Source organism: Natrix helvetica (assembly GCF_964273705.1).
Source record: "Natrix helvetica genome assembly, chromosome: 8".
NCBI classification, from domain to species: Eukaryota; Metazoa; Chordata; class Lepidosauria; order Squamata; family Natricidae; genus Natrix; species Natrix helvetica.
The window spans coordinates 23,044,470-23,188,648 of record NC_138559.1 but is presented as its reverse complement, the minus strand read 5'-3'; the positions used below and the strand labels follow the sequence as shown (position 1 = coordinate 23,188,648).

The window sequence follows — 144,179 nt, the reverse complement described above, 5'->3', positions numbered from 1 at the left end:
AACCCAGCTCCTTTTAGCCTACCGAGCTAGGTAGACCGGTGGTTTGTTTAAGCATGGTTGGTTGAGTAACCTGCAATTGACTTGGATTATATCACTGATTAAACCATAAACTAAGGATGGCAAATCATGACTCTCGGGCTTATGGGATACGACAAAGCCAAATTGAATCGAACATTCTGCTCGTAGCATGTTGGCTGAACCAAGAAAAATGGATCGGTTTTTGGAAAATGGTAACCCAGTTTGTGGAATGGAGCAGAATAAAACATTTTTTTTGGGGGGGGGGGGAGAGAAATAAGCATGGTTTGCATTTCCGAATTCCAGGCTTAGTATAACTTTAATCAGATGGACTGCCATATCCATGTCATTAAGACATAAATAAAAGAAAACTTCTGGTGTGCATGTATGTACGAGCAGATGAGAGTCTACTAAGCGTGCATCTATGGCGTCTAACTTTTGGCAACTTTTAGACTTGTGGACTTTAACTCCCAGAATTCTCCAGCCAAGAAAGAGAAATCATTTCATTAATTCCCTCCATAAAAACCGGATGAGTGAAAGTCAGCCCAGGCACAGGGAGAAGAAAGAGTGATAATAAAGACCATACATTTTATGGTCTGATAAGAAGTAAATCTGGTTCCTGGAATTTCCATCTGCTTTCAAATAGAGTTTGGTTAGCCATTAACCCTCTACTGGGTGAGGATTATTCTTCCCTCCCATGAAAACAACATTGTACAAGTTATATTAATAGAGTAGAGTAGAGTAGAACAGAACAGAACAGAACAGAATATTGGAACGAAGAGTAGAGTAGAACAGAACAGAACAGAATAGAATATTGGAATGAAGAGTAGAGTAGAACAGAACAGAACAGAATATTGGAATGAAGAGTAGAGTAGAGTAGAGTAGAGTAGAACAGAACAGAACAGAACAGAACAGAACAGAATATTGGAATGAAGAGTAGAGTAGAACAGAATAGAACAGAATAGAATATTGGAATGAAGAGTAGAGTAGAACAGAACAGAACAGAATATTGGAATGAAGAGTAGAGTAGAGTAGAGTAGAGTAGAGTAGAGTAGAGTAGAGTAGAGTAGAGTAGAATCGAATACAATTCTTTATTGGCCAAGTGTGATTGGGCACATAAGGAATTTGTTTCTGGAAAAAACATGTGATACTATATGTAAAAGAAAGAGGGTGAAGACAGCTGCTCAATACTTCTCAGGATCTATTGTAGATGCAGATAGCAGAGTCCTCAGTCTGGCAAGATTTTGTCTATAAATGTGAAACAATTAAAAAACTCAGCTTGGAATACTCCCTGACTGTCATTCTTGGTTTGGGACCTGACAATACACCAGCGTTTTACTACAATGAAAAGCCATTTTGACAGCTATTTCTTAAAACTGAATGAGAAAAGCATAAAGACAATGAAGATATTTTTGGCAAAATGCTATTTTTTAATTAATTGCATTCGTCAGCTCCCATTGCCATTATGCTGATTTTTTCGCTCCCATTTCTCTTCCAACTATCTATGTCATTCATCCTTTTACAGATTGTACCCTAGCTCTGATTAATAAAAATGCCGAAATCCTGAGCTTTTATGAAGGCACTCAAGGTAGTCTCTCGGTTCTTTCTCTTACTTCATATTTATTTATATTCCAAATATAATCCTTTGAGGAATGTTGGATTGAATGGTAATAGCTGGATTCTGGGAATTAAAAGGCACATGTCTTTATAACCAGCACCTCTCCCCCCAAATCCATGATCCTCGAAATCAAGGAATATTCCAGGGATCTAACAATTTGGGCCGAAGTGGCGGAATTTGTGACTCCTTCTTGTGTCTTTCTCAGGTGGGGAATTAACATTTTTTTCTTCCTCTCTTGCTAATATTCAGCCCAAGCTGTTATCTTTTACATGCTGGGATCGGAGGAAGACAAGGTGTAAAAATAACAGAGCGTGCCTACGGATGTGTGTGTGTATATACATCTCCCAAAAGTGAGAGGATGCCATCTGCTGTGTGGGCGAGAGAGCACGAGACAAAGAGTCACCCTCCTTGGATAGTGTGGTATTTTTTGATTCTAAGGGAGTAAAAGGTGAAACTGGGAAAAAATGAGAAGGAGGTTAGGCTCTGGCTGTGTTATTCATGCAACCTGTTGTAACCCACCGGTGGCAGAGCTGGCAACAGGGTTGGAGAGTGAGGAGGTTGGGGAGGAACATGGGCCAGTCCTGGGGGCCGAGGAAAGCTTAGACGAGGGCTGTGCATCAGAGGCAGAGAAGGAGCAGTGAGGCAGAGGAATATCTGGAGCCTGTTCCCAGTGTGCCCATGCGCAGAGCTGCCAGAAGACAAGAACAACTAAGAAAGCAGGGTCGACTTAGGAGTAAAGCCACACCTTGGTGGTGTTTGGCCCCTCCCATAGGAAACAAAAGAGGAGCGAATGGGGAGGGGGCTTTTACAGGGAACAATTTGTTCCTTCTGTCGTTTCAAGAGTGGAAAGTTCTGTTTGTGACTATAAGAGACTCTGTGCCAAGTGTTACCTGGCCCTGTGTTTGGAAACAAGGTATCTGGCAGCTCTCCATGTGAGATAAGGTGCGTGTGGATAAACATTCCTCTGAAAGACTGTTTTTTAAAGCCTTGCTGACTGTGAATGAAAGGAATTCATACTCATGTGAATAAAAGAGGTTTTGCTGGACCAAGACTCTGCTTCTTGCTTTCTAAGGAAGCTTGGCTCAGAACATAACCTCCCTCACTAAAGCACAACACAACCAGATCTTGCAGAGCATGGCAGCAGATGAGGGTGTGCTGGCTGGGGGATTCTGGGAGTTGAAGTCCACAGGACTTAAAGATGCCAAGGTTGAGAAACACTGATCTAACTCTTCCAACGGTGCAGTCTACACTAATGTAATTGGGTCTATCCATCTTCTAGGAACAGGTAGACACCTTCAAAGTCCAGTCAATAATTGGTTGATTTTAACAGATGGGGAATAGTTATAGCTCAAGAATAGAGTCTCTACTTCGCAATCAATGAGGTTCAGGGTCAGTTCCCCACATTCTCCATCAAGGCTGCCCATAACCTTGGACAGCTGTTACTGATAATGGGCTACTTGGCCCGATGAGCTCTATGCATGAGTTCCCACATCTCATTGCGTTTTATTGAATAAAACGAAAATGGTTGAATTCCTACAGCACCCAAATTCCTAAAGCATGGCACAAAGACTAGGGCTGGATTCACATAACTTGATAAGCCGAAATCTAAGACATTATTTTTAGAAGAGCTGAGAGCCCACCCGTTAGTAGGGAAGAAGAGAAAATGATCAGGTGAATATTTTTGCCTTTCCAAAGGCACTCAAACATGCAAAACTGCTAATTAATCAAGAACATCATTTCAGTTTGCCCAGACGTGGTTAGCTGTTTAATTGAACCACTTGCCAGCCATAATATAACCTCAATTGTATCTTCATTGTGTGTAGTTTAGTAATATAGTAGAAAAAAATGCAGAGTTGAAATGGTGTTCTTCTCCAAAGAAGTTCCCATCTTAAATGTCAACCATGGGGTACTCATATAGAGAGGGAGGGAGGGAGGGAGGGAGGGGGGAGAGATGAGGTAGCTAGAGAGATGACAGATGAGATAGATAGATAGATAGATAGATAGATAGATAGATAGATAGATAGATAGATGATAGATGATAGATGATAGATAGATGGATAGATAGATAGTGTGTGTGTGTGTGTGTGTGTGTGTGTACCACCTAGAATGGGAGCTTTCTTGGAGAAGGCAACCATTTCAAGTGTGTGTGTATACACACACACACACACACACACACACATAGTTGAAATGATTGTCCTCTCCAAAGAAGCTTCCATTCTAGGTGAGAGAGAAAGAGAGAAAGAGAGAGAGAGAGATAGTGAGAGAGAGAGAGAGAGATAGTGAGAGAGAGAGAGAGAAAGAGTTGAGATGATTGTCTTGTCCAAAGAAGCTTCCATTCTAGATGAGAGAGAAAGAGAGAAAGAGAGAGAGATAGATAGTGTGTGTGTGTGTGTGTGTGTGTGAGAGAGAGAGAGAGAGAGAGAGAGAGAGAGAGAGAGAGAGTTGAGATGATTGTCTTGTCCAAGGAAGCTTCCATTCTAGATGAGAGAGAGACAGAGAAAGAGATAGATAGATAGATAGATAGATAGATAGATAGATAGATAGATAGATAGATAGATAGACAGACAGACAGACAGACAGACAGATAGATAGACAGACAGACAGACAGACAGACAGAGAGAGAGAGAGAGAGAGAGAGAGAGTTGAGATGATTGTCTTGTCCAAGGAAGCTTCCATCTTCAATGTCAACCATGAGGGTAGACATCCAACGTAAGGATGTGAGGCGGGAGGAGAGGGGCGTGCAAGGGTGACCACAAATGAGGGAAGGTGAAGCAACTGATGGGATTCTACAACCGCCTCATCCTTTCAGGCACACCGGTACGAGAACCAGCTCAATTCCACTTTCCTTCCTTACCCCACCCCCACCCCCAATGTCGCTTGTCAACATCTCTTAAGCGATCCAGTGCCACTTCTAATTACCCAGAAGCTCTCGCTGTCCTCGTCGTCAGCAGCTCGTGGGGAATAAATTCCAACTGGTGTCAACCCTTCGCGCCTCAATTAGTTACTTTTTAAAGCAAGTGCTATAGAGTATTTTTATAGGAATGGTGTTTCCATGGCACCCGGTCGACAAAACTGTTTTCACAAACTGGCTGATTCCTAGTAATCTATGCTAGCAGAAGATTGACCTCAGCCAACTTTCTCCCTGTTTTTGTCACACATGTAGAAAGTAGGGTGTGCAAAGATGCAGATTTGCATGCCTTCACTTATTTATACAATTAATACAGCTATATGTATTGAGTGGGATGCAGGTTAACCCGTTCTTGGAATATTTTCTTCTGTGACTAAAGCTGGGTGCAATATCTAGCACAATAGATTTACCTCTGCAAGCTTACAGCTATATCTTTATCCCTTGTTGCAAATTCAAGTTTCCAAAGAATATGCATTAGGTAAAAAGGAACAGCCTGTCTGCTGTGACTCCACAATTCCAGCTCTGGTTGTAATGTAGAATCGGGTGTGACTTTCAAGTTCGGATGTGTGAAAGTCAACTCTCAGAATATTCCACACTTTTGAATCATGGGTGAATTGCAGAACATCTGCCCGAGTGCTTCAGCGTGGCACCAGAAGACAAGAAGCACAGACTGTAGAACATAGAATAATAGAATTTGGAAGGGACCTTGGAGGTCTTCTAGCCCAACCCTCCGCCCGAGCAGGAGACCCTATATCATTTCAGACAAGTCTCTTTTTGAAAGCCTCCAGTGATAGCGCACCAAACACCTTTTGAAGACAAATTTCTCCTTAGTTCTAGGCTGCTTCTCTCCCTGATTAGTTTCCATCCATTATTTCTTGCCTTGCCTTTTGGTGCTTTGGAAAATAGTTTAACACCCCCCCCCCGTCCTTATAGGAGCCCCTCAAATATTGGGACAATGCTATCATGTCACCCCTAGTCCTTTTTTTCATTATATACTCAATTCTTGTAACCATTCGTTGTATGTTTTAGACTCCACCCCCCTAATCTAATTTACAGAATAATAGAGTTGGAAGGGACCTTGAAGGCCATCTAGTCCAACCCTCCACCCAAGCAGGAGACCCCACACCATTTCACACAGATGGCAGTCCAGTCTCTTCTTGAAAGCTTCCAGTGATGAAGCTCCTACAATTTCTGAAGGCAACGTCTGTTCCATGGGCTGATTGCTCTCACTGTCAGGAAATTTCTCCTTATTTCTAACTTGAATCTCTCCTTGGTCAGTTTCCATCCCTTATTCCTTATCTGGCCTTCAGATGCTTTGGAAAATAGCTTGACTCCCTCCTCTCTGTGGCAGCCTCTCAAATATTAGAAGACTGCTATGCTGTTTCCCCTGGTCCTTCTCTTCACTAGACTGGACATGCCCAGTTCCTGCAACTGTTCATCGCACGCTTTAGCCTCCAGTCTTCTCTACACTTTTTCTAGAGACTCAACGTTTTTTTTGTATTGTGGTCACAGAAAGAGGAAGAAATGATATTTGGTATCACTAGATCTGATCAAAGAATCCTCTAAAGATCAAGCAGGGCCAATGGAGCCTTCTTAATGCCCAAAGAGATAGCATGTCAGGCCTGTCGCCATCTTTTCTTTTGGATCTTTGGCCTGCCCTGCTTTCTATTATTCTACTATGCATTTTCCATTGTGGGAAAATGGGAGCGGGGATTGTAAGGAGTGAGATGCTATGTAGCCATAACAAAATTCTTTCTAGAAAGCCTTTGACAAAGGTCATCCTTTGTCTTTGTACCTCCGCACCTGACCGGAACTGGATGGGTGGAACTGCCAGCATGGCAGTGGGAGATTGGACCATGTGATGGAGTTGTGGGTGTGGGGACAAAATCTTGAACTTTCAACTGGGTGGAGAAAACCGGGAAGCTTTCAGATTCAGATTTTCCCAGATGTGCCAACATGGCTCTCTTAATAAATTGGAACTTTGAGCAATACTTTGCCTTGGACTCTGATTTACTTTTGGGTGTTATTTTGAACCCTGACATAGCAAGTAACTTTTAAAAATGGACTCATCTGAAGTTTCATGCTCAAGGAATCGAAAAAAATATGGGAACATTTGCAATGATTTGCAATCATTAGATGTCACAGCTCTAATTCAGGCTGAAGTTCCTATTTTTAAAACAGTCCCTTCAAAGTACAACATCTAATAACTAAGCAGATCCTTTGAAGGTTGAAATGTAGGGGACTGGAGACTAAAACATATGAAGAATGGTTGCAGGAACTGGGTACGTCTAGTTTAATGATAAGAAGGACTAGGGGAGACATGATAGCAGTGTTCCAATATCTCAGGGGTTGCCACAAAGAAGAGGGAGTCAAACTATTCTCCAAGGCACCTGAGGGTAGAACAAGAAGCAATGGGTAGAAACTAATCAAGGAGAGAAGCAACCTAGAACCGAGGAGCAACTTCCTGACAGTTAGAACAATTAATTAGTGGAACAGCTTTCCTCCAGAAGTTGTGAATGCCCCAACACTGGAAGTCTTTAAGAAGATGTTGGACAACCGTTTGTCTGAAACGGTATAGGGTTTCCTGCCTAGGCAGGGGGTTGGACTAGAAGACCTCCAAGGTGCCTTCCAACTCTGCTATTGTATTGTATTATATTGTATTGTATTGTAAAACCTCCGGTAAAGCTATTTTTCTTCTGCTGCTCAGTCCTTGCCTAGTGGATTCCTTGAGACACCAGCTGGAATTATTTGCTCGGTTTCTGCTCCTACTGTTTCTGAGGCCCGTGTGCCTTATCTTTGCACATTGTGGCTGGATTTGCAAGGAGGCTAACAGAACTAGTGAAGAAACGCCATCAATCTAGGATCGCTTGGGTGCTACCCACCGCCACTTATCTGCGCTTTTTCTGGATCAGAGTCCTAGATTGGCATCGGCAGCAGGCTCTGTTTTTTGTTATTCTTCTCACCCTCAAGTAGAGCAAGGACAAATATGCTGAAGCGCCGAGAAAGTAAATCTTGGATTAATCCCCTCTCCTCCTTCTAACCTTGCAGTATATATCAAACTCGTTTCCCTCCGTTCTTCGGGCGATGACACGGGCATGAGTGTGCAATTCCAGCTGTCTGTCGGAGTATCCATGAAGCTCTTCTAAGGATGAAGAGGAATAAAAAAGGCTCTCTTACTCATCACTGTGGTTGGGGGGGGGGGAGTGGAGGGGGGGGGGAAGCAGACTCAGCTGTGGATGACAAAATGTGCTTAGTCAAAAAAATAAAAAAATAAAACAAGCAGCACACTCCTTTGTGACACTTCACAAGTTCTTCCAGCTGCCGGCAGAATCATCCTCTCTCACCCATCACCCCCTCCTTCCCACTCTCTGGCTTTGTTCATGTGACTGCTGTACCAGGGATGGGGTGGGGAGGTGGGGGGTTGGGGGGAAGCAGGCTGAGTCAGCCTTGCTCAGGTTCTGGAGCAAGGTGAAGGCAGCTGAGTAGGGAGGAAGTTGAGGGGTGATGAAGCACAGATATCACTCATCAGGCTGGCACGGTGGGAGGGGTGAGAGGCGGTTCTGAAGCCAAGCCTGTCAATCAGGCTCGGAAGGAGGGGGCCGGCTCTCGGTATGTACTCCTACTGTCCTGTTTTTCTTTCTTTTTTCTTTTTTAAATCCCCCTTAGAAGTGCTAATTGGGGGTGATGAATCTAGTGAGGGAAGGCTATCGCACAGGCAAATTTGCTGAGTAAGAGTCTGTAGGCTGCTTGAACTGACTCATCAGATCAAAGTCAAGAATAGACTTCAGCTGTGGCAAAAACCAAGTGGGTACCAAGAAAAGTTTGCAAAAAACAAAGTTTGCCATTTTGTGCATCGGTGCCAACAGGCAAAACAAGCTGGGCCAAAAGTCGAATTGTGTGGCTGTGCCCTCCATAGAATAGAATAGAGTAGAAATAGAAATAGAAATAGAAATAGAAATAGAATAGAATAGAAGTAGAGTAGAGTTTTTTTACTACCAGTTCTGTGGGCATGGCTTCCTGGCCATGGCAGGGGAAGGATACTGCAAAATCCCCATTCCCTCCCCATTCCACTAACCTGCTTTTTGCTCCGTTCTCCTGTTCAGGGCAACAAAAGAAGATCAGCTGGGAGGCAGTGGTGGGCGAGGCCAGCCTATTTGCCGGTTATCTAAACTACTCATAATTTCCACTACTGGTTGTCCAGAACCTGTCAAAACTGGCTTAATACCACCTGTGTGTCCAACCTTCTCGCTTGCCTGGGCCACACTGAGTGAAGAGGAATTGTTTTGGGCCACATGTAAAATATATAATGTAGTTGTTGCATATAAATAATGCTAAAAATAGCGTTAGAAATTTATGATCTTGTAGGGCAGTGTTTCTCAACCTTGGCAACTTAAAGATGTCCGGACTTCAACTCCCAGAATTCCCCAGTGGGGAATTCTGGGAGTTGAAGTCCAGACATCTTCAAGTTGCCAAGTTTGAGAAACACTGATGTAGGGCCACAATACTCCCTGTCCAGAGCTGCATGTGGCACAGCAGCTTTAGGTAATCCCACCTGGATTAGAAGATCTTTCACATCCCTGCCATCTATGATTTCATAGATGCCTCTTTGGCATCCACCACAAGGATCCAGGCCAAAATTTGTAGCAAATTAGGCTATGATGCCAACTCCCAGAAGAGTTGAGATCTTCTCTGGTTCACCCAGCCACAATGAACATTTTGAAAGGTTGGAATGGTGTCCTTTCCACCCTGAAAAGAAGAATGGCTCTGTCTGCCATACACAGCCCTCTGTGCAGTGGCGTTTTTGTAATTGTGAAATTAAAGATGATTGTCATGCACATATTATTTATATTCAGTCCCATTAATCGGCTGAGACGCTACACGAGCAGCCCATTGTTCAGCCCAAAGCACAGGAAGCTGTTTTCTGTCCAATTAGTCTACCCAAACCATAGGATAGATGAAAGATGAACAGATGGAATTCCAGCACAATAAACTAAGAGCAACAGCTCTGCTAAGAAAGGACACGGTTCTCCCTGGGAGGTACGTGGGAGAAGGGATTTTTCCCACTGCCTTCTTTCTCAATCGCTCTCTGTATCTCCAGCTATCTTTCCCACAATTTTGATCCCAGCAATGCAGCGTCTGAGAGACCCTTACACAGCCCTGCAGGGAAGGGAGATATATGATTCCTCCCCTTCCCAATTTGGGAAATAATTGCAGACAATGGGTTGTTTGTAAATGCCAAGTTTGGGGGAAAAGATGCGTGGAACCAGAAGGCAAATTGGAGACGCTGGAGAGAACCAAGCATGGAGGTTGGCCCCAGTGGTGGGATTCAATTTTATTTGCTACCAGTTCTGTGGGCATGGCTTGGTGGGTGTGGCATTGCTTGGTGGGCATGGCAGGGGAAGGATACTGCAAAATCTCTATTCCCTCCCCGCTCCTGGGAGAAGGATACTGCAAAATCCCCATTCCCTCCCCGCTCCTGGGAGAAGGATACTGCAAAATCCCCATTCCCTCCCCACCCCACTAACCTGTTTTCCAGCTCCATTCTTCTGTGCAGAGCAACAAAAGAAGACCCAGCCGATCAGCTGGGACTCAGGAGACAGAGAATAGATGGGGGCGGAGCCAGCCAGAAGTGGTATTTGCCGGTTCTCTGAACTACTCAAAATTTCCACTATTGGTTTGCCAGAACCGGTCAGAACCGGCTGAACACCACTTCTGAAGAAAAGTGCAAGAAGAGATGCCTCCTTACCTCCATAATTCAGCTTTAGAGGAGTTTGGTGGTGTATAGTCAAGCAGTCTGCCGATTCTATGGCAGAACAAAGATCAGAGGAGGTCCCTCACCATCCCTACCACCAGGGAGTTTTAATCAGATGGTCTAAATGTTGGCTTGTTCTGATGGAGCATTGTCTGTCCTTGATATAGGAAAATATTTGTAGCTCAGGCTTGATCAGAGATTAGCACCATGATTAGCACTAGACCAAAAATCAAGGAGTAAACAATATCCTAATCATGGAACTACCAACTCAGAGAACTAATCAAACAGTAAACAAGAAACTAATCAAGGAACTACCAAGAACTTTCCCAACAACACTGACAGGGCAAGACACCAGTATATAAAAAGAGAGCGAACCCCACTTCCTTCTAGCACTGATGATGTTCTCTACTTTGGTAATGAAACATCATCATCATCAACAGCAGCAGCAAAAGCAACAACAACCAAGCTCAGAAAGCATCAAGGAGCCCACATTATTGTCTGTTCTGGATGCTTTCTTGGAACCCTTGCTCAGTTGAAGAAATCTCAGTTACTTGATCATAAGGACCTTTTGACTGAATTCTTAGTCAACCAGATGCCTTTGCTCTAGGCAAAAAGTGAAACAGTCGTGCCCCAGCATATAACTTTTATATACTGCTGTTGCTCTCTACACCCATCTAGTGGCTAACATCTGATCTTTATATATTGTTGTTGCTCTCTAGCCCCATCTAGTGGATAGAGAGACAAATAATAAGTATATTGTTTGAAGCTGGCCCCACCCCATTACCCCTCAGCCTGCACTCTCAAACCAAGTACATGCTGGGAAGCCAGATTCCATTTCCTTTAGCATTTGGAGAAGCAGAAGTACAAAGAAGAATCCATCTTAATCTGTGGAACACGGTCATCCAAGCACAAACCCATATCACACACACAGAGAGACCATTGTTGGTGAAATGTAAATTGCTTGTATTTATTCATTGTTAAGTTCAGCAGTAACTCAATAGTGTCTATCTTGTCTTTGGTTCTCATTGTATGTATTCCTATTTCTCCCAGTTTACCATATCCTGTTCTTTCAATAAAGTACGCAGATCTATGCACATGGTCCGTTCTATTGGAGGATAGGTGGGTTTAGTTACATGCCGAGCTGCACACAGACTTAACGTGTAGTGGGGACAGAACAGCAACAGATATCCCATGGAAGGGAATGTATATGATGTTGAGGAAAGCTGAGTTTGAGGAAAAACCTCCGTAATTGGTCCTTTTGTGAAATTCAAAAGCTCAGAACACACCATTAAGTTGACCAAACTATCTGAGCACCATCGCTAGAAGGACGAAGCTTATGTTCTTCTCACAACAGGAGGAAGTATGTGGATGTTCCGTAGAGCACATCCTTCCCTACGTAGAAAGCTTTTATTCATCACTGTCTACCTTTAATGCATTTCACCCCAGGATTCTGAGTAACAATACCGTCTATTCAAGGATTGAGTCATTAACTCGGGTGATGATTAAACAGATGAGTCCTTTGCAAAACATTGTTTTGTGTTAGCATTTCAGCTTTCCCTCCAGAGGTCGTGAGGTCTTAATGGTACAACTCAGAAAATCTTTTTTTAAAAAAAGGTTTTTATTAGGTAAACATTAAAAACGTTGGACATAGTGCAACATCTCTGGCATAGTCATTTCCATAGAATTCCTAGATCTTACAACGATAATAGTTTATATCCATTACATAGGTATCAGTCAAATTACCTCCCCATTAATCCCTTTTGCTATATAGTTACTATCAGTACATATTCATATCCAGTTCCTACCTATCATACAATATTAATACCATATTTCCAATTCTGAACTTATCTGTGTTTTTCTGTCCCGACCTTTTCCCCTCGTTTCTGATCATCGGTACCATTTGTCCCAGATTTTGTGATTGTCTGGTTAACCCTTGTCCTTGAGCTCTAGGCTCAATCTATTCATTTCTGCGCATGTTATTTATTATTTCTTGTTCCGAGGGGGTCTCTTTGCCTTCCGATTTTTGCGCGAAGTTCAATCTTGCTGCCATGAAAATATGCAACATTAAATATAATCCAACTTGGCTATGTTTTTCTTTTGTGATCCCTAATAAAAATAGTTCTAGCCTCAACTTTATCCTTTGATCTAACGTCTCTTCCAAACACTTCCTTATCCGGCGCCAAAAGGCCTTACCTTTCGGGCACTCCCACCACATCTGATAAAAGGTTCCTAGAGCAACATTGCATTTCGAATATGGTGGTGATAAGTTTTTATTAATTTTAGTTAATCTTGTGGGTGGGATGTGCCACCTGTAAGTTTTCCTCATGCGAGGTGGCTAGCAACCCAGAAATTCTTGCAGCAATCTTTTTGAGGATTTTCGGCCAACAACACTTCCTGTGTTAAATGGCCTGAGGACTCTGCAGAATTGTGAAATTGATCTGACTCAAAAATCCCACTTATTTGCCCAAGAAAACTTCCAGCTGCTTGCCTTGGCCTACACAGCTAGAGACATTGAAGACTGTTGTTATGGTTAGTCATGTTATTGTAGGTATGTGATTGAATAAAAACTCTGTTTATTAGACTTGATGCTTCCATTCTGATAAGTGGATCACCTTCGACAAGAAAACAATGGGTGGAAACTAAACAAGGAGAGAACTTGCATGCATGAGCAGCACTCAAAGCCCGCCCTTGGTGTCAGCGCTGGTGAGGTGAACTGTGCTTTTAGCTCAGCTGAGGCGTGACAATCTGGTCTGCCCCACGAATCAGCTGAGCTAAAAAACAAGGGAATATTGGACAGGAAATGATGAGGGCGGGTCCAACCAGAGGTGGTATTTACTAAATGAACTTCCGGTTGGCCCGTTGGACCTGTTTTTCACCCTCTCTAAGCTCCAGAGGTTTTCCTAAAGCCCGGGGAGGGTGAAAACGGCCTCCCCCGGCCCTCTGGAAGGCCAAAAATCAGCTGGCCAGCTTTCTCATATGTGCCAGAGCTGAGGGCTGCCAAGGGTTGCCATGCTGGCAAATATGGCTCCACGTGCCACCTGCTCGAGCATGGGATTGGTCTAGAAGACCGCCAAGGTCCCTTTTAATTTTGTTATTCTATTTTTTTTAGGACTCAGGGAGGTTGGTTTAAGTCTTGTCCCCTTGTTGATTTATCCAATTTCACCACTTGAATCTCCTCGTGTTTCCTTAAACATCCCTTGTAGGATTCCCATTCATTTCAATCTCCTTTCTGCTAGAAATATTCTGCTGGATGATGCCCAGTATTTTCGTGCCAAAATGTTGTCACATATTTCTTCTCTCTCTCTCTCTCTCTCTTTCTGTTTCTCTGTCTCTCTGGTGGAGGGGTGGGGGATACAGTAATTGCAAACTGCTTTCTTCCGCTTTAGGACAGCTTCCGTTTCCTAGTCTTGAAGTGTGAGAGACAAATTAACTTGGGTTATAAAAACATCTTAAAAACAACACATTTTGTTTTGTAATATTCATAATCCGCCGTGCCAAAAAAACCATTTTTGTTGTCGCTGCGGAATACATTTATAGCTTACTAAAGATAGCGGATTCTGTCGCAGCTTATATGTAGCGTGCAACGGGGCAGTGTTTTTTTTTTTTTAAAAAAACCCAAGACTCCCAAGCTGCTGTCTAAACCTGCTTGACTTTAAGTCAACACAAGAAGGCAAATCCACAACTCGCCTGCAGAAATGGGCATCTTGGGTGAAGCCCCAAATAGGAAAGTCATAGAAGAAATGTGCATGGGGATCTCAGGGCAAACTCTGGCAGGGTGAAGAGCCAGGGGCCAAGTCAACAGTGGTGGGATTCATCTGCTTTAACAACCAGTTTGGTGAGCGTGCACTTTGTGCGCACATCTGTCTAACGTGCTTGCAGGCAGTGTTCGAAACACAGCAATTTGAAGCTCAGCTGCTTACCTTCTAAGGAAGCCCCAGTAAGTAGAACAGTATAGGCGGTGTCCTAGAATCATGTGATGCCTTTTTGTGACCTTCTGACAAAGTGAGATTCACTTAACAGCCCATCTTAGTAACTTAAATACTGCAGCGATTTGTTTAACAACTGTGGCAAGAAAGGTCTTAAAAAGTGTCAGAAGTCGCTTAAAATTGTCTCGCTTGGCAACAGAAATGTTGGTCTCTATTACAGTCATAAGCCAAGGACCATCTGTATTAATGAATTTAAAGGAGCGCAGTTGCCATGTAATTTTGTTAAAATCCATTTTCACCAGAGGGGGTATTCAACTGGTTAGGACTGGTTCGCCGCAACCGGTAGCGCCGAACTGTGCCCCCACCCCACCCCAACTCCAAAATGTCCTATGTAGCCTTGTTTTCGATGCTGCGTGCATGTGTGTATGCCACGGAAGGGCGCACACATGAGCGGAAGGTGTGCACATGCTCAGAGTTACGAACCGATGGTAAACCTAAGTGAACCCCACTGCTGATTTCTACCCTCTATTTTTTTCTTGTTGTTCCATCTGCTTTTGGTTGTATTCTCCTCTTCCCACCCCCACTCCCTATTACAATGCCAGGGTTCCAAATAGCATCCAAACGTAAATCAGAGTGCAAGGCAAAGTATTGCTCCAAGTTCCAATTTATTAAGAGAGCCGTGTTGGCACATCTGGGAAAACCTGAATCTGAAAGCTTCCCAGTTTTCACCACCCAATTGAAAGTTCAAGATCCTGCCCCCACTCCCACCAGTCCATCACATGGTCCAGTTTTCCACTGCCATGCTGGCAGTTCCACCCATCCAGTTCCGGTCAGGTGCAGGGGTTCAAAGACAAAGGATGACCTTGGCTTTCTAGAAAGAATTTTGCTATGGCTACATATCATCTAACTCTGCACAATCCCCCCTCCCATTTCCCCACAATAGAGAATGCACAGCAGAATAATAGAAAGTATGGCAGGCCAAAGACTCAAAAGAAAAGATGACTGCAGGTCTGACATACAATCTTCCCTAAGATCACAAGTAGCTTTGATCCGGAAGCGAATTGCACAGATCTGGACGATGTTTCCTTTTCATGTTACTCAGACTCCCTGCAAAAGAAGACCTTCCTTCCCCGCACGGTGTTTTTTTTGGGTGGGGTGGGGTGGGAAGGAACTGAGAGAAATTAAAAGCGTCTTCTGCTTTGCCTTCTGGGGAAAAAGGTTTGAGGGATAAAAAAGAGCCGAGAAAATAGCTTTGAGTTAACTGTGAATTAGTTAATTGGGGAAAAGGCAGCTCACCTGGGTGAACTGGAGGCAAATGGGGTTTTTTGTGTGCGGCCAATTAAAGGAGAGGCTGGTGCAGAGCTGTTTCTATTTTTGCCACAAAACACAATCCATCCAGCTAAAGGCTCTCCATCCTCCCTGAGAATTTACCCCGTTCTTAGAAATGCCTGTTATGCAGGTCACGGAAAAGCAGGGATAAAAGAAACCCACATTTGAAAAAAAATGAATGCCTGCAGTGCCTTGCGAGGCAAAAACTTGCTTGGATCCCATTAATACTATGATTATTAATTTGGGCCATTAGTCCCTTAATAATAATAGCAAACATCAAAATGTCGGTCTTTAGGAGATGCCGATCTCGTGCCTGGTGTTCTCCTTGTGCCATTTCAAAGGCAGAGGGCAGAAAAACCTCAGGGCTTGAGGAAAATTTCATCTAAGGTGGGGGGAAGAAGGGCAGTAGAAGGCTTCTTTCTTAGGACTTTGTAGAGCTTCCCTTTTTTTTAAACGTTCTGTAGATCAAGGTGAGAGTGGAGTAACAGGTGTTGGAAGAAATATCCACTCGGTTCAGTTCCAAGCAGGGAGAAAGACACTGGAAACATGGACATCGATTGGAAAGGTTTATTGATGGACAGGACAGGGTTTGAGGTCATGGGCAGCTGACCACATGGAGTGGAAAGTGATGGTTATTTATACCTCTCTGGGCTTTGAACTTGAGCTTCCTGTTCCTGTGCAAGGGCATGTATTCTATTGGATGCTGTCAGACTCCCATCCTAGGAGTTTGTCTGAGATAAGTTTGGTTGAAGCTTGGGCTGATGCAATGAAGGGGCTTGATGGGCAGTTCCTATTGTGGCTAAAGGGTAACCCTACCTTGGTTCAGACATTGCTGCAGGCAGTAATGGATTAACAAATCTGCATTTCTAAAGCTGCCCCAGCTCAGTATCTGCTTGGAGGGGAGGGAGGGAGCTGAGGCTCTGAGTTTCTGTCTTCCTTAAGATGTCTATTTCTCTTTTTAGGGAAAATATAATATTCTGCCTTTTTAAATATTTCCCAAAATATTTCATTCTTCTAGGAGAGGGGAAGATGCTAACTTTGTACACAGCAGGGCAATAGTTTCTCCAATGTCTTGGTGACCTCCAGACACTGCTGCCTTGTTTCTAGAACCCAGTTCTTGCATTCATTCTGTCTTTTCAGCTCCCAGTTCAGCAGACTCCACCTTCTCCTTCACAGATTGTCCTCAAGGAAGTTGGGTTAGACAGAAGAAGACCTCCAAGGTCCCTTCCAATTCTATCATCTGTTCTCTGGAATGTTGTCAGATAAGGAGACCACTTGGAAGTTTTCCTGGTTCCTCAAGCTTTGGGGAGAGGACAGGAGTGGGATTCAAAAACGTTAGCAACCGGTACTCTGCCTGATTGCTGGGTGGGTGTGGCATAGACATGGCCTACTCAGCCTCCTGCACCATGGTGGGGGGAGCCCATTTTCACCCTCTGCAGCTTCCGTAGGCTTTTCTCGAGCTTCCGGGAGGGTGAAAACAGCCTCCCCCAGGCTCTGGAGGTCATACAGAGGCTGGAAATGGGCCCATTTCCAGACTTCCGGAACTTTCCTGGGGCCTGTCTTTCACCCTCCCAGAGCCTCCAAGTGGGCCCTGCATTTACCTGGCATCGAAACGGGTCACATGGAGACTTCTGGGAGGGGTGGGCGGGGCCAGCCAGTCCTTGCAACTACCGGTTCGGCGAACCAGATGGTAAAATTAGCATCCAGTTTGCCCGGACCGGTCCGGACTAGCTAAATCCCACCCCTGGGAGCGGAGTCTAACACTTCCTCCTTCCCATCACTCCAAAGAATAGATCTGGGATTTCACAGGTAAACTCCAATAAAGATGAGATCATGAAAATGAGATTAAATATAACATCAAAAATGCTAATAGGATTTGGAGGCTTGGTAATCAAGGGCGAGGATTATGAAGATCATCAGCGTAAATCCCTTACCACATTTCTGGGATAACTTTATGTGTGTATGTCGGGAGAGGGAGGGGGGCGTAGGTGGAGGGAAGGGCTTTGTGTTGGGGGTGAGTTGGGTGGCTTCATGGATCTGAACATTATCTGCCTTTGGAGGAAAGGCGTTTCAATATCGGATGTGGTGACTTCCAGCTTGGTGTGTGGGAGGATTGTTCTGATAATGCGTTTGTCAGTTAAAGTAGAATTTCCCTTGAGTCAAATTTCACTCTGGGTGGTTATATGGACATGTCTGGGTAGTTTTCATAGAAACGGTAGAAAAAGTAATTTGCCACTGTCTCCGTTGAAGAATTGTTTTAACCTCTCAGTGAAGTCTATAATAGCCTTGGATCTCCTGGCACTCTTCCATTCAACCAGGTTTGACCTGCTTAGCTTTCTTAATGCATCCTGGGTTTGATAAACACCACGGTCTGCTGTTGGCATTTCTCAGTTACGTTTTCGTAATCTGTAAAAGAAACACACACTAAACAACAACAAGAAGAAGAGCAGGCAGAGGTCTAAAGATTCTGATCCTTTGGTCTATTCTGTACAAATGTCACCTTGTCCAGGTAGGTAGACCAGACAGGAAACATGATAAAATGAGCTGTTTCTATTTTATGGTAAGGCTACATTGGACAGAATCTTGAAACTACAGGTCTCCCATGGTTTCCTTCACAGCCTGAGAAGCTATGGAGGGCACCTTCGGTGTCTCTTTATCAACCAGTGGCACTGCTGTGGGCTATGCCATTTCTCATTTGATTATTCCCGACTAACTGGAGATACCTGTGTTTTGCTATGAAACTATGTGATTGGGCTTGATACAGTGACACTTAAAGCTTGAAAATTAATGTAGAATGTGTAACTCCTTAGCACTCAACTGGCAGTTGGAACAGGGTTCTTTTCAGGTGGGGAGGGGGAGTAGAATGTCTAAACTCTCAGCCCGCAGGCCGGATGAGCCATGCACTGGCCACACCCATATAAGGCAGAAACTTAGGAGGCCAGCTTTTAGGAATGCAGATTTGGTAATTCATTCAGAAAGACTGGGCCAGACAGAAACTCCAGATAAGCAACAAACAAAGGTTGACAAAATTAACTCAGACAAGCAGCTAGGACAGGGATGGCAAAACCTTTTGGCACCGAGCGCCAAAAAGGGAGCACGTGCATGCTCATCAAGGCACAACCCAGAAGAGGAGCTGCACAGGCGGCATACGTGCACTGGAAAATGTTTCTGGCATGTACGCCAGCCAGCTAGTCTTCTGGTTATTGGTGCGCCTACGCGCACAACAATTAGCTGATGCACATCCTGACGCCAGAAAACGGTTCAGTTTCCAGCACTGCCGCAGGTGTATGAGATCCAGAAACCCGGAAGAGGAACGGGTGAAGCTGTGCCTGCTAGGCAAAATGGCTCTGCATGCCACTTCAGCATAGGTTCGTCCTCACGGCCCTAGGATTTGCATTTCCACTTTTGCCTATAGAGTCAGCGATGACCCCTACACGACCCCCATAGGAATCCAGGAGGTGCAAAACCCACCCACTCTAAACTCCATTTTGTCAGCTGTCCCAGAACCACAAACTCTGGTGGTTCTGTTCATCAATAAATGGACCTTCTTTCTAATCGGCTTCCAACCTCCAAGTTCTTTCTCCCAGCTTGGAATTGGACCTGGACCTTTCTTCCAACAACAGCTTGCCTCCAGAAGCTACGGATGCTCCATCACCAGAGGTTTTTAAAGAAGAGATGGGACAACCACTTGTCTGAAATGGTACGGAGTTTCCTGCTCAAGCAGGAGAATTGGACTAGTCACAACTGATGGTGCCTGGATCACTAGTGGTCCGTGAGGAAATTTTGGTGGTCCACAGAAAAATCTTTGCATTTTTAAAATATTGTACTAAATCAAGGATCCTCAAACTATGGCCCCAGGGCCGGATACGGCCTGCTGAAGCAATTATTCCTGCTCCCTGAGAGGATGGGGTCCTTCAGGCACTTAGCTTGGCTGCTTGTTTAGTAGCTTCAGCCTTTCCCCGCCTCCCTCCCTGGGAGTCCAGGGGCTTCCGTGAGCGGTGCGTGAAACTTCGGCCAGGCTCGTCGAAAGACAGAGTTTGCAGGGGGGCTGATCTAGCATCCGGGCTGGCTACAAAACAAACATTCATTTTTGGCTGTATTTGAGATTCCTAGCTGCAATGGACAGCAAACCTAGGGTTCTCTCCACTAAGAGGCAGCCAAGCTAAGTGCCTGAAGGACCCCATCACATCACTACCATATTTTTCGGAGTATAAGACACACCATCCAAAAACAGCCAGTTTTTCGTGAAAGTGGGCCCATTCCCCCTCTCAAAGACATGCATAGTCTTTAGGAGGTTTTCAGAGTGCACCTGGGGGCTGGGGGGGGGGGGGCAAAGTTGAGCAAAATTGGCACATTTTCCCCTTATTTCTGCCTTCCCCAGCACCCAGGAACACTCTGAAAGCCTCCTAAAGGCTATGCACGGCCATTTTGGTGAAGGAGGTGAGGCAAAGAAAAATGCTGTATTCAGTGTACAAGACGCACCCACATTTTCAGCCTCTTTTTTGAGGGAAAAAGGTGCATCTTATACTGTGAAAAATATGGTAATTCATATTAGTGGTCCACGGGATTTTAAATTATGGATTTAGTGGTCCCCGAGGCCTGAAAGGTTGGACTAGAAGACCTCCAAGGTCCCTTCCAAGTTCGTTATTCTGTGAAACATGCTTATTAAAAACCATCTTTGCCCAAGGATGCTCCAATCAGGATCCTTGAAAGTTTGGGACCTGTTTTCCTTTGCTCGCCCTACTCAAATACAAGCCCCCTCCCCACAGCTCTGATCATAAACCCACACCGAGTTTTCCCTCCAGAGAAGCTCCTTCCAGGTAAGACCACAAATGCAACAGCCACAACAGCTCTCCGATTACCAGTTTGCAGTAATTGCGTTGTGATCTCCTCAAAGGGGGATGGGGCGGTGTGAACTCCATTTGTTCAGTGCAATAAGATGGGCGGGGGAGTGTGGAAGGGGGAAAGAAGAGGCATCTCTTTCTCGGCTCTCTCGTGTTTTCTCTTTGCAAAGAGCAGAATAATTCAGTTTTCCCTGTCGTCAGCCTCCCCTCCTCCCCTCCTATTTTTCTGCCTCCTTTCCCTCCATTTGGCTGGTGATTACATTATACTGCTGGGCTATTTTATTAGCTTTAGCAGAGAAAGATGTGTGTGTGTGTGCCTGTGTGCCTGTGTATAAGTCTTCTGTGAAAAAGGGATGGAGAAAGAGGAACAAGAAAGTAAGAGCTTGTGCCAGCCCAGAAATACTGCTTCTTTTTTCCTCCCCTTCTGACAGCTGTGCTCTCTAAATCTATTCCCCTGTTCCTAGTTCCTAGCTCAATAATCTTAAACACTGATCCCTGCAAGGGAGAGGAGCTTTTCTGACATCTGTGGGTCACATTATTTCCTTTGGGGAGAGGGACGTAGGATGCTCTTGTTGTCTCTTTGAAATATGCAGTCTTGATTCTAAATGGAGGTGCTATTCTTGGCTCATTGATCTCTTCGGGATTTAGGGGATCCTTTTGAAGCTTAAAAAACCAAACTTTGCTTGTTGGACAATAACAGTAATTTGATTTATCCATCATCTGGTTGTTTTGGCCTTGCAAGTCTTGAATGTTGTGGCCTGCCAGCAGTCAGCAGAGCTGGTGGCAAACTCAGACAGTGAGGAGGTTGGGGAAGAACCTGGGCCAGTCCTGGAGTCTGGGGAAGGCTCGGATGAGGGCTCAGTTGCCTCCTGAAAAAGCATCTTTGGGACAACCATGACCTAGAGGACGGAGGATCTCTCCTTGGCAGGACATCTTCTATGGAGTCAGTGACCCATCTAGCAGCTGCCTTTGCAAAAACATGCTATGATTCAGTAACAATAACAAACTGGGTTAAGAGGGCACACAGAACAGCCTCTTGAGTTACTTTAATGCTTCAGGGTTGTATGCAATCCAGAAACTAAATTGTCAAAGATTTAGGAGTCAGCAATCCGTGGCTCTGGAGCTGCATGTGGGTCTTTTGTCCCTCTGCTGCAGCTCTCTGTCACCAGTCGGTAAAAGGAAAAAGGAGGCCATGCTAGGAGGAGACTCTATGGTGGTGGAACCGCACTTCCGGTCGACTCCAGACTTGGAACAGGGGGCTTCTGGTTAGGACCTTTGTGGCTCTTTGAGTATTTAAGGTTGCTGACCTCCGATCTAGGCTATGGGTTGGGGATTTATGAAGGGGAACGGATGGGGCGAATCACAAAACCAATGTCATCTTTGGCTTCGGGATAAGCCCAGTATTTCTAATTTTTGGAAAGTCGGAAAAGTTGCTTTGCTACTGTTAGTTAGTTATGCTGGTTAAAAAGATGCTAGCAAAATGCAATTGCCCTATCACGAGACAGCAACTGCTTTGAATAGGCTTTGCCAGATGCAAGCTTTCACTATGATGGATATGAAATGGGCATTCGTGTCCCGTAGAATCTTAAGGACTATCTGAATTGCATGCTTATATACAGGAAGGAGAAGGTGAGATCCAGTCCTGGAGAACGGCAATTCTCAATGATTTTTTTGCAAGCCAGGTTTCTAAAAATAGATCCCAAGAGAAAGCAATCGTAGTTTTGCCAAAGGAAGATGGCTGCTAAGCTCACAGTCTCTGGGTTTTCTTTCTGTGAGCTGATTTCAGCCTGAAAAGTACCAGCCTTTCGAGGACACCGTCCCAGCCATCCCTTCTCTCCCTCCCCCAGTGCCCAGCCTCAGCAGATGCCAGCTCACCCTGTCAAGCTCTCTCTTAATCATCATTGCATTGCCCAGTTTGATAGTAACTGCCTTCCACTTAAGCAGGGATCCTCGTGATTACGGATTATTAATGCTTAATTCAAAGCTGGAGAAAACATTTTCATTATTAAGTGGGATGGTTGATTCAATAGGCCCCTTGCTATGAGAGGAGAGGAGATTTTTGCTGAGAGATAGGGACGGAGAGAGAGGGAGAGATAGAGATAGAGAGATAGACTGATAGAGAGATAGGTAGGTAGGTAGGTAGGTAGGTAGGTAAGTGGATGGATCAATGGATGGATGGACAGACAAACAGGATTAGATAGATGGATGGATAGAAAGGTAGGTAGGTAGAAATAGATAGATAGATAGATAGATAGATAGATAGATAGATAGATAGATAGCTAAAGAGAGAAATCTCTTTCTATCATCTATCTATCTATCTATCTATCTATCTATCTATCTATCTATCTATCTATCTATCTATCTATCTATCTATCTATCTATATCTATCCTAATTGACCTTTGTGGTCACACACCTTCCATTGATGGTTAGAAGGAAACAGCCAGGTGATAAATGTTGATAGTTGGATTCTATCAGTTGATGTAGTTCTTCATTGGTTATGTGGCATCAAGTTGGTGCTGATTCTTGGCAATCAGATTTTCTCCATGATGACTTGTCCCCAACTTCATCCTCCCATCCTTCCAATGGTGCATCCAGCACCACTGAACCTGAATACATCTATCTTCCTGCTGCTGCTGCTGCTGATCATCTTCTTCTTCTTCTTCTTCTTCTTCTTTCTTCTTCTTCTTCTTCTTCTTCTTCTTCTTCTTCTTCTTCTTCTTCTTCTTCTTCTTCTTCTTCTTCTTCTTCTTCTTCTTCTTCTTCTTCTTCTTCTTCACAAAACCCCAAAATGTCATGCAAGCATCCTTGAGCATGCGCCCCTGTTCATTTCTGGCTTCCAGGCTAGTGCAGGAGGCTTTCCAAGCCCAAAATGAGGCATGGGGGAGGGCATACACACATGCAGAAACCCCCAAAATGCAATGTGAGTGGCCCCTGTGCATGCATGCATGTATCCCTGCATCAGTGTGTGTGTCCCTCACATGTGCCTCCCCTCCCCTCACATGCACGGCAGAGACCCGAAGGCTAGCTGGTCTGGGAGAGGCACATGCACATGTGCAGACAGCTGAGCTGGGGTGACAGCTGTTGTGCCCGCAGAGAGGGCTCTGCATGCCATCTGAGGCACGTGTGCCATAGGTTCGCCATGATGGGTATAGCGTCTCCTGCTTGAGCAGGGGATTGGACTAGAAGACCTCCAAGGTCCCTCCCAGCTCTGTTATTCTGTTCTGTTGGGCTGAAATGGAAAGACGGGAGCGCTAGAACCCACAGTGCCCTAGTTTCTAATTTGGCATCTTAACCAAGAGAGCCAAGTTTCCTTCTGAAATCCGAAGATCCAGCTAGAGACCATCTCCTGGTTTGAGTTGAAGACCAGCATTGTTTTATCAAAGAAGACCTTCTCCTCTATGTTTTCCTTTTCTCTCCTTTTTGGTAGCATCCTAATTGCCAACTCCCCTCTTCCCCCGTCCTTCCCTATGCTCTCCTGAAAGTTGATTGTGCATTGTAAGAAGCAGCAATGTGCACAGCATTTATTTCTCAGCTGCCTGAATTTAATTTCTTGAGTCCTTTTTTCCCCCTTTTTCCCTTTTTTTGTCACCACAGCCAGAGAACCTGTCCAACTGCAGAACGACAAACAGATGGCAATGGATTAGTTCCCAGAGGGTCATCTCTGCTTTGTAGATATTATCCAGCCTTGATATGCAGCCTTGCTATTTCTCAGTGGAAAAGGGAGGTAAAGCATCAAGCAACTAGAGAATTGGGGTCTAAGCTTCATCGGGGGGAGGGGCTTAAAGGTCCATTTTGAAGTTCATTGGAGCTTGCCCTCTGAAGCAGCATTAAAATAGTCCTTTGTATCTTTGAGCATGATAGCTCAGTGGTTAAAGAGACTGAGTTTGTCAGCTGGAAAGCTTGACAGAGCTTCGAGATCTGAGCACGGCGCAACGGGGTGAGCCCCCATCACTTGCTCCAGCTCCTGCCCACCTAGCAGCTTGAAAGCAGGCAAATCAGGAGTGAAGTTCTGACAGGTTCTGGAGAACTGATAGTGGAAATTTTGAGTAGTTCAGAGAACCTGCAAATACCACCTCTGGGTGGCCACAGAGAGGGGTGGGAATGGAGATTTTGCAGTATCCTTCCCCTGGAGTAGAGAGGGAATGGGGATTTTACAGTATCCTTCCTGCAGGAGTGGAGAGGGAATGGGAGTTTTGCACTATCCTTCCCCCAGGAGTAGAGAGGGAATGGGGATTTTGCACTAGCCTTCCCCCAGGAGTGGGGAGGGAATGGAGATTTTGCAGTATCCTTCCTCTGCCACGCCCACCAAGCCACAGCCACAAAACCCATAGTAAAAAAAATTGAATTTTACTGAGGCAAATGCGAGTAGATAAATAGGTACCACTTCGGTGGGAAGGTAACTGTGTTCCATATGCCTTGGCAGATAACCATGCTGGCAACACGACCACAGAAGAATCTTCAGACAATGCTGGCTCTCTCAGTGAAGAAACGGAGATGGGCACTAAACAGTAACAGAGTTGGAAGGGACCTTGGAGGTCATCTAGTTCAACCCCCTTCTCATGTCCTAGGGATGCGAACCACTGACCTTTCTGATTGACAAGCTCAATGTCTTAGCCACTGAGCTACCTAGTCAGGCTATACTGTACTCTAGAGTAGGACATGAGTGGCCAGGCGAAACCTTTAGCTTTAACAGTCCATTTATGGAACTAATTTTGAGGGATAAGGCAAGATCAAACCATTGCGGAGGGACTTAGAAAAGAGATTTATATGGTTTGAGAAAGAGAGAGGTATGAGGAAGAAACTCAAAATAATCCCAGCTTTACTTAGTTTATTTATTTAATGAGCTGTGGTGGCGCAGTGGTTAGAGTGCAGTACTGCAGGCTACTTCTGCTGGCTGCCAGCTGCCATCAGTTTGGCAGATCGAATCTCACCAGGCTCAAGGTTGACTCAGCCTTCCATCCTTCTGAGGTGGGTAAAATGAGGACCCAAATTGTTGGGGGAAATAGTTGGACTATGTAAACCCCTTAGAGAGGGCTGTAAAGGACTGTGAAGCGGTATATAAGCCTAAGTGCTATTGCTAGTGCAAGGTGGGACAGAGAGAAAGCCAAAGAGGCTTTCCAGAATCTCTGACTTTACTGTAAGATTTTACTACACCTGAAATTCCTCCCTGTTGGTAGCCCTCTGCTCACGACTGTTCAAAATTATAACATCACTGGAAAAAGTGACTTACAACCGGTCCTTGCACTCACAACAGAGCAAAATAGCCACGGTGAGCATCCTTGGTGCTCTCTGAGGTTGGTTGTCTTCTTGCAGACATTTCATGACCCAACTAGGTAACATTATCAGTTCTCAGCAAGTGTGGGATTTGCTCCCAGGTAGTCTCTGTTGAACGACAATCATTCAGTGACCCAAGTTATGATGGCACTGCATGAGGGAGTCTAATGATAGGTCCTCATTGTCGCAGCTACCACCAGCTTCCGACATGCAAAGTTTCCTCCTTGGTGGGTTCCTTGACTGATTATAGTCTTCCCCCTGATTTATCTGGAGCCGATCCCTGCCTCTGAGAACGTGGAGGCGTTGTAATTTTATTTTATTTTTGGGTTGTTTCTTTCCTGGCATTTTTAATCGTCTCTTTTGAGCGGTGTGACAAATTGCCATTGTCATCTTTCAGACGGTACCGCAATCCTGCTGTTTGAAGACGCTCCTGTGGAAGGAATTCACCCAAGAGAAGGGGAAGCCGCACCTGCTTTCCATCTGATTATTTTCCTGGACCGCCTCTAATGATCATATCGGTTACAAACGGCTGGGGTGAATGGAGTGTTTTCATTTGCTCGCGCAAGGGAATCTCTCCGTTGCCAGCGTATTTCAGCAGATGCATTTCTGCTCTTGTACTAGGAAAAAAAAAGATGGAAGTCCTGAAGTGGAAGAGTGGAAGAGCTTGCCTCTGGTGGTTTATCACTGGAGGCAGTGGTGAAATCTCAATTTTTTTGCTACCGGTTTTGTGATACCAATAAGTGGGGACAGTAGGACAGGGATGTTGTTGTGCTTATGCATGCCCCTTACAGACCTCTTAGGAATGGGTTGAGGTCAACAGTAGACCACCCAAGGTTAAAGTTTTTGGGGTTTGAGGATGTAACAACAGAGTCAGGTAGAGGATTCCAGGCATTGACCACTCTGTTGCTGAAGTCTTATTTTCTGCAATCGAGTTTGGAGCAGTTTACCTTACGTTTGTATCTATTGTTTGCCCAGGTATTATTGCGGTTGAAGCTGAAGTAGTCATTGAGAGGTAGGACAGATAATTTTGTGTACTACGCTCAGGTCAGACTGAAGGTGGCGTAGTTCTAAGTTGTCTAAGCCCAAAATTTAAAGCCTGGTGGCGTAAGGATTCTGTTGCAAGCAGAGGAGTGGAGGACTCTTCTCGTGGAATATCTCTGGATTATCTCAATTGTATTAATGTCTGATATGTGGGTTCCAGACAGATGAGCTGTATTCGAGAATTGGTCTGGCAAAGGTTTTGTTTGCCCTAGTTTGCAATGCAATATTACCAGAGAATAAGTTTTGCAAGATTAGGTTAACAACTCTGAATAACTTTTTAGTAATATTCTTACAGTGGGCTCTGGCACTTAGATCATTAGAAATGAGTACTACAAGGTCCTTGACTTGGATATTCTTGGCAATCCTGGAAAGTTAGCAGCTGAGAATAAAGTGGGTCCTTGGGTGGGTTTTAGCAAATTAATGGGAAATAAATAAATGCATAGATTCCCCCGTTTATGGAGAAGTATTATCAGCCACATCCCTCCTTGCTTTCAAGTGTAGGTGTAGCTACAGTTCTCCTACACTTTCCCCGGGCACAACTCCAAATGCTGATTGTTGCCACCTCGGGAACAAGTGCCACGTCTCCACCAACTTTCACACTGAAGCCTCTCACAAACAACTTCCAGCTGTCTACAGAAGTAGGTGTAGAAATTGCATTCACATCTCTTTCTGCTCAGGGGTGGGCTTCCAAAATTTTAGAGAGGGGTTGGTTGCCCAGTTGCTGGGTGGGTGTGGCCTAGTCGCCTCCGTGCACCACGATGATGGGGGCATTTTTGCCATTCCCAGGCTCCGGAGGCTTTCCTCAAGCCTCTGGGAGGGAGAAAATGGGCCTATTTCCATCCTTCCCAAATTTCCGGCAGACCCGTTTTTCACCCTCTCCAAAATGGGCCACTGGGGACTCCTGGTTCTCCAAACAGCACAGAATCTTAGCTAGAGGTTCTCCAGAACCTCCGGGAATTCCCAGTAGCCCACCCCTGCTTCGGATGGAGCTGCATGTGAGTCTCCCTATATCGGAAAGATGCATCTTGACAAAGTTAGGAGAGGCCTCTAGGATGGGTCTAAAGATCTACGGGAGTACCGGTGCCTGCTGGGAGCACCGAGTACCGTTCTGGTACGGTGTTCCAGAGGGCCTGCCCACCGGCCGTCCTTACCAATATTTGAGCCAATCGGGGCTTCCGCGCATACGCATGGAGCATACGGCACTTGCATGACACTCCGCCGAGCAGCTGGAGCATTGCGGAACTGTCACAGAGCATCGTGGGCGGTAAGTACACTTGCGAGCGCTGCATGGATGCATGTGGTGGACGCCCGGCCCTGTTGCACCGTACCGGTTGCAACGAGATCTGGAACCCACCACTGAACTAGTGGGAACAGTGGGTCAGGCATCCCTCTTGATTTCTCTAAGAAGACTCCGGTCTAAGTCCTCCAAGGGGGAGATTTTTGTAGCTTAGTTTTCACAAGCAACAGCTCAAGTGTGAAGCTTCTCCCTAGTATGAAGTGCATCTTGCTTTCTCCTAGACCCAAGCCATTGTGAAAACAAGCACATCCTTATTCAAAGTCAATTGGATGGCTTGGAGGAGGATTTCAGACTAGTGAGATCGTACCTCATTGCAGAGGGAGGGCTATGTCTTGACTATGAAGCAGTAAATCAATACCTTAGATCTCCCCCTCACAGCTTGAAGTGGTACAGTCCACAGGCAGGCTTCCTACTCTTCTGCTCAGTGTAAGAATTCATCTCAAATCGTCACTCTCTAAAACGACTGATTGCACGGGAAGTTTGATATGGAATTTATAAAAATCTTACAAGTTCCATGTTTGGGGTGTTTCAATGACACAATGACACATTGACCTGGGAATGTCTAGCATTATTAAAAGAAGGACTAGCAATGTTCCAATATCTTAGGGGCTGCCACAAAGAAGAGGCAGTCAAGCTATTCTCCAAAGCACCTGAAGGCAGGACAAGAAGCAATGGGTCAAAACTAATCAAGGAGAGAAGCAACTTAGAACTAAGGAGAAATTTCCTGACAATTAGAACGATTAATCAGTTTAACAACTTGCCTCCAGAAGTTGTGAATGCACCAACACTGGAAGTCTTTAAGAAGATGTTGGATAACCATTTGTCTGAAGTGGTGTAGGGTTTCCTGCCTAAGCAGGGGGTTGGACTAGAAGACCTCCCAAGTCCCTTCCAACTCTGTTTCTATTCTATTCTATTATTATATTATACAACCCAATAATCCAAAGTGGAATCTAAAGGTTGAATTCTACAGCAATCAAGCAAAAATTTGCATCTGAATGTTTTACTTTGCATCCTTTATTCCTCTTTTTACATTCTTCTGCAAAGGGTTGTGTGTTTCTGTTAGGTGTACAAAGGAAAAGGCTAGTGACAAAGCAAGGCTATATATTTTACTGATACCAGTTCGGTGCTGAGGGAATACAATACTGGCGTCCTCATGCAGTGGCCTAACATGACTCTTTGGCAGTGGGAAGACCACAAGATAAGCTTTGATGCTAAGAGGTTGACCACTGATCTTATCAACCAATATCTCTGGGTAGTTAGTGGGAGGAGAGAGACTGAATAATGGGATTTATTTGTTTATTTTTATCCCACCTATATTATTTTAAAAATAATTCAAGGTGGTGAACATACCTAATATGCCTTTCTCCTCTTATTTTCCCCAGAATAATCCAGGGCTAATTGAGAGAGAGAGAAAGAGGCATTGGCCTAAAGTCACCCAGCCAGCATTCATGGCTAAAGTAGGACTAGAATTTACAGTCTCCTAGTGATTGGATTAAAATCACTCTGATGGCTTTCATGCCTAAAGTGGGACTAGAACTCACCATCTCCTGGTGATTGGCCCCAAATCACCCAGCTGGCTTTCATGCCTAAGGCGGGACTAGAACTCACCATCTTCTGCTTTCAAGCTGGATGTCTTAACAACTAGAACAAACTGGCTCTGTAGCGGTTAGATCCTCCAGGTTGTCTCCCTAGTCCACTCTAGTTGCAAAACTGTGGAAGACTTTCCATCTGACATAACTACCCGGAGAGAAGAAGGCAAACTCTGGAGGATGTGCTGGAGATGGAGCTATCCTATGGCTTTGACATCGGCATCCAGAAAACAGCCCAGGCGTTGGGCAGATGAAATATTTAATTAGAGAGTATACATGTCCTGCTAATTATTTTTCAAAAGCTTTTTCTGCATCAACATTGTAACAGAGTTTCCACAGAGTACGGTAAGTTTTCTGTAAAGGAATTCCCACAGAAACTTCTGTAGAGGAAAGCTTAGAGGCTTTAAAATTTTTTGTGCTCACCTATTTTATTTTTTTCCAACCTTCCTCCTCCTCCTTCTCCCCTTCCCCCCTCCTCTCCTCCTCCTCTTCCTCCTCCTCCTCCTCATTGCAACCTCTGTCCCCTGTGATACAAATTCACTGGAGTACAGAATAATAAGTCTCTCTGTGAATTTCATTCCTAAGAGTTCCTACTTTAAATCTTTACATGGCCCAAGCTTTGAAATCCTTGCAAGCAAGATGTGGAACACTAAATTATCTGGTTTCCATATACATATTCACATTTTAATTTGCAAAGAAACTGGGTCTTAAAAAATTGGTGCTAAGTTATTGTTTAATTTCCCAGTTGCCAGATGGCAAACATCGACTGAAAAAGATTTAGATGAATGGATGCATTCAGCTCTATTTTTAAATTGTTCGGAGAGTTTCCTGATCCTTTTCCCCCCACTAAAGTCTCTCTGCTTCTGAACAGACTTTGTTCGTGGCCCAAACACTAAAATCTCTCTCGCCCTACATCAGATGGACCTCAAAGAACATATATAGGACATGCGTGTGTTGTACATCATATGCATTTTTATTCAAACAAGCCAGAAATCGGAGTTACGCATCACTCAGAGTTGTTTGCTTGCTTTTGGTCTGTGTATTGTGTATTGTAGGGAGGCAACTCTAGTGTTCTGACCCAGGCTTCCCCCCAAAAGCAGGAGGCAGAGTCCTGGTCCCGACAAAACCCCTTTTTATTAAACAAATGTGAATTCATCTCATTCCCATTCATCAAAGGCCTGGTAAACAGTCTTTCAAAGGTGAAGTTATGACCACAGACCTTATCAAGCTTGGAAAGCTGCCATGTAAACATTTTCCAAATAAGGTGCTGTGCAAGGAAAGACTTGGCAGAGAGTCTCTGAGATTCACGGGCAGATCTTCACACTCCTGAAACAAATCTAACAAATAAACGAATGAATTGTTTCCTGCAAAAGCCCACTTCCCTTTCACTCCTCTTTTATTTCCTGTGGGAGGGGCCAATCACTTTCCACCTGTGACTTTGCCCCCAAGTTGACCCTGATTTCTGAGTTGTTCTTTTCTTCTGGCAGCTCTGCGCATGCGCACACTGGGAACAGGCTCCAGCTGTTCCTCTGCCTCACTGCTGTCTGGCTCCGTAGGCACTTGCTCACTGCCAGAGGGCCTCAGCCCCATCTCTGCCTCTGACACATAGCCCTCTTTTGAGCCTTCCTCAGTTCCAGGACTGACCCATGCTCCTCCCCAACCTCCTCACTGTTCAACTCTGACACAGTAGCTAGAAGGCAGTATTGCAGGCTAACTCTGCCGACTGCCAGGAAATTGATTCTCACTGGCTCAAGGTTGACTCAGCCTTCCATCCTTCCGAGGTGGGTAAAATGAGGACCCAGATTGTTGGGGGCAGGATGCCGACTGTGTAAACTGCTCAGAGGGGGCTGTGAAGCATTGTAATGCGGTATATAAGTCTAAGTGATGTTACTCTGGTCCCTTCCTCCTTTTTTGCCTCTTTCTGAGCTACCGTCGGGACGAGCAACGTGCACACAACTGCTAAAACCCAGGAACGGCGGTTAACTTGTGAAAGCGCAGGCGTGAATTTGTCTCCCTGAAGTCTGGGTCAATGCAATCGATTGGGGAGGAGTGATGAATCAACGTTAATTTGTTTGATGGGCCCACTGCCACCACAAGTCCAGAACAATTAGAAGAGCTACTGATGTTGCAAATGAAGCCCTTCCCCAAGACTCTATCTGTATCCTGAGCTCATTAATGAAGTCAAGAGCCAATGGTGGCATTATTCATTTGAGGAAATGGCCTTTTTTCCTCTTTCCTGTTGGGTGTCAGCCGGCGAAGTCAGGGTGGAAAGTCATGTGTGAGGATAACTGGATTTATGTTCCTTGGTTTCTTTACAATTTATTTGCTCCTCACATTTCTGGGAGGGTTTTATTTTTTATTTTTTTGCGACAATTTTATTGTATTGATTTATTGGTTAGATTTACCCGTGACTCTGGGTGGCTTACAAAGTTGAAAATGCAAAAAAACAACAACAACAACCCAACAACCCCATACTCCAATCCCTATGCAAACAATCTTACTAACTCATTGTGTCCTGGTGATTCGGCCAAAGGCACCCAGCCGGCTTTCATGCCTAATTGGGGGAGGAGGGGGGCGACTAGAACTCCCTGTCTCCTTGGTTTTTAGGCTGCCACTTTAACCACTGTACCTGACTGGCTCCTACATTATATGAGATGAAATTGAAGGATTCAGCTAGACTTGTTTAGACTTCTTTCTTATGGACAGGACACAATGTAGAGGAAGCAAAAAGCTAACACCTGATCAACACTTTCATCTTTCTCTCTCTTTCTCTCTCTCCACCCATTCATATCTGCCTGCCTGCCTACCTACCTATCTAATCTATCTATCTATAATTTCCCTTTTTAAGCCTTGTCTGTTTGTCTATCTATTACCTACCTACCCACCTACTCTACTCACCTATATCCATCCATCCATCCATCCATCCATCCATCCATCATCTATCTATCATCTATCTATCTATCTATCTATCTATCTATCTATCTATCTATCTATCTATCATCTATCTATCATCTATCTATCTATCTATCTATCTATCTATCTATCTATCTATCTATCTATCTATCTATCTATCTATCATCTATCCTATCTATAATTTCCCTTTTTAAACCTTGTCCGTCTGTCTCTGTCTATCTGTCTGTCTATTACCTACTTACCCACCCCTACCCACCTATATCTATCTATCTATCTATCTATCTATCTATCTATCTATCTATCTATCTATCTATCTATCTATCTATCTATCTAATCATCTATCTATCATCTATCTATCTATCTATCTATCTATCTATCTATCTATCATCTATCTATCTATCTATCTATCTATCTATCTATCTATTCCTTCTATCTATCTGTCTGTCTTTCTATCATTTGCCTTTATACTGAATTATTTTTCCTTTTTAAGACTTATTTCTCTGTCTGTCAGTCTCTCTGTCTGTCTATTATCCACCCACCCTCCATCCATCCATCCATCCATCCATCCATCCATCCATCCATCTATCATCTATCTATCTATCTATCTATCTATCTATCTATCTATCTATCTATCTATCTATCTATCCTATCTATAATTTCCCTTTTTAAACCTTGTCCGTCTGTCTCTGTCTATCTGTCTGTCTATTACCTACTTACCCACCCCTACCCACCTATATCTATCTATCTATCTATCTATCTATCTATCTATCTATCTATCTATCATCTATCTATCTATCATCTATCTATCTATCTATCTATCTATCTATCTATCTATCTATTCCTTCTATCTATCTGTCTGTCTTTCTATCATTTGCCTTTATACTGAATTATTTTTCCTTTTTAAGACTTATTTCTCTGTCAGTCTCTCTGTCTGTCTATTATCCACCCACCCTCCATCCATCCATCCATCCATCCATCCATCCATCCATCCATCCATCCATCCATCCATCTATCTATCTATCTATCTATCTATCTATCTATTTTTGTTTCTTTCTATTATTTGCCTGCCTGTCCCTCTATCTCGACATTGCACTTTTCTTCTTAGAGCTCAAGATGAGATACATCAGAATCACCCCTCACTTTATTCATACAGTAATGAAACCTTTGAGACAGGCTGAGTTGAGAAATAGTGACCTGGTCAAAGGTCATTCATTGAATTCCGTAGTTGAATGGGGACTTAATAGCCATCTCTCTAGAGCCAGTCCTAAAACTTTACTATTATACCTCACTGACCTTTTATATCAGGGTTTATGATATCAACCATTGTTTTGAAGGTCAAGCTGTTCGAAACAGCTCCAGTAATTTTTTTAAGCAATTATTGTGAGCAAAGGATATCTGTCTATCCATCATCTCAGGGAAAGCAGAGGTGGTATTCAGCAGGTTCTGACCAGTTCTGGAGAACCAGTAGCAGAAATTTTGTGCAGTTTGGAGAACCTGGTAGTAAATACTACCTCTGGCTGTCCCCGCCCTCATCTATTCACTGCCTCCCTGGTTTCAGCCACTCATTTATGTTAAATATTCATTTGCCATTGCTGAAAATGGCTAGTATGCGAGAATCCATTGGCACAGTGTACTTCTGTCAACGTGATGGCTGTCACAACTTTGTCAGTGAAGGAAGTCTGCAATCTGGTACTTCTCCCTCTTTTTTTTAAATTTTATTTTTCCTGAAGAATTTTACATAAATAAAAGGTAAACATGAAATTACGAAGAATGAAATTGAGAAAAAAAGGAGAGAAAAGGTAAAAGAACAAATAGAAAAGACAGGGCAAGTACAAGGAAAGGAAAATGCATGGGAAAGGGGTGGCCACAGGGAGCCCTAGCAGAGGGATGAAAGAGCCACAGGCAGCTCCAGAGCTGTGGGTTGCCGACCCCTGCACTAGACTGTCCTCTGTTGAAAGAGCTGTTAGAAATGGGTCTTCCATTTGTCTAACAGAATAGTTGACCAACTGAATTATTATTATGTGGTTAATCTTTGGTGAGATTCGCAGCCTTTGGGGCTTGTTGGTAGCTCAACAGCTCGAGTCCTAACCAAGGACCTAGGAACTGTTAAGGTGTCATCATCATCATTATTATTTACCTCTGAGTACTTACTACTGAAAATCCCAAAGATGCGTTGGGACAACCCTGGGTGACTGAGAATCTCCATGGACACCTACCATTGGAGAAGATTCTTTCTCTCTTCTTAGTGGTACAGTCAGGACTGTGGAGAGGAACGAGAGGTTTATAGCATGAATTCAGACCTATAGATTCTGCACATTTCCAGTGGCAATCGAAGTCCAACCTACGAAGAAGCTTTCACGCTGGAAAGGTGAAGGAAAAAAAAACTAGCTAGAGGGAAAACCAAATGTGGAGAAAGTGCCTGCACATTCCTTGGATAGCAAAAGGTGACAAACAAGGAAGTAGTGGAGCATAGAAAATCAGACACATCACTGGAAGGCAGAATCAAAACATTTTGCCTTACTTATTTTGGCCGTGTCATGCAAGCAGACTTGCTAGAAAAGGCAGTTATGCTCAGAATGGTCAAAAGAAAATGAGGCCATCAAAAAAAAAAAAAAAAAGGAAGCTAAGATACCATCAAAACCAATTGGAGCATAAAACAACTGAAAGAAGCAGAAAAACAGAACAACGGAGTTGGAAGGGACTTTGGAGGTCTTCTAATCCAACTCCCTGCTCACACAAGGGACCCTATACTATTTTAAACAAATGATTGTCCAATCTCTTCTTAAAAACCTCCACAACTTCTGAAGGCAAGCTGTTCCACTGGTTAATTGTTCCCATTGTTGGGAAGTTTCCCCTTAATTCCAGGTTGCTTCTCTTCTTGATTAGTTTCCATCCATTGTTTCTTCTTAAAAACCTCCAGTGACGGATCACCCACAACTTCTGAAGTCAAGCTATTCCACAATGTGCATTTTTGGTCAGAAACTAGTTGTAAAATATAACACAACTTTAATTAGATCTCCTCCCACAGCCTGGTCATTAAATGAATCACCCTAGTCACTAAGCAAATGCCGAGGTCATTAAGCAAACCTATTGTCCACAACGGGCATTTTTGGTTAAAATCCAGATGTAAAATGCAACACAACATTAACTAGATCTCTTCCCACAGTCTGGTCATTAAATGAATCACCATAGTCACTAAACAAACACCCAGGTCATTAAGCAAAACTTTAAAGTTAAAGTGGTATAGTCCACAGATAGGCTTACTACTCACATCAAGCAGAAGAACTCAAATCAAATCACCTGTCTCTATAATCACTGGTAGCTTTGCATGGGGACTTTGCTGTGGGATTTTTAAAATCATACCACTTCCCTGTTTGGTGTGTTACAATGATACAACCCATTATTACAAACTGAGGTCTAAAAGTTGGATTCCACATCCGGTCTCAGTCAGGTGGCCAATTTACCAATTTAGATTGAAAGTTTTATTCTCATGGTTTGCCTCATTTATTCCTCTTTTTATGTAAGTAAAAACATTCAAACGAGAGAGAAATGCAAAAGTAGAAAAATAAACAAATGAATAAATACCGTATTTTTCAGAGTATAAGATGCACCTTTCTTCCCCCCCCCCCTAAAAGAAGCTGAAAATTTAGCTTCATCTTATAGACCGAAGACGAGCATTTTTGGCCTCCTGAGCCCGTTGTGTGTTGCGTTTTCGGCATCCTGGTCCCCAGAACCCATGGGTGCGTTTTTGGCAAAAATGGACATGTTTTTGATGAAAACGGGCTGTACGGAGCACTGCAGAGTGCTTCTGGTGGCCGGGGGGGGGGGACGCAATGTGCGGGGGCCAAAAATGATTTTTTTCTTGTTTTCCTCCTGCAAATTTAGATGTGAAAATATATTCCGAAAAATACGGCAGTGAGCTCCCACAATTGCCAAGAAACCAGAAGTCTCTACTTCTTTGCACTTATTTTAAAAGTGCCCTGGTTTCCTGCTTCTCTGATTGTGCAAGTTTTATTTCGGGTAAGGAAGAACACACCAAGATAAAAAAAAAAAAGACTTAGGTACGTTCAGAGGATCATGGTAGAAATGATGTTGTTTTAGAACAATTAGAGGATCAGATGTGAAGATTTCCAAGAGCTATCCATGGTCCTGTTTCTCTAGCTATGGAGCTCCCGATTACAGATAGACCTTTTACAAAGATTAGTCTTTTACTACTACTAAGTCTTTTACAAAGATTAGTGGGTCCAATTGCAATACAACTGTACTGATTAATGTGCAGGGGTGGGCGAAGAAGAATTATATACACTTGAAGTAATGGTATCAACTGAATTTGATTAATAATGTTCAATTAATGTTCAAATCCAATTAAGTCAAATTAGTTCATGTCCTAGTGCCAGATTCCTCCTAAGTGCAGTCATTATCAGCTGATGATGATGATGGTGATAACGAAAACCATGCATGGTTCTTTTCTAGAGAAATTGACTTTTTATCTCATTACGAAGCCTTCAGAAAACAAATTTCTTCCCCACAGCCTCAATACTCAAGTCAAGTCTATATGAACCAATGTTACATTAAGAAAAAGGATTAGTGGGGAGTTGTTGGAAATGTGGTCTACTCAGCATCAAGTCAAGGATCTACTTCAAGCCCCTTCCTCCCCTTAAAATGTTGTCAGGTGTACAGAATCAGCACCACTTGTTAAGTTACAGCTAAAGATGATTGATTGCTCATGCTTGTACACAAGAATCTAATGTTGCACACTAAATTGGCCCTACATAAGAGTAAACTCATGGGGAGGAAAGCTATATCAAATCTAGACAGCAGACTAAAAAGCAGAGACATCACCCTGCCAAAAAAAGTGTGTCTAGTCAAGGCTATGGTTTTTCCAGTTGCAATGGATGGCTGTGAAGGTTGGACCATAAGAAAGGCTGAGCACCAAAGAATGGAGGCCTTTGAACTCTGGTGCTGGAGAAGATTCCTGCGAGTCCCTTGCACTGCAAGGTGATCAAACCCTCAGTCCTAGAGAAGATCAACCCTGACTGCTCTTTAGAAGGCCAGATCCTGAAGAGGAAACTCAAATCCTTTGGCCACCTAATGAGAAGGAAGAACTCATGGGAGAAGAGCCTCATGCTGGGAAAGATTGAGAGCAAAAGAAGAAGGGGACGACAGAGAATGAGGTGGCTGGATGGAGTCACCGAAGCAGTCAGCTTGAGCTTAAATGGACTCCAGAGGATGGTAAAGGACAAGAAGCATTGTCTATGGGGTCACGATGGGTCAGACATGACTTCACAACTAACAACAACAAGAATAAACAGAATTTGAGAGAGGGTGGACTTAAACCACTTGTGAGCATTTAATGATTCTAAGCTAGACTCTGTCTCCAGACTTTTCCTGTCCTTCTCTGACCCTTCTGGAGGGCATTCTACCCTCCTGATTCCATTCGACTGAAGACAGCTTCAAGGAGATTGGGACAGAAAGAGGTGCAATTGTGTGTACAGGTGTGATTTCAACTGAAGGTTCAGTTGGAAAGATAAGATGGGAGGCTTGCATTACTCTAGCTGATTTTATACAGGAGGTTAATAGGAGATGACAGACAATTGCTGCTCTCTAATCCAGGAGTTGTTGTGCAAGTGAGTCTATTAGTGGTTTGATGACTAACGCAATATGTTGGAAGATGTACTAACAGGCGGAAGAGTTGCTAATGTGATTCAACTGACCCATTCTACTGGAGCTACCATTTTTTATTTATTTTGTTTGGTTTGTCAAACATGTACAAGATAGCAGGTGTAAGTATGAACATGGACATGAACAAAGGAAATGAATACAAATAAATGACGATAGGCATGCTGGTGTGCTTATGCATGCCCCCTTTATGGACCTCTTAGGAATGGGATGAGTTCCACAGTAGACAGTTTGAGGTTGAAGCTGTGGGAATTTGAGGATGTAACAATGGAATAAGATAGAACATTCCAGACGTTGACCATTCTTTTGGGGGAGGTCATATTTTCTGCAATCTAGTTTAGAGTGATTTACCTTGAGTTTGTATCTATTGTTTGCCTGAGTATTATTGAGGTTGAAGCTGAAGTAGTAGCTGACTGGTAGGACATTGCAGCAGAGAATTTGGAGCACACATTCCATGTCACCCCTTCCCTCCCCCCTGGTTCGTTGGCAAGCTGAGAAGTGATAATGGTTGCAACAGCAAAAACATGGCTCAAACTTGACCATAATATCCAGAAATATGATGTAATATCAAGAAAATCTTCATCGCATTGCTAATGATCAGAAAAGTCAAGATGAAGTAACTTCCTTTGCCCCTCACGGATGTCTTCAAAATATTCTGGAAGTCTAGAACTCCCGTGAACTCAATCACTGTTTAAAGGCTTAACAATCCAATATCTGGGACTGAATTCTTAATTGTAGTCTGTTCTCTTCTATTTCTCTGTCTGGTCCAATTTTTCCTTCTTGTTTGGAAGAAGTTCTCGACCTGCTAGCTGAGACATCTAATGTTAGGAACTGACTTTGCAGTTCAGATATTTTGGCTGAACCTACAGCTTTGCAGGAAAGCATGTTTTTCTTTTCTTTCAGTGAGCTAAGGCTGCTCATCCTTGGTCTGTGTTACCATGACAAATTCAGGCTGGGTTTCCCAAACACATATTACTCGTAGCCATAATGTATTTTGCTTTTAGTTTTGCATGGTCTATGAAGTTTTGTGGCTTGCAATCCATTATAGTATTTTATTTTTATTTAGTTTACCACTCATTATTGTTTATAAATCATATTTCATGGCTGATACAAACCCAACCAGTTCCTGTATCTTTGATAAAAGGCTGAAAAGGCTCAGCTTAGCAAAATGTGTGACCCCCAGTAAGTGATGCTGTTTTAAGAATACTAGACCATTTTTTAAAAAGTGTGCAAATATTTGCCTGCATGAAATCCCACAAAAATCCTTCTCAAAATTTGATGATAACAACATATCTATCATCTATCTATCTATCTATCATCTATCATCTATCTATCTATCTATCTATCTATCTATCTATCTATCTATCTATCTATCATCTATCTATCTATCTATCTATCTATCATCTATCCATCCATCTATCATCTATCTATCTATCTATCTATCTATCTATCTATCTATCTATCTACCTACCTACCTACCTACCTACCTACCTACCTACCTACCTATCTATCTATCTATCTATCATCTATCTATCTATCTATCTATTCATCTATTTTAGGATTGCATCCATTCATCTATGGATTGCATTGCATCTATCCATATCTGTCTGTCTGTCTGTCTGTCTGTCTGTCTGTCTGTCTGTCTGTCTGTCTGTCTGTCATCTATATCAATCAATCAATCAATCAATCCACCTGTCTGTCTGTCTGTCTGTTTATCATCTATCTATCATCTATCTATCTATCTATCTATCTATCTATCTATCTATCTATCTATCTATCTATCATCTATCTATCTATCTATCTATCTATCTATCTATCTATCTATCTACCTATCTATCATTTATCCATCTAATATCTTGCCTTTATTATTTTTATAAATAACTCAAGGTAGCAAACAAGTTTTATACTCATTCCTTCTTCTACTTTCCCCACAACAACTCATGTGAGGTGAGCTGGGTTGAGAGAGAGTATCCCTAAGCTACCCAGTTGGCTTTAATGCCTAAGGCAGGACTAGAACTCCTGGTCTCCTGACTTCTTCTTTTTTTAAAGTTTTTTTTTAAAAAAATGTCAAATCAATGTGTGAACAGTGTGGCACCTGGGCACCATGCATTCCAATACAAATAAAACTGATTGGGTTAAACATTACTATTACATTCAATCAACTTCTGTATTTCTAATAACAATATACATCCACATCAGATTACAAGCTATCATTATTCAAGCATTCCACCTATTTCTCATTGTTACTTTCGTTTTATCAAATAAAATATATATGTAAAGTATACATTAATATTCCCTTCATTTCTATTACTTACTCTAGCTATTCATCACGTTACCCTATATTAAAAAGCTTTTTTCTTTCTTTCCTGTCTTGCTTCTAATCATGTCCCCTGCCTAAAAAAGAGAGAGAGAAAAAAGAAAGAAAGTAGAGAGGGAGAACAGTCTCCTGATACTGGTTATTCCATAGCATTGCCTGACTTTAGCTGATGGAGGGAGGGAAAGGGACAGAGGGAAGGGGCATCGTTTTCAGGTCAGGTCAGAGATGGTTAACTTGTTCCCCAGATGGTGCAGCCCCAATCCGTGCAGCAAAGGATGCTGGGAATTTTACTTTTACAATCTTTAGAAAATTCAAAGTTCCCTGGGATATAATATGGTGTCTTTGATCTGAAAGGGTTACCTCCCTGACTTTCTTCTAGCAAACTTTTGATGATACAGAAAACACAACCTTCAATGTGGTCAACTTTAGTTGTAAAGGAGGAGGAGGAGGAGGAGAAGGAGGAGGAGGAGGAGGAGGAGGAGGAGGAGGAGGAGGACGAGGAGGACGAGGAGGAGGAAGAAGAAGAAGAAGAAGAAGAGGAGGAGGAGGAGGAGGAGGAGGAGGAGGAGGAGGAGGTGGTGGTGGTGGTGGTGGAGGAGGAGGAGCAGGAGAAGGAGAAGAAGGAAGAGGAGGAGGAGAAGGAAAAGGGAAAGGAGAAGAAGGAGGAGGAAAAGGAGAAGAAGAAAGAGGAAAAGGAGGAGGAGAAGGAGAAGGAGGAGAAGTAGTAGTAGTAGTAATGGGGGATGGCTTACCCAGGGCGGCAGACCTCAGGAGGGACAGCAGCCCCAGCCCTTCACTCTTTACCCAGTCTAAGCAGCTGCTGTGAAACCAACTAGCAGAGCAGGCCAAGGTAGACTTCATCTAGATATCAAAGCATAGTATTAAGGTTGGGCTTCCTAAAACCAAGGCCGATGGGAAGGGGCTTTGCATGTTGTGGGAACCCAAACCAGCTGGCCTTTCCCAAGCATCCTCTTCCATGGAGCCCAAGAGCTGCTATTTTGGTCCCAAGTCTAAAGAACTCGCTGGGTCTTCTTGGGGAGCCTGGCATGGCCAGCGCTCCTTCTGCTCCTCTCCTGAGAAGGTGGGCACTGCATAAGAACCAGGGCCGAGCCAACAGTGCCCCCCCTCGCCCTTTCCTCACCCCCTCCCTCTCTTGTCCTTCCCCACCAGGCGACCCTTCTGCGCATCGCCGCAGCCCCCCTCCCGCGAAAATCCCACCGACGTGCCTTCAAGCGGCTCTCCGACTGCCGGAGTCTGCCTGCCTGCCTCTGTTTCCCCTTTGTAGAAAACGGGACAGGCGAGCCGGCTGCTTTCTGCGGGCCGTGCCTGGCCCGGGATAGGAGGCTGCTAATAGTGGATCGCGTCGGGGGAGAGGGAGGGAGGGAGAGGAAAGAGAGAGGGGGGCGTCCCGAAAGCTCCGCTGTAGGAGTAGAAGCTGGGGCGGTGGGGCCAAGCGCCCCCCCTCCCATCCCAAGGAAGATCAAAAGAGTGGGAAGCCGGCAAATCAAAGGAAAAGGACTCCCCCCCTGCTTTGGAAAATTGAAGGGGGGGGGGAGGAAAAAAGAGTAGGGGGTGGGTAGGGGTGGGTGATTCCCTCCCTGTCCCTCCCCTCCCCCTTCCTCCTCCGCACCAGCTGCAGCGGGAGGCTCTGCGGAGAGCTCCCGTGATGAATGCGCTGCAACGGGTCAGCTCCCACCTCCAAGCCCCTTCCTCCTCCTCCTCCTCCCCCCTCCAACCTCCCTCCCCCCTAGTCCCGGAGCATCCTCCCGTTGGAGAAGTGGCCATGCAGTGTAAGCGGGGGGGGGGGGGGGGGCAGAGTGGGGAGGAGGGGGGGCACAGAGAAACGCTGCCGGCCTGGGCTCCAGCATTGCGCATGATTCTGCGGCTCTGTTGCCTTTGCACGCTCCAACCCACCTTGGCACGGGAGGGGGGGGGAGAGAGGGGGCCGCCCCGCTCTCCCCCCCTCCCCTCGGGCCCAAGCTGTCAGAGCGCTCCGCCAATCGGGACCCGCCCTCCCGCGCCGGCTGCCCAATCGCCGGCCGGCGGGGGCGTCGCCCGAGTGAGGAGGGGGGGGGGACAGGGAAAAAAAAGCAGCGAAGCTGGCATGGCCCAGGCTAGGCTGCGCGCCGGGAGAAGAAGCCTGCGGGGCTGAGCGCTCGGGCGGGCGAGAGGCGGCGAGGGGGGCGCAGGTGGCTGGGCGAGGCGAGGCGAGCGAGCCAGCCGGACGGCGAGGATGGCCGGAGCGGCGGCGGGGAGGAGGCAGGCGAGGGTCGCGCCGGGCGGGCGGGCATGAGCGCGGCGGCTGCCCTCAGCCCGGGCGCGGAGAAGGGCGCTTGGCCGAGGAGGATGACGCCCCTGCTCGCTGGTCGGTAGTACTATGATTTGGTATGTGGCCGCTTTGATAGCAAGTCTGATCGGCAGCAGCCCCCGGGGACTCGCCGCCGCCGCCGCCGCCGCTCAAGGTGAGTCGAAGTGCACGGCGGGGGCTCCGGGCTGGCGCAAGAGACACGGCTGCCTTGGATCTCCGCCGCGCTTTCTGCCCGGGGTCTTGGGTTGTGGGGAAGAGAGGATGGGGGGGGGGTCCGATGGCCCCCGGGATGGAGAGTGGGGGGTTCAGTCGCCTTTTCAAGCGAGAGGTTTCCCTGCTGGGGAGGGAGGGAAGAAGGAAGGAAGGAAAGAAAGAGGGAAGGTGGGAAGGGAAGGAATAGAACAGGAAGGAAGGAGGGAAGAAGGAAGGAATAGAGCAGAAGGAAGGAATAGAACAGGAAGGAAGGAGGGAAGGAAGGAAGGAATAGAGTATAAGAAAGGGAGGGAGGGAGGAAAGGAGGAAGGAAGGAATAGAGCAAAGGAAGGAAGGAAAGAAGGAAGGAAGGAGGAATAGAACAGGAAGGAAGGAAGGAAGGAAGGAAGGAAGGAAGGAAGGAAGGAATAGAGTATAAGAAAGGAAGGTAGGGAGGTAGGAAGGAATAATATAAGGAAGGATAGAGTAGAAGGAAGGAAGGAAGGAATGTGTAAGAAAAAAGGGAGGGAGGGAGGCAGGAAGAAAGGAAGGAAGGGACACCCCCTTGCAGAAAGTTGCCGAACGGGCGAAGGCTGCCAGCTTTCCCTCCTGCTTCCAAGCTTCGGTGGAGGGGGGGGGGGTTGATTTTCGGAAAAGATCGCAGATCTGGGGTCAGTTTGCCAAATTAATGGAGAGGGGGGAGAGAGAGAGAGAGAAGAACGAGGAGATGGAATTCCCCCCCTTTTTTCTTTCCCTCCCCTTTTTAATTGCAGACTTTTCTGAATGGTTAAAACGCAGCAGGCAGCCGGGTGTTTCCCTTGTTTTCTCGCCTTCTTTCGCTTTGGGTTGTTCCCCCTCGCGTTTTAATTCCCCGGCCCACTCGCTTTCAGAGACAGATGAAGCAGAAGCGGCGGCGGCGGCGGAGATACCCAGGCGAAATGACGTGGGATGGTGACGAGCGCGTTTTATCTGAAGCAAAAGTGGACGGGGGGGGGGGGGTATCGGGCAAGATTTCCTCTTTCTACGTGTGCTTCGTGCGGAATATTCGTTTCCCCGAAAAACCCCGGGTGCCCGGGTTTCGGGATCCAGACGTGCTTCAGACGTGCTTCGCATGTGACACGCGTGTCGCTCTTGGGGGAAAACCTTTCCCGGAAAGAGTTCAGAGATCCGGGAAAGTCTCATCATAGGCTTCCCTTGGGGAGGTTTTTTTTTCCCCCTCTTGGGGAGGGAAAAAGAAAGACGGCCAGTTGGTGGAGGATCAGTTGTGTCTTCCACTAAACCGATCCGTGGTGATTTGGGAGATCAAGATTTTAGGAGCCCTGTGCAGCTTGCTAATAACCCAAGAACAGTGAGGTGGATCAGAGGCTTGATGGGAATTGGGAGACTCCAAGCATCCTTAATGGAATCCTGGCTGGATGTTTTGAGAGGATGCTCTGATATGTGATATATTCCTTCCTGGGACTGCTTAGAAAACAGGCTGAATCCGTTAAAGCTTGGGGCATAAAGATGTGCAGTGTTTGCTCTGCTTGGAGGGGAGGGGGGACATCACGGTTAAACACCCCCTCCCCCCACCCGCAGGAGTTCCCAACAGCATCTTGGCTCTTGATTTCTTCTTCTTCTTCTTCTTCTTCTTTATATGTTGGAAGAAACTGTTTTTATCATCCTTGACTTTTGTTGCAAGTCTTTGTCCATTCTGAGCCTTTGCTTCCCTGACTGCATCTTTACAGATTCGGGCTATCTGCTGATATTCTGCCTTAGTTGCTTGCGTGGGATATAGAGGGAAAGTGGGCAGCAGCAGCTAACGCATCTCTTGACCTCTGGTGAAAAATGCAGAGCCTGTGTGTGTGGGGGGAATGAATGACCTCTTTGGCCTGAGGTGTTTATAGGCGTCAAGAAGCTTGCAGGGAGATGGTTGTGCCTTGCTGCTACCGATGATGCTCTCTTGATGCTCTCTCGAAGACTGGGAGATGGTCCTTTTAAGAAATCAACTCCGGAGAGGGAGTGGCCAAGCTGGGATGGAGAGGTTCCTGAGTGGTCCAGGGGCAATGATGGGAGGAGGGAAAATACACCACCCTGCCTTCCACTCTGGAAGATCTGCTGGATGGAGGTGGAGATCTCCAGTCTCTTTAATGTTTGCAATTATTGCTTCTCTTATTTGGGCAGTTTGGGTTACATTTTGTCATCTAGCCTGATCCTTGAGATATGATTTTGCTCTCTGTAGGGGGGGGGGGGGGTCTAGCTGTAGGTGTTCACCTGTGCGATGGAGATTTGGCTCGGTTTGCACTAAGGTCCTCTCAGCAGCCTTCTTCTCCCCAAGGAGGGAGTGTGAGATCCTTCACATAATTTTATGATAGCGCCGTTCGGCATGTGCTTCGGTCCCCAGCTTCTAGTTTCCCCGCTTTGCAAATAGGCACCCCGAACAGATTCTCCCCCCCCCAAATAGTGCTCATATTCCATTAATTTAATTGCATTTCTCCACTGTCGCTGAGGTTCTTGTTGCTAAGCATCTCTTACATTTTTGTGTGGCGGGCTAACGGATCTTTTTGACATGGGCTGCAACACAAGGTCCAGTCAACATGTGTGTAGCTGAATGACATGGCAACGTGGCGGAGGTCAGGTGAACTGAAAATATGTCAGACTGCAGGGGGTGGTGAGGGAATCCAGTTGGGGAGGCTTTCTGGTGGAGGTGGAGAACTCAGTTGCGCAACAGGGAATGAGCTGGCGTTCTCCCAAGTGCGCTGTTGATTCGTGCAGGGAATCCTTACTGTGGGATCTAAAAATATCTAAATATCTTTGGCTACTGAAAGGCCCCAGATTGTACTGTATCGTCATTTCTTTTCTTTTCTTTTTGGTGCGATTTTATCTCGCTTTGTGGATAGAACTTGACTGAAATCCTGGAGGAGGTAACTTTTGACCGGTGAATTCTACCGGGCCTTAATACTGATGAAGTGAACCCAGCAGCTGGAATGAGGGAATGTAGTCCAGCTCCATCAGTTGGGCTGCCGGTGGCCCACCTGCATTGGGAAAAGTTGAACTTATTTAATGATGATATAATCCCCGAGTTTCTGATCATTGAGGAACATCAAGATTCAGGTGGACCTTGAAAGATCTTTCAGAGCTGGCCACCTGCAGTGATGGGGAGGGGAGGGGAGGGTCACTGCAGCTCTAATGGAAAGAGTTGGCTTGGTCCCAGCCACTAATGAAGAGATGTTGGGAAAGAGGAATAGAATTCAGCATTTTTAGAGGACCTAGAGGACATTTTTCTTCTCTGCGCTGAACAAAGCTGAACAATGTAACCCCTCAGGTTAACGATTCTCTGGGTTGTGTAGGAAAACTACGCCAAGCCAGATCTGGCTGGATTTGATGACACACGAAAGGCTCATTGCAATGCCATCAGTCTGGACACGAAGGTCTATTTTGACCCTCTTGAGTTTTCTTCTCTGCTCCTTTTCAGCATTGCACCACAAAGCGAGGTCAACCTCAACAAGCTCTTCTCTCTGGTTTGAAGAACCCATACCTTGCATCTCCCCCTCTCCTGCCCCTCAGATGAAGGGACTGCTGTCCCAGAAACATAGGGGTGGGAGGGCTGGTGACAACGTTTTGCAGGGTGGCAAATTCTTCTCGGGAAGCTCGTGCTGCATAACCCACTGGCGGTCTGGCTGATCCCATCATCAAACCTCCCCCCCCCCCCGAATTGTACTGGCCAATGCTACTGAGTAGAATGTTCTGTCTGCAAGCTATGAATCATGTCATGCAGTTGGTTGGCTCAACAGCCTTCAGATGCCTCGAACTACATTTCCCATCAGCACCCAGGAGTAGGGCTGCTAGAGACAGTTGGAGCCAGCTCAGTTGACCAAGCCTGGCTTGACAGGGAGCCTATAGGTGGAGGCAACATCTGTATTCCAGATGCTGAAATTGTCATTATTATTATTTTTTGGGGGGAGTTGCCATTATTTGGGGTGGTCCATGATGAACTTCAGGCATCTGGGTTTGGTTGGGTCTGTTCTGTCCGAGGCTTCCCTAAAAAGCACAAGGCAGAGTCCTGGTCCCGACAAAACCCCTTTTATTAAACAAATGTGAATTCCTCTCCTTCACATTCAGCAAAGGCCTGGCAAACAGTCTTTCAAAGGAATATTTATGACTACAGACCTCTCTCTCTCTCATCTCTCTCTCTCTCTCTCTCTCTCTCTCTCTCTCTCTCTCTCTCTCTCTCTCTCTCTCCCTACCTACCTACCTACCTACCTACCTACCTACCTACCTACCTACCTATCGTATATTGGAAGTGGTGACCCATTGAGAGCTGCATGTCACGAAATTTCCTTTTAATATATGCCGATTAGAGTACATTCAAAGTGACAATAGAGTTCTAAGTCTAATTGTGGTAAACCGCCTTTACACTTATGTGTGAATTGGGCAGCTATATAAATTTGTGCAATATAAATAAATTAATGGAAGCCACCCACCCCCAGAAATCAAGAATTCTACTTTCTGAACAAGATATAATAACCAAAACTTTTAAGTCTGATTGTGCTTTTTTCTTCCTTTCTCTTTAGAACCCACTGAGTCAGGGAGGGGCTAATCCTAAACTCTTCATTGTTGTTGTTGTTAGTTGTGAAGCCGTGTCCAACCAATTGTGACCCCATGGACAATGTTCCTCCAGGCCTTCCTGTCCTCTGCCATCCTCTGGAGTCCATTGAGCTATCCAGCCACCTCCTTCTCTATCGTCCCCTTCTTCTTTTGCCCTCCATCGTTTTCAGCATGAGGCTCTTCTCCAGGGAGTCCTTCCTTCTCATTAGGTGGCCAAAGTCTTTGATTTTCCTCTTCAGGATCTGGCCTTCTAAAGAGCAGTCAGGGTTGATCTCCTCTAGGACTGACCAGTTGGATGGCCTTGCAGTCCAAGGGACTCGCAGGAGTCTTCTCCAGTACCAGAGTTCAAAGGCCTCCATTCTTTGGAGTTCAGCCTTCCTTATGGTCCAACTTTCACAGCCATCCATTGCAACTGGGAAAACCAGGGCCTTCTTAACCTGCCTCTATTCCCAAAACAAATGCTTTCCTCCTTTTCTTTCTGTTTACCTATCAGTTTCTGAATACAGGTAGTCCTCGACTTATGACCGTAACTGAGCCCAGAATGTATGTGGCTAAGTGAGGAATTTGTTAAGTGAGTTTGGCCCCGTTTTTCGATGTTTCTTGCCACCGTTTTGAGTTGAATCGCCGCGGTTGTTAAATTAGTCGCCCCACTGTTAAGGGAATCTGGCTTTCCCCTGGACTTGACTTGTCCGAAGGTCGCAAAAGGGGATCTCGTGACCTCTGGGATGCAGCAATGGTCATAAGTATGTAACAGTTTGCCAAGCCTCTGAATTTTGATCGCGTGATCCTGGGGAATGCTGCAAAGGTTGTAACTGTGGAAAACAGCACTAGGTCCCTTTTCTCAGGGCTGTCGTAAATTTGAACGGTCACTAAATGGAACTGGAACCTTAAGTCGAGGACTTATTGTACTTGCCTCAAGGCCCTGTCTCTGTGGGCCTATCTGACGTCTTCTGAACATCTGCCTGGACCTGATGCTGCTTTGTACTGCTTTTTCTCATTTCCAAAAATCCAGCATGTTCTCGCCCGATCTGTTCCTTGATCCCAAACCTGATGATGTCACAGTGCCGTGTAGCTAATCTGGCTGGGATCTGGGATGACGTCACAGGGAAATCCCTCTCGCTTTGACTCACTCCGAAGGAAGGAATCCAAGGAGAGGCGATGCACATCTTTTCTTCTTCGATTTCTTTGAGACGTGAAAGCCATGCTTCCTGTGGAGGTGGCTGACTTTTAAGGCAGGAGGAGAAGACCTCTGCTGGGATTTAGCTACAGAAGGGGTGCAGAAGGTGGGAAGGTGGACATGCCTGGATCTGAAGTTTGGGTATATAGTTGTGTGTGTATCCCATCTCACAATAATTGTGTATGTGTAGCAGGAGGAGAAGACTTCTGCTGGGTTTTAGCTACAGAAGGGGTGCAGAAGGTTGGAAGGCAAGCTTGTCTGAATCTGAGGTTTAGGTATAACTATCAACACAATAGTTGTATGTGTGTGTGTGTGTGTGTGTGGCAGCAGGAGAAGACTTCTGCTGGGTTTTAGCTACAGAAGAGGTGCAGAAGGTTGGAAGGCAAGCTTGTCTGAATCTGAGGTTTAGGTATAACTATCAACACAATAGTTGTGTGTGTGTGTGTGTGTGTGTGTGTGTGTGGCAGCAGGAGAAGACTTCTGCTGGGATTTAGCTACAGAAGGGGTGCAGAAGGTGGGAAGGCGGGCATACCTGAATCTGAGGTTTAGGTATAAGTATCAACACAAGGTGTGTGTCCATGTGTCCCATTTCTGCCTTTTTGCTTGCATTGTGGCCAAGAAGCTTAGCTCTAGACCAGCATTTCTCAATCTTGGCAGCTGGAAGATGGTGGACTGGACTGCATCCAGTTTTGGTCACCACACTATAAAAAAGATGTTGAAACTCTAGAAAAAGTCCAGAGAAGAGCAACCAAGATGATTAGGGGACTGGAGACTAAACCATTCAATGAACTGTTGCAAGAACTGGGCCTGGCTAGTGTAGTGAAGAGAAGGACCAGGGGAGACGTCATACTAGTCTTCCAATATTTGAAGGACTGCCACAGAGAGGAAGGGGTCAAGCTATTCTTCAAAGTACCTGAGGGCAGGATAAAAAGCAACGGACTGAAACTAATCAAGGAGAGAAGCAACCTCGAACTAAGAATTTTTCTGACAGTGAGAATGATCAATCCATCGAACAGAAGTTGCCTTCAGAAGTTGTGGGAGCTTCATCCCTGGACACTTTCAAGAGGAGACTGAACTGCCATCTGTCAGAAATGGTGTTGGTCTAGATCAGGCTCATGGTTGACTCAGCCTTCCATCCTTCCGAGGTGGGCAAAATGAGGACCCAGATTGTTGGGGGGAGGGAGGGGGGGGCAAGAGGCTGACTCTGTAAGCCGCTTAGAGAGGGCTGTAAAGCACTGTAAAGCAATATATAAGTCTAAGTGCTATTGTTAGCCCTTCCTTCCTCTCTCTCTCTCTCCCTCTCCTTCCTTCCTTCCTTCCTTCCTTCCTTCCTTCCTTCCTTCCTTCCTTCCTTCCTTCCCTCCCTCCCTCCCTCCCTCCCTCCCTCCCTTTCTTCCTTCTGTTTTGAAGCAGTGGCTAGAATGCATATTGCAGGCTAATTCTGCCAACTGCCAGCAGTTAGATCCTCACTGGCTCAAGGTTGATTCAGCCTTCCATCCTTCCAAGGTGGGTAAAAGGAGGACCCAGATTGTTGGGGCAAGAGGCTGAGTCTTCAAACTGCTTAGAGAGGGATAGAAAGCACCGTGAAGCAGTACGTAAGTCAAAGTGCTATTGCTATTTAGGCAGTGGAAACATTTGTGAAATTTACCCTCCCTAGTCTGTCAGCTTGCAAAATGGTATTTGCCTGTTCATCTTGGGCATGTGTGGAAGAGAGGGATTGATGTTTCGTTGACATAGGTAACTAGTTCATTTATTTGGAATAAGCAGCCTGGCTTTGCATATGCCTTGTCCTGGAACGTCACAGGAAAAAAAAAAGACTTCATGGAGAGGGTTTTAATTCTGCTGGAGTAGGATTGGTAATGAGCATCTGTTGCGGCTCACATCAGCACCGTCCGTGGACTTTGTTGAGCAGACCTGTTCGAGGTTGTGTGCTTTGCGTCAAGAGAGGTGCATTGCACCACAGAGCAGCCTGGCTCCAGAGGTTTCTTCTGTCTTCCAGCAGCCAGTTGAGGAGCTCTGGAAGTCAGAGGGGGTTTCTTGCCTGCATGGTGCAGGATCGCCTCTGTCCTATGGAACCAGCAGCCTCAAATATGTTGAGGATGTCGTCTTGAATTTTCTTTCAAAATGTAGGCTTCTGGTTTGTTAGGGCTCCCCCGTGGAGAGAGGAGAAAGGAGAAGGCAAAGGGTCGTAAGGTGACAACAGCAACAATAATAATATGCTTGCAATTTCTTCCCAGGAAAAGAGAGATGGAGGGAGGAAGAGAGGGAGGGAGAGAGGGAGGGAGAGAGAGGGGGAGAGATGATGTTGATGATAGATAGATAGATAGATAGACAGACAGATAGAGAGATAGATAGATAGATAGATAGATAGATAGATAGATAGATAGATGATAGATAGATAGATAGATGATAGATGGGTGGGTGGGTGGATTATGCATGGATGATGGATGATAGGTAGATAGATAGATGATGATAGATAGATAGATAGAGAGATAGAGAGATAGAGAGATAGATGATAGATACATAGATGGATGGATGGATGGATGGATGGATGGATGGATGGATGGGTGGGTGGATGAGTGGATGGATGACGCATGGATTATAGATGATAGAGAGAGATTAGATGGATGGATGGATGGATGAATGGATGAGTGGATGAATGGATGAATGGATGGATGATAGATTAGATAGATTAGATAGATTAGATGGATAGATGGATAGATGGATAGATGGATAGATTAGATAGATTAGATAGATAGATGGATAGATGGATAGATGGATAGATGGATAGATGGATAGATGGATAGATGGATAGATGGATAGATGGATAGATGGATAGATGGATAGATGGATAGATGGATAGATGGATAGATGGATAGGTGGGTGGATGGATGGATGGATGGATGGATGGACAGACAATAGATGAATGATAGATTATATAGATGGATGGATGGATACTTGGGTAGGTGGGTAGGTAAGTAACGGAAGGATAGATAGACAGACAGACAGGGCTTAAAAAGGGCTTTATATTGATTCAATATAAAGACAAATGAGACAGTGGTTACCACACTGTTGTAATAAATATGCCGTGAGTTTATTATTATTTTATTTATTTTATTAAATGAATTTATGTAGCTGCTCAACTCACAGTCCGGGCAGCTTTCAATCATTACAGCCCTCCAGATCGCTTGTCCCCAAATTGTGGATGGCCTTAATGCAGAGACTGGCAGCATTTTTCTGACTGGGGGCGGGGACTCTGCTAGGGAAAGGCCTCTGACTGATACAGAAGGAACAGCAACGAAGCCAGTGAAATTTCTCTCCGCTTCCCTCCCTATTGATATGTTGTTTGTGCACACACATGTTTTACGTGCAGCTCATAAGTGAAGCTCCAGCATGGGCAAACGTGAGAAGCAAAGGCCTAGAGAAGGAGCAATGCGTTCTGCTCAGAGCATCGGTGCGCATTGAGAATAGGCAGGAAAGATGCTAATCTGATGTGCTGAGAGAGGTGGAATCTCGCACACTAGTATGCACCTGAAAGTGTGGTGCCACTGTCGACACCCTCACAATGCCAGATGCCACAAGCGGCCCCGTTATTCACTCCAGCAGGTGTTTGTAGGTGAGGCCGACTGTGGGCTGGGAGAAGCAAAGTGTTTGTGTCTCTTGACAATTTCTATAGTGGCTTTGGGATGGGGTGTCAAACTCGAGGCCCGGGGACAGATCTGGCCCACAGGGTGCTTAGATCTGGACCACGGAACCGCCATGGAAACAGTGAAAGACCGGTCTGCAGTGCCTCTGCCAACAAAAATGGAGCTTACGAGGGCTGTTTTGGCTGGCAGAGGGTTGCAGGAGGCCATCGCAAGCAAAACCAGAGCTTGGCCATTTTCACTGGCAGAGCACTTGGGTCACCTGTTGTGGGCCGCCAGCAGAGCTGGCAGCAGATTCAGACAGTAAAGAGATTGGGGAGGAAGATGGGCCATTCCTGGAGTCTGGGGAAGGCTCTGACGAGGGCTCTGCATCGGAAGCAGAGATGGGGCCAGGGCCGTATGCCAGTTATCAGCTGCCTTCAGAGTCAGACATCAGTGAGGCAGACGAACAGCTGGAGCCTGTTCCCAGTGTGCGCATGCACAGAGTTGTCAGATGAAGGGAGCAGCTAAGGAACAAGGTTTGACTTGGGAGTAAGGCGACAGGTGGAGGATGAATGGCCCCTCCCAGAGGAAATAAAAGAGGAGTGGAGTTTGCAGGAGACAATTCGTTCGCTTAATTGGTTCGTGACTCTCGGAGGCTCCTTGCCAAGATATCAGCCTGTCAGCTCTCCCAGCCAGATAAGGTCTGTGGCTGTAAATCCTCCCTTGAAAGACTTTGCTGGATGTGAATGAACAGAATTCACGGTCAATTAATAAAAGGTTTTTTTTTATTGGGACAAGGAGTTTGCTTCAGGCTCTCGGGAAGCCTCGGTCAGAACTCCACCATAGGCACCCCCGACATGAGTGATGTTGAGCTGGCCATGCGTACCTTGGCCATGCCCACCCCAGCCCCCTGGGGTCAAACGCAACCCTGATGCGGCCCTCAATGAAATCGAGTTTGACACCCCTGGGTTAGACAAGCTCAGTGTGCCGCAGGTGGGAGGTTGATGGTGGCCCACATCATTGGAAAGGGCAATTTGTCAACCCTTTTTTTCCAGATTTGGTTAGACCCAAAGTTAAAATGTGCCTCTAAATTGTAGAAGTGCACTCCAGGGTCTGCAGAGGCCAAGAGAAGATGGTCTTCTCTTAGCCCAGGGGTGGGTTTCAAATATTTTAGCAAGGGGTTTCCTGCCCAGTTGCTGGGTGGGCGTGGCCATGGTGGGTGTGGCCTAGTCAGCCTCCTGCACCACAGTGGGGGTGGTGGTTTGCTCTCCCCGGGCTCTGGAGGCTTTCCTTGAGCCTCCAGGAGGTAGAAAACGGCCTCCCCCAGGCTCTGGAGCCCTCCGGAGGCTGGAAATGCATCCATTTCCAGCCTTCCCAAACTTCCGGTAGGCTCGTTTTTCAACCTCCCCGAGCCGCTGTGCGCTCCGTACCTGCAAAACGGGCCGCCTGGGACTCCTGGGAGGGAAGGGTCAGGGTGGACGTGGCCAGCCAGGAGTGGGAGTTGGAGGTTCTCTGAACTGCACAGAATCTTAGCTTGAAATTCTCCCGAACCCCCGTGAACTCCCAACAGCCCACCCTCTGGGACTTTTAGCCCACCCTGGTATAACTCAGCTTGCGTCTGGCACAAAGAATCAGGACCATCCATTCCATTCCATTCCCCCCCCCCCCAAATTTAATACTTAATACTTGCTTGCTCGGACTTTTATCGCTGAAGATGCTGCCTTCCGCAAAGGCTCCCTTCCTCGTGAATGCAGAACGGAGCCTTCGGGTGACAGCCGATCAATATGTGTCAGGACTCCTGATTTGCTGATTCGAGGACTCACATGCAGCCTTTCGCCCAAATGGATGCAAAAGCAGATTCAAGGGAGCCGCTTTTGCGATCCTCAGCAATTCCTGCTGCTCGAGGCAGGGGGAGGCCCGTTTATTTTCAGCCTTCCTCGAAATCAGGCTGAGCGTCTGCGAAGGAGGCACATTGTCCATGCTCCTGCACCGGAAGGCATTAGCGCTGTGAGAGATTAACCTCATTTCATTCTAGCTGTGCAATTCTTATTCTTCTCCCCCCCCTGAAACACTTCATCAACCTGATTTTATTTATGTGGCCCAGGAAAAGTCTTCCCTGGCATGACATCCCCCCCAGATTGAGTTCCTTAAACAGCCCATATATTTGTGGGATGCCCAATTTGCCCAATTGGGCAAACGGTTGCCCAATTTGAGAATTGTGTCTCTAAGCGTCTTCTGTTTGTTAACAACGTAAAGCAGAGTTGGAAGGGACCTTGGAGGTCTTCTAGTCCAACCCCCTGCCTAAGCAGGAGATCCTATACCAATGATGGCGAACCAAGGGCTGAAAAGGGAGTGCACACACTCATAGGGGACACAACTTGGAAGAGGAGCTGCCTAGGGGGCATGCGCACACGGGGAAATGAACCTCTGGTCTCCAGCAAACATGCGCGCATGATGATCAGTCGGCTGGCGCGCATGTGCACCCCAGAAAACAGAAGACCTGCTCTTCGGTTTCTGGTACAGTTGCGTGTGTGAAGGTCAGCTGATTATCACTCGTGCATGTGCACCAGAAACCAGGAAGAGGAATGGGCAACCCTGCGCGTGTCAGGCGACATGGCTTTTGTGTGCTCGTCTTCCGAGACGTGTGCCATACGTTCATCTATCACGGTCCAATACCATTTCAAGCAAGTGACTGTTAAGCATGTTCTTTTAACGGCCCCATTGCGATGGTGGAGTCTGGGCAACTGGATGGAGCTGAGTTTTTACTGGCCGGATACCTTTCCTGTTGCCAATGTGGAGTGTTGTTCAGCAGATACATTCTCAGTGTGCCCAGAGAGAAACATCCGCCTCCACCTAGGATCAAACCCACGGCCTCCCGATTGCAAGGCGAGAGCTCTACCTCTAGGCCACTGCAATAGACCTAGGACAGGGGTGTCAAACTCAAGGCCTGGGGGCCACAACCAGCCTGTGGGGTGCTTAGATCTGGCTCCTGGGGCCTCCCTGGAAATAGCTAAGGACTGTCCCACAGTGCCTCTGCCAGTAAAAATGGAACGCGGGAGGGCTGCGTGTGGCTGCAGGAGGCCATCCCAGCCGAAAACAGAGTTCCGGAGCCCGTTTTCGCTGCCGAAGCACTTGGCCAACGACAGGCATCCCTGACATGAGTGATGTCGAGCTAGCCACGGCCACCCTGCCACACCCACCTCAGCCCCCCAAGGCCAAACACAACACTGATGCGACCCTCAATGAAATCGAGCTTGACACCCCTGTCCTAGGACATCGTGCAAAATTCTCACCTAACTGAAGAAGCCACAATGTCTCCAAAAACATTCCAGGATGGGCTCATATAATATTCTAGTAGAGTCAATTTTTGTCTAGTAGCGAAAGCACCAGGCTAGAAACCAGGAGGCTGAATTACTCATGTATTTTTTCCCCCCAACTCGGATCAGCGATGTTGGATTGCTTGAGGAACGCATGGCTGAGAAATCCCACAGATGTCCCATGGATCTCTTGCTCCCACTTGGTTAGACTAAGGTTGCAGGCATGCAATTACAGGAGATCTGAAGGGCTGGGTTGATATAACAATAATTCTTAGTTATTGTGAGCACTATAGTAATTAAGTAAGTAAGTAAGGAAGGAAGGAAGGAAAATAGCACTAGCACTTAGATTTATATATTGCCCCATAGTACTTTTTACAGCATTCTCTGAATGGGGGGGATGTGGTGGCTCAGTGGCTAAGACACTGAGCTTGTCGATCAGAAAGGTCGGCAGTTTGATGGTTCGAATCCGTAGCACTACGTAATGGAATGAGCTTCCGTTACTTGTCCCAGCCAACCTAGCAGTTCGAAGGCATGTAAAAATACAAGTAGAAAAATAGGAACCACCTTTGTTGGGAAGATAACAGCGTTCTGTGCATCTTTGGCATTGAGTCATGCCAGCCACGTGACCACAGAGACATCGCTGGCTCTCCGGCTTTGAAATGGAGATGAGCACTGCCCCCTAGAGTTAGGAATGACTAGCACATATGTGTGAGGGGAACCTTTACCTTTAATTTACTGAATGGTTTACAAATATCAACATCTTGCCCCCAACCATCTGGGTCCTAAATTACTGATCTTGGAAGGATGGAAGGCTGAGTCAACCTTGAGCTGGTCAGGATCGAACTCCCGATCGTGGGCAGACTTCGCCTGCAATGCTGCTTTCTAGCCACTGCGCCACCAGAGCTCTTGGATGATGGGCCTTGTGTGTTTCCAACAACATTTGGGGGGGGGGTGTTCCAAGATGGGAGACACTGCTCCAGAAAATACGTAGCTATTCCGGAGAGCCAAAGCCATCGGCTTCATCATTTGGACTTGCCAAACAACATGGAAGTCACTTTCATCCTGTTTACTGCTGTGCCTTTGTGAAGGGAGGATAGGACCTCTTCCCGCCGGGTGTTAAGCTGATCTGCAGAGGATGTTGGCGGAATCACACTTTTCCTTCTCTTAACAGCATTTCCCATGCTGTGGCTGCCTTTTCTGTAGCTCGGACGGTACCACCTTGAGGCTAATCCTTGCCCTCTGCACATTCTCCATCAGTCACTCTGTAAGGCTTTAAAAGCAAGAGCAGCACATCAAAGAGCTGCTTCAACACCCCCCCCCCATCCCCTCCCCTTCCCGGAGGCCGCTTTGCAAAGCTCAAGTAGCAAAAGCAGAGTAAGAAAGGTCATTGCTCTTGGACTTGCAAGGATGTTGCCTTCCGTTGAGGGAGTTGCCAGAAGGTGACCTAAAAAGATACATCAGCTCTTAAAAAGTCATGAATGCAACCTCTGCTGGGCAATTGGAGAGGTCTGTTTTTTGGTGTGAAATCTCCAGATTGAAGTCGGCTTCCTTTTAGACATAATTGCTTAGCTAACTGTACCTTTCTAACTGGCTGTATGGAACAGCTGGCCGGCAATGTCGGAATTGACCACTGATGGGATGTGTGCTCCTCAGAATGGAAAGCTTCCCAGCTTCTTCCTGGGCAACCTTGATGGTTCTCTTTGTCAGACATTTCCACAAGACGAACTACTTTGCAAAAGCACGGACTTCATTCCTGACCATGAGTGGTGCTGGTAGCTGCTACCTTAAGCTGGCCTTTTAAGCATTGCTGAACGTCCAGCTTGTCCTGGGCCATCTTCTGAATTGCACGAGGTGATCATTTTCAGCAGCAGTAGATTAGCTTCTGCACCATGCCCACCAACTTGAAAAATTTGGCAGGTCAACGGTGGACTAGTCTATGGGCCTGATAACCTAATTCTATGTAGGAGATCTCTTGGCCTTTCTGCACCGGTCGCTGATGTGTGATCTACTTTAGAACATTAGTTCATTGTGAACAAGGTCATAATGCCTTTTTTGTGTGCCCTGTGGAACACCCTTCTCCTTACATCCAGGAGATCCCACATCCTTTTAACCTTCCACAAATCCTTTGAGCCGTCCACAATCCCTCTAAACCTTCCTCTAACCCTTTGTAGGTTAGATTAGATGAACAGAGTTGGAAGCGACCTTGTAGGTCATATAGTCCAACCCCCCACCCAGGCAGGAGACCCTACACCATTTCTGACAAATGGAAGCCCAATCTCTTCTTGAAAGCTTCCAGTGATGAAGTTCCCACAACTTCAGAAGGCAACTTCTGTTCCACAGGTTGATTGTTCTCACTGTCAGAAAATTTCTCCTTATTTCTAGGTTGAATCTCTCCTTGTCCAGTTTCCATCCATTAGTCCTTGTCTGGCTTTCAGGTGCTTTGGAGAATAGCTTGACCTCCTCCTCTCTGTGGCAGCCTCTCAAATATTGGAAGACTGCTATCTTGTCACCCCTGGTCTTTCTCTTCCCTAGACTAGCCATGCCCAGTTTCTGCAACCGTTCATCGTATGTTTTAGCCTCCAGTCCCCTCATCATCTTGGTTGCTCTTCTCTGCACTCTTTCTAGAGTCTCATCATCGTCAACCCTCCTTACAGGAGATCCCTCATTCTTTTAACCTTCCACAAAGCCGTGAAGACCTGGCTCTTCCCCCAAAATAGGGTGAAGTCAAAGCTGGAAGTTGGCCATGTTGACTGCATCAAAGGAGACGGGTTTGTGGCACTCAGGTTTTTGTTTCTGTTGTTATCAATGCACAATGTTCGGCTTGATATAACTGTTGTGAGTCACCCCAGAGTTGTGCTTTCAAAATGGGCTACCCCATCCACCCCTTCCCTGCAGGGAATTCCACCTGGCAGTATACGGTGGCAGAAGTCCAGCATGTCTTGTTGCCTATTAGAGCAGAAGGCTCTGTGTGCCATTAGTTGGTTGTTGAGCTTGTCTTGTAGCCTTGAGTGAAATTCCAGTCGGATGCATAATTTGTTTTGCGTGCAAGACACTTCCAGGAGCCCTGTTTCTGGGGGTGGGGGTGGGGGTTCCAGAGTGATGGAGAAAAATGCCTTTGGAGATGATGCTTATTCAGGTGTAGCTGAAGTTCTCCTAGGAGAAAGAGAAGAGGGAAAAAAACAAAACAAAAACTCCCTTGCATTGAAAAATTATCTTGGCAGACTTTTCTGGAACATTTCGAGCCTTCTGCAAATCCATTTGGGGTGGTGAGTTCAGCCAAACAGGTAAAAATAGATCTCTCTTATTCTTTTTTGGAAATCTGGGTTGAATAAAAAAAAATCAATTAACTGTATCATTCTAAAATGGCTTAAAATGAAATGGGAACAAAGACATTCTGGATTCTCTTCTCTCCTTAAATATAAATTAGTGATCTTCTTATCCGGTACTGTTTTTTTTCCAAATAAAGTAGAAAATCACGCGAGGCGTAGTTGGTTCCTAAATTAAGGTTTATCAATGATGCAATAGGTCATGTATTGTATTTTTTGTTGTGGCAAATTATGAATATTTACGATTCTTTTGACTAAACAGCATGGGTCCTTTTCCATCTCATGGACAACCCCCCAGAATTTTGCCTATAATTACCATCTGTAGAACTGAAAACTGCTGGGCAATTTAGTTCACAGGGTAGTCGGGCTTAGTTATTATTGGCCTGTGGCTCATTCATTATTATCATTAATAATAATAGGAACTATTTTTCAACGTAGGTGCTATGTACAATGAGTGCAATTTAAAGCATTCGCAAATATGAAATTAAACATTCAATAATTAATGAGTAGTAAAACATTCATCTCAACATTTACGGGCCCGATGTGATAAATATACTTAAACTGTTTTTTTCCGAGGAATTATGAGATGGTAATCCAACAGATTTCGAAGATAGCAGATTTGAGAAGGTTGGACTAATAATATATGACAGGTGAGAATGTCTGTTGATTGATTGTTGGTGTCTTCATGCCTCCGTTGAAGTTTCTGAAGAAGATTCAAGCACGTTGTCAGATACAATATACTGAAAGCATCTAACTTACTTCTCAATTTCATTACTTCAGTTTCTTTTCTGGGAATATTAGTAGATACAAATGACTCTAGTGAGTACATGATCTTTGTTAGCTTTTTTGATATTACAAAAATCCATGAATTAAGAAAGGTCTTCTTTAGTCATAATGGAGAAGGGACAAGACATGCAACCTGCCTCTCCAAATTGTCATCCTTGAGTCAGTCCTTGCTGTAGAAGAGGATGCTCTTATGAATCTTCTTCTAGGAGGTTACCTCTGAGTAAATTGGGTTGCAGGTAATAGTTACTTGACAACTCAAAAGGGGCATTTTTACCTCTTCTCCCTTTTAAGAAAAAAAAGTAACCAGAATGGAAATCAAGTTGGAATGGGAAAGAGAAAAGAGAAAGAGAGAGTGAGAGAGAGAGAGACAGAGAGAGAAAGAAGTAAAGAAAGAAACAAGGAAAGAAGGAGGGAAAGGGAAATAAATAAATAAATAAAGAGAGAGAGAGAAAGAAAGAGAAGGAAGGAGGGAAAGAGAAAGAAAGAGAAAAAGAAAGAGAAAAAGAAAGAAAGAGTGAGGGAGAGACACAGAGAGAAAAAGAACGAAAGAAAGAAAGAAGGAAGGAAGGAAAGAAGGAGGGACAGAAAGAGAAAGAAAGAAAGAGAAAGAGAGAAGGAAGGGAGGGAGGGAAAGAGAATGAAAGAGAAAAAGAAAGAAAGAGTGAGGGAAAGACATAGAGAGAAAGAAGTAAAGAAAGAAACAAGGAAGGAAGGAGGGACAGAAAAAGAGAGAAAAAGAGAGAGAAAGAAAAAAGAGAGAAAGGAAGAGGAAAGGAAGAAATGAAGGGAAAGAGAAAGAAAAAGAAAGAAAGAAAGAGGGAAGGAAGAAAGGAAGAAGGGAAAGAGAAAGAAAGAAAGAGAAAGAAGGACAGAGGGAGAGTGAAAGAGAGTAGGAAGGAAGGATGGAAAGAGAAAGAAAGAGAGAGAGAAGGAAAGAAAGAAGGAAGGAAGGAAAGGTGATCTCACCCTTTTGCAGAGGAAGGACAAAAGTTTGACCTTGAATAATGTGGTTATGATCCTTTGGATATCCTTGGATACATCCTCGTGTTGTGTGTGTGTGCGCATACACACACGCACGCACGCACACACACACACACACACAGGTTCTCCAATCTGTTGGAAGAAATATTCCTAAAGCTGGGCTGAGTGAGTTAAGATTTGAGGGACTGCTTGTAACACTGGACCTTCCTCAAAAGGGCTCCTGAAACGCTCCCTTACGATGGGATGGAAGAAGGTGCGATTATGTTAAAGGCCCCGCATTCATCAAAGGGCATTTTGAATGAAGCTTAGAAAGCCAGGCGAAAGAAACCACATGGACGATCTATCCTTCTTCATCTTCCTCCTCCAGCAAGACGGGGTTTGGTGGTGTGCCATCCCGATGCCATCCCCTGGGTCTCGAACCTTCCATGCAGAAAGGAAGGTGGGGGTCTATCTTGCGTTCTCGATCCCACCCGTTTGGTGGAAGTAGATCTCTTTCTCATCGGATTGGCGGATGTGTTGCACCCGTCCGTCCTCTTTTTGCAGAGTGGGGGTCCTGGAGCTCCAAGGAGAGGTCACAAAGTCTACTTTTGGTGGGGGCACAGTTGGCGCTTTTGTCACCAGGAATGTAGGGCTTGCTTGAAGCTGTGCCACGTGCCCCAGAAACTCACTAATTCTCTAACGCCGGCTGTGCCCGTTTGGCATTTGAACGAGGATGTCGTGTTCATTATTGCACATCTTCCAAATCTTGTCCGTCTGGTTAAAAATAGAACCGCCTGCCTCCTGAACGAGTCAAGCCCACTGATGCTCTCGTTCGGTGCCCGTTCTTTCCTTTTAATGAAAACCGGACAAGCTCGTGCAGTTAGCTTGCATGAAGGGGAAATGACTGCCTCACTTTTTTTGCAATGCCTCGCGCGCCCTAACAAATGGCTCCGCATGCCACCTGTGGCACGCGTGCCATAGGTTTGCCATCACGGTTCTAGACTATCATGAGATGAAGAGTTTCTTGTTTTATGCTGATCCACGTTCCTTCTTTCCGGTAACACTTAACTTTTGCATTCATTCCCGGAAACAAATGGTTCCACATTTTGTCAAACGGTTGCAGACCTATCCGTATCCACTCCGGCAGGAAATCAAAAAGCACTTAAGGTCACTAGAATGGATTTTTTTACTTGAGCCTTACAAGTTTTCCAGCCGTATTCCCACAGGAGCAAGCGAGTCTAGTTGTCCACGGCCTTGTCGATTTTAGGCAGACAAGGATCTCATGTGGCTTGGCGTTTGTGTCTTGGTGCGCTGAGAAATCATTAAACGGTTGCTGAATTACCGGCATCTTCCTGTCAGCGGAGCCCACAAGGAAGGGTCTCGAAATACAATCTAGTTAAGAGCCCCCTTTTTACACTTGGTAGTTGCTTGAGAGATGTGGGGGGGGGGAAGGTTGGAAATGATCCACAAGGCCTCTAGATCATTTTTTTTCTCCACCTTGGACATTTGAAGTGGCATTGACTTCAACTCCCATAATTCCTCAGCCAGGATGAGTGGCTGGGGGATTCTGGGAATGGAAGCCCACCCATCTTCAAGCTGCCACTCCAAACTCAATTGCAGAAAATACGACTTTAGCAACAGTGATCAATGCCTGGAATGCTCTACCTGACTCTGTTGTTACATCCTCAAACCCCCAAAACTTTAACTTAAGACTGTCTATTGTTGACCTCACCCCAATACTAAGAGGTCTGTAAGGGACGTGCATTAGTGCACCAGCATGCCTACTGCCCCTGTCTCACTGTCCCCATTTATTTGTACCCATTTCCTGTATTCATATCTAGTTTTATGCTTCTACCTGTTATCTTTTACATGTTTGACTACCTAAATAAAATAAATAAATGAATGAATCAGGAGGGGTGGACAGGCGCTCCCTGGAAGCTGCATCTTTCTGCGGTTGACCAACGGAAGAGAAGGGGAGGAGAGAGAGAGCCAACAACCCACTTAGGCAAAGGAAGAGCTGCTGTTCCTGGTGTCCATCTGATTTAAAGCCACGTGCAGAGAAGAGCAACACAGATGATTAAGGGACTGGAGTTTAAAACATACAATGGATGGTTGCAGGAAGTGGGTATGTCTAGTTTAATAGAAAGAAGCACTAAGGGAGACATGATAGCAGTCTTCCAATATCTCAGGGGCTGCCCCAAAGAAGAGGGAGTCAAACTACTCTCCAAAGCACCTGAGGGTTAATCAAGGAGAGAAGCAACTTAGAACTGAGGTGAAATTTCCTGACAGAACGATTAAGGTTTTCAAGAAGAGACCCGACTGCCATCTGTTGAAAATGGTGTAGGATCTCCTGCTTGGGCAGAGGGTTGGACTAGATGACCTAGAAGGTCCCTTCCAACAATCTGCTAATCTGTTAAAACCCAGTGTCACTCATTTCCTCTGCCGGAGGCCTGTCATCCAGATTGCAAATACAGTGATAAGGAGACACATCCGGGGGGAGGGGAGGGGTAGACAAAACAGTGAGCGCTGGCCTAGGGTAGATGGTTTGGTTGAAGAGGGGTGTTGAGAGGTGGCACCCCCCCCCCCCCGGAACAGGCACCTGCTCTTCTCTCTTCTCGCTCTTTCCTTTGATGCTTTCTCCATCAGTCCAAGGAGAATCAGACCTCTGGCATTTCAACCCCCTCCCTCCCTCCTTTCTTCTCCTCTCTGCTTTTTCTTCCCACCGGCATTGAAGCCTCTTTCTCAGTGTAGCTTCATCATCTCTCTTCGTCGGGGACTGTGCGTGGATGGGGAGAAGCGGTGTGCGTCTGTACATGTGTGTGAGAGAGAGGCGAGCAGGAAAATGTGTCTCTGGGCATTCCCACCTGTCCTTTCTCCGTCCAATTCCCGGAGGGACCTCTGGCATCGTAAGCTCGCCCTGGCCCCATCGGAGCCAGTTGCTGGTTAATGCCTTGTCTCGTGGGTGCCAAAAATAGACTCACTGGCGGACCAGACTCCTGTTGTGGAAAAAACGGTGATGTCATCTCGGGCCAATCAGCAACAGCCCAGCAGGGAGGTGGTGATGGCGATGGTGGGGAGGGGGGGGTTGGAGAGGAGAGAAGAGCACTTCTCTATCTTTTATTTTATTTTATTAGAAGCTATTTTATGGCTTGTCTGGAGAAAGTCAGGAGCAAAAAACCTTTTGCTGCAGATTGCAGTTAGAAACGGGGATGGTTAATGGCTAATGGAGGGAAAAGTCATGTAGAAATCCAGCTGCAGGACCCTGGAGTCGGTTTGAGGGAAATGCTAGTGCTTTGCCTCCGTCCATTTTGCCCGTGGTCGTAACTAGTTCAGGGAAGTGTGGCTGTCAATCACTTATATTTTGGGGTGGGGGGAGAACGTGATCAAGACAGGAAAAAAATATGTATCTTCTCCCCAGATGTTTGATGGTTTGGACTGACGCCAACACGCTGGCTGCGTTCCCAAGTCTTGTAAAAAGCTTTGCTTTTACTCCATTTAGGGTTTATTAACTCAAATGTCACTGATGTCAGGTCTGCAGCCATCTTTTCTTGTGGGTCTTCGGCCTGCTTCACTTTCTATTATTGTGCTATGCATTTTCTATTGTAGGAAAATGGGAGGGGAGGATTGTACGGCGTGAGATGCTATGTAGCCATAACAAAATTCTTTCTAGAAAGCCAAGGTCATCCCTTGTCTCTGCACCTCTGCACCTGACTGGAACTGGATGGGTGGAACTGCCAGCAGGGCAGTGGGAGATTGGACCATGGGATGGACTGGTGGGTGTGTGGGCAAGATCTTGAACTTTCAACTGGGTGGGAAAACTGGGAAGCTTTGAGATTCAGGTTTTCCCAGATGCGCCAACATGGCTCTCTTCATAAATTGGAATTTTGCGCAATCCTTTGCCTTGGACTCTGATTTAATTTTGGATGCTGTTGGGAATCCTGACAATTGACTAGATTGCTTGCAGGTTCCTGCAACATGCCCAAGCCTTGTTTTGTGGCTTAGGGTTAACACTCTGGCAGCATGGTCACTCAGGGAGCAGACAAAGGAACCGTATGGTGGCTCTGTGTGATGATCTGATTTGTACAATGGGTCATGGCAATATCGGAGTTTCTGCAACTCCGATACCCAGGAAGGACTGTCTCATCTGAACCTCACCTAACAAACCCTGCTGGTGTGTAGCTCTCTGTACGTTATGTGGCTAAATCAGCAGAATCACATCTGGTTTGGTTCCTGCAAAGGAATCTATAGATTCCATGTTTCATGGTATGATAAGCCCCCAAGCGGGGCCATCATTCTTTGCGGCTGACGCTTGACACCCTATAGCAGGGGAGTCAAACGAGATTTCATGGAGGGCTGCATCCGGGTTGTTGTTTGACCTTGGAGTGCCGGGGGTGGGGTGGGGGAGTGCATGGCCCAGGGAGGTGGGTGGCCATGGTGGGCGTGGCTGGGGGCATGGCTGTGGTGGGTGTGACATGGGACTTGTGTCATGGGCATCTATGGTGGCCAAGTGCTAAGACAGGACTTCACTGAGACCCTCCCTCACTCTCATTATAATCTCTTTCTTTCTTTCTTTCTTTCTTTCTTTCTTTCTTTCTTTCTTTCTTTCTTTCCTTCCTTCCTTCCTTTCTACCCCAACCCCAACCCCAACCCTTCCTTCCTTCCTTCCTTCCTTCCTTCCTTCCTTCCTTCTTTCCTTCCTTCCTTCCTTCCTTCCTTCCTTCCTTCCTTCCTTCCTTCCTTCCTCCCTTTTCTTTCTTTTCCTTCCCTCTTCATTCTCCTTTCTTCTTCCTTCCCTCTTTTCTTATTTTTCCTTCCTTGCTCTTTTCCCATCTTTTCCTTTCTCTTTCCTCTTTCCCTTTCTCCTTTCCCTTCCCTTTTTGCATGTGTAAATGCAAAAGGGGAAACATTTCTCCTTTTGGTTTGTTTTGATAGCCCTCTGCCAGTAAAAATGGAGCCCTGGGCACATATTTTCGCCTGGGAGAGGGCTGCAGGAGGCCACCCAGGCCAAAAATGGGGTGCAGGGGAGCCACATGTGGTCCCAGCCCATGCTCCATTTTCGCTAGCAGAGGCACCACTGGCTGGTCCTTTGCTGTTTCCAGAGCCAGATCTAAGCACTCTGTGGATCAGTGCTGCCAACGCATTGACTGCAATCCTAGTGGGATCCATTGGCTTTGGGATCAGTACTGCCAACTCATTGACTGCAACCCTAGTGGGATTCATTGACTTTGGGATCAATGCTGCCAACTCATTGACTGCAACCCTAGTGGAATCCATTGGCTTTGGGATCAGTGATGCCAAGGCATTGACTGCAACCTTAGTGGTGTCAGTGACTTCCCCCCCAAAGACCCTTCCAGGAATTTTTTTGCCGTTTGTTTCCAGGCTCGGATGGCAGATCAATTTATGAATGGATGCCACAGAGAAAAAAACCACTCCCCGCAGATATTGTTAGGCGAGTCAAAGACCGTTCAAGGAAGAATAGTAAAGGAGCAGCCACAGGGCTGACTCCCTCCTCCCCCTTTTGTCTCCCTACCCCTCCCTGAAGTGAGAAGGAGAGAGAAAAGGGGGCGGGAGTAGGGAGAAATGCCAGAAAGTCACCTTGGAGCGATGCTGAACAGTTCCATTCAAATGTTGCCTTGATAAACTCAGGCAGAGACCATCTTCCCCCAGGGTGGGTGGGGGGCTTTGGAGAGGTCTCCTCCTCACCCGGATAGAATCCCCCATCTTTCCTTCTTTATAAATCACTTTCTTTTAATGGACTAACCAGCGCACGTTCCTATAAATGCAGGGAGCATTTCTCCTTTCTGTCTCTCTGGTGCTCCCCCTCTTCCTGAAAAGCCAGAGTCACCTTGAAGCCTAACCTGCTGCATGTAGGGGCTGCGGATGGGCTCTTCCAGCGGAGAATGATGAAAGAGCTGCACCAAAGCATTTGTGGCAGTTCCTGGGTTAAGAAAAGAACGCTCAAGAGCCTTTCCGAAGATGACCTTGGTAAAAGGATAGGAGTTGTTAAGCAGAGACAATGCGGCTTGATTGGTTGCCCCTTAAGCAAAATGAAGATTGACTGAAAAATAGGTATGACACACCGACCTTTGCATTAACAAAGGGATACAATCAAGATCAAGGGAGGTACTAATACCACTCATAAAGCCCTAGTAAGGCCACACCTGGAATACTGCATCCAGTTTTGGTCACCACACTATAAAAAAGATGTTGAGACTCTAGAAAAAGTGCAGAGAAGAGCAACCAGGATGATTAGGGAACTGGAGGCTAAAACATACGACGAACGGTTGCAGGAACTGGGCAACCAGGGGGAGTTTTAAATAGCAAACGCAGCCTTGCAGGAGTAGCCCATTTTGAAAGCACAACTTGGGGGGGTTCACAACGGCTATATTAAGCCAAACATTGTGCACCAATAACAACAGAAACAAAAACTTGGGTGTCACAAAACCGTCTCCTTTGATGCAATCAACACGGGCAACTTCCAGCTTTGACTTCACTCTATCTTGGGGGAAGAGCCAGGTCTTCATGGCTTTGTGGAAGGTTAAAAGAATGAAGGAGCTCCTGTAAGGAGGGTTGATGATGCAGAGACTTTAGAAAGAGTGCAGAGAAGAGAAACCAAGATGATGAGGGGACTGGAGGCTAAAACATACAATGAACGGTTGCAGGAACTGGGCATGGCTTGTCTAGTGAAGAGGCGGACCAGGGGAGACCTGATAGCAGTCTTCCAATATTTGAGGGGATGCTACAGAGAAGAGGGGGGGGTCAAGCTATTTTCCAAAGCCCCTGAAGGCCAGACAAGGAACAATGAATGGAAACTGACCAAGGAGAGATTCAACCTAGAAATAAGGAGAAATTTTCTGACCGTGAGAACAATCAACCAATGGAACAGAAGTTGTAGTAGCTTCATCACTGGAACATTTCAAAAAGAGATTGGATTGCCATTTGTTAGATTGCCATGATGTAGAGTCTCCTACTTGGGCGGGGGATTGGACTAGATGACCTAGAAGGTCCCTTCCAATCTGTATCTTTATTCTGTTTCCTGACAGGTTTATCTGTTATCTTTTTTTGAACAGAATACAGGTACGCAATTGAGCCCCAAATATATGTGGCTTAAGTGAGAAATTTGTTAAGTGAGTTTTGCCCCACTTTACAATTTTTCTTGCCACCTTTGTTGAATGAACCACTGCAATTGATTAATCATAGTCACATGGTGATTTAAGGGAATCCGGCTTCCCCACTGACTTTGCATGTCAGAAAGTTGCAAAAAGGGACCACATGACTCTGGAACACTGCAACCGTCATAAATGTGAGTCGGTTGTCAGGCTTGGAGGCAGAGGCAGATATTTTTCACTTGTTTTCCTCCCCAAAAGCTAGGTGCGTCTTATACTTTGGAGCGTCTTATACTCTGAAAAATACGGTAGGTCAGGTCAAAGTGCTGTCAGGATCTCAGTTACAGAGATTCCAGATTCTCCTGGTTACTAGTCTAATCTATCTTTTGGGATTGCAATGTACATTAAACCATAAACTAACCAAATCGACTAAGTTGGTACATTGGAGGTCACCCAATATTTGAACAAGGGTGACATTCACCATGCTGGTTTTACAATTGTAACTGCTAAAGTTGGAAGTGATGTGAGATGTAAGCACAATTGCTGGGTATAGTTATAGCCATAAATAGATTTTCTTCCTGTCTTAGGGGAAATTACTGAATTGTCCCCCTTTTTTCCCCCTTTCTCCCCTTCCTTTTTTTTTTAGGTGCCCACGGTTTAAGAGAAGAACCCGAGTTTGTGACAGCTCGTGCTCGTGAAAGTGTCATCCTTGGATGTGATGTAATCCATCCACTGACGGGCCAACCCTCTCCTTATGTGGTTGAGTGGTTCAAATTTGGGGTGCCCATTCCCATCTTCATCAAGTTTGGGTTCTACCCTCCTCATGTGGATCCAGAATATGCTGGTAAGTTTAAATATATAGAGTCCAAACAATTTTGGAATCAGTTTTAGTATTAAATTGAATATCTCCCATCTTGGTTACTTTAGGAGGCTTACAATCACTCTAAAAAAAATACATTCATATAAAACATCAAAACTTTAAAACAATAAATGCAGACATTAAATTTAATTGTATGTGTGTATCTATATCTCTATCTGTATCTGTATCTCTATCTCTATCTATACACACACACACAGACACTGACACACAGACACGCACAGACAAAGACACACACAGACACACACAAACGCAACATGTTGGAGAGGAAGGGGACAGAATGGAGTATGGAGGTGGGGTCTTATTTAATCCATTAGCACCTCCAAAAGCTCCTTCTAAAACGATCTAGTGCAGGGAGTGTCAAACTCAAGGCCCGGGGGCTGGATCTGGCCCTCGGGGTGCTTAGATCGCCCCCCCGGGCCGCTATGGAAACAGCAAAGGACTGGCGCACGGTGCCTCTGCCAGAGAAAACAGAGCTCAGGAGGGCTGCACACTGCTTCTTCCAAGCTCCATTTTCGTTGGCAGAGGATTGCAAGAGGCTGTCGCAGCTGAAAACGGTGCTCAGGAGCCTGTTTTGTCTGGCAGAGTGCTTGGGTGTCTACCGTGATGTCGAGCTGGCCATGCCCACCCTGGCCATGCCCACTCCGCCCCTCCCCCCCCGAGGTCAAACACAACCCTGATGTGGCCCTCAATGAAATCAAGTTTGATACCCCTGATCTAGGAGTACCCCATGTTAGTTGGCCAAGTCTTCAAGCCCTTTCTGAAGGCCAAAAGGGTAGGTGCTGTGGTGAGTTCCTACTGGTTTGGACCAGTTCGGCTGAACCAATAGTGTAGGATCCCAATGGGTGGGACACGATTTCACAACTAACAACAAAACCATCACCCTCTACTTTGGTCTCCTGCCTCTGAATCTTCTTCTGCCTTTCTCATTTGGAGACTGGATCTTTATTGAAGTCTGCCTTTCAACAAGTCCTCCTGGCAAAATGATAAGCGCCGTCTTGCCTGCTGGTATCTCTGGAGCCGAAGGCTCTTCTCTAACCACCTTCTGGCTTTGCATCTGCTAGGACCATGTGCTGGACTGCCTGTCTGCTAAGGCCCCAAGCTGTCAAGAATGTCCCTGACTCCAATCCAGGAATACTAATTAGCTGATTAGATCAGATTGTGGGAAAAAAGAACCTGCAGCCCCTTTCATTCCTCAGATGCTTGAACGGCAGGAGATAAGCAGATGATTATTCAAGACTACCTCAAACAAATGGTTGTTCAATCTCTTCTTAAAAGCTTCCAGTGTTGGAGCATTCACAACTTCTGGAGGCAAGTTGTTCCACTGATTAATTGTTCTGTAAAGAAATTTCCCCTTAGTTCTAAGTTGCTTCTCTCCTTGATTAGTTTCCACCCATTGTTCCTTGTCCTGCCCTCAGGTGCTTTGGAGAATAGCTTCTTTATGGAAACCCTTTAGATATTGGAACACTGTTGTCATGTCTCCCTAAGTCTTTCTTTTCATCAGACTAGACATACCCAGTCCTGCAACCGTTCTTCATAAGTTTTAGTCTCCAGTTCCCTAATCATCTTTGTTGCTCTTCTCTGCACTCTTTCTAGTAAACATCTTTGACTCTTTCAACTTCCCCCCATGGGACTTGACTTTGCTGCTTTTCTTCCTTACTTGAGGAAACATGGGATAACTGAAAGAAAAGACCATAATAACATGTAGCTGTTGTTGTTAGTTGCAAATTTGTGTCCAACCCATAGTGACCCCATGGACAACATTCCTCCAGGCCTTTCTGTCCTCTACCATCTTCTGGAGTCCATTTAAGCTCACACCGACTGCTTTGGTGACTCCATTCAGCCACCCCATTCTCTGCTGTCCCCTTCTTCTTTTGCCCTCAATCGTTCCCAGCATTAGGCTCTTCTCCCGTGAGTCCTTCCTTCTCATTAGGTGGCCAAAGTATTTGAGTTTCATCTTCAGGATCTGGCCTTCCAAAGAGCAGTCAGGGTTGATCTCCTTTAGGACTGACCAGTTTGATCACCTTGCTGTCCAAGGGACTTGCAGGAGTCTTCTCCAGCACCATAGTTCATGTAGGCTTGGGAGCACATAAAAATTTTGATCTTCTCCCATCTTCAGAGAAAGCTTAGATGAGCCTGTTTGAGTTCCAGGCATCAATTTGTCCTCAATAGTCCCCCAAGTTCTCTGCAGTGTTGGAAATGTAACTTGGCTTTAGGATCTTTTTATCATATGTGGTGGTTATGTATAAAAGCCAAGCATTTTTGGCGTCTGATAAAGACGTGATTGGAATAGATGTTAGATCAAAAGATTCCTATTAGGAATAATAAAAGAAAAATATAGTAAAGGAGTGACATATTGAATGCTGCATGTGGTATATGCGCAAATTTGGAAAAACAGAGATGCCCCCACCGAAGAAGAGGTTATAAAGAAAATTTTGGTCTGTGCAGAAATGGGCAGACTGACACTAGGAATCAAAAACAGAGACGAGACAGAATATTATGAAATTTGGAACAAAATGTATCAATGGTTGGAAATGAGGAAAAGGAGTCGTTACAGAATATTTTGAAGATTGTAAAATTGGAACTGGATAATATATAGATAAATATACAAAGGTGGGTAAAGGATATGTTAATACGATTAATGTAGCCATGTATGATAAGTGGAAACTGTATTTGTTGTTATGTTAAAGTATGTATGGAAATGACAGAGCCAGAAAGGTTGCTCTATGTCCAATGTTTTTAATGTTTATTTTTATTTTTTTAAAGTCCCACAAGTCTCACTTCTGGTATACTCTGGGATAAGGTTTACTCTGAATGTCTCGTGTAGCTTCTGTAGTCTTAATATTATTCTTCATCTCAGCAGAACAAAGGATATTCTCTTTCCCTCTCCACTGACTTCTCTTTTTGACTGCTGTCTTCCAGGCCGTGCTAATCTACACGACAAAGCCTCTCTACGCATCGAACAGGTTCGCTCTGAAGACCAAGGCTGGTATGAATGCAAAGTACTTATGTTGGATCAGCAGTATGACACCTTCCATAACGGCAGCTGGGTGCATCTCACCGTCAACGGTGAGTAAAGGGAACTTCCTTGTTCCTAGCATTCTCTTTTCTGGACTTCGGTTGCCTGCAAAATATTTAGTGTGATCTTGGCAAATGTCTATAGAAATTCTTAGTCATCCAGGTTATGGTTGTCCCAAAGATGCTTTTTTTCAAGAGGCAAATGGACTTTCTGGTTTTTCTTTGAAGATGTTTCACTTCTCATCCAAGAAGCTTCTTCAGTTCTGACTGGATGGTAGGGTAGGGAAGGATTTAAGGTTCATCCACCATTGACTGGGATGCTAGAAGTGCTACCACAGCAAGTATGTGGAAGATGACACCTTCCCAACTTTCTAGTATTTAGTATGTTTTTTTCTCCCCTTCCCCAGGCATTAACAATGCAGAATCTGCAAAGGACACACAATCCCTTTCTCCCTTCTTGCTTAGAACCGTCTTAGTTCAACAGGATGTGACAATATTCTACATGACCATTAAAGCTCCTCTGTTTTTGAACACAGATGCAAGCGAAGATGTCAGGGTTCCAAATAACACCCAAAAGTAAATCAGAGTCAAAGGCAAAGTATTGCTCAAAGTTCCAATTGATGAAGAGAGCCATGTTGGCACATCTGGGAAAACCCGAATCTGAAAGCTTCCAGGTTTCCCCCACCTAGCTGAAAGTTCAAGATCTTGCCGCCACACCCACAAGTCCATCACATGGTCCAATCTCCCACTGCCATGCTGGCAGTTCCACCCATCCAATCCCAGTCAGGTGCAGAGGTACAAAGACAAAGGATGACCTTGGCTTTCTAGAAAGAATATTGTTATGGCTACATAGCAGCTAACTCCGTACAATCCCCCCTCCCATTTTCCCACAATAGAAAATGCATAGTAGAATAATAGAAAGTGTGACAGGCCAAAGATCCCAAAGAAAAGATGGTGGCAGGCATGAGAGAAGAATGATACCTTGTTTCCCAAAAAATAAGACAGGGTCTAATTTCCTTTTGACCTCCAAAATAAGCTCTTGGCCTTATTTTCAGGGAGGTCTTATTATTTTTGAGGTGCAGGAGGCCCCTTAACCTCAGCCCATGGATCAACTGACATAGAGAGGGCCGGAAGGTCTGTCTCTGTTTGTGGCACACACTTGCCAGCCTCAGGGTCGCTGGGCCTGCCACTCTTTTTACGGCCGCCACTAAGAGAAAGGATATGGTAGTTAGGGTTTATGGGAGAAGTGTCCGCGAGGCTGTTCCGCATGGATGGCAGCTGCACATGGGGTACATCCCCTCTTCTCTCCAGGTGATGGCGGGGTTTGGCTGCGCATGCGGTTAAATATTTTAGGGGAGGGCTTATTTTTTGGGGAGGGCTTATTTTAACTCATGCGCTCAAAAGTCCGATTGGGCTTATTATCTGGGGAGGTCTTATTTTCGGGGAAACAGGTTAGGATGTTGGTACTAGAAAGAGTGGGTTGTGTTGAATGTTTTGCCTGTGTTAGTACTTCTCTGGCAACGGCGAAAGGAGCAAAACAATAAACATGAGTTATGAGTTATGAATTACGCACAGATCTCCCGGCTTTATATATATATATATAACCCTGAATGGCTACTTAAACTCTGAATCAAATGTACATTTTATAGAGTAACTCTGAGGAGGTTGTAATTTTCCAGTCACCCAGCTACTAAATCCCCTTTCTGATGCTTCAGCGATAAGGGGTGCATTTATGAGAATGATGTGAGAATGTCCTTCTGGGGAGCAATGGATCTTCCATAAAGATGTCTTGCCCATGGCCCCTTGTCTCCTTCGCTTTCGGTGGCTTCTCCCTTTTTAAGAAGACAAACCTGGAGTGAGTTATTGTTGGTAGGTGTAGGATGCTGGTCTTGTTCTCCACCAAATCATAGAGATCATGGCACCACATTGGGTGAGCAGGAGAAGGTGGCTTTTAGACATTGCCTTAATGAATATGAACCACTAATAGAGGAGGATATTTGCAGCTCAAGGTGGCCATGAGGGACTTTTGTTGCTCTCTGATCCTGCTTATTTTCTTATGCATGTTTCAATTACCCAAACTTGGTAGCATCCTCAGTGCTGGTCTTGAGGAGCACTGAGGATAGTCTGTAGAGATTCTCAGTCATCCAGGTCATGGTTGTCCCAAAGGTGCTTTTTTGGAAGGCAGCTGGACTTTCTTTTTTCTTTTGAAGACGTTTCGCTTCTCAGCCAAGAAGCATCAGGATAGTCAGAGCTGAGGGGAATGGAAGGGTTCATATTCCTTGCAGACAGCTGGTCATTTGCATCCTTTGAGAGGGTCATTGAGGCTACTTGGAGGTTTCTCTGTGTCCTCGGGGTCACCTGAGTGGTGCAAATGGTTCCTGTAGTCGGCAATTTTTCCTCTGGAAATCCATTCCTACCCCCCACACCGTTCAAAGGGTCTTCATTCCAAATTGTGTAGCTAAAAGTCTGTAGAGATTCTTAGTCCTCCAGGTCAATGGTTGTCCCAAAGGTGCTTTTTCAGGAGGCAACTGGACTTCCTTGTTTCTTTTCTTTTCTTTTGAGGACGCCTTGCATGAGAAGCAAAACGTCTTCAAAAAACAAAAAAGACAAACAACAACAACAAGAAGAAGAAAGTCCGGTCACCTCCTGAAAAAGGACCTTTGGGGTAGCAATGATGATGTTATCTAGTTTGGGTTCTGCAAGAAAACAAGCAAGGTCAGAGAGCACCAAGGACCCCACAGTCGTCGTCCTCCTCCTCCTCCTCCTCCTCCTCCTCCTCCTCCTCCTCCTCCTCCTCCTCCTCCTCCTCCTCCTCCTCCTCCTCCTCCTCCTCTTTCTCCTCCTCCTCCACCACCACCACCACCACCTCCTCCTCCCTTCTAGCACTGATGACGTTACCTAGTTTGGGTAATGAAACATCTGAAAGAAAACGAGCAAGCTCAGAATGTCGCCTCTTGAATAGCTCCAATCAAAGCTTGGGGAGATCCGTGGCTCTGAAGTGGGAAGGAAAGAAGGATGGGGACACTCGGTGCCTAACGTAAACCCTTCCCCAGGAACAGGGAAAAAAACCAATAGCTCTTCCATAGCAGCAGAAAACGATCAACCTGGGCTTGTTAACTTTTAATAGGAGCCTCACACACCACCAAACAGCTCTTAATATGTATTTTTTGAAGTATTGGCATGCTCACTGGAGCAGAGCCTTGTTCTTCGTTGCAGTTTTAACCTCTCCGCAGTGGCAAAGCCCTGGGGCGCTGTCTAGATGACACCGAGGCCAGGGGTTTGCTTTAAGGACCCCCCTAGGGACACGTAAGGCTTGGTTTTTATTTTTGATCTAACTCGATGAATCGCTAACTCTCCTTTGAAACGAGGAGAATATTACCTGCGACGCATTTCAGAGCTTGAACGAGAATGGCCCAAAGATGGCTTTGAGAATAGAATAGACTAGAAACAGAAATAGAAAAGAAATAGAAATAGAAAAGAAATAGAAATAGAAATGAAATAGAATTAGAATTAGAATTAGAATTAGAATTAGAATTGAATTGAATTAGAATTGAATAGAATTAGAATTGAATAGAATAGAATTAGAATAGCATAGAACAATAGAATTAAGAATAGAATAGAATTAAGAATGGAACAGAATAGAATTCAGAATAGAATAGAATAGCATAGAATAGAATAGAATAAAATAGAATAGAATTATTTGTTCAACAGAGTGATGGCGTCTAGGGAAAAAACTGTTCTTGTGTCTAGTTGTTCTGGTGTGCAGTGCCGTTTAGTGTCGTTTTGAGGGTAGGAGTTGAAACAATTTATGTCCAGGATGTGAAGGTTCTGTAGATATTTTCACAGTCCTCTTTTTGACTCTTCTAATTGTGCCCTTCTAAAAAAACTGCCCATCTCTGTCCTAGTGAGACCGTATGAAGAGGAAGAATCCTTTGATTTTGATTTTCCTTTGCCTGTCTACATTGTACTCTTTTGAATGTTTATTTGAACATAATGTAGGGTTTCCTGTCTAAGCAGGAGTTTGGACTAGAAGACCACTAAGGTCCCTTCCAATTCTGTTTTTCTATTCTATTCTATTCTATTCTATTCTATTCTATTTCATCTTCATCATCTTTCAGCTGGTCCAAGCTCAATACTCCTGCTTCCATTCAATATTTTCATATCACATTTTTTTCTCCCAATTTTAATGTTGGATTTCTCCATAACAATTTGGCATTGGAAAACAGGTGAAAGCTTCTCCTCCTCCTCCTTCTTTTCCTTTTCCTCCTCCTCCTCCTCCTCCTCCTCCTCCTCCTCCTCCTCCTCCTCCTCCTCCTCCTCTTCTTCCTCTTCCTCTTCTTCTTCCTCCTCCTCCTCCTCCTCCTCCTCCTCCATCAACACCACCACCTCCTCCTCCTCCTCCTCTCTATAACTTTCTTATTGATATAATACAAGTGCCAATATGTTCAGAGGGATGTACAACCAGTGAAATGGGTGTTGCCAACCCAACACAAGCCACTCCCAGCTTTCCAGAAGTTGATTCGTAGCCATGTTGGCTCTGGTTATGGGAAGCGGTGGATGGACAATCTCTGGAGTACAATTCTCAACATGTAGACCTGCCCTTGGTTCCTTCTGTGTGCATCAGTTGTGATGCTGTTACGCATCCCATGTTAAGTAGGTCATTGCTTACCGCCGGGAGGATGACTTGATTGTAGATTCAGGATCAGGGGGTTATTTCATATAGAGGAAGTGATTAGGTATGCAAATCTGCATGTAAGTGCAGAAAACCTTCAAGTAGCAAATGAAACGACACCCCGTCCAGTGTCTCAGAAGCAAATCCTGTACGTAGATGTGCAAATTGTTCAGAGAAGAGACTCCCGAAATGCTCAAATCACATTCAGCGCAACTGGAAATACATTTGGTTTAACGCTTTCCCAGCTGGGTAGTTGTTAGCCAAGAGCGTGCCGCGCTGTGGACGTGAGATGGAAGTGAAATTCATCAGTCTAGTGGCATTGTGCAAATATAATAAAATCACAAGCACTGAAAACAGTCGTGTGAATTTCTCCACCCCCCCACCCCCCAGAGATAGGATGCCGGAGTAGCCGAAATTCTGTAATTTGATACCGTAATTAAAAACCAAGAAGGTTTCTAAGGGTTGCCAGTAATTGCAATTGAAGACTTTCCTCCCTTCTTTTCTGATTAATGCAGGAAGTCCTCCATTCATTCAGAGACTGTTCAAAGTTACTGATCTGACCAAGGCTTCCTGAGAGCATGAAGCAAACTCCTTGTCCCGACAAAAAGCCCTTTTATTAATTTACTGTGAATTCTGCTCCTTCACATCCAACAAAGTCTTTTGAGGGAGGATTTACAGTCACAAACCTTATCTGGCCTGGAGAGCTGCCAGGTCGAGATCTGCAAAACTTAGCAAGGAGTCTCAGAGAGTCACGAACCAATGAAGTGAACTAATTGTCTCCTGCAAACTCCACTCCCCTTTCGCTCCTCTTTTATTTCCTCTGGGAGGGGCCATTCTTTGTCCACCTGTGGTCTTACTCCTACGTCGAGCCCTGTTCTTTAGCTGCTCCCTTCATCTGGCAATTCTGTGCATGTGCACATCAGGAACAGGCTCCAGCTGTTCGTCTGCCTCACTGATGTCAGACTCTGAAGGCAGCTGGCATATGTCCCTGGCCCCCTCTCTGCCTCTGACACAGAGCCCTCTTCAGAACCTTCCCCAGACTCAAGGACGGTCCCAAATTCCTCCCCAACCTACTCACTGTCCGAATCTGCTTCCAGCTCTGCTGGCCACTGGTGGGTCACTGGCAGGCCATTGGTGGGCCACAATACAGAAAAAAGTGAGCTACAAGCAATCCTCACACTTACGACCGTTGCAGCATTCACGTGATCAAAATTCGAGAGCTTGGCAGTGTTTACAACAGTTGCAGCCATGTGATCGCCACTTGCAACTGGTTTCTGACAAGTAGAGACAATTGGGGAAGCCGGATTCACTGAACGACTGTGCAATTTGCTTAACGATAGATTCACTTAACCGTGGCATAAAAGTCAGAAAATCAGGCGTGGCTCCTTTAAAGAATTGCCTTGCTTAGCAATGGAAATTCCAGCTCCCATTGTGGTTCTAAGTCGAGTCCAATAGAATTGGCATGCTGGCTGGGGAATTCTGGGAGGTGAAGCTCACATTTCTTGAAGTCGCCAAGGTTGGGAAATGCCCCGTGTAGGCGCAGGGGTACAACAGGAATGCAGTTATTCCTAAATTATTTTCCCCTAAGCAAGGCAAGCTGTTTTCCTCTTCCTGGAACGCATTACGCTGACTCTTAAGAAAACGGAACGGTTTTGCTACCAGGAATCTGTCTTTTTTATTTTTTTCAGCTGATATTGCAGAAATGTCTTCCTCGAAAATTGGACTTAACAACTATTTACAATTAGGCTGGTATCCTAATTGGCAAGAGCTCGTTTAATCAAAGGGGAGAGTAGTCTCTGCGTGGGCGTGTATCCTCTGCGTGTTTTGGTAGCCTACCCCTGAGAGTGAGGTTGAGCAGCCAGTGTGGTTAGAGCCTCGAATCTTCCATCTTTTATATTAATAAAGTCCCCGTTGACTAGGTAGTCAAATTGTCCATAATCAGGGTGATAAAAAGCAAAAAATGAGTGAGGATTTTGTATCCAAAGGTCTCAACTATGTCATTCGTCCATGAGTGCCACTCACTCATGGAATTTCTGAACCATAATTTAATTATTGGCTGTTTTGCAAGGGGGACGAGGGTTTCTAACCTAGATTATGGTCCTTCTTTTTATTCCAGCTGTTTGGGATTTAGAAGGGTGGCTCAATGGCTAAGATGCTGAGCTTGTCGATCAGGAAGTTCAACAGTTCATTGGTTCGAACCCCTAGTGCTGTGTAACTGAGTGAGCTCCCGTTACTTGTCCCAGCTTCTGCCAACCTAGCAGTTCTACAGCATATAAAAATGCAAGTAGAAAAACAGGGACCAGCTTTGGTGGGAGGGTAATAGCGTTCTGTGCAGCTTCGGCATTTAGTCAAGCCAGCCACTTGGCCATGGAGACATCTTCGGACAGTGCTGGCTCTTCGGCTTTGAAATGGAGATGAGCACCGCCCCCTAGAGTTCGGAACAATTAGCATGTATGTGCGAGGGGAACCTTTACCTTGGGTTTTAGATCCGGGGGAATATGGCTTATTTTAGGGTATACCCATCAGTTTTGTGCGTTTCCGGCTTCATGATGATTGATGGGCCTGCATACAGTTTGGCGAGAGCCGGTTTGATGTAGTGATTTACCAACAGGGAGACTGTGAGTTCTAGCTTAGCTGGCTTGGTGTAGTGATTTACCAACAGGGAGACTGTGAGTTCTAGTACGAAGCCAACTGGGGGAACTTAAGGCCAGTCCCTCTTTCTCAGCCCTAGGGGAAGAAAAAAAAAAGCAAAATTAAGCCAGTTTGGACTTAAAAAAAAAAACAAAACTAGAACAGACAATCACTTGAATCAACACCTACAAAATGGTGTAGAGTGTCAGGTTGTCTGCACCTGTTGCAGGAAGTAGGTCAAAGCAGCTAAACAGCAAAGCAAGCTACTGGTTGCACAAACCTCTCATATAGGTAGCTACAACAATTCCAGGCATTAACTCTCTCTCTCTCTCCCTCTCTCCCTCTCCCTCCCTCCCTTTCTCTCTCTCTCTCTCTCTCTCTCTCTCTCTCTCTCTCTCTCTCTCTCTCTCTCTCTCTCTCTCTCTCTCTCTCTCTCTCTCTTTCTCTCTCTCTGAAATTAAACAGAAAGTGTGTGGTTTGAAAGCTGTTACCCGTAACAAGCCCTAACGGGTCTAGGTGGCACCATGTTAGGAGAGGAGAGCCAGTTTGGCATCAGGCCAGAAAGCGGGAGCCCATGGGTTCAAGTCCTGCCTTAGCTATGAAAACTGCTGAGTGACTTTGGACCAACCACTAGGAGACTGGGAGTTCTAGCCCCACCCTAGCCATCGAAGCCAGCTGGGTGACTAGTTAGTTTACTTTATGGTCATTTCACCTCACACAATGACATTAAATGCCATCTTCAGTGTAGAAGATGATGATGTGGGCTAGTCACTCTTTCTCAGACTAACTCACCTCACAGGGTTTTTGTTGTGGGGAAAATAAGAGGAGGAAATATGCTGGATATGTTTGCTGCTTTAAGTTATTTGTTAAAAATATGAAAGGCAGGATACGGGGGAATAAAATTAAAAAAAAAACAGAGTGCCCCCCTTGGATGTGTTCAGAGTACAAAGAGCATGGGTCCCATTTTTTTTTTTGCATGCTGGAGTAGTAGATCCAAAATGAATTTGTGTTGGAGTCCTTGAACCACACAACCTAGGAACAAATGGTGTCATCTCTGTCTCTCTTCCTTCCTCCTCCATCGTCTTGGCAGCTCCTCCCACCTTCACAGAGACTCCCCCCCAATACGTAGAGGCAAAGGAAGGGGGCAGCATCACTCTAACCTGCATGGCTTTTGGAAACCCTAAGCCGACCGTCACCTGGCTGAGAGAAGGAGAACTTTTGGGCGACAGCAACAAATACCGGGTAAGTTTGTGGTCTTGGAAAGACCACTAACAGCCTTTGCATGCACCGTGGTACTGTGGTGGAATGTAGTCTGGATCCCCAGGAGGAAGGGGGCTGCATGCCAGAGGAACAAAAGGCAGCGAAGCCTAGATAATTTGGTTGGGAGAACCTAGTAATTCTCAGAAAATATCTTCCATGATGCAAGTAGTTGCTTTACTTCGGCAAGATTCTGTCTATAGATGAGGAACAATGAAGGAAACTGCGTAGATGTAACCCTGTGTCTTTCTTGATTTTTGGAGCCTGATAGTTCAGGAGCAAACAATCAAGGCCATAGCTAAGGTTGCAGCATAGAAGTGCTTTACGGCCCTCTCTATGTGGTTTACAGAGTCAGCATATTGCCCCTGACAATCTGGGTTCTCATTTTACCAACCTCGGAAGGATGGAAGGCTGAGTCAACCTTGAGCCAGTCAGGCTCAAACTCCAGGTTATGGGCAGACTAACTGCTGCCATACTGCATTCTAAGCATTGCACCACCGGGCCTCCAAGCAGAGAGAAAGACCCAATGACTCTATCAATGCTGCGTCTTGTGTAGTTTGGGGTTTTGTAGTCCACTGATTCTGGGCATTGAACTTGCATTGAAGTGAGCTTTGGCTTTTTCAGGTTGCTGATGGGAGTCTGACCGTTATGTCCATCAGTCGCGATGACAGGGGGGCTTACACCTGCCGGGCCTATAGCATCCAGGGAGAGGCTGTGCACACGACCCGCTTGCTTGTCCAAGGTAATGGTGGGTGGAAAAATCGATGAGTGTGGGTGGGTGTTCTTTATACGTAGCATCTTGCTGTTGGATGAGAGACTGAGGAACTAGCAGAGAATACAGTAACCTTCAAGGTGTCTCCATGCTTTTGCAGGCTTAAATATTGAGGTCCAGAGAGGTAACAGCACAACCACCTAACATTCATTGGGAGTTAATACTCAGATGTAAAAGGGATAGAAGGTGAAAACAAGCTTGCTGTGGGTTGACCACAGCAAACCAGATTGCTACCAAATAACGCACATATCCATGAGGTCACCAAGATGCCAGATCTTAGATCAATCAAGACCTTCTCTATCTATCTATCTGCCTGCCAGCCTGGCTATTGATTTCTCTCTCTCTTTCTTTCTTTCTTTCTTTCTTTCTTTCTTTCTTTCTTTCTTTCTTTCTTCCTTCCTTCCTTCCTTCCTTCCTTCCTTCCTTCCTTCCTTCCTTCCTTCCTTCATTTCTTTCTTTCTTTCTTTCTTTCATCTGTCATCTATCATCAATCATCTATCTATAATCTATCTATCTATCTATCTATCTATCTATCTATCTATCTATCATCTATCTATCTATCATCAATCATCTATCTATCATCAATCAATCAATCAATCAATCAATCTCTATTTATCTATCTATCTATCTATCTATCTATCTATCTATCTATCTATCATCTATCTATCTATCTATCTATCTATCATCTATCTATCTATCTATCTATCTATCTATCTATCTATCATCTTTTCTTTCTTTCTTTCTTTCTTTCTTTCTTTCTTTCTTTCTTTCTTTCTTTCTTTCTTTCTTTCTTTCTTTCTTTCTTTCTTTCTTTCTTTCTTTCTACCATTTATGGATCTATCATTTAAAGTAGCTCACCTCTTACTGGTGATCCATATTTTTGCAACCACCCAAAATTGGGTGCCACCCTTGAGTGATTAATTGGTAACGATGACACCATCTGTTCCGTTGTGTCCGACTCTTGGCGATTTTATGGGTCAGGTCTGTCCGCATTTTCCTGATCTTGCATTACTTCTTCAAGTTGTTCTCTCCTCTGGCAGGTGCCAGCTTTGATAGCGGTGTGATTAATTACCTCAGCCACCTTCTGCTCTGTACCTCCTTCTCCAATTGGTAACCCCCAGAGGTGCTAAGCCTACAGTTCCTGGTATTGCTAGTAGTTTAGCTGATGAGCGTAGTGCATAGGGACCTGATGGGTGCCTAGATCCCCGTAGTGCTGGGCTTGATCTTTGCATGAACTCTGCAGCTCCTGCTTTTGAACTCACCTTCCTTTTTCGTCTGCTGAGGTAACTGTTTGCCTCTTGGTTTCCCACAGGACCCCCTTTTATCGTTTCTCCCCCAGAGAACATCACTGTTAACATCTCCCAAGATGCAATGTTCACCTGCCAGGCAGAAGCATATCCAGGCAACCTGACCTACACTTGGCACTGGGAAGAAGACAATGTGTACTTTAAGAAGTGAGTCCAGACCTGGATCTCGGAGGTTTCAACTCAATGGGGTACCAATCTATTCCCCCGAGCGATCTCCTTGAAAATTGAGAGGGACATGGAGGTTTGAGTGATGTTCTCCTTCTCTCTTTGCTTGGTCTTTAAGGAAATCAAGAGTGTGCATTTAATGTAGGATAAGCATTGCAGCTATTATTCCCGAGTGGTGCGGTGGCCTAGAGATGGAACTCACAATCAGGAGGCTGTATCTCCATTCCCTGTCCACACCAGGGGAAGGATACTGTAAAATCCCCATTCCCTCCTCACTCCAGGGAAAGGATGCTGCAAAATCTCCATTCGCTCCCCACTCTAGGGAAAGGATGCTGCAAAATCTCCATTCGCTCCCCACTCCTGGAGGAAGGTTACTGCAAAATCCCCATTCCCTCCCCACTCTGGGGCCAGCCAGAGGTGGTATTTGCCAGTTCTCCGAACCTCTCAAAATTTCCACTACCGGTTCTCCAGAACCTGTCAGAACCTGCTGAATTTCACCCCTGCTCTGGACACTATGAGAATATATCTCTCTAATCAGAACATCAAATACAAGCTGGGCGGAAACGATCTAAAAGATGAGCCACACTCTGTTAAAGACCTAGGAGTACTCATTTCGAAAGACTTAAGCCCCAGAGCTCGCTGTAACAACATTGCCCAAGGGGCATTCAGAGTTGTCAACCTTATTTTTTGTACTTTTCTCTGTAATAACGCTATGCTGCTAACTAGGGCCTACAAAACCTTTGCCAGACCTATCCTTGAATACTGCTCACCTGCCTGGAATCCACACTGCATTTCAGACATTCAAACATTAGAGAGGGCCCAGAGGTATTTCAGAAGAAGAGAACTCCACTCCTCTGCTCGAAATAAAATTCCTTTTACCACCAGGCTTGAAATTTTAGGCCTGGATAACCTTGAACTACGCCGTCTACCTTCCGACCTGAGCTTAGTTGCACAAGATAATCTGTCATAACGTCCTACCTGTTAATGACTACTTTGACTTCAGCTGCAAGGGCTATCAATAGATACAAACTACTGTATTTTTCGGAGTATGACGCACCGGAGTATAAGACGCAGCAAGGTTTTGAAGAGGAAAATTTTTAAAAAAAAGTTTTTGCACTCTGCAAACCTCCCCAAAACAGTCTGTTTTTCGCAAAAATGGGCCCAGTTTTTTTTTCTTTAAAAAAGGGCGTAAATAGTCCTTAGGAGGCTTGTAGAGTGCTGCTGGGGGCAGGGGGGGGGAAACGGCCATTTTTCGCTCATTTGTGCCCTCTCCAGCCCCAGGAGCTCTCTGAAAGTCTTCTAAAAGCTATGCAAGGTGAAGGGGGCAGCATTTTGGGAGGCAAACAATTCTGTATTCAGTGTATAAGACACGCCCAGATTTTCAGCCTCTTTTTTGAGGGAAAAAGGTGCGTCTTATACTCTGAAAAATACGGTAAATGTAATCTGTTGTAATCTTGATTTCAGGAAGAACAATTTCAGCAATAGAGTAGTAAATGTGTGGTATATCCTACCCAATCCTGTTGTTAGTTCCTCTAACCCCCATACCTTTGACCTTAAGCTGGACCTTACGCATTTCTTAAGAGGTCCCTAAGGGGGCCTGCATAAGTACACCAGCGTGCCTACCATCCCTGTCCTACTGTCCCCATTGATATGTACTCTTTTTATGTGTTCATGGCTATGCTTCTCTTATTTATATCCATTTATTTGTGCCATTTTTTTCATGTTTTCATACTTGTTTCCTTCTACTTGTTGACAACTAAATAAATGAAATGAAATAAAATAAAATATCTGCTGAATATAACTCCACATTGGTGACAGGAAGGGCATCTGGCCAGTAAACATTCAACTCCATTCAGTGGCCCAGATTTCACCCCGTGAGGGATTATGGGGTCATTAAAAGGAGATGTTTGCAGTTATTACTCCCAGCCTGTTGTGATATGAGGCCCATCAGATTGGCATTGGCTGGAGTAGAGGAGGAGGAAGGCAGCTCCCTTCTTCATTGAAAAGGGACTTCATCCGGGAGAAACTTAACATGGAACAATGTCTAGTTTGATGCTGTGTGCCCACTTCTCTCTTTGTTCTCATTTCACTTGCAGTGACCTAAAACTAAGAGTACGGATTCTGATTGATGGGACGCTGATCATCTTTAGAGTCAAACCAGAAGATGCTGGCAAATACACCTGCATTCCGAGCAACAGCCTTGGTCGATCCCCTTCAGCCTCTGCCTATCTGACTGTGCAATGTGAGTGTGTTTGCCCAAGGGGAACACATTTATGGGGTCATTGTTTTGCGCGCCACGATATAAAAAGGACACTGAGACTCCAAAAAGAATGCTGAGAAGAGCAACGAAGAGATAAGAGATAGATACAGCAGCCTTTGGTGGGAAGGTAACAGCGTTCCGTGCGCCTTCGGCCTTGAGTCATACTGGCCACATGATCACGGAGACGTTTTCAGACAGCGCTGGCTCTTTGGCTTTGAAACTGAGATGAGCAGCGCCCCCTGGAGTCGGGAACGACTAGCACATGTGTGCGAGGGGAACCTTTACCTTTATGCATTTGGAGACGCCTAGGGGGCACCCAAGATGAACATGGACCAACCACTAAAGCTACCTTAAATATTTCTCCTAAGGAGAACGTGTCCAAATTCAGGTTGAATTTTCATGTTTATGGGACACAGTTGTAACAGCTCAGACGGGTTACACCCCAAGTCACCGATTTGATTCCAATCGCTTTTTAGAATCTTTCTTTGCCCTTGTAGTTTTGCCAGGCCTGGAATCTTCAAGTTGTCTTTAAAAGTCACTCAAAGCCCATTCTTGGGTGATTGTGCCAAAATGGGCATCTGTTTGGTCCTATACCCATCGTTAATTGTAAATAGTTTTCTACCTCTCCAGTTTTTCACAGAAGGTTTTGCACCTGCTAAATCTGCGTAGGAAGCATTTTTGTGAAAACATTTTTAAAGCCAGGCTAAATATTTTATTGTTGATCGTGGAGGTGAGCGAGAACGTAGACACTTCTGTTTTCCAGCCTCCAAGTATATTTCTTAGAGCTAAGTGCGGATAGGGGAAATTCAGTTTCCAAGCCCAAAGCAGATGCTAAGTGATATGCTAATGGCTTTAGAAAAAGATAATGAGTCTGAATATAATAGTCTTTGGTGGCAGTAATGAACATTGCTAAATTAGCATATGGGCTTGGGGAGGCCATTAAAAAAAATGTTATTATTGTTTTCCCGTTCCTTGTTTTAGGGAGGCTGCAGTAGAAATACGTGGGTTTCAACCAGTTTGGAGTGGAGCAAAGAAAAGTCCAGATGTTTCATAAAGACTAATTATACACTTCTTCTTCATAACTTCTGATTGCTTCCAAATTCAGATCCTGCCAGGGTGGTGAACATGCCACCCATCATATACGTTCCAGTGGGGATTCACGGATACATCCGTTGCCCAGTTGAAGCTCAGCCACCCGTTTCCTTGGTCAAGTGGAACAAAGATGGACGCCCTTTGCACATTGAAAAGGTAGGCATGGCTTACTTACTTTTTTTAAAAAAAAGAATTGCAGGCGTGGGTTGCGTTTCTGTCCCCTCTTTCCTCCAGAAAGGTCAAGATTTCATGAAAAAGGGTCCATTCCACCTTTTGTCTACACCAGGGGTGTCCAAACTTGGCAACTTTAAGACTTGTGGACTTCAACTCCCAGAATTCCCCAGCTGGCTGGGGAATTCTGGGAGTTGAAGTCCACAAGTCTTAAAGTTGCCAAGTTTGGACACCCCTGGTCTACACAGTTACCTGTTCTGACCCAGGCTTCCCCAAACAGCACGAGGCAGAGTCCTGGTCCCAGCAAAACCCCTTTTATTAAACAAATGTGAATTCCTCTCATTCACATTCAGCTTACTCCCATCAGCTAGCAAACAGTCTTTCAAAGGTGAATTTATGACGACAGACCTTATCTAGCTTGGAAAGCTGCCGGGTAGATAATTTCCAAACGCAGTGCTGTGAAGGACTTGGCAGAGCATCTCTGAGATTCACGGACAGATCTTCACACTCCTGAAAACGAATGCACAAACGAACAAATTGTTTCCTGCAAAAGCCCACTCCTCTTTCGCTCCTCTTTTATTTCCTTTGGGAGTGGCCATTCACCGTCCACCTGTGGCTTTACTCCCAAGTCGACCCTGATTTCTTAGCTGTTCTTTTCTTCTGGCAGCTCTGCGCATGCGCACACTGGGAACAGGCTCCAGCTGTTCCTCTGCCTCACTGCTGTCTAGCTCCGAAGGCAGCTGAGCACTGCCAGACGGCCTCAGCCCCATCTCTGCCTCCAATGCAGAGCCCTCGTCCAAGCCTTCCCCAGCCTCCAGGACTGTCCCATGTTGCTCCCCAACTTCCTTACTGTCCAACTCTGTAGCCAGCTCTGCTGCCCGCTGGTGGGCTATAACACTACCTTGCAAGTTAGTTGGTGTGGAAGAGAGGGTCTGAGACAAGACTGCAAGAATGGAGTATGCCTATTTAAATGAAATGGAGAACTAGGGGTGACATGATAGCAATGTTCCAATATTGGAGGGGCTGCCACAAAGAAGAAGGGATCAACCCATTCTCCCATCCTCAATACTGCAACCAATGTTGGTCACCATACTGCAAAAGATGTTGAGACATTGGAAAAAGTTTGGATAAGTTCAACTAAGGTGATCAATGGCCTGGAGACTAAAACACATAAAGAACGGCTGCAGGATTTGGGTTTGACTAGTCTAAAGAAAAGAAGAATTAGTGCGTGGGGACATGATAGCAGTATTCCAATATCTCAGGGGTTGCCACAAAGAAGAGGGAGTCAAACTATTCTCCAAAGCACCTGAAGGCAGGACAAGAAGCAATGGGTGAAAACTAATCAAGGAGAGAAGCAATCTAGAACTAAGGAGAAACTTCCTGACAGTCAGAACAATCAATCAGTGGAACAACTTGCCTCCAAAAGTTGTGAATGATCCAACACTGGACGATTTAAAGAAGAGACTGGACAGCCACTTCTCTAAAATAGCATAGGGTCTTCTGCTTGAGCAGGAGGTTGGACTAGAAGACCTCTTCCAACTCTGTTATTCTAATATTTGAGGGGCTGCCACAAGGAAGAGGGAGTCAACCTGTTCTCCAAAGCACCTGATAGCAGTACAAGAAGCAACAGATGGAAATTAATTAGGTAGAGAGCCAACCTAGAACTAAGATGAAATTTCTTGCCAATGAGAACAATAAACCAGTGGAACGACTTCATTTCAGGAGTTGTGAGTGCTTCATCATTGGAAGTTTTTAAGAAGAGACTGGACAGCCACTTGTCTGAAATGGTATAGGGTCTCCTGCTTGAGCAGGGGGTTGGACTAGAAGACCTCCAAGGTCCCTTCCAACTTCTGTTACTGATATTACTCTATGGTGTATATCTTTCATTAGTGAATCATGCCAACTTTAACCACAGCTGAACTGAGAATGGGGATTTCTACTTCAGGGAGGCAAAATGTGAGCTATAGTCCAAAATCAACTTGCTTGGAATAAAATTGAATTGTTGGTTTCTTTATTTGGAAAGTAGCGTTGTGTGATGGATCAGATTCCTAGATGAGCAGCCTACCTGTAAAAAGGTGGCCCCAGTTTATGGGTCCTCAAATTACAGGTAGTCCTCCACTTACAACGGATTTTTTGGCGACCGTTCAAAGCTACGACATCACTGAAAAAAGTGACATTACCATTTTTCACGTAACGGTTGCAGCATCCCCATGGTCACATGGTCAAAATCGAGGCAGCTGGCAATTGATTCATATTTATGATGGTCGTAGGATCGTGTGGTCCCCTTTGGTGACCTTCTGACAAGCAAAAACCAGATCCCCTTAACAACCAGGTTGCTAACTTAACAACTGAAGGAATTCTCTTAACACCTGTGGCAAGAAAGGTTGCAAAACTCACTGAACAAATGCCTCGCTTAGCAGCACAAATGTTGGGCTCAGTTGCGGTCGTAAATTGAGGACTACCTGTATTTATTAGCAGTTAAAAGAGCCTCTCTAATGAGACTTCACTCTGCTATTATCTTGGCTTAAAATTCCTATTGAGGACTTCATCCGGATAAATATTTAAGCAAAACTCTCAATATTTATAATACTTTTTAAAAAAATATTAGTGTCTTAAAGACGATATCTTGTTTTAAATACAGGCTCATTCATTGCTATGCCTTTCATCTTTTGCACAGCTGATCTACAGTGGCTTAAAAGAGACATAGTCAAAAGCAAAGCTCTGAAGCTCATTAATTTCTACCCAAGAGATTTTTTCACATGCTTTATTCACCTATTGAAAGTAATGATTATCTTGAAAGCCTAATATTTGATCAGATTTCATTCCCTTCTCTTCCCCTCCCCCTCCTCCCTAAAGGGACAGCATCCTTTTCTTCACTGATAAATCTAATTTGATTGCCAAGTTTGCCTTTCACTTTTTTTGTAATATAAAAGGTAAAGGTTCACCTCGCACATATGTGCTAGTCGTTCCCGACTCTAGGGGGCAGTGCTCATTTCCATTTCAGCTTTTTCTTTAACACAGTTCACTAGCAACAGTTATTCAGACTTCTTTATTCTGTGAAACTCATGTCTGCCAGAATTTAATGTCTTCCATTGCTTTGGCAGTATTCCGGCTGGAGTCTTCTGGAAGATGGTTCCATTCGAATAGAAGAAGCAACAGAAGATGCTCTTGGCACATACACCTGTGTGCCTTATAATGCCCTGGGGACTATGGGCCAATCACCCCCCGCCCGATTGGTACTGAAGGTATTTCATTGGTTGATGTATTCCTTTTTGGGGGTGGTGTGAATGTGCGAATGCATGCATGTCTACGCGCAAAGGACCTGCGATTACCTTGTGCAGTAGTGAGATATAACCTGCTGTGATAATTCTGCAATGTTCCAATGGTCTCATACATCAAGGGGAAGATAGTTACACAGCAAAACTGTAGAAGGAGGGGAAGGAACTGGAGGTGGAGTTAAAAAAGGGAACAACCCAGAATCCCTACGTAGCCACAATGAAACTAAGGCAAACCTCCCTTGAATTCTTTTCTTAAATATTTTTTTATTATTATAAACACTTATACACATTGACAAAAAATACACAACACTTACAAATAACATCGGAACTACATGTTCCTCCTTACAGCAGATATCCATCAGTACATCTATACAAACACTATTTCCCTTTCGAATACATTCTAATTTTACACTTATAATCCTATTGTTTCTTACTCTTTTGCTTATCAGTCAATGTTTGGTTATTTGTATCAGACAGTCTTCGTTGTTCTTCTACTACTACATAACTTTTGTAAATCCTATGGGCCCTTATCTAACCCCTGGAACTTCTAAGAAAATCCATAACAATACATTCCACAATCCTACTCCTTTCTATTCCCGGATTTTCACGGGTGTAGGTATGCTGGTTTTGTTGTATTCGGGTCTTTTCCCGTGTAAGGTTGAGATTGTCTTTGCAACATTTCGGCACATTTTAAGCCCACGCTTGAAGATGGCAGGTGAGATCCTGCCGAAACGTTGCAAAGACAATCTCAACCTTACATGGGAAAAGATCCAAAAAGGAACAGAATTACATGCCTGACACTAGCATTGTTGAAGTTGGAAGATTAGAACTCGACGTACTATTTGTATTATTATTGTTAAATCCATGGGTCTTAAAGTGGCCAAGATTGGGAAATCCTGGTTGAAGATGGATCAAGGGCTAGGAAGCCAACCATTTGTTCACCTTTGGAGAAAGTCTGTAAGTGGCTGAAAACCTCGCAGTTGGCTGGCAGCTCCAGGTTTTCAGCGAGAACTTTCAGCATCGGATGGTAATTGTTCTTTGTTTTTTCCTTTCTGGCTTCACAGGACCCACCCTATTTCACGGTGCTACCAGGCTGGGAGTACAGACAGGAGGCAGGGAGGGAGCTCCTGATTCCTTGTGCCGCAGCAGGGGATCCGTTTCCTGTCATCACTTGGAGAAAGGTACCCGGCCTGTCAGAAAAATCTGCAGGGCCTTTGGCTTTTGATGAGTAGCCACCCTTTCTCCCGGTAAGAGCAAACTGGGGGCTGCTCTACCACTCTACAATGTGGGTGGGTGGGGAAACCCAGCTCCTTGCCAGGAAGCACGTAGGACAGCTGTTCTCAGCCTTGGGAGAGCTGTGGACTTCAACTCCCAGAATTCTCCAGCTAGCTTCCTCTAAGACATGGGGAATTCTGGAAGTTGGAGTCCGCCCTGCGTAAAGTTACCAAGGTTGAGAAAGACTGGTGCAAGAACTGGAGGAAGTGTAGTTGGGACCTTGAAGGAGCCCAGCGCAATCTTAGTCCTTCGTTCGCAGAACCAAGGGCAATCGTCCCTACTGGTTCGTCTGAACTGGGCCGAACCGGGAAGATTTCACCCCTGTTTACAACCCTCTGTAAGTGGTTTACAGAGTCAGCGTATTACCCCCTCATTTTAGCTCCCCATTTTACCCACCTCGGAAGGGTAGAAGGCTGAGTCAAATCTTGAGCCTGGTGAGATTCGATCTGCCAAACTGCTGGCAGCCGGTGATCAGCAGAAGTAGCCTGCAGTACTGCACTCTAACCACTACGCCACCACTAAATCAGCAGTCCAGAGTTGGGCCATCCTCCCGCACTGTGAATTTGGTTTGAGATGCATTGCAGCACATTAGGACTTCATTGGGGAACTGAAGAGGAAAAGAGATCTTGGCATCGAGGGGAGATGTTGAGTTCTACTTCTTACACCTATCTCAGCTTGCCTAGAGTTGGGAATGACGAGGGGAGCTGAAGTCAGGCATAAGTTAGATGGACCAAACATGGTGGAGTTAATCAATGAGACCATATTGATGTGAAGGGAGCCAACTTGGGGGAAAGACTAACGTGAGACACAATAAGAAGTTCACATTTTGGTGTTTCAACCTTGATTTTGTGGGCTTTGTTGGCTTCTTTCTTCTGTAGTCTCTGGTATTCAGACTCTGGAGCTGCTTTTTGAAACTTTCCCCTTACTCTTGTAATTCCATACTGGGCCCCATTGAAGTTCCCATGCTCTAAATGTTTTGGGTCCCTTTGCTTCACATGCTTTGCTTCATGTGGTCTCCATCCACTTCTTTCCACCAATTTGGGCATTTTTGTTATTACTAAACTGCAGCCAGAACTCTCCTGATTCATCCTCAGACATGATGCCAAACCACATGCTAACTGACTCCACTTTAGCCGAGCGTAGCATCTTCTCTGAATCCAGCCAGTGTGTTTGTTTAATTCAAGACCCATTATTGTGGTGGGTAAACTTGATTATGATGGAGGACTACAGTCTGGATTGAAATGGCTTCAGCAGTGAGTGAACCTGGCCAGAGAATCATCAGTGAAAGGAGAAGGAGCTCTCATTCCAGGTACCTTTCCTTGAGCCGCAGTCACGCAGTGGTTAGAGTGCAGTACTGTAGGCCACTTCTGCTGCCTGCCGGCTGCCTGCAATTTGGCAGTTCGAATCCCACCAGGCTGAAGGTTGACTCAGCCTTCTATCCTTCCGAGGTGAGTAAAATGAGGACCCAAATTGTTGGGGGCAAAGATGCTGATTCTGTAAACCACTTAGAGAGGACTGTAAAGCACTGTAAAGCGGTATGTAAGTCCAAGTGCTATTGCTACCATTGTCCCAGGCCAAGTGCAAACCTAATTAGCATCCTTCATCAGTCCTCCAGCAGGAAAGAAGCTGCCTTTTAACCGAGTTGTGACTTCATCAATGAGCTGGTATTAATTTATTAAAGGGAAGGAAAATCAATGGGTCTTTAGCTCCCCCTTCTGTTCTAAAGCAGGGAAAACAGCCAAACGAGGCCAGAATATTTACTGGAACTGCACGCTTCAAGAATAATTCACAAGGAATGCCTGGGAAATAGCCAAAAGGGCTGCTTTCATGAAGAGCCAAGAAATTCTATGATTTCTCAAGATCCAAAGCCCTTCTTCGGAATCAATTTGGAAGCTTGCACAGCCTCACAGATCAGAGCTTCCTAGCATGACCACCATTTTTTTTTTTAAAAAGAGGAGGATTAGAGGATTTCTGTAAAAGAAGCCAACAAAGATCTCCTTCCTGAGGTTAAAATTTTGAACATTCCTGGAATCAGAAGCCTTAGACATTTCATGGAACGTGATCCAATTTAGGTTTATGGTGAAGCTGAGTCAGCTATAAAATGAACATCCCTCCCTCCCCCCTTACTTTTGGAAGTTAAGGAACCCTATGTGGCTCTATTTGGGGGCTGCAGGGGGCATGAGAGTTGTGGTTATTGTCAGTGGTGGGATTCAAATAATTTAACAACCAGTTCTCTGCCCTAATGACCAGCTGGGTAGGTATGGCTCGGTGGTCATGTGACTGGGTGGACGTGCCCAACTCAATGTCACTCACGTCAATGGGCGTTTCTCCTTAGCTGTTACAATGTCATAAGGGTTAACCAGAGAGGCAGTTTCTGTAAGCAGGGCAAAAAGATTAGGCTGGAAACAACACCAGGATGTTCCTTCCTGCCTTCCTTACAGGATTAGCCCTGCAAAGTGGGGAAAAAAAACAAAATGAGATTTCTTCCAACAACCGGTTCTCCGAATTGCTTAGAAAGTTAACAACCGGTTCTCCTGAATAGGTGCGAACTGGCTGAATCCCACCACTCAAATACATATATGCAAGGAGAGGAGAGGAGAGCAATGGATTGCAATAAGCTGGCTCTCAGGGAAAAGAAGTTGTAGATGGTAGCCAGCCCCTCCCTGGCTGGGAAATAAATAGTAGGAGTTTGGGAGTCACCCATTGTATCAGCAACTATTCGCTTTTAGGATGCAGCAAGCAATTCGGATTTCTTGGCCTTGTTTGTCGGGACTGATTACCTTTGCTTTTTGTTTCTCCACGTGAATAAAAGATTGCTCCTACCCTGTTTGAAAAGGGGTTTGTTTGTATTTGTGAGTAAGTGGCTTATCATCATTTGCTAAGGCTGGGTCAGAACATGGAGTTTCTCTGTCCAAGACCCCCTCCCAGCCCCTAGGTGACAGTAGCACCTTATGTCTATACTTGCAACATACCTCTGAGTTGTCTCTCTCTCTGTGTTACTCCCCGTCCCTCTCTCTCCTTCCTTCCCTGGGCCTTCTCTCTTATTTGACCAAGGTAGGGAAGCCTAGTAGAAGTAGGCATACCACCCTTCCCAGTGGAAGCCTCCAGTTCCGATCCCTCAGTAAGGATGACCACGGAGAATGGGAATGCGTTGCCACCAACATCGTCACAAGCATCACGGCAAGCACACATCTGACCGTCATTGGTAGGTATGAGGCTGGGAAGCATGGTTGATGTGGCCAACTGGTTGATCATTGGGAGGGCTATGGACACCTGTGACATTTCTGCTCCAGGTGGTCTTTTTTTTTAATTTAAAGTTTTATATGGCTACTCAATACACAGAAATATGATTCGGTGTAGCAAACAACCCCAATAACAGATGGTGGTTTCCCCAATAGCACAACTATTGTGAATAACAAGAAAAAAATCATACAAATTAGAGCATAACAAAGCTGGCTGGGTGACTTTGGGCCAATCACCTGGCAACTTGCAGTTCCTGTCCCACCTTAGACAGGAAAACTGGTTAGCTGACATTGGGCCAATTGCCAGGAGATTCTGAGTTTAGTGGCCAGCGGAGCTGGGGGCAGACTCAGAGAATGAGGAGGTTGGGGAGGAACATGGGCCAGCCCTGGAGTCTGGGGAAGGCTCTGATGAGGGCTCTGTGTCAGAGGCAGAGAGGGGGCCAGGGCCGTATGCCAGTTATCAGCTGCCTTCAGAGTCAGGCATCAGTGAGGCAGAAGAACAGCTGGAGCCTGTTCCCGATGTGTGCATGTGCAGAGCTGCCAGGAGAAGGGAACAGTTAAGGAATAAGGTCCGACTCAGGTGTAAAGGCACATGTGGACAGTGAATGGCCCCTCCCATAGGGAATAAAGAGGAGTGAAAGGGGAGTGGAGTTTGGAGGAGACAATTAGCTTAATTAGTGTGAAGATTTGTTGGTGACTCTCAGAGACTCCTTGTATTTTCTTGTACAGTGTTGCATTTGGAAGATATCAGCCTGGCAGCTCTCCAAGCCTGATAAGGTCTGTGGTTATAAAGTCACCCTTGAAAGACTGTTTGCTGGGATTTTGCTGGATGTGAATGAGAGGAATTCACATGAGCTTAATCAAAAGCGGTTTTGTCACGACAAGGAGCCTGCTTCATGATTTTGTGACGCCTAGGGTAGAACATAGTCCTGCCTTAGACACAAAAGCTGAATGGGTGACTTTGGGCCAGCCCCTCTCTCTTAGCCCACACGACCCCCCGGGATGGTTATTGTGGGCAAAAGAGGAGAAGGAAGGAGTATTAGATATGCCCGCCAGTTGAGTTGTTTAGAGGAATAATAAGAAAGTAGGATATAAATCATACAAATAAGGTATTTCGCCTGCCGGGATATGCTCTCCTCAATCCAGAGCCAAAGCTTGAGGTTTTGAAATCCTTCTTGAAGGCTAACAGGATCGGGGCCAGTGGGATCTCTGTGGGGAGGGGTTTTTTGCACTGCAGGTGCATTAACTAATTGGAGGAAAAAAAGCTGGACAGTGCAGAGAAACATTTTGTGAGCGACAGCATTTTCCAGGGTCTTTTTTCTCACTTTCAATTAAATCTTCCCAGTTCCTTCTTGCTTATGATTCAGCTGCCCCCCTGCCAAGCCCGGATCATTTTGCTAGCTATTAGGAGAAGCTTCCTGGATAACTTCCATTTAAATATAGCGATGTTATATTTGATTTTGTTTCCGATCGGATTGTTTCCTTCTTTAAAGTGACAGCTCATCTCGGCTGAGTGACATCCTGGTTGCCTTCTGCATGGGGGGCGGGGGGGTCTATATATCCCTTTGTGCAGCTTCCTTGATGTCTTTTAGCTTATCAGATAATAAACACAGGGATGTTAGAGTTCTCCAGTGATCCATATTTGTAAGGGAAGTCCATTGGAGGCTTCCTTTCTTTCATCCTAGTTCTGGGGTGTCAAACTCGATTTCACTGAGGGCCCTGAGGGCAGGGTTGTGTTTGACCTCGGAGGGCTGTGGGTGGATGGGCGTGGCCATGGTGGATGTAGCCATGGTGGCATGACACGGGACTTGTGTTAGGGGCATCTGTGGTGTCCAAGTGCTAAGGCAAGGCTTCCCTGAGATCCTCCTTCACTCTCATTATAATCTTCCTCCCTCCCTCCCTTTTCTTTTTTTCTTCCCTCTTCATTCTCCTGTCTTCTCCCTTCCCCTCTTTCCTTATTTTTCCTTCCTTGTTCTCTTCCCATCTTCCCTTCTTTTTCTTTGCATTTCCTCTTCCCCTTTCTCCTTTCCTGTTCCTTCTTGGATGCTCAAATGCAAAAGGGCAAACATTTCTCCTTTTGTTTTGTTTTTGGTTTGTTTTGATAGCTCTCTGCCAGCAAAAACAAAGTGTGGGTGGGCCATGTGCAGCCCCCCCCCTGTGCCTCATTTTCAGCCAGGACGGCCTCCTGCAGCCCTCTGCCAGTGAAAAACAGATCTCCATTTGACTGGCAGAGGCACCACGGGCTGGTCCTTTGCTATTTCCAGGCCAGCCCCACAAGCAGGATTTAAGCATCCTCCTGTGGGCCAAATATGGCTTGTGGGCATTGAGTTTGACACCCCTGTCCTAGCTTAAACTCTGTTGCATTAATCTTGATGGTCCTAATTTCCCTCTCCTTGTTTTCAGGTACAAGTCCCCATGCCCCAAGTAATGTTCGCCTTGCTGTTTCCATGACCTCAGCAAACGTTTCCTGGGAACCTGGCTATGATGGCGGATATGAACAGACATTCTCAGTTTGGTACGGCCCTCTGTGAGTCATCCCAGCATGCTTTGCTCTCTGCTTCTTTTCTTTCCCAGTTGGCCAGGGTGAACAGTAAACTTGAGGCCTTATTCCTCTTCAACTGAGTTCTCTTGAATGTTGATTGTGTAGCAACAACACACCGGTACCTCGTTTGAGTAATGAGAGTTTTGTAATCCCTGATCTTGATTAGCTGACTTTTGTAGCATAGGGGAATAAGGCTGTCTATCCCTTTTTAAGGTGACTTTCCCCATCGTGAAGAGATGTTCAGTGTCCTTTAAATCTTGCTTTTCTTCCGTGATGGAACCCAAATTACTCTTCATGGAATTTGCATAGACCATTCTACCATATCAAATGCTTTCTTGGACCTAGTACATTTGGTTTTCAGTTAAATTGAATCCATCATGAATCTCCCAAGTCAGATTTTGAAACATGGAAAAACAATGGATTTAGATTGGCTCCTGTGGTTATCCAAATCTGTACAATGAAGCAGTAGCTTGCATTCCTGGGGAAACAGCAGTGGCAAAAGGACTGGTGGGAAGCTAAAGTCTTAAATAGTATCTTTCCCTCACCCAACTCCTTTATGATACAGATCTAGTACTCATCCATTCTTCCTCTGCAAGTAAGAAACAAAGCAAAACACAACACAATGCAACAAAACAAAAACAAATGTCTTCCACAGTTCATTAAACTAAAAGCACCCAACCAGCAACATATCTGTGGTCCATCTTCAGACCCGTGGTCGCAAGTGAACAAGGCGTAGTAAATCTTCAAACATAATAGTTGAGTTTACCCAACATGCTGATTTCTAAATCTGACATAATAGTGCTGCATTCATGTGATTTGTTGGACCCAAATTAACTATACATCCTTTGATGGTTTGTTTCACACAACAGCTAAGAACACAGTTGGATTTCTACCACGTGCTTAACCAAACATCTAATTTAGCTGAATCTAGTGTTGTGTAATCCTCCAATTGGTTAGTATGCTACACATCGTATGTATTATGTAATCTATCCTTCAAGAAAACGCAACCTCAACATATCTAGAAAGACCCAGCTAGAAAAAGCTGGTGTATCAAATTTTATGTGGTGATATAACTGTTCACATCCTCCTTGTAAATTGGATGAAATTGCTATTTAGAAGCTGTCTTCCTAGGCTAGCAATATCAAATAGCTGCTAAAAGTCACTGGAATTTAATGGTTCTATATTCATCAGTTGGCACAATGTATTATACCTCTAAAATATGACATACCAGAATTGGGCTTCAGACAATTTACATTCTTCCATACATCTACTGTAGGTCTAACTCAATTCGGATGGCTCTAGGTGCCAATATCCATTTTGAATTGAAAACTTTCCCTTCCTAATCATCTATTTTGTCCAGGTTCTTCCTTTGTAGGGGTTTAATTTTAGAATTCACATGTCAGTAGAAAGTTGATGGTTAGCTCACACTTCACTTCCCACCTGCAGCATCGAAGAGTGATATGGAAGTGTGAAAAAGCTGTCATGACAGAAAGGTATCTGGACCGCTTATGCAATATTTTTCAGTATTCCAAAATAGTTGATTTTGCCAAAGAAAATATAGGGCATTCCAGTAAGCTTCACAATTCCTCTCCCCAAGAAAGCTATCCCTGCATCTGGAGTCCCATCGGAAGAGCTATTCAGTTGTAGGTCTGAAGGCATTTTGTTGAGGTTCTTCTGAAAAGGAAAATAAATAAATAAATCCAGAATTTACATAGGTTATTTGCTGGGGTGGGAAGTCCATTCACTTTTCTTTAACTCTCACTTCTTGAGTCAGTTCACAAGCCCTTTTGGTGCTGATTAATTAAATGATGTATGTGCAAAGAATCAGCTTCGGTTGAAAAGATCCCTAAGGTCAGATCCCGTAGGTTTCCCTAGATTTGGGAGGGCATATTACCGGTATTTAAGTAGTAGCAGGTGAAACCAAAGAATTCACCAGCATGGGAACTTAGAACATTGATTGCTGGTTTTAGGTTTGAGATCACTGGACGAGTCAGATAAGACATTGGACTTTCATTGCTATTGCAAATCCTTCTCACTGCAGCAAACCTTTCTTTTAAGCTGATGGGCATTATCTCAGTTGGCGGAATAAGGATATATCCATTGCCTTCTGTATTAGGTGGCCTATTTGCTTCCTATCCTCCTTTCTTCTTTCTGCTTCGTGTCCTCTCTTCATCCCATTTGACCAGGGAAGTCTACTGGTAACTTAAATATTAAATGTACAAGTCCGATTATAAAGAACTGTTCTGATTTTTGGATAGAGGGAAGGAAATGTGGGTGCAGTGGATGGATTCAAGAACAGTGGTGGTGAGTGCACCTTTGTGAGATTTGAAAGAACAGGTTAGGCACACCTCATCTTGGAGAAAAATCAACATAGCATTCAGAGTGCCAAACACAGTCTCCAAATAAATTGCCCGTCCCAGTTTGGCATCTTCAGTGGTTTTGGCCTGGACTGGGGCCAGGAGGGATGAAATTGTAGCTTGGACTTCACCGTTGCTGAAACGGCGTCACAGGTGAGCAAGGCTGAAAGCAGCACAGAGGGCCATTTGGCTGTCGTGCCAAGGACACCTGAGTCAACGTAGTCTCCGCATATGTGTCTGCCGTTTGAGTTGGTTTTACGCGGTGGAGAGAGCCCCCCCCCTAATGAATGTTTACATCTGCCTGCTCAAATCATCAGACGTGTATGGTGAGATGCCAATGGGCAGCGTTGCCATTAGTGCACCGCTTGTGGCTTTCATGAGTTCATCAGTCGTGCCATTTGAAAAGGAAGATGTCTGCTCGGGTATCAGAGAACAAGCAAAAAACGGGTTGATTATCCTACCCGTTTGTGGCAGTTGCAGCTTGTATACATGTAGAATGTAAACCTTGAGATATCCAAGTGCAGAGTTTTTATGGAGGGGTAAGTAGAAGAGCCTGATGAAAGAGAGCTGAGAGCCTCCTTTGTACCCACTCGAGATACTTTAAAATATATTTATATAACCAAGTCATCGAATTCAGATTAAAAAAGAAAAGACTTGACGGAATGTGGGTAGCCTATGTTTGAACGGCAGCAGCCAAAAGAGATGTGATGTCGAAGGATGGAGATTGCCTTCCTTTGTTCTTTTCCGCTCACTCCTTGTAATCAAGTGATTGAAGTCAACATGCAAACAGGATGTAATATTTGCCTGTTGGATGGCGGGGGAATTCTGGGAGTTGAAGTCCACATGTCTTAAGGTGGCCAAGTTTGGCAAACCCCTGATTTAGGTCACCAAATTCAGTTTTTTCTCCATATAGAATTTAGATGACGTGTGTGTGTGTGTGAATGAGAGAGACAGATTAAATAGGATCCTGGCCAGGTGTGGTATTCACTTACTTTCCCTATCGGGTGACAAATGTGAGCACACACTTTGATTGCATGTGCGGCTTGCATGTATGTGTGTGGCTTGCACACCTGCACGTGGCTTCAAAATGTGCCTAAATAGGACGGCATAGAGCCAGGGTGGGTAGGCGGGGGTGATTTCCACCCACGATTTCCACTACCGGTTTGAGTGAACTGGTCTGAACTGACTGAATGCCACCTCTGATCCTGGCTTCAGGAACAATCCCCAAGCAAGGCCATTGTTCATTAAGAAATTATCTCTGCTTTGCTTTCTCTTTATGGTCCCTTCTCCACCTCTCTTCTGCTTTGTCCTTCTTTCTGTTTTTCCTTTGCAGTTCGTTCTTTCTGAAGGACTTGCTCCTTGGATGGTCTTTCTTCTCTCTCTCTCTCTAGGATGAAGAGGGCACAATTCGGACCTCATGATTGGCTCTCCCTTCCAGTACCGGCTGGTCCCAGTTGGTTGCTTGTTGATAACCTAGAAGCAGAGACTGCCTACCAGTTCAGTGTCTTGGCCCAAAATAAACTGGGCACGAGCTCCTTCAGTGAAGTGGTCACCGTAAATACTTTAGGTGAGCCCTGGAGATGAATGCTTTCCACCATTCTTCTTTTCTTGTACCCACTCAGCAAAGTTCTAGGCAGGCTATATGCAAAGCCTACTGTTCCATTTCAGAATTCTGGGCATCAGGAGTTTTCCAGAAAATAGTATTCCAAAATTGGTAGGGCTGGATAGGTATGCTTCAGAGGATGGGCAGAACTTTCATTGTGGTAGGTTGCAGAGATACTTCTTTTCTTCTTTCCAATGAATCATTTTCCTTCTCCCTTACTGCCAATTTGGAATTATTATTCACACAAAGTGTGGGCAGAGCATTTGTTCACAGAACGCTATCAAATAATCTAAGCAGATCCGTTTAATCATTGGGGAGAGTTTGTTTAAGCCACAGATATGGGTTGGAAAAAGGGACATGGTGGCTCAGTGGCTAAGATGCTGAGCTTGATCAGAAAGGTCAGCAGTTTGGCAGTTCGAATCCCTAGCACCGCGTAATGGAGTGAGCTCCCGTTACTTGTCCCAGCTTCTGATAACCTAGCAGTTCGAAAGCACACAAAAATGCAAATAGAAAAATAGGGACCACCTTTGGTGGGAAGGCGACAGTATTCCGTGCACCTTCGGTGTTTAGTCATGCCGGCCACATGAACACGGAGACGTCTTTGGACAGCGCTGGCTCTTCAGCTTTGAAACGGAGATGAGCACTGCCCCCTAGAGTCGGGAATGAGTAGCACATATGTGTGAGGGGAACCTTTACCTTTACCTTATATTTGCAAATGTCCTCTAGAACTAGACATTTGTGCTATTCATGAAGTCCTTTCCTATCCTGGTTATTTACTTTTTTCCTCTTCTCTTTTTAATTTTTTAAAATTAAAAACAATATCTTTAGCATTCCCCATCACAACGCCAGAACCTCTGGTGCTGCTTACTCCACCAAGGTGCCTAACAGCTAACCGGACGCAGCCAGGTGTTCTGCTGTCATGGCTCCCTCCAGCCAACCACAGTTTTCCGATTGACCGGTATGTCATGGAATTTCGGATTGGAGAAAGATGGGAGATTTTGGATGATGCCATCTTAGGGAGCGACAGTGATTTTTTTGCCAAGGACTTGACTCAGGTGAGTGGAAGCTCTGGGAAAATGGTAAGCGACTTTTCTCCATCCTTTGGACACTAGTCCCATTGTCAAATCAATGTTGTATGCTTTGATGGAACAGGACAAACATAATTGCTTGAGGTGTTGTGGTTTGAATGCAGTATTGCAGACTAACTCTATCTGCGTTGGAAGTTCAATCCTGACCGGCTTAAGGTTGACTCAGACTTTCATCCTTCCAAGTTCAGTAAAATGAGGACCCAGATTGTTGGGGGCAATAGGCTGAATTGTAAACTGCTTTGCGAGACTTGTAAAGCACTGTGAAGCAGTATATAAGTCTCAGTGCTATTGCTATACCTCACATTCCAAGTTGCTGGCATTAATAGTTCCAAAACAGTTAAACTATTTGGCTTAAATAATATATTTCTCCCCCATGTTTTCCATTGTGATCAGTTCAATAAAAAGCAGCAGGAAAAACAGAACAGGAAAAAAAAAGTGGAAAGGGATAGAATGCATACATCCACTTAGTTACATTGCAGAATAATCTCCAAATTAATTTATGTTAATTTTTTTTTAAAAAAATAGTATTCCTGGTGTTGTGTAAGATTCACACTGAGGTAAGGCTTGAAGTGTGAATTCAAAAGGTGAGATTTAATACGATGACTAGGAAAAAGTAAAAAGGAAAGGAAAAGAAAAACCAGAAATAAAACAAATGTTATCTGTAAGGAAAAATAAAACCACAAAGCATCCGTCCCTCATTTCTCTTTTGCTGTACCTGCCCCCCTGTTTTAAATTTTACTTAATCGTGTGAGGCCCTTGAGATTAGAATAAGAAATAGAATAACAGAGTTGGAAGGGCCCTTGGAGGTTGTCTAGTCCAACCTCCTGCTTAGGCAGGAAATTCTATACTATTTCAGACAAATGGATTCCCAACATCTTGTTAAAAACTTCCAGTGTTGGAGCATTCACAACTTCTGGAGGCAAGTTGTTCCACTGATTAATTGTCCTCACTGTCAGGAAACTTCTTCTTAGTTCTACCTGGATTTGACCTGTGCTATTGTTGAATTTATCTGGGCTGCTGTTATCTTTTATGATTATGGTGCTGATGGTACATCATCTGCATTTAACGGTAGAAGCTACGCTACGGGACTCTTTTCAAAAGGACTGAAATGTGAGGTCCTTGGTGGTTTTCTTGCAGATGATTCATTACCAAACCAGGTGATATAGTCAGCGTTGTTATCAAACAAGGTGACACTGATGGTGTCACCTAGATTGATAATGAAATGTCTTCAAGAAAAGAAAAAAAAAAAAGCTCAGAGAGCACCAAGGACTTCACATTCCTGACCTGACCTGCAAATACTATCTTCTATCCATCTTGGATAGGGACACGGTGGTTCAGTGGTTAAGACCCTGAGCTTGTCAATCAGAAAGATCAGCAGTTTCGAATCCCTAGCACCGTGTAATGGAGTGAGCTCCCGTTACTTGTCCCAGCTTCTGACAACCTAGCAGTTCGAAAGCATGTAAGAATGCAAGTAGAAAAATAGGGGCCACCTTTGTTGGGAAGGTAACAGCGTTCTGTGCACCTTCGGCGTTTAGTCATGCTGGCCACATGACCATGGAGACGTCTTCAGACAATGCTTTCTCTTTGGCTTAGAAACGGAGATGGGCACCGCCACCTAGAGTCAGGAACGACTAGCACATAGGTGTGAGGGGAACCTTTACCTTATCCATCTTGGAATTCTCCAAAGGATTGTCTTGAGTCATACTGCTGGGGAACTGTAGGCCTTGCAGTGCCAACACATTCAAAGGGTGGCCAGTTGAATAAGATTTAGCTCTACTTAATACAGGTAGCTGAACTTAGCTTGGTTGTAAGGAATATTTTTGCCATCTCTCTCCCCCCCCCTTGGGAATCATTGGTTACTTCGAATAATGACGAGATTGTTTTCCATCAACATTATTGAGGCTAACGACCCTTGCCTGTTTCGTGTTGTAGGACACGTGGTATGAATTCCGGATTTTGGCTGTCATGCAAGGTCTAATTAGTGAGCCCAGCAATATTGCTGGAGTCTCCAGCACAGGTAAGCAATGATTTTACTTGCCCTGCCAGGCAGGTGTTCAGCCTCTAAATCTAACCCAGTTCTGAGATCTGTTCTGAACTAAGCTTCCCCAAAAAGCACAAAGCAGATTCCTGGTTCTGACAAACCCCCTTTTATTAAACGAATGTGAATTCTTCTCCTTCACATTCAGCAAAGGCCTGGCAAACGGCCTTTCTTTCTTTTTTTAAAATAATTTTTATTCAACATTTTTTAAACATTAAAATCACAGTTACATGTTTACAGCTTTCCGTTATCGGTATTCTCCCCCCCCCTCCAATTTTGAATTTCTTATTCTAAGGCCTATTGTTTTATACATACACCTCCTTATTTCATAATTACTCATTTATATAATATATACAACCTTTATACCTCTGTTACTCTCTAAATATACACCATTTCCTTTCGTTATACTTTCTATGCTTTCATTATGCATTACTTTTGCATCTCTTTTCTAGCCAACTATACTATCTATTCCATATCTTATAATACTCTCTTTCCTCTCCATCCCATTGTTAATTTATCCATTTCTGCTCATTCTAGCGCCTTTTTTAAAATCTCTGCATTTGAGGGGACTTTTTTGGTTTCCAATTCTGGGTGAATGTAATTCTGACTACAATAGTTATATGGAGCATAATATATTGAATTTCCTTACTTATATTTCCTTTTATTATTTCCAGAAGGAGCAGTTTTGGCTTCATATCAATTTTTTGTTCCGTTATTTCCTCCAACCATTTTTGGATTTTTTTCCCCCAGTACTCCCTAGCTTTGGGACATGTCCACCACATGTGGTAGAAGGTCCCTTGTTGATGATTGCATTTCCAGCAATTTGGGGGTCTATTGGGGAACATTTTGGCCAATCTCACCAGGGGTAAATGCCACCTATAAAACATTTTGTAGATATGCTCCTTCTACACAGCCAGCATCGTCAGAATTAATTTTTTAAAATAAAAATAGTAACGTTCTTTTTTATGTCTGAAGAAAAGAGATAACATTTGGAAGAGAATCAGATAGATACCTCCTCCCAATTCATTGGAGTATAAGTGGGTGGTGGTAGGACAGCACAATTGAAATTTATAAGATTCTGTTATTATAAACCAATCTCAATAAAATCTGTTTTAGTCATTCTGTAGAGTTTGATTTCCCAGATTTCCCCATCTAGAAGAGTTGCTAGGTATTCCTGTAGGCATCTCCAAACTTTAATTCTACCCATGTCTTCTATCTTCTTTTCTACCCAGACATATTTCCACAGCCAGAGCTGACTGATGAAGGATTGGCGCGTCCGGTGTTGGCGGGCATTGTTGCTACGATCTGTTTCCTCGCTGCCGCCATTCTTTTCAGCACGTTGGCGGCCTGCTTTGTCAACAAGCAACGCAAACGGAAGCTCAAGCGCAAAAAAGGTGAGGGCTTTTCTTCTGATCTTGTTGGCGATCCTACTCAGGTGAAGGCAGGCAGGCTTGGAAAAGGGGAGTGGAAGGCATCCCAGATGTAGAGAGGGGGCCAGGGCCGTCTGACAGTTATCAGCTGCCTCCGGAGCCTCCAGAGTCTGACATCAGCGAGTGGGGAGGGAATGGAGATTTTCCAGTATTCTTCCCCTGGAGTGGGATGGAAATGGAAATTTTACAGTATCCTTCACCTGGAGTGGGGAGAGAGTGGAGATTTTACAGTATCCTTCCCCTGGAGTGTGGTGGAAATGGGGCTTTTACAGAATCCTTCCTCTGCCATGCCCACCAAGCCATGCCCATCAAGCCATGCCCACAGAACCAGTAGTAAAAAATTTGAATCCCACCACTGATGCACTACATACATAAATTTAAAAAAAAATGCAATTGCTTTCCAAATAAAAGCTACTCAGGTGCGTCAGACAGGGACAAGGAAGGGAAGGGAAAAGTGCAGAAAAGAAGGGAAAAATAAAGAAAAAGAGCTGACCTCTGACTCCCTTTGGTGCAGTAGAATAAGAGAGTAACCTCAAACCTCAACTGTTTACTTTTACACAGTAATGTAAATTAGCCGTTTCTATAACAACAAATCTATCTAACTGGTAAAGCCCAAAATCAAAGTTTCATTCCCCCTCCCTCAAGCACAAAGTCCAGAGTTGACTATTCAAGGAAGGAACATAGTTTCTCATTCGTGGATCTCTCATGGTCTCTTTCCCACCTTCTTCTTCTTTTATTGCTTTGCAGACCCTCCTCTCTCTATAACCCACTGCAGGAAGAGTCTAGAGTCTCCGTAAGTATTTTGCATTGTGAGCACAGAAGCTATAACTCGATGGATGGTTAGCTAAAAGTGGCACTGCTGACATCAAACTTCTCCAGGTTGATGTTCTCCTAATTCCTTGAGGTCCCTCATGCAGATCTTCTAGACCAGGGGTCGGCAACCTTAAACACTCAAAGAGCCACAAAGGTCCTAACCGGAAGGCCCCCCCCCCATTCAATTCTGGAGCCAACCGGAAGTCCAGTTTCCCCACCACGGAGTCTCCTCCTAGCATGGTGTCCTTTTTCCTCTACCTGTCCTAACCAAAAGCCCTTATCAATTGTGGAGCTACCAGAAAATCCACCCCTTGCCATAGAGTCTCCTCCTGGCACGCCATGTTCCCACCCCACTAACCAGAAACACCTCTCAAAATTGTGGCACCAACTGGTGACAGGGAGCTGCAGCAGAAGGAATGAAAGAGCCACATTTGGCTCCAGAACCACAGGTTGCCGACCCCTGTTCTAGGCAATCATACAGATTCTATAGGCCTGGGGAGGTAAAAGAAACAGGAGATGATTGGCTTCAGTTGAATGTTTCAGAACTCCAACTGAAGAAAAATTAGGGATTTTTTTCTCCTGCCTGGAAATGGGAGTGGTGCAGGATGTTTCAGTGCTTCACCTCAAGCAACTCATTGCATATAACAATAACACTTATATACCGCTTTACAGTGCTTTTACAGCCCTTTCTAAGCTTTTTGCAGTTAGCATATTCCCCCCCCCCCAATTTGGGTCCTCATTTTACCCACCTCGGAAGGACGAGTCAATCCTGAACCTAGTGAGATTTGAACTGCCAAATTGCAGGCAGCCAGCAGCCAGCAGAAGTAGCCTGCAGTACTGCACTCTAACCCAGGGGTGAAATGCTACTGGTTCAGACGGTTAGCCCAAACCGGTAATTAAAAAATGACACTGGTTCAGGTGAACTGGTAGTTCTGATGATCAGCTGTGCAACAATCAGCTGCGCCGCACAGCTGATTGTTGCACAGCTGATCCTCTGGTAGCATTTTTTTTTGCTACCGGTTCAGGAGAACCAGTAGCTCTGATGATCAGCTGTGCGACAATCAGCTGTGCTGTGCGATTAGAAATTGTGCAGCACAGCTGATTGTCGCACAGCTGATGGTCACCCCAACCGGTAGCTCCAATGATCAGCTGTGTTGGTGTGCATGCACACAAAGTGGGTAGGAAAGCAAACCGGTAGCAGACTTCAGAGCATTTCACTCCTCACTGCTCTAACCACTGCGCCACCATGGCTCATAGAAAACAGTTGCACAGAGTTGCACAGAGGAGCTGGCCCTCTAGTCCTAAGGCCTTCAAGAGAAAATAGATCTAAGTTAGATCTTGTTATTGTGCTCATTGTTGAAGTCTGAATGAGTTTGCCTTCAAAGTCTGACATTCGTGGTTATAATTTGGGAAGAAAACCATCTTCACATCCAGTTGTTCCTTGACTTTGTCATACTCTCAGAAGTATATTTTAACAGGTCCATTACTGCTTGGAGAAAAAGTAACATGTGGTTTGGTTGCCTTCCATAACAAAGTTGAGGAAAATTCCTAGCGGTGGTTCTCCTCAGAAAAATATGTGTGTGTGCATTGTTGTGTACAGAATGTATGCAAATGACCTGGGAAAGCCTACCTCAAAGTACTGATCAAACTGTGAGAAAACATTATTGTCTCAGTGCGTTGAATCATCCTAAAGTACTGTTTCCCTAGTTGCTGGCTGTGGAATTCTGGGAATTGAAGTTCACCCATCTTAAAGCTGATGAGGTTTGGAAAGAGTGCTCTAAAGTCATATATAACCTTGATAAAATCTTTGCTTGGAGCTCCTCTTGGCATGGTTTCTATAGCCTTATTCTCATGTCCTGAAGTTTGTTGAGATATTTTTCAGGTGGTGGCCATAACTTCTCCAAGAGCTTTCCCTCTTTCTTCCATTCCTCCTTCCTAGGCTGTCTTCTGGCAAGGTGAGTCCCGAGAGCATCCGTACTCTACGGCCCCCTTCCGAGTCGTCCGATGACCAAGGTCCATCTGGCAAGCGCATGCTCAGCCCTAGCAAGGAGAAGGAGCTGTCTCTTTACAAGAGGACCAAGCGGGCCATCAGCAGCAAGAAGTACAGTGTTTCCAAAGCTGAAGCTGAAGCTGAGGCCACCACTCCAATCGAGCTCATCAGCCGTGGGCCGGATGGCCGCTTTGTCATGGACCCTTCAGAGATGGAGCCCTCGCTCAAGTCCCGTCGGATCGAAGGCTTCCCTTTTGTTGAGGAGACAGACATGTACCCCGAGTTCCGCCAATCGGATGAAGAAAACGATGACATTGGAATGCCTCCTTCCGTTGTGGCCCTCAAGTCTCAGTTGACGCCTCTTTCTTCCAGCCAGGAGTCTTATCTGCAGCCACCAGCATACAGTCCCAGATTCCATCGGGGTCTGGAGGGAACAGGGGCCCTTCAAGCCACTGGTCAGGCCCGGCCCCCGGGTCCCCGGCCATTCCACCACGGCCTATATTACGGTTACCTCAGCAGCAGCAGCCCTGGAGAGATGGACCCTCCACCATTCTACATGCCAGAGGTGAGCCCTCTCAGCTCTGTCATGTCCTCCCCTCCCCTGCATCCAGAAGGACCTTTTGGCCACCCTACCATCCCTGAAGAGAACGGAGAAAATGCTTCTAATAGCACACTGCCCCTGACTCAGACTCCAACGGGAGGCCGGTCCCCGGAACCGTGGGGCAGAGCCGAGTTTCCTTTCAGCGGCCTGGAGTCCTCGCCCATCCTCTTTCCTCACCAGCTCCATCCGTGCGAAATGTCCGAGAGTATGCAGCCCCAGGCCAGTCTTCCGAGGGGACCTCCGCCTTCCTCCCTCCAGGTTCCTGCATCCTACCCTGGCATCCTGGCTCTGGAGGCACCCAAGAGTTGGGCTGGGAAGTCACCCAGCAGGAGCCAACCTTCCATGATGCCCACCACCTCCAGCACCCCCAAATGGCAGGACAAACCTATGCAACCAATGGTGAGCCAAGGGCAGCTAAGACATACCAGTCAAGGCATGGGAATACCGGTGTTGCCTTACCACGGGCCATCCGAGCCAGTTAGCCACAGCAGCACAAGCACATTTGGCCTAGACACAAGGTGGTACGACCCACAACCGAGACCTCGGCCAAGTCCTCGGCAAGCCAGGAGGGTGGAGCCCAGTTTACATCAGGTGGTGTTGCAACCGTCAAGGCTTTCACCCCTGACTCAAAGCCCCCTCAGTTCCCGCACCAGCTCCCCAGAGCTGACTGCCCGTGCCAGACCACGACCCGGCCTCATCCAGCAGGCAGAGATATCGGAGATCACCTTGCAGCCCCCAGCTGCAGTCAGCTTCTCACGCAAGTCGACGCCCTCCACCGGTTCTCCCGCCCAGAGCAGTCGCGGAGGGAGTCCCAGCTTCCGACCAACGATGGCCTTCACCTCTTTGGCCACCGGCTTTCCTCCTTCTCATTGCCCTTCCATGCCCATGGAATCCATGGACGTCTTTGGACAGATGTCCTCGCCAAGGAGGACTGGGGAGGAAACCCATAGGCCAGAGCTGACACCGGCAACCAGTTCAGGGTAAGGATGTGCACGCGCAAGTGGAATTTGCTTGCCTTCCTTTTTTACCCAGCCCTTCTTTCCCTCCCACCTCACCTGCTCCCACCCCTCCCCCAAAGTCCTTCCCCAAACACCATCAATGGAGTCCTTAGAGTTGATCTAGACACCGTTTTAATTTTATTTTTTTGGAGATGACTAGTTCCCAAAGTTCACCTTGCACTGTTGGGGCAATACCGCTGCCTGCTGTTGCTCATCTCAGCAGGTTAGGTCAACGGAATGCTGTACCTTTGAGTTAGTTGTGGTTTTGCATTTGTTTTTGTTACCTGAAACTCCCACTTCTTTCCACCCTCCATCGTTCCATTGGAAATCTCATTCAGAGCTTGCTTCTGGCTTGGGGACTGACGCCTCAGATGAACAAAGTTAACAACATTTCAGATTCAGGAGTCTTTGGAGAGAGGACGGTTGGTGTTTTGTGGGGACCTGGGTGAATGAATTCTAGAAATTGCTGACATTTTGCTGTTCTCATTCCGGGCTGTTGACTCTCCTGAAATATGAAGCCTAAGTTTTTGCCTTCCTCACATCCTTTCTCCCTCCCAATAAGCTTGAGCATCCTCCATGATTCCAACTAGGCTACCCAAGCCACCTTACTTTCCTCATCTCCAAAAGGGGTGTTGCAAGCTTTGCCCCCAGGTTTGTCCAGGGCTTTGGCCCATGGAACAAATTTCCAGGAGAAGGGGAACCCTAAAACCCAACCTCAACTTAGAACCCCAACCCAACCCAAACACGGTGAAGTCAACATTCTTGGATCCCGACCATGAAAGGTGACTGCTGGAGCTGGTCTTCTCTCCAGCAGCTGGTTTCTCAGAGACCAGCTTTGCAACAGGCAAACTGTTCTTTCTATCTGTCTCTTCCTTCTCTACTCTGCTCCTCTGTCTGATGGCAATGTTTCCCATCTTGGTTGTTCTTTGTTGATGCAGCTTTTTGTTTTGATTCTTGATGTAGTGGAGTTGTATCCCCTTGCTCTTTCCTTTTGATCCTGAGGACTTTCTGGAAACAAGTGGGGCATTGTGCCATCTGCATGGGGAAGGGGCAAGAGAAAGGGGAGGTGTGGTCTGCTTGTGATGGGAACAAACATGGATTGCCACTGCTAAGTTGGCAGGAGCATAAGCTACAATGCTAGGAGAGTAGCAGGAGAGGTTGACTTTCATTGTCCTTGCAATGCTTCTCATCCTGCCATTTCATCTGTGCCATCTGGTGCCTGGAAGCTGCTAATTCATTAATGAACCCAATCAGCACAATTATGGGATGCTGCTTTCAGGAGATCCAGAGTATAGGAGATGTACATATACAAAAAAGGACAGAGTAGTCTCTTGGGGTTTGAAAGCAACCAGAGATAAAGCAGTGAAAGCCACCTCTCTGATTGGGAAAGATGGATCTCATGGACCTTCTCATGGATCCAAGGTCACACCAAAGTCCATTACTTGGAAAATGTCCTTTTCTGATGCTGTCTACCTGCAGATTGATGAATTTTAGGATTCTCAGCACAGCCACCTTAGCTGAGGAGCTTCTGGAGGCTGAAGTCCACACATCAGCACCCAAAGCGTGCAAGTCTTCCATAATGGAAGGTTGGGGAATACAATACCTTCTAAATCTTGTTGATTTTTGGCCTCCTATTAGTCCCAGTCTCAGTGGTCAGGAACAAAGGAAAATGTTGTCCAATGATATCTGAAGGACATGGAGTTTCCTTGGCCCTCGTCCACACCATGGACATTATATTTGCTTTCGGGTCCCTTTAGTGATCATGGCTGCCCCCAGAGAATCATGGGAATTATAGTTAAATTTTTAGAAGCCCTGAGGTAGAGAGGGACTCAGATCTGGTAGCTTTAGAAATAAAATTTTAAATGGGCTTTCCTTAGAGGGCAGAGGGCAATTCACCATCTTCAATGATGGCCTCAGATCAGGGGTGGGTTTCTCCCGGCATTACTACTGGTTCGGCACGCAAACTTTTTTGCTCCGCTGCATGCCCATTTGCACCTAAAAAAAGTTCTGCGCCTGCGCACATTAGAAAAGGAGAAAAAAACAACATTTCTTCAATGAAGATGATTCTGCGCATGTGCGGAAGAGAAAATCAAGATGGCGGCCCCAAGCACAGAAGTGGTTCGGGTGCATGTCCCGCCGAGTTACGACCTACTCGGCCTAACTGGTTGGAACCCACCTCTGCCTCAGATCCTTTTTCATAATGCCAGCCATTTTTTCTCCCGATGGCACTACAATTCCCAGGATCCTTTGGGAAAAAAGAGTTGGAACTGACCCGAGGGAACTTAGCAGTGAGTGACCCGGTCTGTAGCACTGAGAAGTCCTTCGTACTAGATTCCCCCTGTTGCATTGATGATGAAGCTCTCTACACTTTTAGCTCTCCTTTCTTCCTCCCCCTTACTTTCTCCAGCAATGTTTGTTCGTTTGTCTCTTGGTTTCTTTCCTCCCTCGCTTTTCCTTTGCTTTTTCTTTTTTCTCCCACTCCCCTTTTTGATTTGCTGATGTCTTGTGGAGTTTGGCTCCGTGCGGATGTTGATAACTGCTTTGTTTTTGATTAATCTCAGCTATCTGGGCAGTGTTGTCGAGACAAGCCACTCCTCAGCTCAATAGGTAAGGGCGATCAATGTTTGGAAGGATGGTGATGGGTTTTGGGGATTCGGTTGGGGTTCGGGGTTCGGGCGGGGCTGTGAGAGGGGCTTCCCCCCAATAACATTTATTTATTGATTTATTTGGTTATTATTATCATTTTAAAATCCTTTTCTTTTCCTTTAAAGGGGAATAAGGCATTGAAAAAAACTAGGACAAAGTATTGCACATGCAACCCTTTGTGGCTTTGGGGTTTCTCCCTTTCGGCAGGATAGCAATAGCAACAGCACTTAGACTTATATACCGCTTCACAGTGCTTTACAGCCCTCTCTAAGCAGTTTACAGAGCATATTTGCCCCTGGGTCCTCATTTTACCCACTTCGGAAGGATGGAAGACTGAGTCAACCTTGAACTGGTCAGGATCGAACTCATGGCTATGGACAGAGTTAGTCTGCCATACTGCATTCTAATCACTGTGAAGGAAAGGGAGGGATGGAGGGAAATATCCATAGCATTTAGACTTATATACCACTTTATAGTGCTTTATAGCCCTCTCTAAGCAGTTTATAGTCAGCTTATTGCCCCCAACAATCTGGGTCCTCATTTTACCCACCTAGGAAGAATGGAAGGCTGAGTAAACCTTGACAGTTGGCAGAGTTAGCCTGCAATACTGCATTCTAACCACTATACCATCACAGTCCTTCCTTCCTTCCTTCCTTCCTTCCTTCCTTCCTTCCTTCCTTCCTTCCTTCCTTCCTTCCTTCCTTCCTTCCTTCCTTCCTCTTTCTCCCCACCTTCTTTAGCACTGAGCAATAGCACTTAGACTTATATACCGCTTCACAGTGCTTTACAGCCCCCTCTAAGCGGTTTACAGAATCAGCCCCTTGCCCACAACAATCCCGGTCCTCATTTTACCCACCTCGGAAGGATGGAAGGATGAGTCAACCTTAAGCCTGGTGGGATTCAAACTGCCAAATTACACGCAGTCAGCAGTCAGGAGAGATTCAACCTGGAAATAAGGAGACATTTTCTGACAGTGAGGACAATCAATCCATGGAACAGAAGTTGCCTTCAGACATTGTGGGAGCTTCATCCCTGGGGGCTTTCAATAAGAGACTTGACTGCCCTTTGTCATAAATGGTGTAGGGTCTGCTGCTTGGGCGGGGTGTGTGTGTTGGACTAGATGACTTGCAAGGTCCCTTACAGCTCTGCTATTTTGTTATCACAGAATAATAGGGTTGGAAGGGACTTCAGAGGTCTTCTAGTCCAACCCCCTACCTATGGCGGGAGACCCTATACAAGTGATGGCGAACCTTTTTGCCACCGAGTGCCCAAAAGGGAGCGTGCTTGCTCGTCTGGGCCACAACGCGGAATAGGAGCTGCTCAGGGTGCATGCGAACACCTAAAAATCAACTTCCAGTTTCCAGCGCACGCATGCATGCTGGCCAGATAGTCTTCCAAGTTTCTGGTGCGCATGTGCGAGCAACGATCAGCTGGCTGGCGCGCCTGCACACGCAGGAAAACAGATGACCAGCTCTTCCAGTTTTCAGCACTGCCACATGTACGAAGGCCAGCAGATTGTTGGGCTGCATGCATGCCAGAAACCCTGAAGAGGAGCGACCCTGCGCATCCCATTCAACCTGGCTCTGCGTGCCACTTCGTGCATGCTTGCCATGGGTTCGCCATCATAGTCCTATATCATTCCAGCCTCTTCTTGAAAACCTCCAGGGATTTCTGACCAACTATGATCTTCTGCCCAAGACTGAGCTATTGCAAGTGGTAAAGCACTGAGTACTTTATAACATTGATCAGTGCTTCTAAACAAGGGACAGAAGTTGTTTGCGCTTCATTCTTTATCCATTATGGTTTGTTTTAAGAGGTCCCATTAAAGCATGCAGCCACCGCTCAGACTAAATTGTTCTTTTATGAGTGGGCTCTGTAAAGTTGTCAAGGGCTGAAGGCATTGTGGATGGTTTATAACCAGGCTAGTAACAAAAAAAATCTTTGTGGTCTTCCTTTCCTTAGCCCTTTATTTTATCCCACCATAAAACAGGAAGCACAAGAGAGCTTATGCAATTTATGTCAAAGCTTCAATTCCTCTGCCAGAGAGGGACACAAAGAGATCCATCTTTTGTCTTTTCTTTTTTGGCCACATGGGATATAAAGCAATTTGGGCAGCCTTTTGAAAGATTGCATGGAAGATTTCTGGATGTCTCTTTTTTAGGATTTTTTTTAAAAAAAGCCTTTTTCCAGACATCTTGATCACATGATGCTGGAACTCAGCTAAAACGGCCTAGGCACTCTCAAAACCCAATACTGTAGCAAGCATCCCTAAGTAGGGGTTGGGATTGAAAAATGTTAGCAACCAGTTCTCTACCCAGTTGCTGGGTTGGCGTGGCCATGGTGGGCGTGGCCTACTCGGCCTCCTGCACCATGGCGGCGGCGGAGAGGGGGTGGGGCATTTTTACCCTCCCCAGGCTCCGGAGGCTTTCCCCGAGCCTCCAGGAGGGCAAAATTGGCCTCCTCCTGGCTCCAGAGGTCCTCCAGAGGCCAGAAAAGAGTCCCGTTTTTGGACTTCTGATACTTCCAGTAGGCCCAGTTTTTGCCCTCCCCAGGCTCCAGAGGCTTTCCCCAGCTTTTCCATGGAGACTCCTAGGAGGGGAGGGGCTGGGTGGGCAGGGCCAGCCGGTCCTTGCAACAACCGGTTCCATGAACCTGATGCAAAATTAACATCCAATTCACCTGAACCAGTGCGAACCGCCTGAATCCCACCCCATCCCTAAGGCCAGAAAGCTGTCATTTCTTAAAGCAGGGATGTCAAACTCAAGGCCTGCAGGTTAAATCCGGCCTGTGGGGTGTTTAGATCTGGCCTATGGGGCCACCCTGGAAATGGTGAAGGACTGGCCCGCGGTGCCTCTGCCAACAAAAGCGGAGCTTGGGAGAGCTCCATTTTCACTGGCAGAGGGTTGCAGGAGGCCATCCCAGCTGAAAACGGAGCCTGCAAGCTTGTTTTCACTGGCAGAGCGCTCGAGCCATCACAGGCGCTCCCGACATGAGTGACATCAAGCTGGCCATGCCCACCCTGGCCAAACCTACCCTGACTCCCCCCCCCCCGAGATGAAACACAACCCTTAATGAAATTGAGTTTGTCATCCCTGTCTTAAAGGTTTAGCTGCACTTCTCAGAAAGCAGAATTCTTTGGGAGGGGGGTCAGTTCCATTTTGGGGGGCAACGTTCCACAAAAATCACCCCCCTTGCTTTCCAGCATGCACTGAACCAAAGCTGAGTTCCTCTTCTGCTCACGGATCAAAACCCCAAAGCCACAAAGGATGTTAGTGGATATCCCTGGACCTCACCCTCTGCTCTCTCCCTGCGTATTTGTCTCCGAACCAGGATGGCCCCCTCAGCTCCTAGCCTTAGAGCATCCAAAGTGGGGCTGGCAAGTCCTTGTATGTGCCCTGAACCCTTGTCACTCTGGTGTTTATCTTTGGAGTATGAGGATCCTTGTCTGTCTGTCTCTCTTTTTAGAAGTGACCAGTTTTTCCCCTTTAAAGGTTGTCTCTGTTATCAGGCCTCTGCATGTCTTTCACCCTTGCTCTGGCTTGGAGAAATTGTCAGTTCTCTCGTCTGAGTGCTTCGTTAATTCCGTCTCTCTCTTTTTACATATATTTTATTTGTGATTCCTCTTCCTTTATTACGTTTTGCCCTCGCTCTGTTTCTCCTTCCTCTCACTCACTCTCTCTTTTTCTCATGCCACGGTGAGCCCTTCTCCCTTCTGTCTCTCTCCTCTCTTCTTCTTCCACCTCTCCTTCCATCTCTCTCTTCTGCCAGCATGGTGAAAATCCATCGTGTAGGCCAAGTTGTGCTGATCCCGCAAAGCTGGGGAAAGGGGGGGCGGGTGCCTTACTTGGGGTACGTGCTCCGCTCTTCCTTCGGCTTGTCCTTCTCTCATTGCCCTGCTGGTGCTGGTTGTGGTGGAGCTGGCACTGCAGTAGCAAAATGCTTCGTGGTGTGTTTGTGTGTCCATGTCCGGGGTGGGGCTGCAGGTCCCCTCGCTCTTTCCTTTAGCAACTCTCATTAGTCCGGCTTGCCCACTGCTATGCAACCGTCCTTCTCCTATAGTAGCTGCTTCCTGGCAATTGAGGTGGCTGGCAGACCTTTCTAAGGGGGTGGCGGTGGTCTCTGCGCATTTTATAAGGGGCTCACCGATTTGAGATGGTAACGTTGGAAAAATTGTCCTTCCTGAAGTTACTTCCATGCTGGTTTCCTTCTGCAACCAAAACTCTCTTCGGAGGTCAAAGTGTGTGCAAGTTCTCATCACTCCTTCCAGCTTCTCCTGTCTTGAAAAGAAAATACACAGCTGCTTCCTGCAAAAAAAAAAGGGTTGTTTCTACAACAGGTTTAACCTTCCCTCATTTTTTGGGGTGAGTGGGATCGAGACAAAAATTGTGCACAATAGAATAATGAAATAGCGGGTTTTCAGATCCAGTCCGCTGTCCTTGAGTTTGACACCCCTGATCGAGGCAATAAGGAAAGATTTTAACCTTAGATCAGTAGCAGAGAAAGGGAAGCAATATCGAAGAAATCCACAACATAGCCACCGGAAACCCGCAACTATTGCAAAAGGAAAAGAATGGCAAACAGTAATCTAATCTTCACCTTGGCTATATATTTCAAAACGATGCTTTTATTTGTGTTGGTTTTACTGTTTGGATATGATGCAGCCTTGTCTTTTTATATTTTCACTGCTCAGGAAATTTTCTTGGAGATATACAGCATAGTATGTGTGTTTTTGGTATGTATTTGAGAAAGCAGCTATAAACAAAATTTATAGTGGCTGTAACACAAGAGCCAACCTATTGTGAATTGGGTAAAAAAATCTTGCCCTTTGTAAAGTATGAGTTATCTGGTTGGCAGTCAGGGTCCTGCAAAAAATAATGTACTTATCTGCAGGATACTGTATCCTGATATACAGTTTCTTTCCTTTTTTTTCTAGAGAAGCAATAGTGCTAATGGAAATGATGGAAAAAGCTTTGCATTCCCTTGTCCAAGGCATAGTTTAATCAATTAACTGTATTAATGAAGGAGACGGTTGCTTTAAACCCAAGTCTCTTTTCCCTCCAAATAGGATTTTACTCATGTGACATGTGCTGTATGTATGCATGGTATGGGAGTTCATTCATTGCATATGAGGTCCACTCACAGAGAGATATGTCAGATTCACTGTCTTTATTCTGAGATTTTTTTTATATGTACAGTTAATGGAATAACAGAGTTGGAAGGGACTTTGGGGGTCTTTTAATCCAACTCCCTGCTCAAGCAGGAACCCTATGCCATATCAGAGAAATGGTAGTCCAATCTCTTCTTAAAACCTGCAGTGTTGGAGCATCTACAGCTTCTGAATGCAAGTTGTTCCATTGATTAATTGTTCTCATTGTCAAGACATTTCTCTTCAGTGCTAGGTTGGTTCTCTCCTTGAATAGTTTCCATCCATCGATTCTAGTCTTGCCTTCAGGTGCTTTGGAGAATAGGTTTGGCCCCCTCTTCTTTGTGGCAGCCCTTGGACCTTGGGACACTGCTATCAAGTCACTCCTGGTCCTTCTTTTCATTAAAGTAACGGTAAAGGTTACCCCTGCACATATGTGTTACTCGTTCTCGACTCTAAGGGGTGGTGCTCATCTCCATTTCAAAGCTGAAGAGCCAGTGCTGTCCAAAGACATCTCCATGACCATGTGGCCGGCATGACTAAACGCTGTTCCCTTCCCACCAAACGTGGTCCCTATTTTTCTACTTGCATTTTTATATGTTTTTGAACTGCTAGGTTGGCAGAAGCTGGGAGAAGTAGTGGGAGCTCACTCCATTACGTGGCGCTAGGGATTCAAACTGCTGAACTGCCGACCTTTCTGATTGACAAGCTCAGTGTCTTAGCCACCTTCATTAAACTAGACATACCTAATTCCTGCAACCATTCTTCATATATTTTAGCCTCCAGTCCCCTAATCATCTTTGTTGCTCTCTACTCTCTCTAGAGTTTCAACCTTTTTTATATATCATGATGACCAAAACTGGATGCAAATTCTCTCCCATAGTTTTCTTTTGTTTGGGGACTATAGAGGAATAAATTGGACATATTGCAAAACTCAGTATTTGAATTTCCATTGGAAGATAGCCTTTACGTCGGTAGGTTTCACTGTGAGTCTTTTTGATTGGACATGGTGCCCTGTGCAAAAGAGATATCTGATAGGTCAGGGGTCGGCAACGTTACACACTCAAAGAGCCACAACAGTCCTAACAGGAAGCCCCCCCCCATTCAATTCTGGAGCCAACCGGAAGTCCGGTTCTCCACCACAGAGTCTCCTCCTAGAGTGGCATCCTTTTTACTCTACCTGTCCTAACCGAAAGCCCTATCAATTGTGGAGCCCAACGGAAAACCTGCTCCTTGCCAGAATCTCCTCCTGGTACACTATGCTTTCCCCCACCCACCCAACTGGAAGCTCCTCTCAAAATTGTGGCCCCGACTGGAGACAGGGAGCCACAGCAGAAGGGTGAAAGAGCCACATGTGGCTCCAGAGCCACAGGTTGCTGCCCCCTGTGATAGGCACTCTTACTTAATTCCCTCTATTTCGAGTACTCCTTCTTTCCTCTAAATTACGAGGCATTCAAATCAGAAAAAAGTAGTACCTTTTTGAAGCCTTAGGAAGACGTTTTAAATTAGTGGCTTGGCTGACTTTTATTGTCTAATGTTAAGAAAGGGCAGGTAATACATTAGCTTTCAGTTCCTTTTATCATCTTTTGGCCCAAGGAAGTTTTCTTGATTATTTGATTGATTGTTTCACAGTGAACATCTTTGAATTTTTCAGACATCTTTGCAGAATCAGGAGGGCTACAAAATTGAATTAAATCTCCTTTCTGCTCTCACCTCACTCTTGAGAGCTGGCCATCTCGTAGAAAATGTCAGTTATTAATCTGTCTCTCTCCTATCGATCTTGATGTAGTGTTACGTTCAATTAGCTTAGGTTCTCCCCCCACCCCAACTTAAATGCAGAATTTTACTTGTCTTCCATCCTATTCATTTCAGTCAGCTGCTCAAGCCTATCTGGATCTTTTCAAAACATCTCTTTTTCATGCAGAGATGCTTTGTCTCATTTGCAAACTTCTTAAGAATTTTCTAACTTCTTAAAAACTTCCTAACTTTCCTCCTAGTCATTGATAAAAAAACGTTGGACAACGCAGGGCCGAATCCTCTGGCATTTCATTTGATATTTTGCTGTTAGCCAAGGGTGTTCAATCTTGACAATTTTAAGACCTACGGACTTCAACTCCCAGAATTCCCCACCCAGCCACATTGGGGAAATTTAAGCCCACAAGCCTTAAACTTGCCAAGGTTTCACATCTCTGCTTTAAGCTGATCTGTAGCCACAACTGAACAGTTTTTGAGGGTAGTCATTCACCCCCACCCGCTGGAGACCTTTGACCAAATTTACAATCAGTTCCTTTTTTGTTTCATTTATATCCCGTTTTCCCAACAGCAACAATAATGCAATCCTCGGTGACATCTCTAAATTTACATTCAACAGTGCTCTAATTTCTCTAAACACCATGTCCCATATTTCTTGTGCACTATCACAATCCCACTACATATGTTTATATGTTCCAACCTCTTTCTTGCACTGCCAACAAATATTTCTATATTTGCCATCTTTTTGATTAAATTTATGTGGTGTTAGGTACCACCTCCATATCACTTTGTATCCATTTTCCTTAACTCTAACTGACATATCCTTATATATTCTTCTACTCCAAATATTTCTCCAATCATTATCATTCATTTCTCCCAAATTAATTTCCCAAAGTATATTGTAGATACAAATAATAGAATCCTCAGTCTGGCAAGATTTTGTCTATTGGGGTGAAACAATAAAGAACTCTCAGCTTGGAAGAATGACCACAAACCAAAATTCTTTGTGTCGTTCTTGGTTTTGGATGGAGTGGTGCAGTAGCCTAGAGGTGGAGCTCTCGCCTCACAATCAGGAGGCTGTGAGTTCAATCCTAGGTAAAGGCAGATATTTCTCTCTCTGGGCACGCTGAGAATATATCTGCCCAACAAAACTCTGCATTGGCAACAGGAAGGGCATCTGGCCATTAAAACACTCTGCTAGCTCCATTAAGTTGCCCAGACTCCACCCCTCAAGGGATAATGGGGTCGTTAAATGGAGATGATGATTCTTGGTTTTGGACCAATCTTCTCCACTTTTTTTTTTCAACTCAACAAACCCGGGCTGGGTTTGGGCTGGGTAAATAGCAGCCGCACTCTGGCAGAAGAACAAGGGCTTACAGCCTGAATGTTAATGATAAGATTGTGCATAGGTGTGTTGAGAACCCCCCCCCCCCCCAAATTATCAATCTTGTTTGTAATGCAGAAGATAACAGGCTGCAAATGGACTGGGCTGGTGCTGCAGTTTCTAGATAACTTGTGTTGTAGCTACGTTGATCCAGTGGTGTTCCCTATGGCAAACTCATCAGCTGGGCCTTACGTTGTGGTTGTCCATAAATGGGGTTGAAGTGTGAAAATGCAGTTGTTTGTATGTGCACTTTACTGCATAAACTATACTTGTCTATAGGTTCAGCTGCTTGCAGCCTAATCTTTGAAGGCAACTTGTTAGAACTTTCTTTGAACCTTGTACAAGTGATGTATGTAATGAGTGTGGCTAACCCAGGGGGCCGCAACCTCTGGAGCCACATGTGGCTCTTTCAGCCCTCTGCTGCAGCCCCCTGGTGCTCAAAATATGTGTCACAATCACAATATATATGTACTGTATAGGCAATCTTAAGGGTCTCCTCTCAACAGAATCTCCCCTTCTCCTCCCTTTCAAAGGATGTGTTACTGTGAATGCATCTGTTCTTGGTAGCCTTCTAAAAAATCTCTTGCAACCCCCACGTGAACTTTTCTGAAAGATTTTCACTCTTGCAACTAGCAAAAATGAAAAGTGCCTTAAAGCAACCTAGAAACTGCCACTTTTAACCCTTCTTCCTTCTTTTCTTCTTCTTCCTCCTCCTCCTCCTCTGTTTAACACTGCAGATGGTTCAGGCCCAGACCCTCAGCCTTCATTTGGCTTTGTTTCCTTCCTTTTGTTTTAACCACCATTCAGCCACGTTCAAGAGGCTGGCTCTGTTCCCACGAAGGATAGGCCCAGTACCCTTTCTATATAACCTTTGCCTGGTTTGATCGAAGTACTTCCGATGTTGAGAACAGGAAAAATGAAGATGGCCAACTAAAGGAAGGGCCACGTTGGAGGGGGTTGCCTTGGAATGCAGGGCTGGTGGTATGGAGGAAACAGTAATAATAACCAAGGAGGTAAGATGCTACATTTACCTCCGGCAGAGAACATGATAGGGTGGATTTGGTATCCACCCTGCTATGCTTGTCACCGTCTTTTCCTTCCCTGTGGCAGACCAGGTGGAGGTTGAAGTGCCCTCTTTGCCATCAGAGTGACCCTCACTCGAGAGAGAATTAGGGCAGGGGGCCACTGATGGCGCTTTCTGCTTTGTCTTTCTAGAAGACGTCCATCACCAACCCGGAACGCGGCCGCACCTGAGAGGCTCGAAGCTCTGAAATACCAACGGATTAAGAAGCCAAAAAAGTCGAAATCCAAAAAACAAAGCAGTGAGTGCGAGGAACACCAGATTCGCTCCCCTGCCTCTCCCGCTGCCCCTTCCCCACCTGGCACAATGCTCATTGAAGTCAATGACTTGTAATGGGAATTGCTTTCTGTTGCTCTGTGGGCCTGAACGTGGCTACGTTGGTTTTTGGGTACGACCCAGAATAGAGATTGTTGGGTGACCCTCTAGCTTGGTTCTTCAGAACTGAAACATCTCCTTGAGTTTTTGCCTCATTCCTTTGGCTACCCTTCTGCATCCTGGGTGCCTTGTAGATGCGTAGATCTCAGGTCCCAGATCTCATAGCAGAATGGCCATGCTGGCTGCAGCATTTGATGAGGTGGTCCAGCGATGTTTCCACCGATTGTTGGCTGGAGAAAACTTGCCTTAGACCAAAATTAGCTTCTAGTTCGCCTAACCTCAGTCCCTACAGCCAGTATTTCCCAGGGGGGTTCTGTCTTTAAAACCACCCTCTCATGCACACTTCTCATAGTCCACCCTCCCTTTGACCCCCTGCTCCTCAATAACTTTTCCTGGTTCCTCCTCTTTTAAATGATTGTGGTTTTTTTTTGTTGTTGTTACTTGATGATGTCTTTAAGGCTTATCCATCTTGCTGCAATTGCTAGAGCTGCTCCCCCCACCCCAACCATGTTGGTATGAGTGTGAAAATCACCTTCACCTTCACCAAGAGCACCTCCATGCCTTCCTGGTTGACCTCCCTACAGCTCAAGCTTCTCATACCTGCACCTTGACAAAACCTTCGGTTGTGTGTGTGTGTGTTGATTGACAGAGATGCTGGCCTTCTTTTTTTGTTGGCTTAAAGAGAGAACTTCAAAGACTTAGATGTCCTCTCGTAATACTGGTGCCGGAGATTGACCAACTCCTTCCTCTTTGCTTTCTTCTCCAGATGGTTCTGCCTCCCAGGTTCAACATCATCCTAACTCTCAGGTACTATGGCCTGATGAAGCTGTCTGTCTACGCAAGAAGAAGAGACATTCTCGCCAGGACCCCTTTGCTCGCCTCTCTGCCCTGAAGGATGACCTCTGTCACCGCCAGGTTCCTGAAGACCAGACCGCCATTCTGAACAACGTAGACCATGACGATTCTAGTGGGCATGCGACCTTACTTTAGGAAAGCAGCAGCCAGGAAGAGGAAGAGGGGAAAGAAGGAGAAGGAAAGATTAGATCTCTCTGTGGTCAAATGCGTGGAAGGAGAAATTGAAGTACAGGTTGGTGTGGCTTTAGACCTTCAGGATCCAGGCTCTGATCGGTGACACGGGATGTGATGCTCACACTCTACGTGTGACTCTGGCGTGATCTGTGAGAAGATAAAAATCCAGGGTGAAGTCTTTGACTTTTGGGAGGAGTGAGTTGCCTCTCCTACATACTCCTCTACTGTAATGTAATCCACGAGGAGAGGAGGGATCCTAAGTAAACTGGTGGGAAGGCGGAAAGCAAATATCTCAATTTAACCCTCCTCCTCCTCTTTTCAAGCTTTCTCCGGCTCTCTTGCAGAGATGGGCAGTGAAGAGCTAGGAGCTCTTTGGTAAGAACTGGACCACGAATTGCTTTCTGCTGCAGCTTCAGCTCGTATACTTTCTGGAAAGGGGAATACGACTGATCGAATTGTACAAACCTGGTCCTCCCAATATTATTTATTCGTATATATGAGATATTTCCATATTCATATATATGAAAGAGAAACCACAGAAGCAAGAGACGGTGTGCGTCTACCGTAGTGTTTATTTAGAATTCACTAGAGAAAGAAAACGCGGTGTTAGTTGAGAGATCTGGTTGGCATATTATGGGATGCAGCAAACAGACCAAGATTTTGAGCTGAGATTTATGAGCGTTACGACCTGTTAGTTTTTATTTACTAGTGTGTGATTAGAAATTATCCAAACGTACCAAGGGGGAAACAAACAAAAAAATATCCTGCTTGTTTCAACTGTCATACCTCTTTGATGTCTGAATATTCTGAGTGAAAATGCAACGTATAGTTGACTTTCTATATCTGTTGGGTGAAGACCTAGGATTAGAGTATTGTACTTTGCACAGTTCAATCATCTACGGAGACTTTCTTAATTTACTTGGGGGGGGGGAGCAAAACCTGTAGGACATTTTATATCAGACTAAAGAAGAAAATGGCAATTTGTTTGTTTGTTTGTCTCAATGGCCAGGGAAATTGACAGCCCAAATCGTATTTTCTGGCAAATTTTAGGTTTAGATGGGCTTCTTTTAAGATGCTAATTTTGCTATGCTTGTACTGTAGTACACCTTTTTTTTGGTCCTTTCATTATAAAGCATCATTTCATTAGCTTGGCTGAAAAGAAGGAGGTTTTAAAACTCTTTTGTCTATGTTTAAGCAAGGATTTCTCTCATTTCAGTCTTTGGGGTTTGTTTTTTTTCTTGACCGCATAATAAAATAGAAGAACAACAGAATGAGGAGGCTGAACCCAAGTTAGCTGAGAGGTCTATACGATTAGCGGACAATATTTGGAAATCTTTCTCAGCCAAGTAAATTGTCTGCGCAGAATGAGCTCAGTGGAGAGGGAAGTTAGAACTACTTTTAAAAACTTGCAAAGGATTTCTGCTTTTAAAAAAAAAGAATGGAAAGGATCACCATTTGCAGCCTTTAAAAGAAATACAATTCATTCTGTAGCCTTCAGATGCTACTGGATGACTTGCTGTGAGTACAGACATGAGCAAAATTTAAAAAAAGAAAAAGAAAGAAAAAGACAGTTTGGAAAATAATTTAACCTTCCAAAGTCAAATACAGAAATTCTTTCAAGTGGCAGCTAGTGAAACCAAATTCCCTATAATCTTCCTACCACTATGCCTCTTCCTTTGGATTTGGATGTCTTTGGTTTTGTTCCTCTCCTTTCTCATCATGGTCTTAAGGCATGTCCTTATCATGCTTCCTTTTATTACTGTTATTTTAGGTTTGTAGAAGTAAACGTTTAGAGACTACGACCGTGAAAAATTGAATTTTGCAAACATCTTGGGGTGTTTCTCTACATCACCAAACTAGCTTAGTTGGGTATATCTAGTGGTGAGATTCAGCCAGTTCTCACCTATTTGGGAGAACCAGTTGTTAACTTTCTAAGCAATTCAGGGAACCGGTTGTTGGAAGAAATCTTTTGTTTTTTTCCACTTTACAGGGCTAATCCTGTAAGGAAGGCAGGAAGGAAACATTCTGGAGTTGTTTCTAGCCTAATCTTGATTGTCCTGCTTACAGAAACTGCCTCTCCGGTTAACCCTTATGACATTGTCACAGCTAAGGCGAAGCGCTCTCAATGTGAGTGATGCTGAGTTGGCCACGCCCACCCAGTCACATGACCACCGAGCCCCGCCTACCCAGCTGGTCATTAGGGCAGAGAACTGGTTGTTAAATTATTTGAATCCCACCATTGCATATACCTCAGTTGGGTTTATCAGGTAGGATTATAAAGAGACTCAAATGATGGGTGGTGAGAAAGATTAGGGATATTGCTGTCAATTTCTTTGAATACTATGAGTAGCAACACATAGTGAACCCCAGAAATAAATCCCCATATTGCTTCTTAACCATGATAAACCCAGAACATTGGGCAAAGAGACTGCTTGGTTTCGTAGATTACACATTGTTGCTTGGACCCATCTAACAAGATATAAGGTATAACAGTGCATATATTGTTTCTATAGCTTTGAACATACCTAATCAGATCTTCTAGCTTTTTGATTAAATTTATTTTGAAGCATTCCTTGTATGTAATATTTAGGTTTGATTCTTGGAGTAAATAATGATGTTTCCTTCAAGAAGAGGTCAAGTTCTAGTCTAGGCATGTCCATCTAGTTATTCTTGACAAACATACAGAAAGGATTTTGGGTTGCTTTCTAGATTTTTTTTTAAAAAATCCCACTCTAGCCCAGTCCCTGAAATGTCCTAAATATCAGCTAAGTCTGACTCCTGCTTAGCTTGTCAAGATCATTGATGTTTGATTAAAGAGGACTAAACAGTCTGTAGAACTCCAGAAACAAGCCCTGAAGAGTCATTTCTGAGTGCAGATTTAATGACAGGCGTTGTTTATTGATGGTAGCTTTTGATATGATCTTCTACAGAAGAGGACTTCTCTTAGAGAAGATCTCTACCATTGGCCAATTGCAATAGTGCGGTGATGGCAAATCTTTTCAGCACCAAGTGCCCAAACCAGAACATGAGCACCATAGTGCTGGAAACCCAAAGACCAGCTGGCCATTGGCGAACTTATGGCATGCATGCCAGAGGTGGCACATAAAGCCCTCTCTGTGGGCACGTGTGCTATCACCAGCTGCTCTTCTGCTTTCTTCAGGTTTCCAGTGCTCCTGGGCATGCATGCGTGCTGGCCAGCAGGTCTTCGCACACACTGGAGCTCTGCAAACCCAAATAAACTAGAAGAGCAGCTGGCGATGGTGCACGTGCCCACAGAGAGGGCTCTGCGTTCCACCTCTGGCACGCATGCCATAGGTTCGCCATCATGGCAATAGTGCCTGCTGCCCCAAAGGGCTACAATATCAGTTGACATCAACCAGTTGCAAGAAGGATTATGACAAGGGAGCTGGCATGAAATGCCTATCAGTTTAGAAGGCTGGTATATCTTTGGTCTTTCACTTGAAGTCATTGGCAAGAGCCTTCTTCCTTTCTAATGCAGTCTTACTGTATGGAATGGATAGCAATAAGAAGCAGATAAATTGACTTTCCCAGAGATGAGACAGAAACCATGGGGACTTTTTCAGCTATCCAAAGCAATACATGGTGGACTGAGTTGAAAGCAAGCATCTTGATCTCCTTATTGGGGCGTGATCTTCAACTTTATGCCATCAGGCTTGCCACCTGCACAAGCTTCCATTTAAAAATGGGCAGGCTGGGGTAGATGTAAATGTAATGATATAAGGTGGTTGAAACGAACAGATTCTCTTTCTTGGTATCACTTGATACATTACCAGGCCTACTTAACACATACCCAGCCTACGCCTCAGCATTTCCATCCATATTGAAAACTGGCAATTTGGATTATTAATGGCTATAATCAGATAATTGTTACCATCAAATCAAGTCAATCCACTGCAGGATGAAGGGTTCACCAAGGTTGTGGACTGAGATGTGCCATGTTGACCAAGTGTGGGTTGATAAATACAGGTGGTTGTTTTTTTTTAAAAAAACTTCATAGTCTAGGACAGAGAGAGAGAGATTGGCCAAAGGTAATATGGAATACTGCATCCAGTTTTGGTCGCCACAATATAAAAAAAAAAGATGTTGAGACTTTAGAAAGAGAAGAGCAATAAAGATGATTAGGGACTGGTTGCAGAAATTGGATATGTCTAGTTTAATAAAAAGAAGGACTAGGGGAGACATGATAGCAGTGTTCCAATATCTCAGGGGTTGCCACAAAGAAGAGGGAGTCAAGCTATTCTCCAAAGCACCTGAGGGTAGAACAAGAAGCAATGGGTGGAAACTAATCAAGGAGAGAAGCAACTTAGAACTGAGGAGAAACTTCCTGACAGTTAGAACAATTAATCAGTGGAATGACTTGCCTCCAGAAGTTGTGAATGCTCCAACACTGGATGTTTTTAAGTAAAGATTGGAGAACCATTTGTCTGAAGTGGTATAGGGGTTTCCTGATTGAGCAGGGAGTTGGACTTGAAGACCTCCAAGGTCCCTTCCCACTCTGTTATTCTATTAAATCATCCTGCTGTCTTCCACCCCTATAAGAGAATTAGAATCTGGCTGTACCCACTCCTAGTCCAGATTTTGATTATGCCACCACACTGATCCCCATGTATGCATTCAGTTTCGTCTGATGGGATATTTGCTCTTGAGTCCTTTGTGAGTTTTGCTCACAAAAGTCTTGCCTTCTTTGGAGGACTTATCTTCTAGTGAATTAAGTTTTGGGTTCTTGGACCAAGAGTTCAATTAGCCAAGCTACCTTCATTCAGCTAGGACTTTGCTTTATAATAATAAAACGACTTTGTGCATGTGTTTACCCAGAAAATTGTATTACCCACAATTGGCCGCCTGCCCAGTATATAACATGGCAGCTGTTCTTTGTCATCCATTCATGTTCTGCTTGTGTGAATCTTCTGGGGTGACGTGGAGGGAGAAGCGGAAGAGAATGAGTTCTGGAACCCAGCTGGTGATGGTTTATTTAATAAACCATGGTTGAGGGAACAATGCCTTAGAAGCATATGTGACCTCAATTATTGTCACTTGCCAAGCTGCAGCTTGGACCTTCTAGCCTTCTAGGCTTTTGGAGCACATTGGAAGATATTCCACTAATCATTCTAATGGTAAATCAGCTGTCACAAATATCAGGATTTCAATATTATTTTGGGTATCTTTAGCGAATGTGTTTTTAAAGCAAGGATGTCCATCCTTGGCAACTTTAAGTCTTGTGGACTTCAACTCCCAGAATTCCTTAGCCAGCCATGTCCACAGGTCATAAAGAGGCCATAGTTGCCCCTTATTTGATCACCAATCTTTTACATTTTTGATTTTGGAGCACAGTGGTCAGTTTTGATCAAAGAAGGAATTCAGAATTGGTGGCCTCTGAATCCATTCTGCCGAACTTTATAAATTGAATGGATTCAGAAATCCCCATCACCTCAGTAATAATTCAGATTGGGTTTGCCCCAAATCCCCCTCCCCACAATCCTTCTGTGGAATCGGGGGGATGGGAGGTGTTTCATTGTTATTTTTTAAGCTTTCCACGCTATGTTGAATATTTCTTTGTTTTCCACTTTTGTTTTTCCCCGTAATGAGGCTGGAGAAAGTTTATACTGTTGTTTTTATTTATTTACTTTGGGGAGACAGAGAGGCCTTTGGATGCACCCATTTTGTGTAGTCCAAACGAGGATCGGGGGTAGTATACCTTTTGGTATACTTTTAAAAAAAGTTTTAAAGGCTAAAGCAAAACAAAAAATGCCTGCACAGTGCAACGATAATGAAGTTATCGTTAGAAACGAGATATTGCAGGTTCAAGTCCAGCCATGGTCATGGAAGCTCACTGAGTGACATTTTATCCCAACCTACCTCACAGGATTGTGGTGGTGATAGAATAGAATAGAATAACAGAGTTGGAGGGTATCTTGGAGGTCTTCTAGTCCAACCCCCTGCCTAGGCAGGAAGCCCTACATTGGAAGTGGGGTATGCCAGGATTAAACTCCTGGGATATAAACCCAACAAGGACAATAAAATACAAATCACCGGCAGCGAGAATGTGTTGAACTCCCATCTCTAAGCGAGACTTCTCCTCTCATTGGTTGGGAATGGAAAGGGCGGTGTGCTTGTATTATTATTTCGTGCCCCAAGTTTCAATGGCTTATCGATATTTGTCAAGCCAAGTATAATCCACTGACTACCTACCATGGCCCCAAAGATCCTCATGTTTTTCTTTTTCCCCTGTTGACTTGGAGTGCAAAACACAATAAAGTGTGCTGAGCATCTTTCAAACTTCCAATAGAAGGGAATATTTGTCGCTCAGGGTTGAACCAGGAAGTTCTTGGTCATCTCTGAACTTGGTAATTTGTTTGCAGATATTTCATTACCCAACCAGGGGATATCATCAGTGCCGGGCAGGTGTGGGATTTGATCCTTGTTCATAAGTAGTAACTTGCCCTGCCTGTTTTGGTGGGGGTATGTTTTTTCCCCTTGGAGGAAGACCTCTTTGAGCCAAGGAGAAAACCATACCCTCACCAGAATGGGCAGGGCAAGCTCCTGCATACAAACAGGAAGTAAACCCCACACTTCCTCACACTGAAGATGTTACCTAGTTGGGTTAGGAAACATCTGCAAACAAACCAACAAACTCAGAGAGCATCAAGGATTCCATCTTTTCATCTCTTATGATGCATTGAAGAAGTTGAGTTAAGTTACACACTACGCAGGCTTAGAAAAAGGCACTCCATTCACTCGAAGAGTTCTTGAAATGATGATAGAAGTCTTTCCAAGTTGGGCTGATACTCTAGAAAGCCACGATGTAGTTCATTGGTCTAGGAATAGAATGTCGTGTAATGCTGGCCAATATAGTTTGCGAACCATGGTTTATTCCTTAGTGTCATGTATTAACTAGGTCTTTATGGCATATTGTAGTCAGCTGAATGTGGTTACAATGAATCCTATCTTAGCATAGTTTAGAGCACTACTAGACATTGATAATTATTGTTTTCTAATACAGGTATAGTAAGATGATCAAAGTAGAGTCAATCTTCTGAGGCAACTAGTTACAATGACGCATCTCTGTGTTTTACTCCAGATATACACTGGGTGTGTTTCTGCAAAATTAAAACCACTAAGGTTTTTTTATTATTATTATTTTGAAAAAAAAATGCTAATTTAAATTTCAAAAGCAATCCGTAAATGGAAATAAAAAATAGGTCCAAAAAAGGAGCTTTCAAACATTTTGACCTTTGGTGAGTTTATGTGGAGAGTTTGGAACATTTGAGCAGGTGATGAGGTATAATCAGAGTAACTTTGGCTCTGCCGACTGAGGGATTAGAGAGGTGAACTCCATCACATCGGAAGGGCACCAGGATGGAGAAGAAAAACCTGTCCCAAGGGGCGTTTTAATGATTTGGCCAGCTTTTATCCCCACTTTAATATTTTTTTACTGCCATTCTCAAAACTGCAGAGGCCGTCATCACTGGATACATTTGCGTTCATTTTTTTTTTCACAGTTGGAAAGGTGACTTTTTATTCTTTGAACAGGCTTTCTTTCTTTTTTAATTTTTTTTTCATTGAACAATTTTCTTCATTTGTAACACAATTTCAATCTTTACTATGCTCGGTATATCTCAGATGTACATACAAGTTTATTTACATTATTTTTCCTTTAATAGTATTCAGTTTCTCCTCCCTCTTTTATTTCCATTGTTAGCCTATCCATCTCCGCACATTGTGCCTGCTCACTGTGGCAGACTCACTGAACCGGTACCAGATTTCAGAGGATTTCACTGCTGCTTCAATTCCACTTTAATAGATACTTTGCCTCCCCAGGTTACGTCAAGGAGTGGAATTCTGAGAGGAAGAGGAAGATTTTTACTAGAACAATATTTCCCAGGATTCTTTGGAGCAGGTCCTGATTGTTTGAGAGACATAAAGCTGATGTAGAAATTCAGCAATGACTGTAGATTTTCACTTGGTCAAAGGAAGTCCTTTGTTAGTCCTTTGGCCATTATAAATATAGATATCCGTTAGTGACAGAAATAACACCTCAGAGCAGGAATGTCCAACCTTAGCAACTCCCAAAATTCTGGGAGTTGAAGTCCATAAGTCTTTAAACTTGACAAGGTTGGATACCCCTGTCTTAGATGAATTATTTAGAGGAGTCCTATTTTCTGTTCAGACTTTGGAATATGTGCACTTCAGGTATTCCAGAACTGTGTTGTATATAAAAGTATATAAAGATAAATTTGATTTCTATTTTACATGTAGGGTGGGGGGGATGGGAATAGAGGATGAAAAAGACTATTTAAAGAGATAGCAAGTAAATAGATGTTTAAGAGTTCAGCAAAGTTATTAACGATGAAAAAAAAGCTAGGCATTTTTTTTTTCATTTTGAAAAAATGTGTTGGCACTTAACACTTCCACTTCTCAGCTAATTTTACTATGTTTTTTTATTTTAGTATCTGGGTTGGAGACTAATTCTGAAAGTCATTACATCAGTTTACATTTTAGAATGAGTTTTGAATATGGAGAAAAGGGCATCTTCTGTAGACATCGGGGCTACGAAGTGTATCATTAAGAGCTGCTTGTAAAGGGCACACAGAATGGGCTGTGTGAACTTTTCAAAAGGCGAGCTGGTGTGGCGGTGTGTAAAATAGTTGCACGCATTTCTTTTCTTAGAGCTCAAAGGTCAACTACAAAACGTGTAAGGAATACGCATGCCGTGAAATCCTGGCCTTTAAGGTTTCCAGCGATCAGAGGGCAGGAGACCAATATCTTGTACCTACGTTTATGTGCCTTTCCCAAAGAAGGCATCCTCCCAAACCATGTAGGTTTAATTGGCGTAGTTAAGACAGAATGTTCCATTCCTCTAAAATGCCAAATGATGCTCACAGACCAGGAGAATTACTGTACGGTAGGCACCTGCCTTTTCTGTATGGATCCAAGTTTGATATTGCACTCCAGGGTCCACACTGTGATGCTGGGGTGTTTCTATTGGCTTTTTGTGAAATTGGAACCATCAACTCTTCAAGATCCAACAACTGAACGGTTGGCCCAGAGGAAATGCTGCAAAAATACTTTGGGGGCATTTTCTGGTGGAGCCACAAAGCAGATAGATGGTTGTGTGTTGATGAAGGCATCTCACCTGCCTTCCAGCAATTCCCCTCTTTCGTCTTCTAGAACTTCTTAATGGCGTTCTCCTTGGCTCTGTCAGCATTGGCATCTGTGCGGCAAACCGTTGTTAGCTACATCAAGAGGGAGACGGGACAATAGGTCAAGGTAGTGAAGAGGAGGCATAATGTGGAGGACCAAACTTTTACTTTCTGCCCTTGGGGTTGGCTGTTTTGAAAGGATCGTGACTTTGCGGGGTGAAAGGGTTGCGTTTGGCCAGTGCAACCACACAGTCCTGTGAGTGGGGCAACTTAGGAAAAGCTTTTTATATTACTGTTATTATTATCGTGGGTAGTTTAGAGAAATGTTAATGGGGAGGGGAGGGAATTGGGAAAGTTGTTGCTAAGGGTTGGTAGGAATAACAACAACGTAGGGGATGCCATCCATCCTCACCTCTTCTTCTGTAACTTGGATGCGTGTGGGCAGTTTTCTTTCAGTATTATAACCCAGGGCGGCATTGTGTTCCTAATTGCATGAGGTCTTGCAATGAAGTTCCCACTGTATAGATCGCGGGTGTCAAACTCGCGATGTCACGTTGCCGTCACATGACGTATCGCGATGCTTTTTCCCCTTCGCGGAGCTGGGGTGGGTGTGGCCTGCTAGTGATGCATCCAGTCCCCAGGCCACCATTTGACACATCTGGCATATAGAGGGAGGGAATCTTCACTTCTTACCCAGTACCTCTAGGATGGTTTTTCCCAGCTGGGGGAAAGATAATGATCAGCTGAATTTTCTTCCAAGCTTCCCCAAAGGCATTGATTTAGGAAATGGACGTGAAAAGCACTCCAGGTTAAGAGTGAAATTCTGAGGTTCAACTGCAGTAGGCGGGGGAGCAAAATGTTTTAGCCTTAACAGGGTCTGAAAACTTTGACGTCCTTTCCAAATCTTGTTGCTTTTTTTCATTCTTGAAGGATGCTTCCAAGTGAGAATTCAACCCTGCCTCACTCTGAAAATATTGTGGGACTTTTAGATCTTGCAAGGCTTTCTTTTTCCATCTTGCTGCCTTGGGAACAAGGAGAGCCTACAACCTGTTTCAGTTGGTACCCTTTGGAAGTAACCATCCAGGAGAATCTTACTAGACTGGGGAGAACTTGTTATTCATGGCAATACCTTGAATTCTATGAGTCTCCATGTAATTAGCAGCATACAATTAATACGTAAATTCTTCCTAACAGTGTCAATGCAGTTAAGTAGTTTAAGGTTAGGCAGTGCACTCGGATTAGTATTAGAGAGCTCAACATGGGTTACCCCAGAGTTACCCACCCTTTTTAAGGATAAAGGTGTAATTATGGGACTAAATGCAAGATTAATTTTAAAAAATATGTTCTAGAGCTTGTGACTTCCTACCTTTGGGTGGGATCTCATCAAGTTCCATTCTGGATTTGCTCTTTGCATTTATGGGGGAGGGGCTGTTGGGGCTTTCACCCATTCAGTAAGCAGTTTGTCTAGAATGTTAGATAAGTGAAGGTAGCGTAGTTTCCTGCACTGCTGAATGGCTAGTCTTAGGATGTTGTCTCTGTATACTTGAAGACATCACTTGGAGTGAGTATAGAGGAGGGCCTTGGGAGATCGAAGGGAGAGCCGTGCCGGAGTTCTTCCCTCTGCTCTGTAAGGCTCTTCTCTACAATCACTACATCTATCCATGCATATCGTGGTACACATCTTTAGGAGACTCTCATCTTGGTTTACAATTGTACTAAGCCATGATGTGGTGCATGCGGTACATTACCTAAGCCCACACACGCATGACTTAGCAACTACAGCGTTTGCAAGACGCTGTAGTGAAGCAAACGATGCCTTAGTATTGGAGGGTGAACCAAGCATGAGTAGCAACCTTGGCAGGAAAAGCTGGAAGCCTTGTTAGCTTGGTACTCCTGCAAAAACAATTCCTAATCCCCATGGCCCAAAGAGAGGCCACTAGTAGAATGTGACTTTGTAGGAGGAGAATACAGTGGTAGAACCTGTACGTCTAGTATGTCAAGGGTGGAACAGGGTCCTTTCCTTCAGCTTTGAACTTTCACTTTCCATCGCTTTTCTCTTCCTCTTCCTTCCCAACATAATGCATCCCATCCATACAGGAAGTCCTCGACTTACAACCATTCTTTTAGCCACTTGTTGAAAATTACGACGGCACTGAAAAATAAACAAGTAATTGCAACCGGTTCTTGCGCTAATAACCATTGCAGGATCCCCATTGGTTGTGTGATCCAAATCCCGGTGCTTAGCAACTGGCATGTATTTACGATGGTTGCAGCATCTGGGGTCAGGTGATCACCTTGTGCGACCTCCCTCACACTGGCTTCTAACATACAAAGTCAAAGGAGGAGGTGGCATTCGCTGAACGACTGCATGATTTCCATTGTTAGCAATGGTGGGGATTTGCCGAGCGAAAAAAGGTTGCAAAATTGGGCGTGACTCATCTGGCTTAGAAATGGAAATCCAGTTGTGGTCGTAAGTCAAGGACCAGTTAACTATGGTGTGCAGTGGGGCTTTTGCCATAGGCACGGCAGGACTCTGCTTGCGGGAATAGTTTGCCTTCTCTATGACAGTGGAAAGGTGTTTTACGCTGCCCCATTATCTGAGGCACTGGAGTGTGGGAATCTTCCCTCCAAGTTGTGTTTGGGATTTGTTTTTGTGGCCTGCTCTGTAATCACAGGAAGGAAATAAATATCACGGGCCTTTACCAAGCACATTTTTAGCAGTAATAATGATAAGCTTTTAAAATGCCAAATACAAAATATCCAGCACTTTGTTTACCGCCACGTCCTGATAGCATTTAGGAAGATGGCTTCAAAGTGCCCCCATTTTCTCAGCCTTTCCGGTTTTCTATTTGTCGCCTGGACGTACATCCTTAAGAAAGGTCGCGTTGGCAATCTCTTTCCCCCCTGTGATGAAACGATAACTTTTTTAAAAAAACAAATGGGACCGCCATAGCTGTGATGGAGATGACCCTGAAATGTCCAGGTGGGGCCTCGCGGGACTGATAACGTTGTTTCTAGAAAGTCTCGCGTGTGATGTCTGACGGTGCAACCAGATCTGGGGGTTGTCCTTTCCAAGTGCTTGATGACTCCATTCTCTTATAATCCATCCAATACATTGTCAATTCAAAACTTCCTGCTTCCCGCAAAAAGATGCTGGTGGTTTTGGTGAGGACTTCTTTGTTTCCCGAGTCCCACAGTCAAATCACCAGTCAAACAAAGACTTGTCTTTAGGTTAGAGTTTTGTTTTTCAGAAAAGCGTCGTGTAAGCACACTCCGTTCTTGGTTAAGACTCGGGGTGGCGCATCATTTTGGTCTTTCCTGTCGATGGAAAAATCTGTAGAAATGTATTAATAAGTAGAGGAGATGTTTTCTGTAAGTAATCCGCATTCAGGTACAGCAACAGAAGAGACAAACTATATTCTTATAGAGAGAAAGCTACAATCAACGTTTTTTCCCCTCACTGTCTTTATATCACGCAGTGGGACATTTCGTCTCTACATATCTCAAAAGTTCTTTAAAAACCCTCTTGGTTTTGTCGTGTGTCCGAACCACTGAACTTTCCATACGGTGCTATTTCTTATGTTCTTAACAGATTTTTCGTTGAACCATTCAAATGTATTTTTTAAGTCTTGCCTATTGAATTTAACTGACTTTAACTTTTGAAAGGCCATGCGACTTTTAATTCCATGTCTTGAATGTTGAGTATTACTATGTATAACTCATATTAAGGTGCTTTTCAATGCTGTTTCCACAGCAGCCATGGGGGGGTGGGGGAGGACAGGGGTGGGGCAGGGGACGACTTTAAAAATCCATAAAAACAATAAAGTGGAAACTTAATCCCCCACACTATTTCTTTTATGATTTTATTCTTTTTTTTTTTTGGAGGGGGGGAACTGGTTACAAATAGTCGGGAACGTGTGCTGATTCATGGTTGGCACGCATCCAACTCTTCCATTCTTAACTATCCAACGGACATCTAAAACAGGGATCAGCAACCTGAGGCTCTGGAGCCGCATGTGGATCTTTCATCCCTCTGCTGTGGCTCCCTGTTGCTGGTTGTCTCCACAATTAATAGGGCTTTCGGTTAGGACAGGTAGAGGAAAAAGGATGCCGCACTAGGAGGAGACTCTATGGTGGAGGAACAGGATTTCTGGTTGGCAGAGGAAAAAGGAGGCCACGCTAGGAGGTGACTCTATGGTGTGGGAACCAGACTTCCAGTCAGCTCCAGAATTGAACGGGGGTCTTTTTCATAGCTCTTTGAGTGTTTAAGGTTGCTGATCCCTGGTCTAAAAAGATGTAGGTTGATTTTTATTAGGATTTTAAAAATTGCACGGGCGAATAGAGATCAGTATGGGCATACAGAGTGTTAATTTAAAACTCTGGATAGTGGAAATGAAAAAAAAACACACATTATTTTCCAGGATGGTTTTTTTTTTTTCCATGCAAAGTTTCCAAAAAAAAAAAAAAAATCTTACGATACAATGGTGCTGTACCAAAGCCTTATACGAGATTTAATCTGCAAGAGGTATAATCTCTATATCTGCATTGTTTTTCTCTGCTTCCATTGTGTAAAGGCCAGTAAAATACCAGCAAAGAAAGAAGTCGGAATCAAGAGCTGGATTTTTGGACTTGCTAGCTTGTCTTCTTTGGAGGAAGCAGTTCCAAAGTTCAGTAGAAGGCCGAAGATTGGATGTGCAACTTATTGTTGATTCCTCTCCTTGCACTTCCAAGCGGAGAGGCTTGTCCTAACCTACAACAAGGTGGTGCACATCTAATCTCCTTATATGCACACCCACTTTCCCTCTTGTCTCAAATAGCTCTTCACAGTAGTCCCAGAGGTGTTTTTCCAAAAAGAAATTGGACTTTGTTGGAGTTTTTTCCCCCCCTTGAAAACATGTCGCGTCTCATCGCAGAAACTTCTTCGGTTCTGTTTTGAAAACTTTTTCAGTTCAGTTTAGAGAACTGGAGAAGCTTCTTGGATGAGAAGCGAAATGTTTTCAAGGGAAAATGCACACACACACACACACACACACACACACACACACACACACACAAACACCAAGCAAGTCCAGTTGCTCTTTAAAAAGCACTTTTGGGACAACCACGACCATGGATGATTGCAAACTTCCATAGACGCTCATCATCATGGTAGGCAACCTCAATTTTGTGTCTGCTGGTATTCTTCCTTGTTCCTTTTGAGCAACCCAAGAACTTTTGGGGAGATTCTCAAAAGCTTCTTCTTAAGTTCAAAGCTGCAAAAGTAGACAGCCAGCATAGAGTTTGCTTTGGTTCCATGTCTCCGCTTCCCACTTCCTTTCCCTGCATTTATAGTGAGTGATGCAAAAGGAATTTCCTCCATGACTTGGTGCTAATTAATTTTTGCTTGGAGGAGAGAATAGGCAGGTGAAGGTGACGTCACAAGAGCCAAAGCTCTGTTTTAGTTGCGTCTGTCATGCGTCCCTCACCCCGATAGTCTCAAGAAGATCAAAAGTGGAAAGAGGGGTGCATCTGCACCCCACAAATGCAAACCAGTACATTAATGGTGGCTTACAGCCAAGGGATTCTGGGAAGGCAAAGCCTAACTTTCCCCAACCTTGTGCTTCCTAGATGACTTGAATTGAGAAGTCAAAATTCCTAATGAGCACATTCAGGTTCTGGTTAGATCTCACAAGATCCAAAAGAAACAAGGGGGTTGAATTCCATTCGTCTCCAACTTGCCAAGGTTGAGAAACACAGAGATAGAAAGTTGGTCCATTACTGAAACAAGAAGCAGATAGAAATACAGAAGGGAATCATTTCTAGACATCTATATAGAACAGGTTGCAAAATTGATGCAGGAAACGCGGTCTAAAGAGAACTCACCATTGATACACTGCAGTTGTGGAAATTGTTAGGTAGCGGCTTTACATATGCAACCTTTACATCCTGGAAAAATATATTATTGCGGTATGTTTACTTGTCAATCAAGAGAAGCCTACAGGAATGTTAAGGCCCACCTATCTAATGCCACAAATTTGGGGAAGGTTGATACAGTTGAGTAAGGGTAACTACCAGTGCCCCACCAAGACCGATAGATACATGACTGTTGATTCCAGCTAATGTGGTTTGTAGACCACATGCCAACCCAGTGGGTGTGGTTTATTCAGTCAATCATGGTCAGATAAACCAGAATTTAGCATGCGATAGGATTGCCATCTAATTTTTGAACTTGTTTAGAGATTCAGTGGCTTTACTCAAGTTCAGTAGCTACTCCTCCAGAGCCCTACAGAGAAATGATCCTAACATTAAGGAATGCGTTTGGTTCCGAGAGTGACAAAATCAGAAGAGATGTAATGATATCCAGGAATGTGGGTTCAGTTTGAGCCCTTGGTCTCCTATCTTCCAGACCAGGTTAGAGGAGGTCCCTCATGTGGCCAAAGCAAATGCAGATCATGTCTTCTGCCAAGTTCCTCGGTTTATCTGGAGTTGACCTTTTGGTCCTTCCTCAAACCTATCACGCTTGGCTTTTAATGGCCCCATACAGTATGGAGGATTCTTCTAAGCAATAAATCTACTTTCTCTACTGTTGATGTTATTCTCTGTGGGCAACTGGAAATGTTGCCAGTGAATTAAAAATGCATGGTGCCCTGCCTTAAAAATGGATGGCATGCCTTCAACCCTTCCACCTGCTGGTATTTTACAAGCCTACTCAGCAAATCCACCTTCAGTAACATTGCATGTTCATGAATTTACTTTGACCCCCTTTTTATTTTATTGATTTTTTTTTAAAAAAGATGTGCACCCTGTAAAGAAAATTACGGCAGTGTTGCTATGTTATGTTAAACCTGCCATTCTGTAGGAGAATGATGGACTTTGGAATTGAGTACAAGAAAAAAAAAATCATTTAATTGCTCCACATGTAACATTACTCTGCTTCAGAAGTGTTTTGTATTTTGATATAAATAAACATTTGCAAAAAAAAAAAAAAACACCTCCTAGTGTGTCCAATTTTGCATTTGTATGGGTTTGTGGTTGTTGCTATTATCCCATATCAGCGGTGGTATTCAGCCAGTTGTGACAGGTTCTGGAGATCTGATAGCGGAAATTTTGAGTAGTTCGGAGAACCGGCAAATAGGCTGGCCCCGCCCTCGCTGCCTCCCATCCTCTCAGCTGATCTTCTTTTGTTGCCCTGAACAGGAGAACGGAGCTGGAAAGCAGGTTAGTGGGGTGGGAAGGGAATGGGGATTGTGCAGTATCCTTTCCCTGCCACGCCCACAAAGCCACGTCCACAGAACCAGTAGTAAAAATCGTTGAATCCCACCACTGTCCCATATGATGTTATGGTGAGCATGGAGGACCTGAACGGAAGAATCACCAATGCAGATTTGCACTCCGCAATCACACACAAACATCACATACACGTTCAAGCAAATCGCCATGCTGTCTTTTGTTAAAAAATTAAAAGACCTCTTGCAAGCCAAAAGCATTACATGAAATATGACGAAAGAGAATGAATGGTGCATAACCTTCCCAACCAATGATTTCTTCCTGCAGAATTATAATCCATCCATCTGAATATTTCTCATGGGTGGACACCTGGAATTTTCCCAGTGGGGTTTTCAGTTAATATAACTATTAAGATACTTCCTACATCTTTGCTCATGTACTTCCCTTGGATTTTTAGGAGATGACCAGGCTGAGCCTGAGGGAGGGGTCAAACATGTTATCAGTCTTGAGTTCCTTTGTACCCCAAGGGATCTAAGTCCAGCTCACCTTGAACTTTGTTGACTCTTATTTACTGCCATTTTGATGTGACCATTATTAGTAGTTAAGGTAGATGACATTAGCCTACAATAAACCTATATTCATTTAAATTCACTGGAGCCTGATTCCCTGTGCTTGACCGATTTGGGCAGACTTGGTCTATAAGTGCTGTGAATTAAATACATAAATAGTTATGCAAGAAAGAGTGGATAGGACACCAATTGAGTACTCAGCTTTATATGCTGTTCCAATCACCATTAAGTTGGGCATTGCTCTGATCCTCTGTGTATGTGCATACTGGGAACAGGCTCCCACGGTTCTTCTGCCTCACTGATGCCAGACTATGGAGGCTCCGGAGGCAGCACATAATTACCAGATGGGCTTGGCAGCCCTTCAAATATTGGAAGACTGCTCTCATGTCTCCCCTGGTCCTTCTCTTCACTAGACTAGCCAGGCCCAGTTCCTGCAACTGTTCATCGTATATTTTAGACTCCAGTCCCCTAATTATCTTGGTTGCTCTTCTCTGCACTTTTTTTTAGAGTCTCAATATCTTTTTTATAGCGTGGTGACCAAAACTGCATACAGTACTCTAGGTATGGTCTTACTAAGGCTTTATAGAGTGGCATTATTACCTCCCTTGATAGTGATTGTATCCCTCTGTCAATGCAATTTAGGATTGCATTGGCTTTTTTGGCTGCCTCATATTTAACTGGTTGTCCATTAAGACTCCAAGGTCCCTCTCACAGTCGCACCTAATTTCACCCAGTTTATATGTGTACTTTTGGTTTTTCTTACCTAAGTGTAGGACATTACTTTTCTCCGCACTGAATTTCATTTTGTTAGGTAGGGCCCAGTGTTCAAGTCTGCCAAGATCCATCTGCATCTTGAGCTTATCTTCCAGGGTGTTGGCTATTCCTGCCAGCTTAGTATCATCTGCAAATTTGGTAAGTTCCCCTTCTATTCTCTCATCTAAGTCATTTATGAAGATATTGATGAGTACTGGGCCTAAGATGGAACCTTGTGGTATCCCACTGCTTACTTCTCTCCGTGTAGACTTAGACCCATTAAGGACTCCTTCTTTTGTTCTTCTATGTTCTTCTGGGCATTTTTATTTTACCTCTTGTGGAAACTTAATACGTTTCTTTCTTTTTTTTTTTTAAAGAAGACCTTATTATCCAAAAAGAACAAAAGCTCAACATGGATCAATTGAGAAAAAAAGCCACAATGATATTTGGGGAGATGGGATTGAAGAGAGGGAAGCTCCATCTTCTTTGGACTAGTCCTACTTCCTACTGACCCAATATGGTATCGTATTTCTATAATTGAATTGAAACAACATCGCATTTCAGATGCCGACACTGCATCTGATTGAAAGCCATGATTGAAAGCAGATCCAATTACCCTTATAATTTTATAACTGAATGTGATGCATGAGAGCAGCTACAGTGCCAGCCTTCTAATTTCATAAATGAACTTAAAAGCATGAAGTGCACATAAGATCATCCACTAAAAACGCCATTAAAAATAAAACATACGCCCAAATGAGATATTACAGTGCCATCAGATTCGAATCTACTTGAGCAACAAGTTAGCTTTGATACCCAAGGTCTCTCAATAAAAATACTGTTGGAAGTTAGCACCCACCCCGCTCCTAGGAAAACGAAATATTTTAGGAAATATTAAAAAGGGCAGAATATTTCCCTTAAAAGGGAAACAGAAACTTACCCCCGCCCCCATACCTTTGTTAATGGGCCATTAAGGCCTGAGCCAGCTCATCTGCAACACAAAAGACACGACCCTGAGGACATGATAGGATTAGCCCTCTACACATCTCACCACATGGCACCTGGGAAGATTACATCAGCCATCAAGGCTCAACCAAGTCTGGGAGACAGACAGCCAACAGAGTTAACTAAGACCCCCACCCCCTGGGAGTCTGACCACCAATCAGAATACATTTCTTGCACAGGAACAGGAAGCTCCAAGGCAGAGCCTAAGAGAGGGTATAAAACTCAGGCTCTCTCAGCATCACTTCCCCCTTTTCTTCTTCAAGATCTTCAAGGCATGTGATCCCCCCTTTCCCCCCAGGACCTCAAACCACGTGGTCCTGTCCCTCATCAATAAACCTTCTTGCCAAGCAACTTCCATGAATCCAGTGTCTTTCTCCCCACTTGGAACTGAACCCAGAGGGACATTTCTTCCAACAATACCTTTGCCTCCATCACACAACAACGGAAAAACATTTTGACTCATAGACTTGTCTGTCATGACTTTGATATGTCACTATGACTTTCCTAGACTTGTGGAATCCACTAGTTTTTTTTTTAGAGAAGACTACATGGACACAAGAGATAGATATCTTCTCCAGGTGAGTTATATTTGATGGCAACCCTTTCCTTTGTATTGAAGGAGCAAACTAAGAGTTAATTCCTCCTTAATCATTCCCAGCATGAGGCTCTTCTCCAGTGAGTCCTTCCTTCTCATTAGGTGGCCAAAGTATTTGAGTTTCTTCTTCAGGATCTGGCCTTCTAAAGATCAGTCAGGGTTGATCACCTCTAGGACTGACTGGTTGGATCACCTTGCAGTCCAAGGGACTCACAGGAGTCTTCTCCAGCACCACAGTTCAAAGGCCTCCATTCTTTGGCGCTCAGCCTTCCTTATGGTCCAACTTTCACAGCCATACATTGCAACTGGGAAAACCATAGCCTTGACTATATGCACTTTTGTTGTTAGGGGTGATGTCTGTGCATGCTGTCTAGATTTGCCATAGCTTTTCTCCCCAGGAGCAAACTTCTTTTAATTTCTTGGCTGCAGTTCCTGATCTGCGGTGATCTTGGAGCCCAGGAAAATAATATCTTGTCATTAAATTTATATTCTATATTAAATCTATTTTCAAAAGAATATTCAAAAGAAAAAGCCACCCTTCCTGCTTGGAGAAACACAGCCAATGGAGGTGCCTGCTTCTCTATCCTATTATGACATCACAGTTTCCCAGGCAATGTCCTTTGCTGGCATAGGGTGGATTTGGTCAACAAAAAACTTCATTCTCACTTGAAGGATCCAGAAGTTCTTTATACCAAGCAGAAATTGTGGCTACGGGGATCTGGCTTCCCCGGTACTTTAAGCGCAAGTTGGGATGATAATTACTACATGGACAGCATTCATCTTTTTCCGCAGAGTTTCCAAACGGCCTCTTCCAGCTGGAAAAAATATGGTAAGGACATCTGTTGGTGGTTGATTCTCAGAAGAAGTTGGGTTGAACCAGGAGAAGAAACTTAGATGAGTCATGAGATCCTCTATTGAATTCTTTCCTCCCCCCTCCTTTCCTTTCCTTTAAGGATGATGCTGTTGTTGAACCAGAGATTGTGACTGTACTGGAGCATTGGCTAAGAAAGGTAAGGGAGATATGTTGAAATGGGATGTAGCTGCCAGTATGGAGGAGATTCCCATCCAGAACAAGGATATGGGTGAGATATGAGAAGGCTTCCTTTGATCTGGAATAAGAAGCTGATCAAGGAGCTTGAGTTTCAATGTCTACAAGGACATACCCAACTTGGAACAACTTGCCTCCAGAAGTTGTAAATGCTCCAATACTGGATGCTTTTAAGAAGAGATTGGATAACCATTTGTCTGAAGTGGTATAGGGTTTCCTGCCTAAGCAGGGGGTTGGACTAGAAGACCTCCAAGGTCTCTTCCAACCCTTCTCTTCTCTTCTGTTCTGTTCTGTTCTTAATTCTATTCTATTCTATTCTATTCTGTTTTGTTCTTAATTCTTTTCTATTCTGTTCTATTCTTAATTCTTAATTCTTATTCTATTCTATTCTATTCTATTCCATTCCATTCTAATTCTAATTCTAATTCTAATTCTAATTCTAATTCTACTCTACTCTACTCTACTCTACTGTACTCTACTCTACTCTACTCTACTCTATTTTCCATATTCTATTCTACTCTGTTCTTAATTTTTTTCTTTTCTATTCTGTTCTGTTCTTAATTCTTATTCTATTCTATTCTGTTTTGTTTTATAGTAAGATGTGCCTTGTTCTGAAAAACCACTGGCTTATGAGTTTCTTCCCCCATCAATATACAGCTAGTCCTCGACTTATGACTGTAATGGAGCCCACAACTTTGGTAGCCATCAGGTGACCACTACCAAGTTTACCACATTTGTCTAGTGGTCATTAAGCAAATACCACAACTGTTGAGCAAACCCATTGTTCGCTATGGGACATTCTTTTTTGGGAGCCCCAAAAACCTGAAGTAAAGGCTGGTTTCTGGAAAAATAAAATTATAAACTGCAGTCACGTGACTTGTAAGATGCTGCAAACAGTCTTACCTGCAGGCTTGTTGCTAAGTTCCCAAAATATGGTCACGTGACCCTAGATGTGTGTGTGTGTATGTGTGTGCCCACGGACGCAAATTTGGAAATTTGAATCCAGGTCATAAGTCCCTTTTTCATGGTCTGCCCTGTTTGAATGGTCACTAAGGCAGAATAAGAGA

At 44.8% G+C, this 144,179-nt stretch overlaps 1 protein-coding gene and 1 long non-coding RNA gene across 2 annotated transcripts; one reads left to right on the top strand and one right to left on the bottom strand.

The window, feature by feature from the left end:
* Nucleotides 1–40,349: 40,349 nt before the first annotated feature.
* Nucleotides 40,350–42,007, bottom strand: LOC309396239. Its single transcript, XR_014176075.1, has 3 exons — nt 41,730–42,007; nt 41,256–41,364; nt 40,350–40,580 (listed from the first exon to the last, which is right to left on the bottom strand). It is a non-coding gene; the product is annotated as an uncharacterized lncRNA (long non-coding RNA).
* Nucleotides 42,008–42,718: 711 nt separating this feature from the next.
* Nucleotides 42,719–122,767, top strand: IGSF9B (immunoglobulin superfamily member 9B). Its single transcript, XM_081960646.1, has 20 exons — nt 42,719–42,965; nt 68,535–68,732; nt 71,688–71,834; nt 80,177–80,328; nt 80,968–81,085; nt 82,428–82,569; nt 84,684–84,829; nt 85,953–86,095; nt 89,215–89,355; nt 90,453–90,569; nt 93,718–93,868; nt 96,309–96,420; nt 100,196–100,371; nt 101,236–101,462; nt 103,428–103,512; nt 104,766–104,927; nt 105,711–105,756; nt 107,716–109,347; nt 121,506–121,612; nt 122,513–122,767. The coding sequence occupies exons 1-20, from the start codon at nt 42,881–42,883 to the stop codon at nt 122,734–122,736; spliced, it is 4,311 nt and encodes a 1,436-aa protein (XP_081816772.1). The 5' UTR covers nt 42,719–42,880; the 3' UTR covers nt 122,737–122,767.
* The last annotated feature ends 21,412 nt before the right edge of the window (nt 122,768–144,179 follow it).

What these genes read in the sequence shown, in the direction of transcription:
- IGSF9B (XM_081960646.1), top strand. Translation starts at nt 42,881, where the DNA reads ATGATTTGGTATGTGGCCGCTTTGATAGCAAGTCTGATCGGCAGCAGC. An exon ending in CTGTCATCACTTGGAGAAAG is followed by an intron (nt 90,570 to 93,717) that starts GTACCCGGCCTG and finishes TATTTGACCAAG; the next exon opens with GTAGGGAAGCCTAGTAGAAG. An exon ending in GGTCACCGTAAATACTTTAG is followed by an intron (nt 100,372 to 101,235) that starts GTGAGCCCTGGA and finishes CAATATCTTTAG; the next exon opens with CATTCCCCATCACAACGCCA.